Below are 121,896 nucleotides of genomic sequence, written 5' to 3' on the forward strand. Positions count from 1 at the left end.
TTGGCCGGCACCCAGGCCTCCTCACCTACCTCCCCTGTGTCACAGTACATCAGAGGCAGGCAGGCCCAGGCAGGTCTGGCACAGAGGCTCCCAGGTTGGGGCGGGAAAGTTGACATCTTCTCAGAGTTTACACAAAGTGCACGTGCCCTCACAGAACATGTCCTCTGGGACCTCACAGGGACTCTGAGTGCCATGATCGGGACATTCCTCGGGCTTGAAGCAGCCAGATGCAAACATCTTCAGTTCGCAATCCCACCACCAAAGTCTCAAAGACAGAAGGAAAGCCAACTTCCCACAAAGGAGTTGATTTACTTGGGAACCAAGAATTCCCTCAGTGGCAGAGTTTCTCCATGAATGCATAAGCAAAGCCACTGCTGCTTCCATTTTTCCATTGGAACATCTCTCTTCTCTATAACCCCGTTAAACAAACCCCAGCAAGTGGAGCTACTAAGTTGAAAGATCATTACCAAATGATCAGTTCCCTACTGGTCTCCAGCCCTGGAGTTTAGAAGAAACATGAGATCCATTCACAAAAAGATTATCCTCTTTCTGGAGAAATCCAGCCACACCACAGACCTCTCTGAGCTGTGAAATTGAGCAGGAGCCTCCAAGAGAGGTCGAGAGAGAGAAAGGGTCCACAGCAGGCAAGGAGAATAATCATCACTCACCTTGGCATTGCCAGTAACCCAGATGTCGGACCTCTGCTCCTCGCTCACAAAAGGGCTGCTCTTATCTCATCCAGGCAATATACGGCTAATTCCACAAAAAGGACAGAAGAATGAAAGGGATTTTTTTTCTAATAAATATTCTTTTGCAGCCAATCCGCCCACCCTTTGTAACTGTCAGGCTTCGAGGGGCTGGCAGGAAGCCCATCAGATAAGAAATGCAGCTGTGCCCAGGGAAACGTGAGAAGAGGAGCAGGTTAATAAACACGAAAAACACGTTTGGTAACCGTGTCTGAGGGGAGTCCTCAGAGAGAGACCCTGACAGCTCGGGGACCCTGAAACCAGTGCCACCCAGCGACTGTGGCTACCCCATGGGGATAGGGGTCAGACGTGTGAGCCCCGAAGGCCGGCCGCTGAGCCTGCTTTCCTGAGCCTTCCTGAGTCAGCTCAATGGAAAATGGCAACAGAGTGACAGACTTGCCGATCAGGAGGCACGTGCTTTTGGTGTCCCCCGCCCCCAGCATTAGAGGACACTCGAGCCCTGCAGGGAGGCAGCCCCCGTCTGTCGTGTGCTCCCCACCTGCTCTGTGACGGTCCCCTGGCAAGCAGCACCCTCTGAAGATGGAGCCGTAGTGGGAGGGGTTTGGCAGGACAGGTGACCAGGCACACGCATGGGTAAGATGGGGATATCAGGACAGAAAACGTCTGACTTAGGTTGTCCCAAAAACCCTGGGTCTGGGAGGAACGACACTGTATGCAACGGAAACACCAGTCTTCCGGGCTCGGTGGTATGGTGGGGACCGTTACCCAGATGGAAGAGGAGGAAATTGAAGGAATGGAGTTCTTCGTGTACACCTCCTCACCTTTCTCTGGTCTCTCATCATCATCATCAGTGATTACTCTAAAGGAAGATCTCCCCCAAACCAGCCCTCGGGATTTCTTCAAACCCCACCATGTGGTTCCTGAAGCCTTCCCTTGCATCCCTGTCCCGTGAGCCTACACCGCCTCTGCCAACCTACAGAATGTTCCAGAGCCTCCGACCGGAGGTCCAGCTCCTCTCCCCAGAAGGAGCTGGGGACTGCACGCTTGGGCTCCACAGTCACCACACGGAGGGCAATAGACCAGAGAGGAGACTTGGGGAGAATCGTCGGGCAAAATTCACCTTCGGTTCAGGGGCCCAGAGCCCTGGGACACAAAGTCTAACGTTACGTCCTTTTTTTGACTCCCCTCAGCTATGCAGCGGTTGCGGCCTCTTCGGCTACTCCTAGCCCCCCGCCATCAGCTGTCTGGAGAGATTCGGGAGAAGCGGGAGTGCAGGCACTCACTCCACTGCCTGAGAAGCCAGGGAGAGAGAGCCAGCCCGAGACACAGACAGCTCCGAGGCGGCTAGACTCTGACACCCAAGAAGAAGGTGCCAGGGTCCAAGGAAGAGTAGGTCCGGCGACAGACCGCTAAACAACTAAGCAAAACTACAGTCACTGTACCAGACCAGTCACCACGTTCCAGGGACTGTTCTCAACCCTTCCTAACACAGATTTGTCCTGTCTTCACAGAGACCTACTTATTTTTATTGAGGTAAAAGTCACACAACATAAAACCCGCCATTTTAACCACGTTCAAGTGTGCGATTACGTGACTGCCAGTGCATCCACATCTCGCTGTTTAATCCGGAACATTTTTATCACCCAAAAAGAAACCCGGGACCCTTCAAGCCATCACTCACGAGACCATACTTCTGAGGTAGCACCCTCTATTGACGACGTCTAACATCGTGCTCTCAGGAGCGAGACCTGCTTACAGTCCGGCCAGCATTGCAGAGCAGGTACCAGAAGGGGAACTGGTTGCTAAGAGGCACATTACTCCAAGTTCACACATGAGGAAATAGAGCACGGGAGGTTGAGTAACTTGCTCCGGGCCACGCAGTAGCCCGTGAAGTCCAGCTCTGTGACTCCAAAACGAGGCAGACGCTCTCGTCTGGAGGGGAAAGCCTGGGAAGAAAGGTGCTTCATAGCTTCTCGATGATAAATAGTACAGATAAGTTTCCTCGGAATTTGCTGACCCAGACCTGAATAGGAAAAAGGGACGTTTATGGGGCTTTGAACCAGGAAATGGAATGGAAGCACTCAAGAAGGTAATCAGCCTATGAAGTGCATTAGCCAGAAGAGACACACGCCCACCTACTTAGACCAAGAATTTCAGTAGCAAATAATAAGCATTTGCTGAACCGGGTGCCGTGAGAGGCATAATGGAGGGTACAAGGAAGCAACTGTCCAACTCCAACTGTCCTTTGGCTGGTCCCGCTTACTGTGTCATACACGTCACTCTCCTCTGTTCCAATCCTGATGTACATCCCACTGCCCTTAGACATTCCTGAGTCTTTCCTGGCTCTATGCCGTTGTTGTTCTGTGAGTTTTTGTCATTTGTTGTTTGTTTTCCAACTCCAGAGCATTCTCCCCTCCCTCTAATTATCTGAGCCTCACCCCTTCTGATTAGCAGAGGCGTCGGTGAGCTCTTTTCTCCCAAAGCAGAAAGCACCTACTAACAACAGTAGCACTTAGGGAGCGATGCTGGGCTATGCTGAGAACTCCTCAGTGCATGCCCTGACTTAATCCTCACCAGAGAACCCAGATGAGGAAACTGAGGTCCGGAGAAGTCAAGTAACTGACTCCAAGTCCCACAAGCACAAAGTGACAGACTCAAGATTAGAGGTCCGGTCTTTGTGATTCCAGAACCTAATCTCTTAACCACCCTATTAATGGGCCGCTCAACTGGGTGTGCCCATCACAATGCAGCCTTTCGTCATAAGAAGCCAACATCGTCTCCTACTCACTCCACACATCCTGGCCTTTCCTTCCTACCAGACTACAAGCACCTTGAGGGCAGGCACTGTGACGTAGCTCCGCACAGTGCCTGAACTAAACGTATAGATTAGTTTCCTTCTTCTCTGTGTTTCCATAGTGTCTGTGTCAGCACTGACATGGTTCCATATTCAGAAGCAGAAATTAATGGACTTGTCTGAAAGGGGAAACCATCCTCGTACCTTCACCCAGAGAACAAAGGATTATGGGTTTCAGTATTGTAGTCAGAGGTGAGGAGGGGTTGGAGGAGTACGGGGCAAGAGCTACATACATGTTGCTTAGAGGCTGACCTAGAGCCCAAGTTGAGTGTTAATGTCAGCCAACTGGTAATAACAACTTCCATTTTGGGGGGCCCCCAATACTTGTCGGTCCCTGCACTGAACCCTGAATTTACAGTATCTCACGAGTCCCCATTCCAAGCCTGCAAGGTAGTTACTGCTAGTATCACTGCCTTATCGATGAAGAAATCAAGACTCAGAGAAGGAACTTTCCTAAAGGTTCATAGATGCTAAATGGTAGACTTGGAATTTGAGCCCAGGCCTTTCTTATTCCAAAACCGGAACGGAGGGGAGACGCCCCAAACCTATTTAGGGAACAGCACCTCTCACCTAACTTCAAACATTCCAACTTTTCATATTATCAAATATACACTTTTTATAAACAAATGTCAATTGATTTGCATAAGATATGGCCCCTGCTGTCCAGAAGCTAACAATTTAGACAAGACGACAGATGAAGGGAAAGAAGTGGCATGGGGGACAGTCACCAGGGCTGGACGACGACGAAATGGGCTGCCTCATGACAGGAGTAGAGAAGAATCATGCGGAGTTAGGTGAGCATGACTGCCAAGGTTCCTTCCAGCACTCGTACTCCATGATCCCGTTCATCAGCCCACCGTCAGCTGGAGATGTAAGAACCTGGCTCCAGCCAAGGTCAGAGCTGAGGACACATAGTTGATAGCCATCGGCATGAAAAGTACTAGATGCTGCCACAAAGAATGCCTGGGATTCCTAACGGAGGACACATAGAGGGATCAGAACAGAAAGCCAGAGAACTGAGCAAGAAGGAACCCAGAGTTAGAGCCAAGGGGACTCTGTCAAAGAGGTCCCAAGGAAAATGTACCACCAAGTTAGTCAAAGGGATGCAGCGAGACAAAGGATGGCTCAGGGCGAACCAGTAAGCGCTTACGAGTACCCACTATTCATCTGATGTTCTATTCGTTCAACAAATATTCATTGAGTATGACTGGTGCCAGGCACTGTTCCCAGAGTGGGGGAGAGGGCAGTGACCACACAGGTAAATCCTGGCTCTCGGGGCACTGACACTCTTGGAGAATGCCTATGAGTAAGACGCTTCATTGTGTGGCGGCATGAAAGAATGTAAATCATGGCTTCCCTGCCCAAATCACTCATAGCTGGGCTATGGATACTAAACAAACACATGACAATCTACCTTGCGATCCAATATTTAAGAGTAAGGAAAATAAAAGACATGAGAAAAACTAGCAAGTCAAGTAAAGTTTCGTTCCACCAGGTAGAAGAGATATGAACACGTTGGGGGCAGGGGAACGTCTTAGCCAAATTTAATTATATATCGCTTCATGCTATTTAAAAACTTAAACTGGGAGACTCGGTCGGGTGAGCATCTGACTTCGGCTCGGATCATGATCTCATGGTTTGTGAGTTAGAGCCCCCACGTCGCGCTCTGTGCTGACAAGCTCAGAGCCTGGAGCCTGCTTCGGATTCTGTGTCTCCCTCTCTCTCTCTGCACCCCCGGCTGCTCGTGCTCTCTCTCTCTCAAAAATAAACATTAAAAAACTTATAAATAAATAAATAAATAAATAAATAAATAAATACAAATGTAAGCTTTGATATTCCTCAGAAATAGAACCTGATTGCTTCTGTTTCTCAAGTAATACACCTGTCTCTCCCAGAAGTAGTGCTAGAAGCCCTGTCATCGCAGCTGGGCCAAACCAGGCAGACTCTGCCCAGGAGGGGAGACAGGAAGGAGATGATACCTAGAACTCATTCACAAACCAGCATTTATTGTTGGCAATGGGCCACAGGATATAAAATGGTCATAAAAATGCACATCAAAGACAGAAGGGATTCTAAAGATCATCCAGTCTGAGTTTCTTACTCTACTAGCGAAGAAATTGAGGTATGAGGACATGAAACGGTTCGTCTGTGGTGAAAAGCAGCATTGGCACACTCGAATCCAAGCTTCCTAGATCCCTCTTCCTCCAGATCAAAAAGGACCATGCAATCAGGCGGCACGAGGAGGCAGGGAATCTCCGAGGCCCTCCGAGGCCCAAGCCCTGCACACTATCTGTATCCAACCCCCCTCACCTGTCGCTCTCCCTGCCTCGCATTCCAGGGAGAATTCCCTGGAAAGCATTCCATCAGGCGTTCCAGCTCTGGCTGCAAAACGAGAGGACCTCACCTGGCAGATCTGTACAGTTCAGATCTCACCTGCTCCTGGGACTCTCCAGGGAGACGCAACTCAGAAAGACTGGTGCACATTTGCCCAGGACTGTCTGGTTCTGACCAGAGCTCTGGACGATAGCAGCACAAGCCTTGGAAGATCCAAAACCCATCTCAGGTCCTCAAAGCACAGACGGGGACACCAGGACACAGACAATGGCAAAAGACCTCTTTGGTTGTTCTCTTTGCTGGAACGTACCAGCACCAGCACCACCCGGTGCCGGGACAGAAACCCATCAACCCAGCAGCCCAGCCCCAGCCTTCACTGGGATAAGGAAAGCGCCGAGCCCTACTCTGCTCTCCAGAGCTCAGACCTGGGATGAGAAAAACATTCAAGGGTCATGTTGGAGAACACAGGGCCTCCTTGGGGGTAGGCGGGACAGGGTGATGGGACTGGACCACCACCGGTGGCATGGGGAAGAAGGGCTCTTATTTCCCTAGAGGCTGCACCCTGCCCTGGGGAGGGCAGCTCCCCAGAAATGACACTTGAGGACCTGGCTTGGGGCCACAGGGGTATACAGCTTGGGGTTTTATTTCCCCTTTGTAACGGAGGCAGGCAAGGAAAGGAATTCTTTGGCTGAGTAACATAATACTTCTGGGTCCAGCCCACCAGGCTTGGCCCTGGGAAGAACAAACAAGCTGCCCGCCCTGTCCCAACAGGTTTGTGGACACCGGCCTCAGCTGCCACTCACTGTGCTGAGGTGTGGATGCCGGGGAAAGGGAGGCAACCGATGCCCAGGATAGCGAGGATGTTGGGGAAGCTCTGTAGTCCGATCTCAACCCCTGGCAAGGCCAGGGCCCAACGCTTAATGCCACCAAGCCGTCAGATGTGACTCTGTACCCCACCCCCAGCTCACTTCCCACTTTCCTCACTGACCCAGGTCCCCGAACCCAGCCAGTCCGCGGCTTCTTCCCCGTGAGCAGAGGGACATCCCAAATACCACCTGCCCCGGGCTAGAGGTCTCCCCCACCGATGTGCATGTGTGCTGTGTGTCACGAGGCAGCAGCCATCACCTGTGGTGCAAATGGTCAGCCAAAGAGGTAACATGTGAATAACAATCCATATTCCTGCATCTTCAGTGTTTTATAAAGTTGCTTTTCACAGATATGATGCCCAGTCTCCCAGCAACTTGCTAAGTTAGGTATTTTTATCATCTCCCCATTTTACAGGTAGGAAAGCAAGAGGCTCAGAGACGTATTCATTCAGCAGAGGGGCAAAGTCGGGCCATGAACCCCCAGGTACTTAATTCTGCATCTCCTGCTGCGAACCTCCAGCCCCCCCTCCCCCCCCCCACCGGGGCATGTTATATCTAACTCTAGCTTTGCAACACCGATCTTCGAACCCTGAATGAAGGAGAGAGGCTCTCACCTGGCTGCCTGCTGCCTGCACCGCTGGGCAGAGTCCCCGGCCCGCCCCCCGCAGGTGCCCTCTCGCCTCTCCTGCCCGCCCTCCCTGCCACCCTCCAGGCGGGCGCCCTCCTCGCGCTGTTTGTTTTCTGGAGCGTTTCCGTTGGCGCGAATGTGGGTGTTTGTTGTATTTCTCCCGCAGATGGCAGACAGCGCGCCCTCCCCACCGTCACCCCACCCCAAGGGCTGTGTGGACAGCAGTCCCAGCAGAGCAGAACAAAAGCCTAGCAGGTGAACAGCCCCGTCTGCCGGTGTCTTTTATCCAACCCAAGTCCAGACAATATCTTTACAAAATTCTTTTCAACTCCTCCTTCATCTGGGGGCTCTTCCTGCCTGGCTTCCTGCCTGGCTCCTGCCTGGAGCCCCCCAGCAGTTCCCCCACCCTCGCAGAAACATCTGCTCCTCTGATGGGGCAGAGGACGCACAGTTCCGAAGAGCAATTTGGTTTGAGTTTGGTTCTTTCTGGTGGGGGGGCAAAGGGACAGGGGTCACACATCCTTTACAATCCCTCAGAACCCAAGAACCCCATGCTCTCAGAAACCTCCAACAAAAGGAGAGGACTGTACTTTGTGGAAGGTAGAAGATAATTCTCATCCTCCGGAGCTCAGATCTCCTCTCAGCAGAAGGGCCCAGTGACTCTCAGCTTCTGACTGCTCCTGAGAGGTCCCCCGAGAGGCCGGTGCTCGGATGGGACTGGAGTGGAGGGTGCTGGAAAGGGCTGGGCATCTCTCTTTCCAAAGCTAATATTTATCATTCCCAAATCTCAGTGCTCCCATCTGGCCCCAAGAGCTGTGCTCCACTGAGGACTGGTTCCTGTCCCTCCAGAAATACCGTAGAGAGAGGACGGCAAGCCTCTGAATGTTCTCGCTGCCCATAACGAGATTACAGCTCCAGTGGCGTGTGCCTTCGGCCATGCCTTGCACCCCTATCCCCACTCAGCAATTCAGAAAAGCAGGCTAGGGGGCACCTGGGTGGCTCAGTCAATGAAGCATCCAACATTGGCCCAGGTCGTGATCTCATGGTTAATGACTTCAGGTCCTGCATCGGGCTCTCTGCTGTGAGCACAGAGCCCACTTCAGATCCTCTGTCTCCCCTCTCTCTCTCCCCCTCCCCTGCTGTCTGTCTCTCTAAAACAAATAAACATTTAAAAAAAGAAAGACAAGAAAAGCGGGCTAGGTGCCCCAGCTTTCATCCTGTGGTCTCCTACCTGCTTCTACCATGCTATTCAATTTCTCGATTGACAGCTTGACCACCCAGGCTCCCGGGGTTTGCTTTTCAGCCTCGGTCACGTTCCTGGGTGACCTCTATCAGCAATGCATCTTGCACGATAAGCCAAGAGCTTACCTCGCTATATCCTCATGCTCAGCTCAGACCTGCAGGACCCCAGCCAGGCCCACAGCCTCTCAGGAGGAGGGTACTGATGACTGTCACCCCCGGCCTCTGCTGGGCAGCATTGTATGCCCACCTGGAATAGACCCTTGGAGACTCCAAGCTGACTGTGCTCTCATGGACCCAGAAGCAGCTGAAGACTTTGCTCAGGAAAAAAGTTAAGGGGGTGCTGCTGTACCCACAGAGCCATCAGGAGGTAGGGCTCAGAAGTCTCTGGGGCCACCCCCTGGTGGTTCCGCAGTTCCACAGATGCTGGCCCAGGGTCCCAGACTCCCTAGATCTGTCTGTGGGTTAGACTGCTGACTCCAATTTGTGCAGGCCAAATTTTAACACAAAAGGAACTTGGGCCCAGTATGCAGAAGCTGGTTTGGCCAGTTCCTAGGGACACAATGTGACCCCGTGCACATTGCCACGCTGCACCCTAGGCTTTCCTACACGGATCCCTTGGCCCGCACAGCCCCCTGCCCCTTGCCTGCCTGGCCTCCAGACCTTCAAGGGCTGGCTCATGGAATCCCTCCCTCATTCTTCCTAAGTGAGGCATTTTTTTTTCCAGCGCTTTCCAAATTCCCACAGGTATTTTAGTTATCTGGGTACACATCTTATCTGTAAACTCCTGAACAACACAGCTATCTTACTCATCTCTGTTCTCACCAACCACTACCCTCTCCCCAACCCCAACACCCAGCCTTGTAACTGGCACAGAGCAAACATGAAACATTTTCTGGATCAATGAATCCAGGATAATCCCAAGTTCTTCCAACTGACCACTAGGGATCCTGGCTAGTGGTTGACACAGGAACACAACGATAGAAAGAAGAAAGAAGGAAAGAAAGAAAGAAAGAGGAAAAGAAACCCAAAATATGTCCCCATCTTCTTGGCAATCATATATATATACATATATATATATATATATATATGTATATATATATCACTCTGAGTTTCAAAAGAGAAAATATCCAGGTATTATGGTCAGAGGGACCCTGGATATAAGGACATCCCTCATCCAAGGTGCACCTGGCTGGCTCAGTTGGTTGAGCATTCGACTTCTGCTCAGGTCATGATCTCACGGCTCATGAGTTCGAGCCCCATGTCAGGCTCTGTGCTGACAGCTCAGAGCCTGGAGCCTGCTTCAGATTCTGTGTCTCCCTCTCTCTCTGCCCCTCCTCCGCTCACTCTCTGTCTGTCTCGGTCTCTCAAAAAAAAAAAAAAAAAAAAAAAAAAAAAAAAAACCATACCCCATTCTCACTGAACATTGCCCTGAATTTCTAGCATACGTTCCTAGTAGCACTTCTATTCCTACATGTCTATCCAACCACCAGAAACCTCTGAATGACATAGCAAACACTTGTTCGAAACCCCAAGTTGCTGAACTTGAGGGAGAATGGGCTTCCCCTGCCTGCAGTGCTGGCTGGGCGCTGTCTGGTCAGCGCGTGTGATCGCCCCCTCTCCCACCCACTCCTGCCCTGGGAGGGCAGCTAAGCCTCTGTGGTCAGGACCCCAGTGAGGCCTCCAGTGATTTGCATAGAATCACACACAATGCCGGGCACAACAAAGCCACTCCACACAGCAGAGCCCGCTCAGCTGAGTTTAAGGTTTAATCTCCTTAATACAAAAGTTTCTGCTTTGCTTCGGACCAGTTCTGGGATTCCTGCTCATGATGCTAAACAAATAATCACCCTTTATGCCCCTCTGGAGGCTCTGCCCTGTGCATTGTGGCCGCACAGACCCCGGTTGTTGTGGTTTACGGGCTAGGCCTGCACCTGCACTGTTGGTGTGAGATCACCAGGCTCCTAGTGGTGCTCTTTAAAGGGAGCCGAGGGGCGCCTGGGTGGCGCAGGCGGTTAAGCGTCCGAGCGCAACAGCGGGAGGCAGAGCCAGGGAGAGGGCACCAGCCCAGGGGCTGCTTGAACCCCTGGGCCAGACACCGGCTCTAGGCTTCCCATACTGCATGGTCCCCTTTTCTTCCCCTCCCAGGCCAGTTTTCCAACCTACTTCGACACTTCAGCACTAGGGGTATCATACGGCTAGCCCAAGCAGAGAGCCTCCAGGATACCATTTTTCGAAGAGATGCTCAGGACCTTTAGTCTCGGCCATGTCATTTTGAGAATGAACCATGACCCCTGTCTCTTATATTGATGCAGGATTTGGAAGCTGATCATCAGAGAGGTGGCCTAGATGGGGGCACCCTTGGCTGTCTCGGTTCCCTGTTGCTGTGTGACAACCCCAAAGCTGGAAGCATAAAACAACGATCATTTTTATTACGTCTCACGGTGTTGGAGTCTAGAAATTTGCTTCGGGCTCAACTAGGCGATTCTGCTGCCCTCTGTGGCATCAGTGGGGGTTACTCTGAGGTAGTCAGCTGGAGAAGAGGCTGATGTGGGAGTCAAATGATTCTTCATGTTCAGGTCTTAAGCCTTAGTAGGTGCAGCTGGAAGGCTTGGCTTGGCTGGGACTGGTGACCAAAGGGCCTACTCGTGGCCTCTCCAGCATGGCTGTCTCAACATAGTAAGACTCCTTACATAGCAGAGCAAGCCTCCCAGATAGAATGTTCCAAAAGAACTACATGGGAGCTGCAAGGCTTCAAAGGGCTTGGGCTCAGAAATCCCAGCATCTCACTCCTGCCACATCTTATTGGTCGAGCAAATTCAAGAGGAGGGATCGTGCAGACATCTTTAACGTCTCCTTGTCAGGAGCCGCCAACCCCACCAGGAACACTGTCCCGGGCACGAAGGCTGCACAGCCTCACCTTGCAAATAGAACTTCACGGTTACCAGGCTGCGCACCCCAGCTGCTGGCATCATTCTCACTCTTTCTCCCAGAGACTCAGGCAAACATCCCACCCCTGGCCCCAGTGCTGACCCGCTGCTTAGTCTGTCCTCCACCTGTCTTGGCTGCTGGCGGGACCTCTGGGGTTTTTTGGCTGCTGCCAGACCTAGAGCTGTCTTTTTCCGGTTTTTGTTCGCAGACGGCTTCAGATGGGAGATAAGGAAGTGTGAGTCCATTTTTGCTGAGGCAAACATGCTACCACAAGATGGGATGGCGGGGAGGGGGGGTAATGCTCCAGACCTGAAGTCCTGCCTGGCCCTTGGAGAATAGCTCCAGCAGCAAGTCCCTGCTGAGGGAACGGCTTGTCTCTGTGTCACTGCTCTAAGGCTCTCTGGGAGTCCGAGGCGGGCCCCAGGGGTGTGGGGGGCGAGGAGAATGGGGGAAGGGGCAGTTTTCTATCTGCCGCACCACCTAGGCACTGAGTCACATCGACACCAAGCAACACCTGGTCAGACAGGCTCCAGCAGACCCATCTGGCCGGAACCAGATGCCCTCTACCCGGCTCCCGGCTGGGAACGGCAGGTGTCTCTGGCAGGTCGGTCTTTGCTCCAGGAGCAAGGGTGTAGGTCAGACTAACACCACACACAGGTCTTTTTCATTTTCTTCATTAATGTGTTGCAAATGCAATTTTGAAATACTGAAGCCACACAAAAAAGAACAAGGAATGCAAAAACAAACAGTCGCGCAAGCACCCCCAACTTAAGAAATAAAATGTTACCAACACTGTGGAAGTTCTCCACGCCACAGATATTTTCAGGGGGAGAGGAGGGTCCGCGGGCTTAGGGAAACAACCATGGGCACCGCCCATCCCCCCATCCCCCACTCCTGACAGAGTTTATTAAAACATCTGGATGGGTTTTAAAGAGAATGAGTGTGTAACAGTGGACCAGCATATTCTTCCTTCTTTGAAACCTGGCAATAAAGAAAAAAAAACAAAAATAACTTCCCCCACCCCCCAAAAAGGGAAGGGGGAGAAGCATTGATGGAGAAGAAGGAAGGTTGGCATCAGCAATCGCTGCTCTATCCAAACGAGGACCACTCTTTGGAGCCCCAGTCAAGGTAGATTTGATAAGAGTCTGCAAATAGATTATAGAGAATGTAGACCCTTCCTTCAACCCTGAGCTCAGAGACTTCCCAGGTCCCATAGTCCGAATTAGGAACTAGTTCCTTAGGGGTTCCTCAGAAATTGGCTATATGTCTCTATGTCCATCTAGCTCCCACACTTGACCATAAACTCCATGACTGTACATTAACATTTTTGATCTCCCATGAAGTTCTTGTGCAGAGTCAGGACTCTGTTATTGGCTTGAATGTATAATTAATTCTTAGGAAACCTCCGTGGTTGATGGGCAGGGGAAAGGAGACCTAACAGAAAAGGGAAGGAAAAGTGGCTGAAACATAAGAGTCTAGAGCACACCAGGCCTTGGTTTCTATTCCCATTCCTTCCTAAAAGGAACCAGGGCTCCTGGGAGAAATGGCTGATTCTGAGACTGGGGAAGGAAATGTACAAGATGAGCCCCAGGCATCTAATAGTGCCGGAAAATAAGGAAATGCTTTAAGAAAACAAAACCCACAATGATGGATTATGTCAAAGGACTCAGGAGCCAGCTGAAAGAACTCCCAATGGCTAACATTGGGTCGTTTGGAGGGAAAAAAAAAGCTTTCAATATCCACGAGTCCATTCTGACCTAAGTAAACAATTGAATAAATAAGTAAGTAGGGGAGAAAAGGCACATCTCCCAGGAAGAAGAATTCCATATACTTTGTGTAGATGCTCCACCATCAAGGAAGTGGAACATGGTTCTCCCATCCCCTCCAAGGAACATACTAAGGAAAGAAGAAAATCAAGAACAACTTGCCAGTGGAGAAAACCTGACAAACATGCCCTCAGCCAGGTGGCCAAGGTCAACATCAACTGTGATACGTCATGGCCATGGTATGCACTCTTGATGTGAAGTGAAGTACACATCACTCCACCCCTGTGAGCGTCCTCCCTCAAATCCATAATTCCAGCCTAATTATTAGAAAAACATCTGACAAATCCCAATGGAGGGACAATCCCCAACGTACCTGATGAGTCCTCAAAACCACCAGGGTCATCAAAAAGCAAGAAAAGTCTGAGAAACAGTCACAACCGAGAGGATCCTAAGGAGACCTGACAAATATAATATGGGATGCTGGAACAGAAAGGGACATTTGACTATAAAAAAACAAACAAACAAACAAACTAAGGAAATCTGAACAAAGTATGGACTTTAATTAACAATAATGTATTGGTGTATTTGTTCCGACAAATACATCATATTAGTGCAAGATGTTAATAATAGGGGAGACTAGATGTGGGGTATATGAGAACTCTCTACATGTCTTTGCCATTTTTCTCTAAGTCTCAAACTGTTCTAAAAATTTCAGGAAAAATCAGCATCTTCCAGGAAACAAACAAACAAACTTGAGTAAAACTGTAAAAACAGAGGGGAAAAAAAATAAGAGATAGAAAGGGCTTCAGAATCATGGAAGTGAAGAAGTCCCCAACCTGTCAGAACCAGTGAGGAATCAGGTAAAATCTAACTCCAGCTAGATCTAGAAAGATCTAGACCAGCTGAGGGACACTGTGGGGGGGCCTCAGAGAAGGTAGCTTTAGGAGTCAGTGAACAGGGAAGTCGTAGAGTTCAGGGACACAGTACAAGAACCCGAGAGCAACAAATACAGACCAACTATCAAAGAGTGTGGTCTTTAGGGATAGACAAAAACCACAAGATTTGTCATGAGTACCAAGAAGAATGGTGCATATCAAAGCTCCTTACAAACTTTGCTACTTAAAGCGTGGTGACCACCGCCATATCTTAGCTTATGCGAAATGCAGAATCCTGGGCCACACCCCAGATCACCTATAGTACTGAATCAATCATTCAATACCAAGAAAACACATCACCCAATTTAAGAATGGGCAAAGAATCTGAATGAACATTTCTCAAAAAGAAGACCGGTATGTGAAAGGATGCTCTACATCACTAATCATCAGGGAAATGCAAATCAAAACCACAGTGAGACATCACCTCATACCTGTTACAATGGCTGTCATCAAAAAGACAAAAGATAAGTGTTGGTGAGGATGTGGAGAAAAGCGAACCCTTGTACACTGTTGGTGAAAATGTAAATTGATACGGACATTATGGAAAACAGTATGGAGTTTCCTCAAAACATTAAAAATAGAACTACCATAGGACCCAGCAATCCTACTTCTGGGTATTCACCCAAAGGAAATGAAGTCAGTGTGTTGAAGAGACATCTACGCTCCCGTGTTCATTGTAGCTTCATTCACAACAGTCAAGACCTGGAAACAACCCAAGCATCCTTCAGTGGATGATGAATGGATAAAGAAGATGTGGTAAGTACGTATGATGGAAGATTATTCAGTCGTGAGAAAGAAGGAAATCCTCACAATTGTAACAACATGGATGAATCTGGAAGACATTTAGCTAAGTGAAAGGAGCTAGAGAGAGGAAGATAAATAGGGTATTATCCCACTTATATATGGAATCTAAAAAAAAAAAAAAGTTTAACCCATGGAAGCAGAGACTAGAAGTGTGGTTACGGGAGCAGGAAGGTGGGGGAAATAGGAAGTTTGGGCAAAATGGTAGAAAGTTGCCGTTACATAAGACAAATAAGTCTACAGAGCTAACATACAACATGACGACTATAGCTAACAATACTATATTAACTACTGGACATATGCTGAGAGAGTTGACTCCAGGTGCTCTCCTCACACACACAAAAAAGAAATTATAACTATGTGAGAAGTGATATGTTAGTTAGCTTGACGGTAGTAATCATGTCACAATACATATGTATATCAAATCATCATGTTTTACACTGTGAATATATACAATTTCCATGTTTTAAATGCATATATAAAAGAGAAAACATGAATGCAAATTAAATTAAAATTAAAAGAATTCCAAGCGACTGGCAGAAACAGCAAAATGTTAGGAGAATGATAACATTACACAGATGTTAATATTAATTTCCGCCAGAATAACTAAGATACTGATGCTAATTTACACAAACGTACACACACGTACACACACACATCCTCCATCGCAGCTACGTTTCCTCTTCTCTCTCCATTCAACCCGCCACTGCCAACACCACCATTTCCTGCAAGATCACAGTGCCACCTTCTGGAAAGACTAGAGAGGGATGACGGAGCCGCTCAGGAGAACAGAGCAGATGACAGAGGTGATGTGCAGGGCAGGGGGGTCTCGAGGACCTCGCAGGGAGGGGCTTTGCCAGAAGATGCCACCCTGGGCCGTCCACCATGGCAACCACTGGCCGCGTAGGGCCACTGAGCACTTGAAATGGGGCTAGTCCTAGCTGAGGTACGCTGTAAATATAAAGCGGTTCCAAAGACTTACTATTGAAAAAAAGAATGTAAAATTTCATATTAGGAATTGTTATACTGATTCGGTGTTGAGGTTATATTTTAATACGTTAGGTTAAATAAAATATGTTATTAAAACTAACTTCACTTGTTTCTTCTCAGTTTTATAATGTGGCTACTGGGACACTTGAGATGACATATGTGACTTGCTTTCTATCTTTATTGGACAGTACGGCTGTAAGCTGTGTTTTACAGAATATAGATTCCCAGGGATCTGAATGTCCTCTGCCTCAGGTACGTCTCTGAGGAGCCTCTGACCCTGCAGCTCGGTAATTCTCCTTCGGACCTCAGCTCCGCAAACGGCATCCGGTTCACGTAGGTATCAGCAGCCCCAGGAAAGAGCCTGGTACAGAGTAAGTGCGCACGAAATCCCTGCAGAACGAGCGAATAAATGTAGAAGTGAGTGAAGTGCCATCGAGGAGAGGGACAGCTTGTCTTGAATGGGTGCATCTCTTTTTAGAGGCAACCAAGTCACAAAGTCATTCAGAGTAAAATTTGGTGAATTAGGTGCGACAAATCAAACCAGACACATATGTATTATTTTCAAAGCCAAAGCCTGATTACAAAGTCATGCAACAAATTTTCTTAAGGCTCTCCCGACCCAGTACTCCTCAAACTTGGAGGCAGAGGTCTTACTTACGAGCTGGGTGGCCTAGAAAGTTCCAGAGTCCCAGGTCCCTTTCTTTTGCAGCCACACCTTAGCCATTAGAACGTGCTTCTGTTACACTTTATAGCTCTCCAAGCACTTCCTCACCTGTTAGCTTGATCGATTTTCAAAGCCAAGCAGTATTATTTATTATCACTTTTTTCCAAGTGATAAGTTAACTGACTATCTAATTTCCAAAGATAATTAACAACGAGGCCAGGCCCACACCTGGTTCACGGTTGTTCTCAGGGCTCACTGCCTGTTTTACACTTTCCAGGTATTTTGCATTTGCATATTCTTTTCTTTTAAGTTGGTTTAAGTTTATTTATTTATTTTGAGAGAGGCAGAGAGAGCATGAGTGGGGGAGGGGTGCAGAGAGAGGGGAAAGGGAGCACCGTTAGTGCGTAGAGCCCTTTGCAGGGCTCGAACCCTCAAAACCGTGAGATCATGACCTGAGCCGAAATCAAGTCAGATGTTTAACCGACTGAGCCGCCCAGGCTCCCCACTGTATGCATATTCTTTAAGAGCTTTTGACGGGATGTGTGAATCTGTTAAAACTTTGCGTCTTATTGGCCCCAGTCTTCTTATCTGTAAAGCGAGAGGATAAAATTAAATAATCTCTAAGGTCTTTTCTAACGCTAAAATCATGTGGATCTCTGAAACTTGGCTGTACGTGCACCAAAGACAGAAGCCTGCGTCTCATTAGCCTTGCATTTTTCCTGCAGGATTTTACACAGGGAGAGTGCTTAAGTGAGGCGGACTGGCTTTGCCTTGCCCAAGGAGGAAGCTGGAACATCCTTTGTTCTCACTGAGCCCACTTCTTTTTTTCTTAATTTTTTTCACGTTCATTTATTTAAAGAGACAGAGACAGAGCATGAGCAGGGGTGGAGCGTAGAGAGGAGAGAGAATCCCAAGCGGGCTCCATGCTGTCAGCGCAGAGCCCAACACTGGGCTTGATCTCACAAACTGCGAGATGATGACCTGAGCCAAAATCAAGAGCTGGATGCTTCAACGACTGAGCTACCCATGTGCCCCTGAGCCCCGTTCTACGCGCGCGCGCACACACACACACACACACACACACCACCAGTTGCCCTAGGAAGGAAAAGGCCTGTGGAGAAACAGATAAGAGGATATCTTATATCTGAGCTGTCTGGGCCAAAGGCGCCCAGAGGATCCGTATCTCAGATTTCATCTTCATGAAGTATTCAGCGAGTGCTCCCTGGAGCCTCTGTGAGCGGGGTTTCTCTCTGCAGGAAGATCCCTGTGCCCAGATCTCTCTGTACCTCTCCCATCCCTATCTCGTCCTCTCCCAGTGTTGCTGTCACTGGGTCTTTGCTGTGTCCCACCCAGCACTGGGTCTTCGTCGGTGTCTTTCTCCGTGTGCATCTTCCTCCAACCTGCATGTCTGCCTCTCTCCCTGCCACCATGGCCCCTGCCCAGGAGGTGGGGGTCCTACCCTTTGGCACCCCAGGGACATGGGCCCGCGTGGCTCTCTTCTGCTTTACCTTCCAGAACGCCATGTGCCTCGGCAGGGAGAATCCTCAGGACTGTGGGAACCAGACGTCCAGTGCAGAAGAGGCGCACCAACCAGGGTGCCCAGAGGGTAGGGTGTGGGGCTGAATTTGCACCGGAAGACTTGGGGATACAGTTAAGGAGTGGGGAAAGAAAAACAGCTATGAGGGGAGATGTTGGCTTACAAAACACCTGGGCCGGGGGGGGGGGGGGTGGGCAGAAGCCCCGAGTGGGGAAAGAGAATAGTCGGGTGTTTACCTGGAGCCTCTGGGGGGAGTCACCTGCGGACCGGCCGCTCCTGGAAGGTAAGTCTTAGCGCTGACTGCCGTGCACCCATCCCCCTACAGGTAGGCTCTGCCCTGGCCCACCACCTGCCCCCTGTCCCCCTGGAACTTTCCTCTCCAGAGAAGGTCCCCACAACACCCCCCTCTGCCACCTCTGCCCTCGAGGATTCTTCAACCCCTGGCCCGGCCAAGATGCCTGTTTTCCCTGTGGTTCGGAGGCCACCCAGCCGGAGGAGGGCAAGGACACGTGTGTCTGCCTGGGGCCTGGCCGAGTGTTCCAGGTACGTTTTCTGGCGGTGGGACCCAAGGACGCGCTGCATTTCCAGGACTGTTTTGGTCAAGTTCAGCTTCGGTGTAACCTGACCAGGGTTAGCTCACATTTCCAAGTGACGTGGGGTAAGATGGCCAGGCAAATACAGGCTGCCCACTTACACCTGAATTTCAGATAAATTAGATAATTGCTTAGCATAACGTGTCTCAAAAATTGAGTGAGACATACTTATACTAAAAATGTATTTCTTGTTTATTCGAAATTCAAATTCAATGGGGTGTGCTATATTTTTACTCACTAAATCTGGTAACCCTACTTAGAGGAAAGGGTAGAGTTGTCCTCCATCATGACCACTCCCAAATTACACACCCTGACCCAGATCTTTCCCCTCGAACTTTCCCTGTAAGCCAACAAATAACACACGTGAATCCTTCCTTTCCCGAAATTCCCAAATCTTTTTGACCCAAGTGTTAGCACCAGCTGGACCCTAACCAGCGTGAGCCGGTAGCCTTCCCCTGTCACCTGACGCCTCTCCAGCCCTGGTGAACCTTTTATTCCCTTCCCCCGCCTTTACCTTCTGGCCCATCTCAGGCAGTGTCACGGCCAAAGGGGTGGTTCACCACAACCAGGTAGCAACCAGCCATCCCTCCCTCCGCAACCCACAGCCCAGCGATGGGCAGTGCCCCTGCCCTCCAGGCTACCAAGATGTTGGAGAGCCAAGGGGCTGTGTCCAGCAGAAGCCTAAGAACTGCAAAGATGGGGCCACCTGGAACCAGGAAGGGTTGTGTTTGACCAAGGACCAGTGGAGCCACCACTGTGCCCACGAGGTAGGAGGGGTCTATATAGCACACCCCCAGCTCTCCTGGCCCTTCAGCCGACAGTTCACATGCCCAGTCCCCTAGCCTCTGGGCTCATTCCACTCCCCCATCTATGGAAACATGGACACCTGTGCTCTATGCTCTAAAGCTGGAGAGTTGGGGGGACCCTCCCGCAGAGAGGTGTCCCTAAGAAGGTTGAGTCTCTGTGCAGGTGTGTGCCACACCAGGAGATGCCCACGGCTATGACGCAGGCCTGGGGCTCTGTCGGTGCTGGGGACAACGCTCAAGTGGAATGTGTGGTGCCCTGTGCCTAGAGGGACAGAGACACGCCCTGCAGCTCAGTTGCTCTGATGGCATCCCGCAGGTCTCCATCACTGAAGGCGCCGGGAGCCAGGTACAGTGCCCGAGGCCCAGCCCCACGCTGAGCAGAGACCCAAGGAGCCAGTGTTCGTGGCCTCTGCTTCCTCAGAAGGGCCGTGTGTGACACACCTGGGCACAGGGTCCTGGCACCTACTCACTGAACCCCATCGTAGGCACAACGTCTAGTGCCAGAGCAAAGGCCCCAGCGTTGATTTAATTTCATCCTGCAAAGCTCCTTGAAGAAGTGATTTGTTCATGAAGGAGGGGGGAACTATCTCGGGAATCTTCCCACGTGGGTGAAGGATAGCATCAAGATGAGACGTTCTCAGATCACTGGCACCGCGTCCTCCCTCCATCCCTATCAGGACGCGGACAGGGCTCGGGGGAGGCCCTGTGCTTGCCCCACCTCCCCGTGGGGCCGCTGTGTCAGTCACCAGGTCTTACGGGAAGACCTGACATTAGGCCTCCTTGTTCCCAGGAATTTTACCTCCTGGACAGGCCTTCCCCACCTCGTGCTGTGGGCCATCCCTGCAACTTGGACCAAAGGCAGAAGCCCGTCCCTCTGTATGTGGTCAGGATGGACGGTAAGACCACTGCACAGGGGGAGGCCACAGGCTCAGGACCGCACATGGGCGATCCTCGCCCTTTTCCGTGGCTCCCTCGGGCAGAAGCTGGAGGGTGACACCCCACGAGGTGATCCCTCGACTTTTAGAAAGTTGAACCCAACCACGTTCGAAGCAGGAATGGACAGTTTCTGTTGTATCCATGTGCTAGGCCCTGCGCGTTGAGGGAGATCCCTGCCTTGTTCTAGGGACTGGGTTCCTGGGCCTGATCAGACCAGGTCGTGCGCTCCTGCGTTCCCTAGGCCTGCTCGTCAGAGATCCCAGGCCCCCAGGACACGATGCAGGTGAGCAGCGCACCTGACACTTTGTTGGGTCTCCTCTTCCGTCTCCACCGGCAAGAATCTGCCTAAACCTGACTGTTATTCTTCACGTTCTGTACCTTGCTTGCCCAGAAAATTCTAGGGAAGGACATCTGACCTCCTCTTGGTCAGTGAGCCTCAACTCCACACGCCATGGGGATCTGCCGCCCCCAGAGCCAGGCATCCGAAACCCCACCGTCTGCCTCCAGATCAATGATACGCTTGCCTTCCTGGTGACCCGTGAGCATTACCCCGAGTATGACCTGTGAGTGTCCAGAGAACACAGCCCTGCCACCATCGAAGTATTGGAGATGAGACGCTCCTATGCCCGTAGCAGCCTCCAAGAGACAACATACCGCCTCCTTTCTCTGTCCCCAGGGGCCACTTCTACAACACACTGGGGGGATTTGACTGGGGGCGCCTCCGGGCCCTCGCTGAGGAGTCCCAGCTCCAAGATCAAGAACGCTACCTCTTTCTACAGCAGTTCCAGGAGCCTGGGGTCTATGTCTTTCGTCTGAGCAGCAACAGGCATCGGAAGATGGTTTGTCTGTGATGGTTTGCCTCATTTAAGACCCTAGCCCATCATTTCCCCCTTGCCTTAAAAAATACTGCTTCATAATCATCGCAGACAGATCCCCAAGGAAGGAGATGCCCAGGTTGTCCCTATCAAAGCTTCAGGCTCCCACAGTGCTAACAGATAATTCTGGGGGTGCCAAGCGTTCACTCCAACTTGTGACGTATAAGGAAGGGAAGATCGTGAGGATGAAAATAGCCCAGGTGTCCAGACATCTCTCCCAGCCCCCTGCTTCATTTCCCCTCCTCCACTCCCCGCTCTTTCATCCTGAAGGCACATACCCCGAGCCCATCTACACAGGCTTGTACCCGTGTGACCTGCATATGAGGCCACCACCGATCCAGGTGCACTGACTTGGTCACACACAGAATTTAGCATCTCATCCTGTCTGCGCAGCTCCTAAGAGGCTGTGCTGACCTTGCCCCAGAACGTGCAGACAGCTGCTCAGTTGCTTCCTGTGAATTCGTGTCCTGGGAAAAACTCAGATTCTGCTCCCCTGAGGTATGCACAAAGATCTGGACTATTTGGTTCGTGCTGACAGGCCCGGGGTCCCGCTCCGTCCCCTTGCCAGTCTCTGGCAGACAGTAGGACAAAGGCTGAACAGATTTCTTTCTGCCCAGTACGTCCGCACCCTCCCGCCAGGGGGCCGGTGCTTTGGAGAAGGGCCCTTCGCCTCCACGACTCCGGGGTATCTCATCCAAACTGGCATTGCCAAGATCCCCAGGCCCCCAAAGAGGTCTGACTGGCCGGAAGTCCTGGGGGAGATTGTCCTGCTCCTCGGGTTCTGCCTGCTTCTGTCGGTGAGTAAAATGGACAAGTGACCTCTGAGCCAGCGGGCAAGACTGCCTCTCCAATTCCACAGAAGTGGGTCTTCAGGTGCCCCTTTTGCGGTAGGCATTATAATAGCTGCTAAGGTGCAAAAGTGACAAAGGCACAGCCTCAGGCCTCTAGTGATCAAAGTTCCATCAGGAGAACATAGACAAGGAAACAAGTGAATGTCAGGAAACATTAGGGCACTATAATGAAAGCGTGTCCAGGGTGCCCGGCTGCACGAAGGAAGGAGGTGACTGTCCCCCCGTGGGTCAGGATAGACTTGTCAAGAGGTGATTCCTGAAAGAGGCTTGAAACATGAGACGTGGAAGAATGCGGTCCCTGTAGGAGAAAAGGGGTTGGTGAGCTGAGGGCTGGGAGAGTAATGGGCTAGGGAGGAGGGGTAGGGATGAGGGCGGGAGTATTATGTGTGAAGGCGCAGGGGCATGAAACAACATCCACCTGCTCAGGGAGCCAAACACGGGGGTGCAAGCACAGAGATGAGGCTGAAGCTGGGAGAGACCAGAGAGACCGCATGGTCCCACGGGCCCTGCTGGGCAGTGGGGACTCATTAAACCTTTTGAGCAAGAGAAAAACTCTGGTGAGACTTTTATTTTTAGTCTAGCGATGGGGTGAAAGATAGAGATGATTTAGGGAGGAAAACCACAAAGAGAGAGACTGTTGGAATAGTCCAAACAAGAGAAGATGAGGCACTCCCTAAGTGTGGCTGAGCAGGGACCTCGCTCCTCCCAGTCGTCAAAGAAGATGCTTCCCCCCCGTCCTTCGCATGACCACATTATATACCGTGTAGATTCAGTGTCACCGCCTGAGCTGGGCCAGGAAGGCCACTCCCAGCCCCACCTTCAGGAAGCATCAGCAAGGATACAACCTGGATGCCTACGTTTCCCCAAGACCTGGGATGACATTGGTGAGGAGGGGCCCATCACACCAAGACTCTGATACCCCCAGGGTTGGCGGAGATCACGGTGAGTGACGGAAGTGCCAGAATCCCAGAAGTGTCCCCAAACCCAATTGGCCAGATCCTGCTTCCTTTTCCCATGTTCCTAGGTTACTCAGTGTTCCCTTCTCCTCCATTCATTTATTCATTTGCTCCGTAAATATTTATCGAACGCCTATCGTATGCCAGACACTGCCTGATTCTAGAAGTGCACAGTGTGAAGGGGGGTAAGGACATCCAAATAAAAGCTTTCCAAAAGAAAAGTAACGTAACCACGTACAAAGTGCCCAAGTTAGAAAATTCTACCTAGAGGAGCAAGTTGCAGAAGGCATTGATGCGTCACGCTGAGGTGTTTCACCTTCTACCCTTGCTACTCAAAGTATGGTCCTCAGATAGCAGCCCTGGAATTTGTTTGTTCCTCTCCAACTTAAATGTGGTTATGAATTACCTGGGGATCTTCTCCCGCAATGGATCAGAGATGGAACCTACAATTCTGCTTTGCAGTTTTTTAATTTATTTTGAGAGAGACCGAGAGAGCGCTAGTGGGGGTGGGGCAGAGAGAGAGGGAGAATCTCAAGCCTGCTCCGCGCTGACGCTGTGGGGCTCGAACTCAGGAAGCTGTGAGATCATGACCTGAGCCAAAATCAAGAGTTGAATGCTTACCCAACGGAGCCACCCAGGCACCCCTAGAATTCTGCATATTTAACAGGGTCCTCAGTAGAGCTGGAGCTGCTGGTACAAGGACCACACTTTTAGCCGCAAGACTATGTCTAGACCATTGACGGTCGGCAGGAAGAAGACACAGTGGAGATCTGCAGGGAGCCTCATCTTTGCCTTTCAGGATAATCTTGTTTCCCTTCCCCTGACAGGGGGGCGCTGGGAGGCTGAGGAGCAGGTAGACCTGGAGTGGTTTGACCCAGAACGTTTCTTTGCGATCCTGCTCAGGCAGTCTGTGTCCGTGACAACCAAACTCGGCCAGACCAAGGAAGAGGTAAGTGGGAGCAGCTGGAGAAGTGAGTGGGGCTGGAGACGCATCTCAGAAGGGAGCTAGTTGCAGGGTGTAGGACCTGAAGAAATCCTCCATCTACCCATAAGGAATCAGGAAAAAGAGGAAAGTATAAGGGAAGGGAGGCAGAAGATTTCAGATTGAATTTAGGGCTGATTTTACGAGATCTGGGGGGCCTCAGATCAGTGATAGGGAATCTATTAGGGCCACTTCTGGAGCCTCTCCGATCCCCATCCCAGGTCCTCGGTTGCCCAACTGGCATGAACAAATTCAGGCCGGTGGGTGACGGGCGTTGGGAGCAAAACAGAGCACACTTGTAGTCCAAGCATCTTAACTGGGCCAGCGGTCTGTGCGTGCCCGGACCTGCCTGGGCTGGTCTTCACCATTCCTTCTGAGGGTCTCCGGGCCGTGGCGCCCCTCCACCAACGGGCAGCAGAGGGCGCTGTGATCAAAGCAATGAAAGCGATCGCGTGGCTTCTGGAGCAAGTTCACAGGTGAACTCCGCCCTCTCGCACAGCTCAAACTCCTGTGCCTCAGACTCCTGAGTGAAGCCCGTTCTCTCCGGCAGCTGTGGGGTGCTGAGCGTCGCATCCCAGCCTCTACTGGCCGGCTTCTGGGGAGCCCCTCGAGCGAGCTGCAGCAGGTTGGGATGCGTTCACAACTTCCCGTCCGGTCCCTGTGCCCAAATGTGACTCTTGGTCTCCCTGAGCCCCGGCTCTAATCCTCCCTCCCCCCCACACCGCCCCCCCCCACGCCCCCTCCAGCCTACCTTCTCCCCGCCCCGTGACCCCTCTCCAACTGCCCCAGGGCTCTTAGCCCCACCCCACCCGCCACCCCTGGGGCTTTGTCACCCCTTTGCCACTGCTGCGGGGCCTGCCCAGAATGTTCTGGAGCAAGCTGGGTGTCCGACCCCTGGGCTGCTGTCCCTGGCGTCTGCAGCCCTGCGGGCAAGCAGGCAGTGTTGTCTCTGACCCCAGGCTGCTGAGGCTGCTGCCAGGGCCGCGGAGGAGGAGGCGGGGCGCAGGGGGCGCCTAGCGGGCCCCTACGCAGCAAGCCTTAGTCACCAGCTGAGGCTCCTCCGCCAAGACCTCCGTGCCAGGCAGGAGCAGTGGGCCTCCTTCTGCTCGGCGCTGATGGCAGCTCGGCGGCTGCTGAAGGCACAGGCGGGCTCCAGGCCCGCCAAGTCCTCCCAGGCCGGGCCCAACCCCGAAGGGTGTGTATCCACTGAGGCTGAGGCAGGCTTGATGAGATCTGGCTTAGGGGAGGAGCGAGGGTGGCTTCGCGGGGTCCCGAGCCGGCCACGCCGCCGACGTGTCCTTTCTCCATCCCAAACTGCGCTTCCCCTTATAGGCCTCCCCCTGTGGCCCTGCAGGGAAACCCCCCAGCTGGACGCCGTGCTGAGCCGCCTGTCCCAGGCTGTGCTGCAGGAGGGCCACCGCCTGAAGGCCTGGGGCGTCCTGGGCACCGGCACTGGGGCAGAGCTGCTGCGGCCAGGTGCGTCCCGCTCGGCGTCTGGCAGGGCTCCCCAGGAAACGTGGCGCTGCGTTCAGGGCAGCAGGCCCCGCAGAAACGTGGTCCCTCCCCTAAGACACCCGGCAAGGGAGGAGGGGAGGAGAAGGGCATAGCAAAGTGGAAACCCCCAAAGTTGGGAGGGACTTCCTGTGCGGTGCCCCGGGCAAACGGCTGTGCCGCAGAAAGAGCCTCAGAAATGGGAAGGACAGAGGAGGAAACCAGCAAAACTACCACAAAGCGAAGCTTTACATCTAAGGGAGCACTTCTTGAGAGCACAAGCCTGACACATGGGTGCAAGAGGCCACATTTGGAAAATGCTGGCCTTCTGGAAGTGAAGGGTGGGAAAAGGATCCTCTTGGGTTCTCTGTGGGCACTCCGAGTTCAGGGAGTCCCCAGCCCCATCAGGTCACCCCACAGGCTGTCAAGACCATTTTCCCAGGGTCCTCCCGGGCACTGCCAGCCTGCAATACGATGCTATCGCAATGTCACGTCTTCAGTGGGAGAGCATGCCCCGCACTCAGCCAAAGACAAGATCCCCTGCCCTCTGGGAGCACTTGCTGTTGGGCTGTGCATGGGGTTCTTACCAACTCCTTCCAGGCACCAGCCCAGGGAGCCCCCAACCCGCCCCCTTGGCCTCACACCCAGGGCTGAGCTGTTGTTTGACTTCCCGCAGCCTCAGCAGGCCCTCAAGGGGGCGCCGATGACATCCGTGTGAATCCGGTCACCAAGCTGATGGTCCCCGGCCCCAACTGTGCAATGCTTCCGGCCAGTGGCCATGCAGGGTCCATACCTCCTGGCTACTTCGTCCACCCTGACACCGGGAGGGTGCTGCCTGAAGCTGGAAACCTGGGGTACGATCTGCAGGGAGCTACCCTGGTGCCCACCACTGACTTCGGTTCCGGTGAGACCCTGACCATTACGTAGCACCCGCCCGCCCAGCCCAGGTCTGCTGGTGCCCTCTGGAATGAACCCCCAGGGGGCACGGGGCAGGGAGCAGGGCTCTGTCCTTGCACGGTGGGGTGTGATGACGAGCAGAGCAGTAAACGCCTCCTCCCCCTCCTCATTTGAGCATTGTGGCTGCAGAGGGTGCCGGTTGCAGAGGGCAGCTCGGTGAAAGAAGGCTCTGCAGGGCTGGGGCAGGGAGGCCGACATGTCAAGAGGACCAACACCTCCCTGTCTCCCTGTCCAGGTGGCGTCCGAACGTCAGAGGCTGCCGTCCTCCCCTATGTGCCCTACCCGACCTGCCCCGCCACAGGCTCCCCTCCAACCGCCCGCCTGCCCGTCCTGCAGCCACGAAGGACGTCACAGATGGGGGCTGTCATGACAGACCCTGCAACTGGCATCGAGGTGCCCGTGCTGGCTGTGACCCTGCACCCTCAGACGAGGCAGTGGCTCGCTCTTGGGGGCACATACTGCAACCCTCTCACCAGGACCTTGGCCCCTCTAGAGCTGGGGGGCCCCATGGAGGATCCAGTCACTGGAGGCATCTCGCCAATCCTGGGAGTCGGGTTGGATGAAGACACAGGTGTCCTGTCAGCCTCAGTGCTGTGCTCCCAGCCTCTCCTGTCCGCCCTTGGCCTCCCGTTCCCCCTGCACCCTCCGTGCTCCGGTCCAGGCTGCAAACTCCACCCCAAACCCCTCTTTCTACCCTTCCTCCTCACTCTGCTCTTACCCCACCTTCGTTCTGCATCCCGGCGTCGCTGGCCCTTCCCCGTCTCCAGCGCGGTGTCCAGGGGGGAAAGAGACCCGAGCTGTCTCTGCAGTAAAAGTAAGGGGAGGTTTTCAACCAAGAAGGGGCATTTGCTCCTCCCACCACCTCTCTACCCCTCGGCCCTCTCCCCTTCCCCCATCGTCTAGTCCCCCATGCCTGTCGCTTACTGTGTGCAGGCCCCGGCTCTCCTTCATTCCTCGTATCCCTGCATCTCCGCTCAGACCCCCTTCTACCTCACCCTCTGGGGTTCCAGGTCAGGTGCTTGCCCTGGGCGGGCTGCGAGACGCCTCGGGGAACCTTATGCTGCCTGGCGACAGCTTCGAGGAGCCACTGAGCAGGAAGACAGTCCGGCTCCAGGGAGCTGCGCGACAGGAGGGCAGGACAGTGCCCCACACGGGAGGATCACAGGCCCTGCTGGATGCCAACGTGCTGGTGGCCCAGAGGCGAGTGCTTGCTGTGCTGCGCAGCTACCAGGAGAGGCCAGGGTCAAGGATGCAGGGGCTTCTGGAGGCTGCCATCAAGGACATGAGACAGGCACTGGCCTTGAGTCTGCACCATGTCCTGCAGCAGGCTCGGAGACTAGAGCGGCAGCTGGAGACAGCAGGTGGCATCGCGGCCGGCGGAGGAAGGCTAGGTACCTGTTCACCTAGACCTAGCTCTCAGGCCCTGAAACCCCAGGCCCAGGCTGACCGGGTGCTTGGATACTCTCATCTCATTAGCTCAGGGACAGGACTGCAGCCTCACAGGTCAGGTACACACGGGACCAAGGGAAGAGAGAAGGGATGTGATGACCCCATGAACGCTCGGCTTGAAATCTGCCCTCTCTCGCCAACCCTGCTGGGTCTTACGTTATGTTTGTAAAGTGTATATTCTCTCGTTATGTCACAGGGCTCCCAACACCATAATGTGTTATAACACGCACTTTGCACTGAGGAGTCTGGGCGGTTCAGGGAGTTTAGTGGCTTGACCAACCAGGGTCCTACAGCTAGTGAGCTGCACAGCCAGGCCTGGGTCCTTGCCTCCCCTCTCTCCCTTATTCAACCATAACCTCCAGCTTCCCATTCATAAACTCGGGAAAGGAGTCACCCCTGCCTCCACCTCCCCTCTACCTCTCCTAATACGAGGACGAGGATGGGCAAGGAAAGGAAGTAGGAGGGACCTCTTCCTGGAGCTTATCTCACTCATTCTTTCTAGAAGCTTCTGCCCATGATGTGACAAAAAAGAACCAGGGTGTGGGGACAGAACTGAGTTGAGTTTGAAGCTCTGCCCCACCATTTATTAACTCTCTGACTTAGTTTGGGCAAGTTACTAAACCTCACTCTGCTTCTGTTTTAACATCTTTAAAATGAAAATAAAAATAGTATATACTTCAGAGTTAGTTGTACACCCAAACAAAATGTAATATATGTGGACTTCCTAGCTCAGATTTCTGGTATATAGAGAGTGCTCACGAATATTTGTTTCCTTCTTTTATCTTTTTAGTGTGGCCTGGAAATTGTTCTCAGCTTCTCAAAAGTCCTGTCGTCACTCACTTTCTTCATTCTGAATTCAAAATGCTAAGCTGGGCCCCAAAGGAAACAAATGCAGTCTTTCTAGGGAAGCCTGTATGGTCAGCGTCAGGGATATAGCTCTTTGAGCCTGGAACTTGACCCTCCACTCCCCTTCTCTGCCCCCTCCCCTTGTCTTAGGAACGATGTGCTATCCAGGGACAGAGCTGTGGGTCCCAGCCCTCTATGGGATGGAGATCCCAGACCCTGAGGGCTCGGGGCTCATGGTGCCCATCCTGGGCATGGAGACTGATAGGAATTCTGGTGACCCCACACCCCTGGCGGGTTCGATGGAAGATGCGGATGGCAAAGGTAGGAGGGAACTGGGGGCCTGCGAAAGCCCCAGGGGGATCTGGAATGTGACTTAGCCCCGAGAAAGAAAACCCTGGAAAGCTCAGGAGGGGTACCCCCAACCCATTTGCTCAGGAACCACAGAATAGGGCCATTCCGATGCCTCCACTAGGGCTACTGGGACCCAAAATAAAGTGCTCAGAGATTCCAGAACCCCAGGACCACAGGTCATTTATCCCCCACTGAGAAAACTGGGTCCTTTCCAAAACCAGCACTTCAGAACCTCACCCTCAGGGTCTGTGGTCTCCAGGAAGCTCTCCAGTCCAGATCAGAACCTCTCAAAGGGCAAAAAGGGTTCTAAGGGCTCCTTTGGTTCCATTCCAGCCTTGTCTACCTCTTTCAATGACCACCCCTCCCTTCTTTCCCTCTTTCCCACAGGTCTTGTCCCAATCTCGATTGGGGCTCAAGCCATAGACCCCTTGACTGGGGAACCTGGTCCTGTCATTGGTGCTCAGACAGATCCCTGTTCCGGAGTGGTGGTGCCCATTGTCCAGATGCTGGAGGCCCTACCTCGGGGAGTGAGTGACCCCAGGCTGGTATGTAGGAGCAGTTTATGCTGTAATACGCGGCTGCGTATTAAATACCCTCTATGTTCCGGGCACAGTGTTGGGTGTTGAGATACAAAAATACTAGACAGGGCTCCTACCCTCAGGAAACTGGCCTCCCATGGCTTCCCACCATGATCATGGTTTGTAAGGGTGTTAAGGGAGCATTTAGCAGGGGGCATCTAAATCACGTGGAGGAGAGCTCAAGGAAAGCTTCCCTAGAAGGCAACACTTGGGCTGAAACCATGAGTCAGAAATGGCCCCAGCGGCCAGCAAGCCCAAGGGTGGCCAGTGCGAGACCACAACATTTCCAGGAGAGTAAGGGGGGTGTTGGGGCCAAGGCAGCAGGGGAGGCCAGTGAGGAAGGGAGGAAACAAATCACAAATAACCCTGGGTGCCTGGCTGAGGCCCAGAGATACGACTTTATCGTGAAAGCCATGGGGAGCCACTGAAGGTTTCTAAGTAGACATGTGATATGATCAGATACGAATATTCTTAAGACTCTTACATTTGGAAAACTTGGCACGACACAAAAAGAAAATAAATTACTCGTAATCCTACATTTTTTAATGTATGTAAATGAAGAAGCACGAGATCCCTCTTCCTCATTCCTGTTATCCCATCTGCCATCAGTAGCCCCCCACCCAGACACTACTCCCCTCACCCCCGTCTCCCACAAAATGCAGCCACTATTAACAGGTTGGCATACCTCCTTCCAGACATCTTTATGTGTGGGCGTGTGTACATATAGTCAGCATTCTAGAAAGTTCCCTCTGGCAGCAGTGCAGAGGATGGATGGGAACAGGGCCAGGCTAGAGCAGGAACCCCGTCGGGAGGTTATTGCAATAATTCAGCCCTTGGCAGGCCTCCACGAAAATGGAAATAACTTAGGGTCCTCCTGTTATGTTCTCAGCCTAGTGCATTTAAGGAACAAAGATGGATATGCTGTAAAAGATTCTCGCTAGAAGCCAAGACATTTTAATTGTAGCCCCGACTCACAGTTTCCCAGATGAGTATGAAGGGGTGATAGGAGGGGATGAGAATTTCCTGCTGTCATGCACCCACCTGCCCTGGCCTCCCAAGAGGAAGGTGGGAACAGGGGGCCAGGTGGCTCCAGAGAATCCGGGCATTGGAAGGAGCGAGAAGGAGACTGGGAACTTGAAGAAGGCACTTGGTTATGACTTTTCCATCTACAACCAAGTCGACCGCCCCGCTAAGCTCAGTCATGGACACCCGGGGGTGAGGGAGGCCCGTGTCTGGAGAAGCTCGGGGTCATCAGCCAGACCTCAGGCCACGAGGAAAAACCACGTGCGAGCCTAAAACAAGCCGGATGTTGCAGCTGGACGCCCTGGAGAAGGAGCTGAGAGCCCGGGAGCAGTACTGGCACCGCCGGGAGCAAGAAGAGGTGCGTCTAGCGGAACACCTGGGGCACCTGAGCCAGGAGCTCCTCTCCGTTCCGGGCAAAGATGCCCAGCGACAGGTGAGGCCCAGAGGTGCCACTTCATGGTCCCCACACGGACCTTTACCCAGACGACACAGGTTTCTTTTGTAAGTGTGGAGCCTTTGTCACGCCTGCTGACAGAAAACACGGAACCCATCGCAGGGCAGTCAGAGGCCTGGGATCCTTGGCTCCGGGCCCTAGACTCTGGTCACCCCTAAGCGTCTCAGGACAGAGGAGGAGGAGGAGAAGGAAGAAGAGGAGGAGGAAGGGCCGGCATGAGGGGGCGCAGCCCAGAGCTCCTGCCTTCCTCTCGAGGCCTCTTTCTGTGCGCTTCCTGCCCTGTGTAGCTGAGGGCTGCCGAGGAGGCCTGTGCTGCGCTGGAGTCCTGCCACCTGCAGGAGACTCAGAGGAGAGCCAGAGCCCTGAGCGTGCAGAGTGGCCCAGAGCGGGGCCTGCTCTCTCGAGGTGGGACAGCATCCCCTGGGCCCAGATCCCCAGGGCAGAAGTCCCGGGAGTGGGGAGCCCCTCCTGCCCTCTGAATGTGCTCACCTCCCGGGCTCCCAGCCAGGCCCTGGCTCGGACCTGGCAGGTGCAGTAAACCACTGTGTCTTTTCCTCTCCCTGTCCCCAGACATGGCTCTTCTCTCTGCCCCTTGCAGCAGACAGAGAGGAGGGGGAGCAGGAGGCACAGGTGGCGCTAGGCACGCGGAGAGTCCTGCAGAGTTTGGGACACGCAGCAGAGAAGCTGGGGCAAGCGGTGCGCCGGCTGCAGGGCCAGGAGGAGGAGACGTGGCTACAGCAGAGTAGGGGTCAGAGCCCCCAGATCTGGAACCGTCTCAGGAAGGTGAGGCTCGGAGGCTGATGAGGGGACGCAGGTACAACGCGCGCATCCTCCTATGTCGTGAGATGCGGTTCTTCGGGGCGACGTAATACTCAGGGATGGGGGTGCCCTGAGGAGAAGTGGACGGGCTGGGAGGGGAACAAGAAGAGAGAGAAAAGCTCTGTTTTCATTCGGGCGTCTCATTTCCTGTGCTCTAGGTGGTTCAGCATCTCTCTGATGAGTTTCAGGAGGTGGTAAGGGAGAGACAGAGCTTTCTCGATCGAGCCCTCGGTCACTTACAGTACCAACGGGAGCTTAGCCGCCTCCACCTCTTGCACACCCAGGTACGGACTCTGGACTCGGCCAAGGAGATCTGCATGTCCAATTTGGTGGGGGCTTCAGCGAGAAGCTCCCAAAGCAGCCACATGGGACAGGTGGGAACCATGCATGGAACCAGGTGCTGACTATTTTGTCCTAGATTGTTGCCTCAGGAGCCCCTGCGTGTTTGGAGAATTACCCTGGAGACAGATTCTACGGAACAGTCACGGCTTCTCTAAGGGACCAGGCTGCTGCCTGCCCACTCTTGGTCCCCTTCCTGAAGAGCCTCACTGCAGCGCTAGTGGGGGCTCAAGGTTATGGTCCAGGACCAGAGGATCAGGGGCCAGGAACAGGTAAGGCTGGTCACTGGCCCAGCATTCATTTCTGCTGCCAATGTTGGCCATGTTTTGGTAAGTTCTAATAAACCATTAGGGCTTCTGGCACTGTAAGGGTGTGGTCACAGTACGTTCTTCAGGAGGAATACAGAGAAACCCAACGTGTTAGTTATATATCGCTGTTACCACAGACTCCCAGAAAATTCTGTGGCTCAAAACCACAAACATTTTTTATTTCACAGTTACTGTGGGTCACGAATCTGGGTGCAGTTTAGCTGGGGGCCAGTGCCTCAGGGTCTCATACAGGCCGCATCAAGGTGTTGGGCCAGAGATGCGGTCATCTCAAGGTTCACCTGGGGAATCAATTCCCTGCCACCTGGACTTCACAGGACAGCTCACAACATGGCAGCTGGCCTCCTTCAGAGCAAGCAAGTGGGAAGGGGCAAAAAAAAAAAAAATGGAAGCCACAGTCTTTCTGTATCCTGATCTCGTTACTTGAGCCATATTTGATTCATTAGAAATGAATCACTAGGTCCAACCCACACTCAACCAGAGGGGATAACACAAGGGGGTGGATACACATAGGGGAATCAGGGGGGCCATCTTACAGGCCACCTGTCACTTGTAACACTACATCTGGCTCTTTCTCATTTAGCCCCAGTCCTGTGCTCTTACTGCCACAACTACCCCCCGTCTCTGTGCAGATACAGATAAAGTTGACATCGCGTGGACCTCACCAGTCTTTTCTACCCTGAAGAAAGTAGACATCTGGTCCCAAGCCCGCAAGGAGGAAGCTGAACTACAAGCACAACTGCGTCACCAACAAGGTAACCTCCTTTCCCTGTAGCCCCTGCTTGGAACTTTCATGGCGCACTGAATGTGTTCGATGGTGTGACCCCAGGGACTGGGAATGTCAGAATCTTGCGTCACCAATTATCCCTTTCCCCTCACCCCCAACCTAAGATTCCTAAGAGATTTTTCTGTATAAGGAATAACAAATAGGAGTCAGAGTTCCACTGTGATACTAATATGGTCAGTTTCAAAAGGGAATTCCTAAAGGCCTATCTTTCCACTAAACACTGAATCTAAATCTTGGGACTTTACCCCATGCTGGCCAGCCACATGTTACAAGGAGTTAATGGAAAGTGTGAGACGCGGGGAGATAGGCAGAAGACAAAGAAAAGGAAGACCTTGCACCAAAAAGGGACTCCAGATCACTTTACCAATACCACCCCTTGACATTTGCAGTCAAAAAAAAATGGCTGGCCTTGCCCTGAAGAATTAGATCTGTTTCAATCCACTCAGTGCCCAAGTGGAAGAGGATTAAGAGGAGATACCGTACGCCTTTCAGTTGACCACAATGCAAGCCATTAGTCAACGCAGTTCCATAAACATCCTTGAATTTGACCAGGGATCTGCAAACTATGGCCGGCAGGCCAATTCCAGCCAGCTGTCTGTTTTTGTGTGACCCACGAGCTAAAAATAGTTTTGCATTTGTAAATGATTGGGGTGGGGGAAGTCAAAAGAAGAATAACATGTGTACGGAGGGCTTTGCAATTTGTCATGCGCTCTCCTCACTCTTTGGATACGTTAGCTCCTTTAATCTCTACACCAACCCAGTAAAGTAGGTACTTTTACTCATTTTATAGAGAGGGAAGCTGAGGCGTCCCAATAGGTCCAGTGAGTTGTCAAAAATCAAGGAGTTCAGCTGGAATTCAGTCCCGCAGCCTGTGCTCTTAACCTCCCTACCCATGTGGACAATTATCCAACGCTGCAAAGGCACTGCCAAAAGGGGGTGCAGGCGGTATATGGTGGTGAGTTCCCAGGAGGACACATCACTGCGTTCCAGAGAAGGAAGGGAAGGCGCCGTGGGAGAGGGAGGCCCCACTTCCAGCACAACGATGGGAACGCTGAATTTGAACCCCAGTTTTGCCTCTTGGCCAGCAATGCCTAAAATACTTATTTTTTGGACCCTTTACAGAAAATGTTTGCTGACCCAGAACTCGACTAATTAATTAATTCCCCCTCCTTTAGGGGGAAAACTAAGAAGAGTGTGAACAGAGAAGTGGCTTCTCACCCACACTTCAACCTCCATTGTCTTACGATGGTATTGACTTTGTGATGTTGAAAGCAATTTTTCATGCATTGTCTTATTTACACCCCGTAACCCAAACTCTAATTCTGTAAGATGGCGAAAGATTATTAACGTACGTTTTATAGATGAAAGAGCTGATGTTCAAAGAAGTTTAGTGTCTTTCCCAGGGTCTTCCAAAACCTGGACCAGAACTCAGGTCTTCTAGCTACTAGCCCAGGATTCTTTGCTATGCCATGCTACCCAAGCTTTTTTCATTGTCTTCTCAAAAATAAAAAGATCATACAAAATGCTTAAATACCCAAGGCCCATTAGAGACAATCTGTGAGGAAGTAAGATTATTTTGTTAATAGAGCTAGCATTTACTGAGTGCTTGCTATGTACCAGTCCCAGTTCTGAGTACATTACATTTAGTGCTCCAAACAACCCTATGAAACACGTAGAAGAAAATTGGTTGCCATCCTCTCCAGACCCTCATCTTTTTGTTGTTGTTCTGGGCACCTCTGTTCCTATTGACTGAGGCTCACTTGCTTTTCCATGAAAATGGGCAGGAGGATCCAAGGCACAGTGTACGTATCTGGCATGGGTGGATGGACCGATCGATGCAAATACACCTTTTCCTAAGCTGAATTGTGTTGTTGTTGCCCTGACTAAAATCATCACTGTACAGAAAAATCAGTGGAATCGTTACTGTGTTCTCTTTACCTCTGTAGCCTCAGAAAACTGTTTGCAGGATGTCCCGAAACCTCAGATAATGCTGAAGGAAGAGCTTATCGCTGTGCAAGCCACAGACCTTTCTGCCAGGGAGTTTGTGGTTTACCAGTATGGCCTCTCCATCCTGGACCTTCTCACCCCCCAGCTTCAGGTAAATCTGGTTTCCTGCCTGTCTATGGAGCAATCATCATGCAGCCAAGAAGGTCAAGGTGACCACGAAGGAGCCTTTCAGGTGGTAGATATACCTTAGGATTAAGCAGCTGGAACAGAGTACTTAGTAATCTCTCTTTTAAGGGGACTGATAGAAGTCATTTTACCAATCTACAGTCCAATGTCTCAAATGATGGTGAGGAGAATCAATTAAGTACTTTGTACATGCCAGAAAATGTTCTAATACCTTGCATGAAATAACTCATTTAATCACGAAAACCCTCTGCCATACTATTATTTTTTTCTCATGTTTTTGTTCAAGTATAATTAACATACAGTGTTATATTAGTTTCAGGTACACAAACAATGTAGTGATTCAACAATTCTCTACATGACTCAGTGCTCATCGTGCTAAGTGTACCCTTAATCCCCTTCACCAATTTTCCCCATCCCCACCACCACCTCCCCTCTGGCAACTACCAGTTTGTTCACTATATTTAAGAATTTGGTTTCTGGGGCGCCTGGGTGGCTCAGTCGGTTAAGCTTCTAACTTCAGGTGATGTCGTGATCTCGCAGTTGGTGGATTCAAGCTCAGAGCCTGGAGCCTGCTTCCGATTCTGTGTCTCCCTCTCTCTCTGCCCTCCCCTGCTTGCACTTTGTCTCTCTCTCAAAAATAAATAAACATTAGAAAATTTTTTAAAAAAGAATTTGGTTTTTTTGTCTCCTCATTGTTCATTGTTTTGTTTCTTAAACTCCACATATGAGTTAAATCATATGGTGTTTGTCTGTCTGACTTCACTTAGCATAATGCTCTCTAGGTCCTTCTATGTTGTCACAGCAAGATTTCATTCTTTTTTATGGCTAAGTAATATTCCATGATATAGATATATAGATATAGATGTAGATGTAGATATAGATATAGATATAGATATAGATATAGATACAGACATAGATACAGGCATCTATCTGTAACTATGTCTATATCTACCACATCTCTTTTATCTAGTCATCTATTGATGGACACTTGGGTTGCTTCAGTATCTTGGCTTATTATAAATAATGTTGCAAGAAACATAGGGGTGCGTATATTTTCTCAAATCACTGTTTTCATTTTCTTTGTGTAAAAATCCAGTAGTGGAATTACTGGGTCATATGGTAATTGTATTTTTTTAATGTTTGTTTATTTATTTTGAGAGAGAGCAAGAGAGTGTGTGATCAGGGGAGGGACAGAGAGAGAGGGAGAGGCAGAGAGAATCCCAAGCAGGCACCACACTCGGTGCAGAGCCTGATGCAGAACTCGATCCCACACCGCTGGGATCATGACCTGAGCTGAAAGCAAAAGTCAGACGCTTAACCAACTGAGCCACACGGGCACCCTGGTAATTGTATTTTTAATTTCTTGAGGAACCTCCGTATTGTTTTCCACAGTGGATGCACCTGTTTGCATTCCCGCCAGTGGTGCACAAGGATTCCTTTTCTCTGTGTCCTTGTCAACATTTGTTATTTATGTTTTTTTTATTTTAGCCATTCTGACAGGTGTGAGGTGGTAACTCATTGTGGTTTTGATTTGCATTTTCTGGAGGATGAATGATGTTGAGCATCTTTTCATGTGTCTCTTTGGCATCTGTATGTCTTCCTTGGAGAAAATGTCTATTCATGTCCTCTACCCATTTTTAATCAGATTGTGTGTGTGTGTGTGTGTGTGTGTGTGTGTGTGTGTGTGTGTATGTGTTTGGTGTTGAGTTGTAATGAGTTCTTTATATATTTTGGATATTAACCCCTGATCAGATATATCATTTGCAAATATCTTGTCCCATTCAGTAGGTTGCCTTTTTGTTTTGTTGATGGCTTCCTTCACTGTGCAAAAGCTTTTTATTTTGGTGTAATCCCAATAGTTTCATTTTACTTTTGTTTTCCTTGCCCTAGGAGACATATGTAGAAAAAGGTTTCTATGGCGAACATCAAGGAAATTACTGCCTATGTTTTCTTCTAGGAGTTTTGTGGTTTCAGGTCTCACATTTAGATCTTTAGCCCATTTTGACTTTATTTTTGTGTATGGTATAAGAAAGTGGTCCATTTTCATTCTTCAACATAAGTTGTCCAGTTTTCCAAACACCATTTGTTAAAGAAGCCTTTTCCAATTTTATATTCTTACCTCCTTTGTCATAGATTAATTGACCATAAGAGTATGCGTTTATTTCTGGACTCTCTGTTCCATTCCATTGATCTATGTGTCTCTTTTTATGCCAGTACCACACTGTTTTGATTACTACGGTTTTGTAGTATATCTTGAAATCTGGAACTGTGATACTTCCAGCATTGTTTTTCTTTTTCAAAATTGCTTTGGCTATTTGAGGTCTCTTGTGGCTCCATAGACTTTTTAGGATTATTCATGCTAGCTCTGTGAAAAATACTATTGGCATTCTGATAGGGATTGCATTAAGTCTGTAGATTGCTTTGGGTAATATGGACATTATAGCAATATTAGTTCTTCTAATCCATAAGCATGGAATATCTTTCCATTTGTTCGTGTCATCTTCAATTTCCTTCGTCAGTGTTCTATAATTATCAGAGTACGTATCTTTCACTTCCTTGGTTAAGTTCATTCCTAAGTATTTTACTATTTTCAGTGTAATTGTAAATGGGATTGTTTTCTTAATTTCTCTTTACACTACTTCATTATTAGTCATAGAAATGGAACACATTTCTGTATATTAATTTTGTATCCTGTGACTTTACTGAACTCATGCATCAGTTTTAATAGTTTTTTGGTGGAGTCTTTCGGGTTTTCCATATATAGTATCATGTCACCTGCAAATAGTGAAAGTTTTCCTTCTTCCTTACCAATTGGGATACCTTTATTGCTTTTTCTGGTCTGATTGCTGTGGCTAAAATTTTCAGTGCTATGTGGAATAAAAGTGGTGGGAGTGTATATCCTTGTCTTGTTCCTGATTATAGAGGAAAAGCTCCCAGTTTTTCACCACTGAGTATGCCGTTCGCTGTGAGCTTTTTATATACAGCCTTTATTATGTTGAGGTATGTTTCCTCTAACCTACTTTGTTGAGGATTTTTATCATGAATGGATGTTGTACTTTTCCAAAGCTTTTTCTGCATCTATTGAGATCATACGGTTTTTATCCTTTTTTTGTTCATGTGATATATCACGTTGATTGATTTGTGAATATTGAACCACACTTGGCACCCCTGGAATAAATCTCGCTTGGTTGTAGTGAGTGATTTTTTTAATGTATTGTTGGATTCAGTTTGATAATATTTTCATGAGGATGTTTGCATCTATGTTCATCAGAGACATTGGCATATAGTTTTTTGGGGGGAAGAGTTGTAGACATTTTTTCTGGTATTGGTATCAGGATAAGGCTGGCCTCATAGAATGAATCTGGAGGTTTTCCTTCCTCTTATATCTTTTGAAATAGTGTGAGAATAGGTGTTGCCTCTTCTTTAAATGGTAGAATCCATGTGTGAAGCCATCTGGTCTTGGACTTTTGTTTGTTGGGAGGTTTTTTTTTTAATTATTACTGATTCAATTTGATTGCTAGTAATCAGTCTGTTAAAATGTTCTATTTGTTCCTGTTGAAGTTTTGGAAGGTTATATGTTTTTAGGCATTTATCCATTTCTTCTAGGTTGTCCAATTTGTGGGCATGTAATTTTTCATAATATTCTCTTATAATCATTCATATTTCTGTGGTGTAGGTTGTTGCTTCCCCTCCTTTATTTATTTGAGTCATTTCTTCCTCCTTCCCTCCCTCTTCATCTCTGTATATTTTTATGAGCCTGGCTAAAGTTTTATCAATTTTATTGATCTTTTCAAAGAACCAGATCCTTGGTTCATTGATCTGTTCTAATTTTTTAGTCTCTATTTCATTTATTTATACTCTAATATTTATTATTTCCTTACTTCCACTGGCTTTGGGCTTTGTTTGTTATTCTTTTTAAAGCTCCTTTATTTGTAAGGTTAGGTTGTTTGAGATTTTTCTTGGTTCTTGAGTGAGGCCTGTATTGCTATAGTCCTTCCTTTTACAACAGCTTTTGCTGCATTCCAAAGATTTGGGACCATTGTGTTTTCATTTTCATTTGTCTCCATATTTTTTAAAATTTTTTCTTTTATGTGCTGGTTGACTCATTTATTGTTTAGCAGCATGTTGTTTCGCCTCCATATAGTTGTGTTCTTTCTAGATTTTTTCTTGTGATTGACTTCTAGTTTCATACCATTGTGGTCAGAAAATATTCATTCTATGATTTCAGTCTTTTTTAATTTTTTGAGACTTGTTTTGTGGCTTTAACATGTGATCTGTTGGGGAAAATGTTCCATTTGCTCTTGAAAAGAATCTGTATTCCATTGTGTTGGGATGAAATATTCTGAATGTATCTGTTAGATCCATCTGGTCCAATGTGTCATGCAAAGCCACTGTATCCTTGTTGATCTTCTGTCTAGGTGATCTATCCATTGATGTAAGTGGGGTGGTAAAGTCCTCTACTACTACTGTATTACTTACTATTGATTTTTTCTTTATGTCTGTTAATAGTTGCTTTATGTATTTTGGTGCTTTCATATTGGGTGCATAAATGTTTACAGTTGTCATATATCCTTGTTGGATTATTCCTTTTATCATTAGGTAGTATTCTTCTTTGTCTCATGTTATAGTTTTTGTTTTAACATCTATTTTGTCCAAAAGAAGTATTACTACCTTAGTTTTCTTTTTGCTTCCATTTGCATGATAAATGTTTTTCCATACCTTCACTTTCAATCTATGTCTTTAGGTCAAAGTGAGTCTCTTGTAGGCAGCATATAGATGGGTCTTGCTTTTTATCCATTCAGTCACCCCATGTCTTTTGATTGGTGCGGTTGGTCCATTTACATTCAAACTAACTATTGAGGGTATACAAGTAGCTGTGTTCCCTGCCAGAACGTCCAAAGTAATTATTGATAAGTATGTACTTTTGCCATTTTGTTACTTGTTTTATGATTGTTGTGTAGTTCTTCTCTGTTCCTTTCTTCTCTTACTCTCTTCCTTTGTGGTTTGGTGGCTTTCTTTGGTGATGTGCTTAGACTCCTTCCTCTTCATTTTTTGCCTATCTATTATAGGTTTTTGATTTGTGAATACTCTTAGGTTGATATATAGCATCCTAGGTATATAGAAGTCCATATTAGGTTGATGATCACTTAAGTTTGAACCTATTCTAAAAGCACTAAAATTTTACCTCCCTCCTCCACATCTTATCTATATGATGCCGTACTTTACATCCTTTTACTTTGTGAACACTGGGACTGATTTTTATAGATAGAATAGATTTTACTGCTCTTGTGCTTTAACCTCCATACCAGTTTTATAAGTGATTAATCTATTTTTATTATGTTTGTATTTACCTGTGCAATTTTTTCTTTGCTAGTTTTTTTACTCCTGATTGTGGCCTTTTCTTTCCACTCAAAGAATTCCTTTTAATGTTTGTGGTAAGGCTCATTTAGCGGTTATGAACTCCCTTTACTTTTGTCTTTCTGGGAGACTGTTTATCTGTCCTTCTTTATGAATTATAGCATAGCTGGATAGAATATTCTTTGTTGCAGGCTTTTCCTTTTTAGCCCTTTGAATATATCCTGCCACTCCCTTCTGGCCTGCAAAGCTTCTGCTGAAAGATCCACTCATAGCCTTATGGGGTTACCCTTGTTAGGTAATGCTTTTATTTTCTCTTGCTGCTTTTATTTTCTCTTGCTGTTTTCCATCTTAATTAGGATGTGTCTTGGTGTAGACTTCCTTGGACTGATTTCACTGGGGGCTTTCTTTGCCCCCTGGGTCTGGATATCTGTGTCCTTTCCCATCTCAGGGACATTTTCAGCTATTATTTCTTCTAATAAGTTTTCTGTCCTCTGTCTCTCTGTCTTGTCCTGCATCCTCTGATCTGTTCTTGATTTCTTCTGGTGGATTTTTAATTTCAGTTACTGAGTTATTTTTCTATTATTGGTTCTTTTTTTAATTATCTATTTGTTGAAGGTCTCACTGAGATCCTCCACTGTTTTCTCATGTCCAGTAAGTATCTTTACGACCATTCCTTTGAATTCTCTATCAGGCACATTGCTTATTTTCATTTCATTGAGCTCTTTGCTGTGGTTTTTGTCCTGTTCTTTCATTTGGAATATACTCCTCTGTCTCTTCATTTCGTCTAACTTTGTGTTTTGTTCCTATGTATTAGGAAAGTCAGCTAAGTCTCCTGCTCTTAAAAGTAGGGGCCACATGAAGAAGAGGTCCTCTAGTGCCCTAAAGTAAAATGCCCCCTGTTTAGCAGACCAGATGCTTCAGCGGTATCTCCTGTGTATGCGGTGTGCACCCTACTCTTGTGACTGAGATGTGTTTGCCTTCAGTCCATTCAGCTGCAATGACCCACTTTGCCTGTTGTGGACAGGGTTTGGTCCCTGTACTCTTAAGGGGCTAGTCTGGGGCCGCTTTGGGCTTATAGTTGTATCAGACCAGATGCCTGCCCTCAGCTCATTTGCCAAGGCTTTAGTCACCCTTAACTGTAGGGTGCGTTCCCTGTGTTGTCCTTGAGAGGCTTTTGTTGGTGAGACCTGCAGTCAGACCAGGTGTCTGCCCCCCGTCCCTCTGTTAGGGTTGCAGTGACGCTGAACTACAGGGCTCTCTCCTCGTCCTGCCCACTGTGAGATTTTGCTGGTAGGTGGGATTAGCAGTCATTTGAGACGTCTGCTCCCAACCCTTTGCTGGGGCTGCAGTTGAACTGGTGTGTGGTTTTCTCCCCGTTTCACTGGGGGTTTCGTTCCCAACCATGTCCCCACCCCTCCTACCGTTTTGGATGTGGCCTCCTCTCTATGACTAACTGTGAAGAGTCTGTCCTACCAGTCTTCAGGTCATTTTCTGGGTCAGTTGCATTGATATGGCTATTATCTAAGTGTATCAGCGGGATGAGGTGAGCTTAGGGTCCTCCTACTCTGTCATCTTCCCAGGCTCCTATATCTATTTTTTTTTTCTCATTTTAAAAATAAGGTGGGAAAATACAAAGTGGTTGAGTTAACTTACCCAACATCACACAACCAAAAGGGTAGAGCCAGGTGAGGACTCAAGCAGCATGCTTCACAACCCCCATGCCTGACTGCCACCCTCGAGTTAGAAAAGTAGTAAGTTAATGCTTATAATTAGCATAAATATCGAACACAGAAATACTCTTTCCACTTTCCTTTAGTGTATACTGAATCTCCTTATCCTGTTACACTTTAAATCGATGTTCCAACGCATTTACTTCCCATTAATTTGGTTGGTGCTACGGAGCTGAGCCGCATGAGAATTTTTTAGCAAGAGGATGGGTTTGGGTTTGGGTTTTATTTGTTTCTTATTCTTTTCAGGTTCCTGAAATCACCCTGCAGATTGCCTCTCATCTGCCTGCCATGGAAGCCTCAGACAATGCCTTCGAAGGCTCCTTCTTCTTTCAGGTGCTGCAAATTCAGCCCCAGAGGCGGGCTTGTAAAATTCTAGGGTCTAAAGAGATAGACAGAAGCAAAAAGAACAAACACTATAAAACATTTTTCTCTCTCGAGTCCTGACATACTTTATCCCTCTTGGTCATAAGTCATTTAGTAAGACATAATAAATGTCACCACGTAAAAGCTTTCTCTTAATTAGTGAAATGAGTATGTCCCGGCTTGTGTCCAGAGAGAGAATCATAGTGGCTTTGTGCCTGTTGATGAATCTCTGTCATCAAAGTCGGTGGTTCCAGACTGGTGTTTCCCATAAGGGTCATGGTTCCAGCCTCCGCAAATCCTGCACCATCAGCATCTTTCCGCAGGAAGGGATCGAAATTGTTCTTGTGCTTACAGTACCTCCAATATGTAGGATTGGCAGTGCCTTGGTGGTAGCCCTAAGCCAGTATACACAGACCTGAAACACTGATAACGGTTCATTGGTAAACAGTGATTGTGAGAGGGGGCACTGCTAACCAATGCTAGAGGACTAGGATGTGGTTCACACTTGACCACTCGATTGTTGGGAAAGTTAATTAAGACCAAAATAACTCCCACACTGTACCCTCCAGGCATCATTTCACTTGATCCTCAAAGCTATCTATGAAGTAGGCAAGAATTTAATCCCATTTTACTGATGGGGAAACAAACTCAGGATTCACCGACTACTGGAGTACTGTGTGTCCAGCATTTGGCCACGTGCCTTACGTGCATTATCTCATTTACAGCTTACAACAACCCAACCCTATTGGGCGACTACTCTTGTGACCTCCATTTTATGAGTTAAGATATTGAGACCCATTGAGGCCAAGTGATTTTCCCAAGCTCACAGTGTTATCAAGAGTTTAAACTCAAGTTCAGGTGTATTAGAACACCAAACTCGTTGTTTAACCACTATTCTGAGCTGTCCCCAGAGCTCATTCCAGAACCAGATCTCAAGACTATCTGACTCCAAATTACTTAATGCTTTTTCCAAGCCAACCTATTGCCTGAACAAGGGAGTTATTTCAAGTCAATTAGACAAGACAGGATATTTGAGAACCTGATTACAATAAAGGCATGAAAGACAAAGTCAGAGAGCCCTGTCAGGCACTGATTCTCAAACTGAGGTCCTTGGACCTCGTGCATCAACCACCTGGGGAGCTGGGTAAAAATGGAGATGCCAAGGTTTTTCCTAAACCAGCCAATAGAACCAGACATTCTGGGGTGGGCCCCCAGAATAGTATCACTCCCTTGCGATTCGAACATGATTTATTCCGGGAGTTGAACTAAAGCAATAGTTTTTACCTCATCATCAGTAAATTTCCATTAAGCCTGGGGAGTCTCTGACTTTATGATTCCAAAAGTTAATTTAGACCACATGAAAGTAGGAAAAGAAAGAGGTAGTGGAGATGTTCCCTGAGGTTGATATCTCCGTATTTGGGTATCTCCTCTACTAAGAGCGCTGAAAACATACTGTTTGTTGGGAGAGAGTCTTTGGCATCTGTGGGAAGCTTCATTCTGCTGCTGATCTACTGCCTGGCCCACATCGCCGCCAAGGACTTCCACCAGGACTCAGACCCTGCCTTTCTGAGGTCATTTTACAAGGTATTTCTAAAATGCACAGGATTCTTTGCTTCTCTCCCAGAATGACGGATTTGTTAAGCTGTGCGACATTTCAAAGCTACTTAGGTCCCATTGTTGGCCTCTGGTTCCTACTGCCTGGCCAGGAGGAAGGTTTTCCTGATCTAATTTCCTGTGGCGGCCTATAACAAAATGCGTGTACCACTGTGTAAAAACTCAAAAAGAAGTGGCCTTCCTATGAGAATGGCATCACAGCTTTCTTGGCTATTCCCTTGCCAACACATAAGCCTCACCAGAATTGCAAATGACAGTAATAACCCACGGTAAGGGCAAGTGAAGATGATGGGTATCAAACCCCATCTTTCTTTCAGCTATTATTTTGAAGCTGCATAATAGTAATTATCTAGAATGGAACTGATTTGGCCCCCCTCACCTTTTCCTTGACCAGGGCTTGCAGGCTTATTTCAGGGAAGCATTCTCTATGGCGCTGCAAATGTCAGCAGTTTCCTGGGACGGTAAGCTTGACCGAAGCATAAGTGCTATTCTGCTGGAAGAGCAGCCCGTCTCTGAGAGAGGAAGAGATCTTCTCTCGAAACTCATTGAAAGGAAGTGTGAGTCTCACTTGGAGCCAGAGTCATCAGAAGAGGTAACCAACTTCAACTGGTGTAGCACATGTTGGTTAAAGATCGACTTCTTCATGGACTAAAGGCCTCGGTGTCCGACCTGTTCAGATATTTCTGGCCTCCCCTGGTGGTACACTGCCTTGACACCCAGGCCGCTCCTCAAACCACATACCACAATATATGTTTTAATCCTGTGCCCTGCCAGGCGGACAGTAGGTATCTGGCTGTTTGAGTTCGGGGATTGCTAATGTGGCCCCATAGTTACTTAACTCATATCCCACTAACCTATTTATCAATTTGCAGAATTCCATCTTTAAAACTACGGTGACTCAGTGACTAAATTTAGATGCCCAGGTGATGGCTTTTTTTTTTTTTTCAACGTTTATTTATTTTTGGGACAGAGAGAGACAGAGCATGAACGGGGGAGGGGCAGAGAGAGAGGGAGACACAGAATCGGAAACGGGCTCCAGGCTCTGAGCCATCAGCCCAGAGCCTGACGCGGGGCTCGAACTCACGGACCGTGAGATCGTGACCTGGCTGAAGTCGGACGCTTAACCGATTGCGCCACCCAGGTGCCCCCAGGTGATGGCTTTTTTACCCAACTTGCAGTGTGCTCTTTTCTATGCAAGCCTGATAATGGTATTCTTAATACTGTGTTATTTAAAGTGCTTTTATGAGAATACCATCGTATTTAACTATTAAAAATATCACAAAGTTTAAATCTGGGATCTTGAAATTGTTATCCTTCATGAAAGATCAGTTCACTCTTGAGTTGCATCTTTTTTCACATTATTTATATAAACCTTTATAAATTTCGAAGCATTTTTATGTATATGTTCTCTCATATATTCTCTCTCAGCCAGCAATCCTGCAGAATAGGTAGCAGACATATTTTTAGTCACATTTTGAATTCAAGGAGAGATTAAGCAATTTGCCCCAAATCATGAAGCTATTAGTAGTGGCAGACCTGAGATCAGATGCTCGATCTCCTGACTCCTAGTAAATGTTCCATATACACCTATCTATGATCAGATCCCCATTAGTTACCAATCAGAGATTTATTTTGTGCTCGTTGATGGTGATGGTGACAGTGGTCATCCAGACTCCAGAATCAATGACACCCTAGCCCCCAGAGACCCCAGAGAACGCTCAGTTCTCTCTCTGCATTCAGCAGCAGCATCTGACACGTCTGATTCCTTCCTTGTCCTCAGTACAATCTTGGCTTGGCTCCAAGGACCCCAGAGTCCTCTGGTTTGCCTCTACCTGTGTGGCCGCTCCTTCTCAGTCTCCTTTGCTCGTCCTGCCTCTTCTCCCTAGGCTGTTCATGTTGGAGGGCCAGGATTTATTCCTGTCCTCTTCTCTTCTCTGTCTATATTCGCTCCCCTTAGGGATCTCAGCCCATCTTCAAGCTTCAAATCCCAACCATATGTCAAGGAATCTCAAATTTTTTATCTCCAGCCCCGCCCAGCTCACTAACTCAACTCAACTGATTATGGGCCGTCTCCACTTCCGGGTCTAAGAAGCATCTCAAATTCATTATGCCCCCAATCTGTCTTCCGTCCAAACCTCCCCTACTAGAAACCTTCCCGTTCGCAGTTGGTGGCAACTGTATTCTTCTGGTTTCTTAGGCCAAAGTCTTCCTTGAAACCTCTCTGTTACAAACACCCTGTAACTAATCCATCAGGAAATCCTGTCGCTCTACCTTCAGAGTATATTCATAATAGGACCACATCTCGTTGCCTACAGTGCTACCAGCGTGGTGCAAGCCCACGTCATCTCACCTGGATTACTGTAATACTTACTAACTGGTCCCCCCTTCCGACCTTGCCTCTCCTCAGTCTACTCTCAGCACATTGGTCAGAGTTATCCTTTTCAAATGACAATGGATATGTTTAAAATCCTGCTGTGGCTCCCCATCTCACTTAGCGTCAAAGCCGAGGAAACCAAGTCCCCTTCTCTCTCACGGCCTCACTTGCTACTCTTCCCCTTGGTCACTCACCTCCAAACTACACTTTCCTCCTTGCTGTTCTTTACACACACCAGGTGCACTGCCCTCTGCCTGCAGCGGCACTGGTTCTCAACCAGGAGCAGTTTTATACCCCACAGGACATTTGGCAACGTCTGGAGACATTTCTGATTATCATGCTCCAGGAAGGGGGCTACTGTAATTAACTAGTGGAGAGAGGCCAGGGATGCCACTGAACAGCCTGCAATACATAGGACAGTCCCCACCACAAAGTATTACCCATCCCCAAATGTCAGTAGTGCTGAGGTTGAGAGACACTGGTCTATGGAGTTAGAGCATGCCCAACCCCCTCACCTCTTCCAGGACTTTGTTCAAGTGTCACCTTCTCAGTGAGTCCCGCTCTGACCAGCCCATCTTCATCTGCAACCCTCTTTTCTCCTGTTCATCACCTTCTCCCTACTCGGCTCTAATTTCCTTTCTCCTGTATCACTTCCTAAACCTACTGTGTAATTTACTTACTTAACCTTGTTTAGTACATTTCTTCCCCTAATAGAACATAAGCTCCATGAGGGCAGAGATGTTTGTCTGTTTTGTTTCCTGATATAGCCCACATTCCAGGCTTAGAAGTAGGCTTTTAATATATTTACTATATTAATGAAGGGGTTTGTGTAACCCCTGATGCTATCTACTGAAACATTCCAATCTCACCAACCTCACCCTGGTAACTCCAGGGCAGGGAATAGCAGACGTTTATTACATACTTGTCACGTGCCAGCTGTTCTGCTGAGAGTTTTACACGCATCTCATCTATGCCCTTATAAGGTAGATGCTACTTTTGTTCCTAACTTACAGGTGAGAAAACAGGGTTAGGAGTGGTAAAAACTTGCCCACACCAGAGATCATTGTGGAGCTGGAATGCTAGTCCTCTGTCAGCCACCATTTAGGGAGAGGTCTTGCTTTTATTTTAAAAGCAGAATTGCATGTACTATGCTCAGATCCAGAGTCTGGCTAAGAATATCCACGAGTACTTAAAGGAAATGGGAGCAAAGGCATTAACTCTCTCCTCCACACTCTCCACAGTATATTAAGAAAAACAAGGATCTTCTCCTCTTCACCAATATGGAACATCTTCTAAAAAGCCTCATTGCTGCTGAAAAACAGATACCAAGAAAACGGAGAGATCAGAGTGAGGACGAAGATGAGGTGAGATGGCCTTATGATCTACGGCATTAAGACTGCTTTGCTCTACATCTTGAAACACTTCATCATGTGTTTGGAGCCATATTTGGAAGTGAAAAAGTCAGCAGAATGAAGGATTGGAAATTAATGGTGGTATGAAAAGCTACCTGATCCATCACCCTATTGAAGAGTTTTCCCAGTACCGGGAGATGGTGGATCTTAGATCTCAGTTAGAAAGGAGCCAAAAGATTTCACCCTTTGCCTTCAGGTGGGTAAAGCCCTGAAGTGGGAACCGAGACGCAGACTTTCCCTGTTCACCCAGCTGGACGAGAACAGGAAGTAACTAGAACTGGGTCCATTACCCTCCCATTCAGGGGTTCTCTTGTTATACCTTATGATACCTGCTGCTCTTGTATAAAAGGTGTTTGATCATAAGCATGTAAAATGTTATATATTTAAAAACCAACAAATATTTTGGCTCCAAATGACCAACACCAATACTTCACTAATACTTCGCTAACACAACACTAATATCCATAAGGTATATGGATAATTAGCCAAGAGAAAAGCCCCAAACATCTTCATTTTTTCATGCAGCGTGGTGACCTTATGGGTCAAGATTGAGATCAGAAACTAGCAAGCTGGAAAAATAACTGAACACTGACTCCAGTCCTGGGCCCCAGTCTACTTTATTTAAAGTTATCACCCATGTCTTGGGTAAAAACTACCTTTGAAACTATATTAAAATATAACACGGCTTTTAAAAGTGCATATATCATAAACCCGCTCCTCATGAATTGTCCAAAGTGAACATTTCTGTATAAGCAGCATCCACATCAAGAAAGAGAACATCACTAGTTTCTCAGAAGTGTCCCCCATGTCCCTTCCTTCCAGTCATCTGCCCCCCAGGAATTACCACCATCCTGACTTCAGACACCATAAACTGCTTTTTGCTTATTCATGAACGTCACATAAATAGAATCATAAAATATGGATTACTTTTGCTCAACATCATGTTTGTGAGGCTTATCCATATTGTTGCATGTAGCTGTGGTTTGTTGATTCTCTTTGCTATAAGACCCCCATTGTATGGATTTGTCAAAATTTACTCTTTCCGATACTCATGTGCCTGTAGGTATCTTCCAGTTTGGGGTTATTACAGATAGTCTTGTGTACCTTTTGGTGACTATATGTGACTATACTGAGTCAGGTATTACTTAGAACTAGAAATTGTAGGTCTTAGGGTGTGGCTATGTTTGTCTTTAGTAGAAACTTACAACTGGATGTCCAAAGTGATTGTCTAAATATCTACTGCCAGCAGAAGATTATCAGCACTTAGTTTTTTCCATCTTTTTTATTTTATGCATTCTTGCATCCTTCTGGGTATGTGGTATTTTTGTTTTTGTTTTGTTTTGTTTTTAGAGAGAAAGAGAGTGCACAAGCGGGGGAGAGGAACAGAGGGGGAAAGAGAGAGAATCCTAAGCAGGCTCCACACTCAGTATGGAGCCCAGCATGGGGCTAGATCCCATGACCCCAGGATCATGACCTGAGCTGAAATCAAGAGTCAGATGCTCAAATGACTTAGCCACCCAGGCACGTGGTATATGATTTTAATTTGCATTTTTCCAGTGGCCATTAAAACTGAGCACCATTCCTGTATTTATACATCATTTGAATATCTTCTCTTGAGCAGTGCCTATTCAAGTATTTTGCCCATTTTTCACTGGATTCCCCGTTTAATTTATTTGTAGGAATTCCTTATTCTGCAACTATTTTTCCTTGTTCTGTGGATTGCGTCTTTAGAGAAATAACTACATGTTTCTTTTTCTGTTGTATTTTTAGATCTAGAAAGAAAATGGTGATATCATTTCAGTCTGCATGTTTAAAACATGTTAAATATGTAAATATATCTGATAAAGTTATTAAGAGGATTTTTAAAAACACTCATTCATGTGTAAATCACATAATCTTGGGTGGATATATAACATAATAGATGGTAATATCTGGCACAGATGATAACATGCTGACGCTTTCAATGTGACTAAAAAATCATTAGACCACATATCTTCTTAAAATGTTCATTATTTAAAAATACTGAACCTCTTTCTAGAAATGTCAATTTGTGTATCTGTATATATAAGGCTGACTAACTTACGTAAAATTGTCTGTTACTGAGTCACACAAAGTAGTCAGGTATATTGGTACAATATCGGGTGATCCGGAATGAGAATTTGGAGATCTGGCGATAAGATACAGGCCATGTGGCCCACACAGAAGTCACTTTGGAGACTCTGGCTGGAACACCTCAGAGAGATGAGGAGTCATCTGAAACTGAAGTCCAAGTGCTAATCAGGAGGGACACAACTGTCCCATGAATTCAATGTAAGCCAGAAAATTCTTTTGCAAACACAAACTTCGTATCAAAAGCCAGCTCGGAAGACAAATCCAATGACAGCAGTTCAAGCTGCTCCTCACATGGATAATTCTCTTTATTGTACTCCCAGATGAGTAGCAAGCGAGGTTTATTTTATGTAACAATTGTTATTGAGTCTTTCAAGCAAAGTGACAAAGGAGCAGGCTAGTCGAGAAAATTTAACAGGGGGCGCCTGGGTGGCTCAGTTGGTTAAGTGTCCAACTCTTGATTTCAGCTCAGGCCATGAGCTCAGGGTTCATGAGATCAAGTCCCACGTTGAGCTCTGCACTGACAGCACAGAGCCTGCTTGGGATTCTCTCCCTCTCTTTCTGCCCCTTCCCCACTCTCTCCCAAAAATAAATGAACATTTAAAAATGAAAAATAAAAAAGGTTTAACAAATTTTAAAAAAGATTTATAATTAAGGTTTAACAAAGAGTTTTCAGTCCAGCCACAAGGAGAGCATCTCCGAGTCAATTCACTGCACACAGATCTCCAATCTCTGCCATCTTACACGGACAGTGAGTCCTTATTTCTTTGCTGCTAGCGGCTGGTCACTCAGTCATCTCAAAGACTCATTCAGTTTAAAACATTAGCCATCAGGCAAAGGAAGTACCACATGTGTCAGCCTTAAAACGGTTTCCTTAGTTATTAGCTCAATTAAAAGTATCTACTGCCCTCGTAGCACAGATACCAGTAACATGTAGTTGCCCTAAGACTGGCCTGTGAGGGAACCATTCTCCTGTCTCTTTGATGAACTGCAATTCATAAACAAAGCACCCCCCACCCCCCCCCCCCGGCCTCAAGTCAAAGCATAGTAATTTCATAGGGTTAAAGACTCCTCCAGTACTTTGAGAAGGTAAATCTTACTTTGATATGATAAATAATGGGTGCATATCCTCGAGAACTTTATTTAGCTATTTGCATAAGTTACAAAATGCATTTCCCAAAAAAGCAGAGTGAAGATGAATTAAACCAGACGCGTAAGACTATATAAAGTAGTTAGACCAAGGGTCCAGGGCCTCTGAGACAGGTGACAAGGAAAAAGTCATGCAGGAATTAAAGAGCTTTCCTCTATATTCCTCATTCTTGGCTGAGTGGGGCACCAGCCAAAACATGATCCTATTAACTTCCTGGCTGACTTCTCGGGCCTTCCATCTGATTCCACTAATACGCTAACAGCTGCCAGCTTTTTGGTAAGCACCCGATTTTTAATGGAAATGCCACAGATTACAAGATGGGGATCATGATCTCTTTTCTGCCGCATTATGTGCACTTACTGCTGTCTCTTTTTAAAAGTTTTCAGTTATCTTCAAGGTATAATTTGTGTACACACGCATATACACAGACATACACAGTCTATGTCTGTGTGCTGACAGCTCAGAGCCTGGAGCCTGCTTGGGATTCCGTGTCTCCCTCTTTCTGCCCCTCACCTGCTCATGCTCTCACTTGCTCTTTCTCAAAAATAAGTAAACATTAAAAAACAAAACAAAACAACCTCACACACTTCAAGAGACACTTTGTTAATAAAATCCTGTGTAAAGGTTCTTAGAAACCCATTCTTCCTAAGTATTAGGTTGTTTTACATATAGTAACTATCTTATACAGTTTTCTTTCATTTTCTGCTCAAACTATACGTGTGAATAACTCCTACAGAGAAAGTCACTGATTGAAATCTAAAATATCATTATGGAACTAAGAAATAGGTAGAAACAAGAAAGACCAGACAGGAGTAAGAATCAAACTGGCACAAGGAAGACTTAAGACAATCATGGTTTTAAAAAAAGGAAATAAAGATATTAAAGCAATCAGATAGACAAATAGTAATGATCCAGCATCAGGAGAGTTGGTATCCCTGAAATGGATGGACAAAGAAAGTATTAATATTGTAGAAGATTGGTCTAGAAAAATTACATCTTCAGATGAGAAAGGGACACCGTATTCTGGGAAAAACTGATGTAAAATGACTGACAGACACATGGACATAGATTTCTAATATGGAGGAAAAGGTTCTCAGACTGGCAGGCAAAGGAAGCCACCGAAGATGTTGATATGAGTGGTGGGGAGTTGGGGAAATCCAACTGGCCTCAGCTTTCTCCACGGTATAGTGCCAAAAACAGTTTCCTGTAAGGTTTATGAAATTATAAGAGAAAGAAAGCATAACCTAAGATTTTAATATCTCACAACTTGTCCTTCAGGAAAAAAATTAAGAATGCTTTCTGCAGCTTGATAGCAACAATTAATACTGCATAAGATTGTCAAAGTTTTAAAGATGATTCCAACCTCCTGGTATTTTCTTTTTTTTTCCCCCATTTTTTTCTGGGTTTTTTTTCTGTTTTTTTGTTTTGTTTTGTTTTGTTTTTTAACTTCAGAGAAAACCTTTGGAAAATAAAATATATTGTGGTAGAAACTTTCATGAATATTTCACTCTCAGTTTCTCCATTTTGCTGAGATAACTAAAATGAAAAATTAAAATAGGTCCTAAAAATTTAGTAACTCCTATAGCATGGTTTTATTAAATTAACTGTGTATCAGTTCTTATATATGTAGGATGGTTGGAAAGATGGTCACCATTTGATGTTAATAATGGTAGTTTCTGGCTGGATGGTAAGGATTTTTTTTCTTGGTGCATTTTGTTTTGTTTTTGTGCTTAGCTTGAATTTTTTTTATCAAGTTTTTTTATTTTAAATTAGCTTGAATCCTTATAATGAGCAGGTATCACTGTTAGGAAAGTCGTAATTAAGTCTATTAAGAGTTTTAGAAATGGATGAAAATTTTTGAAAGACACACAAGCAAGGGAATTTTCTATCTTAAAGAGTAATCTTCAAACAAGCTCCCACTGGCCTTGTGAAATAGAGCAGTGATGGCAGGTAACAAAATGGAACCAGGAGACTGTATCATGAGGCTCACACTTTGCCAAGTGAAGTTCTATTTGTTTTAATGGCTAATGAAGAAACACAAACTTTCGAAGCTTTCTGGCAAAAAAACCCAAAAACAAAAACCAAAAACAAAAAACTGAACTAGCAAGTTATTAAAAACATAGTACGTTTATTTAAACCGTTACTTTTCATAATTCATTGAATCTCATCACAGGTCACTATCTTCATTCCATTACCTTACTGAGTACATTCATTAGTGTTACATAAAACTTCACATAAAATTAAGAGTTAAAAGTATAGCTAAGAACACTGTTATGATCTGCAGTAGAGGATTTGCCATTACGCCACTCTAGTCCCTGAGATGGTTATTTTTTGTTTCATGGGCCTCTCAATTTTAGACTCCCTTTTGTTATAGAGAAAATGAAGCCGCTCCTCTGAGCTCTATCCCACAAGTGCCCGACCACTGCATTATCGGTTAGTGTTGACCCAGTGGTACCTGTCTACCCGGTAGATAGCAGCAGGCCTCTGACGCTTATGATTTTTATGCAATGCATAAGCATTTCCTAGGAGGCCCATACGGCCATCTGCCATATTCTTTTTGCGGGAGACATGGAACCAAGATTGAAAGGACTGTTTAAAGTTTTCAACCTGAAAAAAAAAAAAAAGTATCAAAGTAGGCATGAAGATCTGTAAATTAAGAAGCTAGACTTAAATACTAAACACAAACCCATGACTCACAAGGTAAGCCTTTACAAAGCAGAGTACAAATGAATAGAAAACACAGTAGATAATAAGCCAGTGGGAGGGGTGGTTATAAAGTCCTATCTTTTAAGAAAATTAAATCTTTAATACAACTAAAATACTTAAAAACACATCTTCAAATTTGTGTATATTCTTGGGTTCTCCTCTACCCCACCCTCCCTCTCTGGCTTAACACCGAACTGTCTAATCATGATCTTTTGGGCTAAGGTCTAGATATATCCATTTTCAGCATCCCAAATAACCAATACAGATGTTTTACAGATCACACTCCTAAAGTACGTTGCTCTACAAAGTATATAGCTGACTACAGATCTGATCCCTAGGTGGAAGGAAATCTTTCTAAGCATAAGAATAGAATTAAGGGCATCTATTTCAATATATGATTTTAAACTTTTACACATGTAGAACTATACAATAAAGTATAGTTTACAAACTACACAAGCTATAGAAAAATTATTTGCCAGTAATATGAAAAGGGGTTAAAATATTTCTAACCTTTGAAGAGCCTATAATAATACATTAAGACCTCAAATAATTCGTGAGGAGAAGATTCATATGCTAATAAGTACCCAAAACATTTGGGCACATGGAGATTTGTTTTTTAATGTTACTTAAAGTAACCGTGTCTAGAACAGGTAGCATCTTTAGTAAATTATTTTTAAGTAAGAATAACCAATTTTAGGAAAAATGATACAAGAGACACTTTCATTACATAGAGCTAGTTAGACTACAAATAAACAAAACCTTTAGATGCTACTTTGGCATCTATTCCGAACAGGCAAATGTCCGTATGACCCAGTAACTCCATGTCTGAGAATCAAATCTCCACACTAACTTAAAATACAGTCATCTCTACAAGTTATCAACTTTTTTTTGCATCATAAAAATGTGGAAATAATCCAGATGAGTGCCAGTAATTGATTGGTTAAACTACAAGGGAAAAAAATGCCAAGATGTTATTTCAATTGTTCTAATGTTACAACAGAAGTGATTAATTTCAGCAAACGTACAAACAAGTATATACATACAGTGTCAGTTAAGATTCTGTCTAGAGTAATGTTTTTCAAATTGTGGGTTGCAACCATTTTTGAGTCATGAAATCAATTTAGGTGGTTGAAATCAATTTAGTAGAAAATATTGGGGACATTATGCCAAGTAAGGGTAAGTATTATTTCTTTAAACCTATTTCCAACATATAAATATGCTGACCTTTCTGTGGGTTGTGGTTAAATATATATATATATATATATATATATATATATATATGTATGTAGTATGTACATATATATAATATGAATATATTTATGTTTAATATACATTTAATTAATAATCTAATATGTATTTAAATTATGTATTTTTTTAGAACTGTTCTCATGGTGAGATTACAGACCTTTGACCATTTCTTAATATTCCAAATTTTCTACAAGTGGTAGGTTATTTTCTACTAGCAAGAAAGTCTGCTAATTTTAATATTTAATTATGAAGGAATTTGGATTAAAGGAAACTTCTGTTCAAATAATATGGAGAAACAGTCCTATGTAACTCCTGAGGACTCCACCAAGTAAAGAAACTACACAAAGAAGAAAAAAATTTTCCTAGAATGTTAATAACGTGATTTTAATCTTTACGGTTTTGTTTCTGTTTTCCATTTGTTTCTTTTACAGTGAACAAATTCTTTTCAGAATTAGGACAGAAAAAAAAAAAAAAGCATCGAGAACTGGACCACACTTCACCTGATAAATACTCTTTGGATTGCTGACTTTAGGAATGATCTGCGGTTCTTTGTTACAACTTTCTTCATCAGAGGAAATGCCAGAGGCGTAGTCTAATGTAGCTCGATTAACAGCACAGCTGACCTGTTGGGAAAGCTCCCATTCGTCCCATCTGCCTTTAAAAGAAGCAATTGTAAATGGATGATTTTTCTCACCGTACCTAAGTAGAAAAAGAAAATTTCTTTATTAAGGATTCAAAAATCCAAGTTTTTTTTTCATTTCTAACCTTTTCTACAGACCGCTCAACCAATCTGCAAAAAGTTATTTTAAGAAACAAATTGAAATGGCTTGACAACAAAGCAAATTGCAAGACACTGTGACCTTCAGCTTCCACGGGATAGTAATTAGTGAGGGTATTCTGTAAGGGCTGGCTTGGTGAATTTCTCTGACAAAGATAAAAACTAGTCTCTTTTGATTCAACTAATGAACGGAGTTCCAATTCCTCTGCCCCCTTGATATTGCCTGTAATACTTAGGCCTTACGATCTATAGTTGGCAATACAGTGCAGTGATTGAAGTCAAATTTCAAATACAGGAAAACCTTAGTTTGCGAGCATAATTCGTTCTGGAAACACACTTGTAATCCAAAGCACTTGTATAGCAAAGAGAATTTCAAGAACCATTGGCTCAGTTATGATCATGTGACATTAGGCATCACATACTACTTGTATTGCAAGGTATCACTCATATCAAGTTAAAATTTATTAGAAATGTTTGCTGGTCTTGGACAACACTCGCAGAACAAGTTACTCACAAATCCAAGGTTTGACTGTACTGTGTAAAGTCTCTGTGCTTCCACTGTGTCCACTCCTACTGGAAGTCTGTGCTAAGAAAGTTTGCATCTGGGGCGCCTGGGTGGCGCAGTCGGTTAAGCGTCCGACTTCAGCCAGGTCACAATCTCGCCGTCCGTGAGTTCGAGCCCCGCGTCGGACTTCAGCCAGGTCACAATCTCGCCGTCCGTGAGTTCGAGCCCCGCGTCGGGCTCTGGGCTGACGGCTCGGAGCCTGGAGCCTGTTTCCGATGCTGTGTCTCCCTCTCTCTCTCTGCCCCTCCCCCGTTCATGCTGTCTCTCTCTGTCCCAAAAATAAAAAATAAACGTTGAAAAAAAAAAAAAAAAAGAAAGTTTGCATCTGAAACCTTAACCAGCCAGTGCCCTCACCGCTAATGCAGGGCTTTAGTGGATCATCTCTCACCAAGGTGCACAGAACTGACTCTATAACCCATGATTCCAGGGATCACAGAGCACACCGCCTCCAGTGAGATTACTCACCTACAGCACACTTCAAAGGGATCTACCCATATGGTCATCTCCTTTGGAAGTCCCAGGTGAGAAAAATCCACGTTACTTTCAGCACAAGCCCTTTCTAGAATGGGATCTTTATCCTGACTATTATTTATCCTGATACACCTTTAGAAAGCAAGGAAAGGGAAACAAACACTTGGTGACAGGCGCCTTAGTAGACGGGAATCATGTGGTGGGCCAACTGCTCTCATACCACTGACCCCCACCCTGTCCCTCCACGGCTTTCCGAGTAGAACCATCAACATCAGCTACTCACAACGTTACATCACTAAGTCACGCAATTGGTTTTGCCGAATGTCCTCTGCCGATTTTTCACGGTAAACACAAGTCAGAGATAGTTTAATCCACCCCACGTAAGGGGGGGTTGCACTACAGTTTTCAACGATGTTGAAATTGTATAGTTTTCTCTATGCACTGCCACCTGCTGCATTTCTTCCAAGCCCAAGCTCAAATAAATTTGAGGCCATAAAGCTTTTGTTACTCGTAGACCGCCAGCAGAATCACTGCCAATGGTTATTGCTTGCTCGTTAGTTGCCCTTGTCATCCTATATGCCAGCTCTCACCTGAACGCTTGCCCTTTAGAAGGGCAGTCGGCGTGCCAGTGACTTCTGTAGGTTTCAAACAAGATTGTCGTCAGCTTTTCTGCAAAGTCTTCTATTTTCTGTTTACTCAGTTTATCATGTTTTTTCACCAATCTTGTGACAAAGAAAACGGCTGTTGCAATTTCATCTCTCATGATTCAAGAGAAAGGAGGAGGACTGCAACCATTCAAAGGAAGTGAGAATAAATGAACTAGAAACAGGATCAAGCTTACAATCAACATGTAATTGCCATTTGGAAGTTTTATATACCTGAAACATAGAAATCATTTGCTGGTCCTTCGTCAACTAAATGAGTGTGTCAGTAGGGTCCACTACCAAAACAGCCGTGAACACCAATTCCTCAATTAGCCAGTTTTTAGTGTTTTCAAAGAAAAAAAACCCACTTTTTAAAACTTTAATATACTTAAACAAATAAAACACCAGTATGCAACTTAAGTTAAAAAAAAAAAAGTCTGGATACGGGACAATAAATTACACCCGAGCACCACTTTTTAAAAAGGTATTTACAGAAAGCAGAACATTTCAGGGTATAGTAGTTCTAAAATGTGACTCTCAGGTTGCATGCTTTAAGTAAAAGTTAAGGTTAATCAAACATACACTGTATTTGCCAGAAAAAGTGCTTTAGCCCCAACAACAACAACAACAAAAATAAAAGTGGGCCAGAGTTAGAAAACACTCTCCCCCACACCTGTTTTGTTAGTTTTAGGCTGAAGTTTATATAAGCCTGGGTCAGAAGCCTGACAGGTGTTTAACCTTACACAGGTGCTTTCCTTTAGGTTAATTAGATAGCTTCTTCCAGGTCCCCCTCAGATTGCTCCCTGGTAGATGTAGAATGAGTTCTTTAAAATGGTCAAAGATTTCCACCTGGATTTGTCTCTTCTGTTTTGCTGTTAAAATCTTATCTCTTATGACACAGATTGAGAATCAAGCCTTCCCCTTCCATATCCTAACATCCTACATCCCAATACTTTTGTCTCTAATTGTAACTGTCAACATATTAAAGAATTTTGCCTTGGATCTTTTCTGAAACGGAAGGCAACTTTCTCTGAACAATCATTACGTTGACTATGCTCATTTTTTTACTAAAATGTTTATTTGTCAAATAAGTGGAAGAGATCTTGGAGTTTATCAAGTCTCCCTGGTTCTCAAAGTGTACTTCACTGACCACCTCATTTGGAGCCACTGGGTTGCTTGTTAAAAATGCAGATTTGTGGCCCTTTCCCCAGGTCTACTGAATTGATACTTCTGTAGGTGCGGTCTGAGAATCTGTAATTCACAAACTCTTTCAGGTGATTCTTATACCCGCTAAAATTTAAGGACCACCGCACCTGACATAGAGGTCATTCAGGCTCTTCATCAATGACAAAGAATTCGTTCTCTTACAAGGAAGCCCTTTTCATTTCTAGAAACCTGCAAATACCAGGCAGTACCTCCTCCCTCCTAAGGGAAGCCTTAGCTCTTCCCTCTGGAACCACTGACTGTATCTAACTTTCCATCACATGCAGACGCTTCAAACCTTAGCTATTCCATCCCTCCTGAGTCTTCTCTCTTGCCCAGCCAACCTCGACTTTTTAACAGTTCTTCCCATAGACACGTTACTCAGACACTTCATGCTCGGCCCTCCCCTGCGGATGAATGAGTTTCAGGCATGTCAGTAATGCTCGTTTAGAGTGTGGAGCCTGGAATGACGCACAATGGCCCAGGTAAGCTCTGCCATCACAGATTATAGTGGGACTGTCTCCACCCTTACTACAAATACTGTATTTCTAGAACACAGCCTCGGGTGGCATTCACCTTGTTGGCAGCGATATCCCACCGCTGCCTCGCGCTGAACTTGCAAGTAGTCTTTTTCACTAGTGCTGTTGGGGTTTGTTTGTTTGTTTGTTTACATCTTTCCCTTTCTGCATAGCATAATGTTGAAGAATATGGGCTTTGGAGTTAGACCTGGGTGTGAGTTGCAACTTACGACTCACTGTCTGGGTAACCTGGAGGAGCTTGCTTACCTCCCAAACAGGTTCTGATCTACGAAATGGGAGGGATAAGAGTGACCCCCCCGCCCCAGGGTTGTTAACAAGATTGCAATCAATAACACGTCAAAGCACCCAGTCCAGAGCCTGCCTAGCAGTTGTTACAGGAAGGCAGAGCAGTTAAGAAACTAGGGGGACCTGGGTGGCTCAGTGAGTTAAGTGTCTGACTTGGGCTCAGGTTCATGGGGTAGAGCCCATGGGTTCATGGGTTCTCTGGTTCATGGGTTAGAGTCCTGCAGGGGACTCTCTGCCGTGAGCACAGAGCCGGCTTCAGATCCTCTGTCCTCTCTCTCTCTCTCTCTCTCCCTCCCTTCCTCCCTCAAAAATAAACATTAAAAAAGAAAAAAAAAGAAAGAAAGAAATCAGCTGTAAAATCAAGCTTTGGGATTGAATCCCAGCCCATCTTTAACCAGAAATTTAGGGAAGTTTCTCAATCTCTCTCATCTTCAAAATCTCATCTGTGAAAAAGGGGGTAAAAAGCGTACCCAAGGCTTTGGAGTCAGGCTTTCAGATCTAGAACACTTTGTAGCGTTGTTATGAGAATTAAGTATAAGATGCCTCAAAGAGCACCAAGTTCTCAGTAAATGATCTGTAAACGATAGATATTACTACTATTGCCTTATGAGCTTCTTGTCAAGATTAAATTATAAAATTATATGAAGTATCCAGCAGAACGCCAGGCTTATAGTAAGTGCTCAAAAAGTGGTAGCCTTTCTTATTAATAAATAATAACTTTATATTTATTTTATTAGACGTCTTTCCTGGGGCACCTGGGTGGCTCAGTTAGTGAAGCGTCCGACTCCAGCTCAGGTCATGATCTCACAATTCATGAGTTCAAGCCCCGACTCGGGCTCTATGCTGACAACTGAGTCTGCAGCCTGCTTTCGATTCTGTGTTTCCCTCTCTCTCTGTCCCTCCCCTACTCGTGCTCTTATCTCTGTTTCTCAAAAGTAAATAAACAATAAAAAAAATTTTTTTAAGTCTTTCCTGATGCTTTACGGATTAAATGACAACTGCATATTGCAGTGGACCTATCATATTTCATTGTGTTAAATCTAGAACATCACTATAAGGAATTGAGATTATTTGTGCCCCTAATTTTGTCATTCAGTGAATTCTCTCATCATTTTGACTACCTGCTATTTGTCAATTTGACAAGAATGTGTCTTGTTACTAACAAGTTGAATGGAATAAAGATCAAGCAAAGTGCTTTGACAAAATCCAAGGGACTCTAGAACACATTGGAATATATTCTAGAGACAGCTGGATGGATACACATTTTTTATAGTATTTTCTTAATGTTTATTTATTTTGGAAACAGAGAGAGAGACAGAGTGTGAGATGGGGAGGTGCAGAGAGAAAGGGAGACACAGAATCCAAAGCAGGCTCCAGGCTCTGAGCTGTCAGCACAGAGCCCAACACAGGGCTCAAACCCACGGACCACGAGATCATGACCTGAGCCAAAGTCGGAGGCCCAACTGACTGAGCCACCCAGGCGCCCCAGGATATACATTTTTAAATGTCATTCTGTAGCCTGTTTACAGTAATATTAGTATTACTCTTTTGAAATTTTACATAGAAAAAGAATAGAATAGAAACATATAAACATTTGCTATTGTTATGAACTAAGATTTTTAACGTAAGGAAAAAGGATAAAAGTGTAAAATCAAGGAAATTAAGAAAAATCCTATGGTACATTTGAAATGGTAATAGTAACATAAACTTGAGGGTTTTTTTCCCCCCCAAAATTTGTATGTTAATTCTGTCCTACTGAAAGGCCTAGAATCAACAAACAATCCCATGGCTCATTTTGTGGTCTCTAAATACCATTTCTCACTTAAAAAAACAAACGAACAAACCCTTAGCACACCAGCTGATTCCAGTTCGAGTTCAGGAAATCTATTAGATGAGCCTAGAAAGTATTTTACCAGAAAGCAAGAAAGCTACACAAAACTAGCGGGTTATGTCAACAGATACAAGGGCCTACATGAAGGGCTCCCAGTGGCCAAAGAGAAGTCATTCTGGACACTGTAACAGATACCGAGGCCCTTCAACCAGTTCCCCTCTTCAGCATCCTCTCCCAACTGCTGGAACTATCAGATGCTCATGGCTCATAGCTGTGTCTCTCACTGGAACTTACTCTCGGAAACTACCTCGCAGAAAAGATATCCTCCCCTCCTCTGCAAGGGGCCACCTGCAGCCATTGACGGGCTAATGTGGGGATAAGAAAACCTGGCCCCCTTGCAATTCTGAAGAGCCGTCCCATCTCTAGAGCTCCCCATAAAATAGGCTGAGTCCTCAGTTGCGAGTGTATCACTAGTCCGCCTCTCCCTATCTCCGTCCTATGTTTCCAACTCCCTTGCGGGTGTATCTCTCAAGAGAACTCCCTAAGAAAACTTCTGCATGTAGTCTCCCCATCTCAGAGTCTGTTTCTAATAGAGGAAGCCGATCTGAGACAGATGTTTTAAGGAAATAGACTCTACAGTAGAATTTTGGAAATGAATTACTCCCCTGTTGGCTGGGGTAAAAACTTCATTGTTGGTGGTAGTGGGCACGCTGGAGTGGTATAACTTAAAACGTTCACCAGTGACGAACTGAGATGAAATATCGATACTATTATTGGAAACACAGATAGGATTGCACTGGCTAGGGTAATATCTTTGATACTTAGGAGGTATGAGAAATGATAATATAAGGACAATGGAAATGGTCCCTGAGCACCTGCAAGTAATGATGTGATTCAATAAGGCTAGTTCAACTAGCATTTAATTATCTACTCTATGCCCAGAACATGTAAAAATAAAATTAAGTTGCAACCGGGACCTTAATGATCTTTCTTTTTCGTAGCATCTTATTGATTTCGGCTTCCCGTGGCATATTTCTTATTCCCCTTACTCAATTGCAGGGTTGGCAAACTGTTGCACTTTGGAATCGCCTGAATATCTTTTAAAAATACTGATGCCCGACTCCTCCCCCCAGAGATTCTGATTTAAGGGGGATAGAGTACAACCAGGACATCAGGACTTTTAAAAGCTTCCGCAAATGATTCTTATATGCAGCACAGGTAGAAGCACATTAAGAGAGAGAGCGCCTAGCTATTAAGATTTCCCATTTATTTTATACTCTTGATTGCTTCACAATGCCTTAAGGTTAACACAGATTATTATCACAGTCTTGCATCATTTCTTCTCATCTTTTCTAGGCTTTGCTGGGATTTGCAAAGGTTAATTTTTTTTTTAATTTATGTTAGAAGTAAAAAAAATTGAAAACCAGGACAACTACTCATATTGCTGAAATAAAATTTACATTAAAACTAAAGGCACAATATGCATTAACATATCCTCCATTTTTTCCTTTTCAAATGGTTTAGTGTTTGCATTTATAATACTAAAATGGTGCCAGGTGTTTAATCATTCTTTGATTATTTCACCTTCCCGGATGCCACACTGCTGTACTGCATTTTGAGCTGGTGAAACACATTAGCTGATGAGGCTTTGAACCCTCCCTAGCATTATTTTCTGAAACAGGCCCAGGCAGGCCTTAATGTTATGAATAGAACAGCAGAATAACAATGTACTTAGAGTTCAGAAAGAACAAATAGAAACTAAACATCATGCAACACTTCCTTCAGTTACTTGTTTATGATGATTTTAAACACCTTATTTAAATCACCTCCTATACATAATGACATCTATACCTTCTATTATAATTCATATTCAATCCATGACTATTTACTGACCATCTACTACATATTAGATGCGGCTCAGTGCCATGGGGGTAAAAAAAAAATTCAACGGGGGCGCCTGAGTGGCTCAGTCGGTTGAGCATCCGACTTGGGCTCGGGTCATGATGTCACAGTTGGTGGGTTCGAGCCCCGCGTCGGGCTCCGTGCTGACAGCTCAGAGCCTGGAGCCTGCTTCGGATTCTGTGTCTCCCACTCTCTGCCCCTCCCCCACTCACACTCTGTCTCTCAAAAATGAATAAATGTTAAAAAAAATTTTCTTAATTCAATTTTCTTTTCAAGAGGCTTATAATCTGGAGAAGGAAATCAGATATGTACACAAGTGACTATTTGGATGCAACCTTTTGAGAAATGCGATAGTCAAAAATCACTCCAAGTTTCCAGCATTAGTAACCAAGACAATAATGTTATCACTGCGATAACTGAGTTCAGCAGAAGAGCTGGGGTCAGAAGAACAGTGCTTGGTTCAGACTGAGTGCTCTGTTTTCCATGGCAATTAAACACGCAGGTAGTAATGATGCTCAATGGCAGGATATTAGAATTTAGCAGAAGATTGAGACTGGGCCAGCCTAAACCAACCTCATATATTTTCTTAATGTTTATTTATTTATTTTTTTTTAATTTAAATTTTTTTTTTCAACGTTTATTTATTTTTGGGACAGAGAGAGACAGAGCATGAACGGGGGAGGGGCAGAGAGAGAAGGAGACACAGAATCAGAAACAGGCTCCAGGCTCTGAGCCATCAGCCCAGAGCCTGACGCGGGGCTCGAACTCACGGACCGCGAGATCGTGACCTGGCTGAAGTCGGACGCTTAACCGACTGCGCCACCCAGGTGCCCCTATGTTTATTTATTTTTGAGAGAGAGAGACAAACAGCTTGAGTGGGCAAGGGGCAGAGAGAGAGGGAGACACAGAATCTAAAGAAGGCTCCAGGCTCTGAGTTGTCAGCACAATGTCCGACGCAGGGCTCGAACTCACAAACTGAGAGATGGTGACCTGAGCCAAAGTCGGAGGCTTAACTGACTGAGCCACCCGGCCACCCCTAAACCAACCTCATATTTAAGTAGAATAGAAAATGGATGTGGAGGGGCTCAGGTCATGATGTCATGGTTTGGGAGTTCAAGCCCCATGTTGGCTTTTGTGCTGACAGCACAGAGCCTGCTTGGGACTCTCAATCTCCTTCTCTCTCTCAAATTCAATACACAGACCTAAAAAAAAATTTTTTTAAGAAAATGGATGCAGAAATTTAAGGACAAAAAATAGAAATAAAACATCTCTTGCACCACTTTTATGCCATGTCTACAATTTCCATTACGAGGGGCTCCTAGGTGGCTCCGTCGGTTGACCGTGAGACTCTTGGTTTCAACTCAGGTCACGATCTCATGGTTTCCTGAGTTCAGGCACCGGTTGGGCTCTGGGTTGGCAGCACAGAGCCTGCTTAGGATTCTCTGTCTCCTCTCTCTGCCCCTCCCCACTCATGCTATCTCTGTCTCTCTCAAAATAAATAAAACCTTAAGCAAATTAAAAATAAATAAAAATAAAATAGATTAAAATAAAAATAATGATGAGGCATTTAGTCCCTTGACTAGACGTTGTCTTTCAGGATTTCCTTCTGAAAATGTCAAACGAGTTACTCTCGGTACAAGGAAAGAATCCTGTTCTGTCTGGAGATGTTTTGGAAATAGGGGAGGGAGCCCGAGGGGAAGCACCATGGAAACATGGAAACGGGGCAAACATGAGGTTTCTGACCATGAGGTTTCGAATGTAGACGAAGAACAGAAATAAGGGGAAGTATATCAAAGACCTATTTTACCTTCTGATTAAGACTGTAACAGAGAGTCAAATGGTAGAAAACAGGAAAATGACCGAAATGACCTTGCACAAGTTAGCAGTTTCCGGAACTGCATTTCCTCATTTTAGCGTGAGGGAATTTCAGCTGGATCGCTAAGGTACCTTCAAGCCCAAGGTTCATCGATAACAGTAAACCTTGAAAATCTGATTCTGCATTTGTCTTCTTGATCTTAGCTAAACCTCGGTATAAGATGAAAATATTTATGCATTTAATAATTTAAAAATAGGCAAAATAATTTTATAATGTCATCTATGTTGAACATAACACTCACTACATTTTTTGATGTTATAGCCAGTCTTATCATCAGACCGATGTGATTTCATTAGCTTCGCTTACTTAAGTTGCAAATGATGTCCATATGCAAATGCACATCATTGCTAATGAAGAAAAAAATACAGATGTTTTAGCAGAAATCCCACTTCTGACAGAAAGTGTATTTTTTTTAATTTTTTTTATTCTTTATTTTTTTTTTTTTTTCAACGTTTATTCATTTTTGGGACAGAGAGAGACAGAGCATGAACGGGGGAGGGGCAGAGAGAGAGGGAGACACAGAATCGGAAGCACGCTCCAGGCTCTGAGCCATCAGCCCAGAGCCCGACGCGGGGCTCGAACTCACGGACCGCGAGATCGTGACCTGGCTGAAGTCGGACGCTTAACCGACTGCGCCACCCAGGCGCCCCTATTCTTTATTTTTGAGAGAGAGACAGAGAGACAGAGTACGAGCAGGGGAGGAACAGAGAGAGGGAGACACAGAATCTGAAGCAGGCTCCAGGCTCTGAGCTGTCAGCATAGAGCCCGACGTGGGGCTCAAACCTACAGACAATGAGTTCATGACCTGAGCAGAAGTCTGACACTTAACCAACTGAGCCACCCAGGAGCCCCAGAAAGTGTATTTTTTAAATAAGCTAAGTAAGTAGCACTGTTTTATAAAGCCTCCAGCAGATGCTGGAGGGTCAGTGAAAAATAAGATGTCATACCTGTCTTAGAGATCTCATTTATCCTCAGCACTTTAACTAAATCTCTCCTTTAGAATAACTAAATCTCTCCTTTCCGGAGTTGCAGCCCCAAATATCCACCTTTACCAAGGTCCTTTCATCACCTAAACATGCCTGACCTTAAATGCATCCTGATTAGCCTCTGACTACTTTTGCCTCCCAGCGTCTTCATTTGTCATTGGAAACTGGAGGTTCATCTTCGTCTCTCTCCACTTTAGTCACCAGGTCCTGTGCACTTTCCTTCCCCAAGCCTCTACCATTCATACCATATTTTCTACATCACTGCATGCCAAGGCCAGTAAAATAATTGCCTCAATGGACGTTGAGGCTCCTCAGTCTCTTCCTCTTCTAATCTATGCCACTTTATTAATCTCCATAGAACAACACATCATGTAAGTCATAGCCCCATCAGAAGAATGAGATTAAAACTCTCTGGCCTGACACCTAAAGTCCCCACGATCTATTTCTTACTTACCCACCTCTCTAATCTTATTTCCCCAAGTGCGGACACACTCATTGCTCTCCCAACTGACCGTGTATGTTATGGTCTCCATGAATTTGATCGTTATGTTTCCTTCATGAGTTGTTCCTGCTACCAAGAACATCCACCTCTGTCTTCTCCCCTTATCTGAGTCCTACTCTTTCTTCTAGACCCAGATTGATCCCTTATTTTCCATATACCCTTCTCCATGTCCCCACCTTTGGTGATTTGCTTTTTCTTTTTTCCTAAATACTGGCAATAATGACACTTATGTAAATTGTGCAGCCACTATAAAAAACACTATGAAGATTGCTCAAACAAAATAAAAATATCATATGATTCAGTAATTCCAATTCTGGGTATTTATCCGAAGAAAACAATTAACACTGATTTGAAGAGATAAGTGCACCCCTATGTTTATGGCAGCATTATTTACAACAGCCAAGATATGGAAGAACCCAAGTGTTTATTAATAGGTGACTGAATAAAAAAGATGTGGTGCATATATAGATATGCCATGGAGTATTACTCAGCCATATAAAAAAAGAGTGAAATATTGCCATTTGTGACAATGTGGATGGACCTAGAGGGCATTATACTAAGTGAAATAAGTCAGACCGAAACACAAATACCGTATGATTTCAGTTGTGTGTCAAGATAATTATCTATTATTAATTAAACATTAAAAAATTAAAAATTAATTTTAAAAGAACAATGAAGCTTACATTAGTATTAAGAAGTCTTGAAGCATCTATTAATCTAACCATCTTGGTACTTAAGTAATAATATATAATATATAATATAAACATACAAATAATATATGAATAGTATATTGTATATATTAATATTAATATAATTACTAAACCCTTTCTTAATTAGCTGTGTATACAACCTGTCTATCTCTCCAACTAAACCATAAATCCCTGGACTGTGTTCTTTCAAGATGGTTAATAAGAAAAATGTTTGTTCGTACCGTTAAAACCTTAACAAAGAGCTCAAGCAATTTTAATTACGAAGTCTATTTTTTAGATTGTTTCTGATTTACTAAAAGATAAATTAATTGAACATTTTCATATTGAAAGCAACAGTATTGATTAATCAATAAATATAAATAAGAAGCTAATGAATCTGGGGCACTCTTACTAATGAGAGCACAAGGAAATGGAATCAGAAGTATGAAATTATAAAAACTCCTGACAGCTCATTTTAGCTGGAAAGAAAATCTCCTGTCATAATTAAACAGATTCATTAATTTTTAGCTCTTCAAAGGCACTAGGTTGACTTCAATCTAGTCTTGCATCAACATATACACTAGTTCTTAATAGAGTAGCGTGAATGGTAATAAGGTAGTCTGACATTTATTGGTCTATATAAAAATCAAAACATGGTGTTATATTTCCTAAGAGAAAATATGCATTTAGAAAGTGGGTTTAGGAGCGCCTGGGTGGGTCAGTCAGTTAAGCATCTGACTTCGGCTCTGGTCCTGATCTCGCGGTTGGTGAGTTCGAGCCCCACATCGGACTTGCTACTCTTAGCACAGAGCCTGCTTTGCATCTTCTGTCCCCCTCTCTCTATCTACCCCTCTCCTGCTCATACACACTCTCTCTCTCTCTCTCTCTCTCTCAAAAATAAATAAACAATTAAAAAATAGGTTTAAAAATAAGCTGCTAAGCAGAGCCTAGGTGGCTCAGTTAGTTAAGCATCCAACTCTTGATTTGGGCTCAGGTCAAGAGCTCATGGTTTGTGGGTTAGAACCTCTGCTGTCAGCACAGAGCTCGCTTCAGATCCTGTCTCTCTCTCTGCTGTTCCCCCGCTTGCACGTAGTCTCTCTCTCTCTCTCTCAAACAAATGAACATTTGAAAAAAATGAAAAAATTAAAAAAAATCTTTCTAAAATAAGCTGCTAAACTCCAATAAATTTCTAATCAGTCTGATTTTTCACTTCTTCCTCTCTAACGGCATCCTTCAAAAGCTATGGAAGATAGAATATGTTCAGATGGTGTGTCTGTGTGTGTTAAAAGAAGAAAGTAAGTTTGTCTCCACCTTTTGTAATTCCCAATCCCCATCACTCTAGTCTTTCATCTAGGAGTGGTAAATTTAACCAACGCAAGTTCTCCAAAGCTAAAGCAGAAGGTGTATGTTTTCTATACTCTTCTTGGTTTCCTCCTGATCATTAACTCTCATCGCCTCCCCTTAGCAATCCTTCCCCATCACCCTAATCACCAAAAGCTCAGAAATTCAATAAAACAGTAAACACTCTCCCTGAAAGGTACCTTCCTGGTTTTGTCTAAAACAAATGCAATCTTCTGTTTGGTATTTTAAAACACCACAAGCATTCTTACTTAGATTAAATCATGGGTCTCCCTGGTCTCCAGGCATGCCTAGACATGAACCATAAAGGGAATGAGATCCTTGGAGTTTCTCTAGTAACTACAGGCCAAGTCAACAGCAACCCTAAGAACAAGCATTCTTTAAAAAAAAAAAAAAAAAGACACATTTTTTTCTTGTTATTTTACTTTTTTTAGTTGCACTACCTGCAAAATGAACTGCGTTTAAAAAAAAAAAATCTATTTCTGGAGACAATGCATCTTGATGACTTTTACATATGTTTTCTTTATTTTTTTTTTTTTATCATCCTTGAAGAACAGCCCTAAAAATATAAGTTTCAAGGCATCTACTGCAACCAGTGCTTTGGATGGCAGCAATCCAACTCAGGTAAGACATGTTAGATGCAACTAATGATCTTAAAACATCAACCACGAAGAGGTATTTAATATTGTATTGGGTAAATTGACTCGCAATTTGAAAAAACAGAACTGCTTTTATAATTACGTCCTAACCAAAACTTGTAAGTCTGCATGTTGTTAATGGAATGAAAGCTATTTCGCTCCTGCACTTATTTATGTGTGTATATTTAACTACAAAATACAAAACTGGCTCTATAGTTATCTTTAGAAAGCTCACAGGTTAATAAGCTCTGATTCCAGCATATTGCCCAGTATGGCTTGGTTTACTGTACGTGTTAAAGAAGTGTGAGGGATTTGTGTAATATGTTCCACAACATTGTGCCTCTCCCAACCATAAGATGAATGCAAATTATTGTTAGTTATAAATGACCTGTTTTTTGCAATTTAACTTTATAAGTTGATCTTGACAATTAATGTTTTCTGTACCATACATTTGGTACAGTAAAGTTGGTTTCTTACTCTTCACTTTGGTGTTGTCAGAATAAATGATGCGTGCGGCAAAAAATGTGTGTTCATATTGAAAGATAATGCTGTAATACCGAAAACACATCATTGGAAAGTTCTTCTGGTGGTTTAATAGTATGAGTTTAGAATTTGTTTTGAATGATCTAGATGAGTTGCTCCTAATTCACGCTATTAGAGGCATCTCTGAAACCATTTGCTGGGTTTAGGGAATCAATCTATAGCTGGGAAGTTTTCCTCTGTGGGAAATAATTTAGAACCAAGCATTTGGGGTCAACAGTGAGTGTTCTATACCAGATGCGTGAAGACCATACTGGGGGTGGGGAGTGGGGGGCTACTCCCAACTGAGTTTCACTAAACTGAGGTTATCCTCTCCTGACTTATTCATTGAAGGAAAAGAGGGCATGGGGTAAGACAAGAAGTATTCCTACAGGTCTCCCAGAAATCCTCTCGAACTGTCCTTTTTGTCCAGTCTACTCCAAATACACACATAAATACATCTACATTATCACATGTGGAGTTGTGAGAATAAGAAAAATGTAACTGGTCACAAGACATTGTTTCTCCCTGAATATCCAGATTTAGTCTTGCTTGGGGGACCTACTCAAGCCTCAGCTCCTCCATGAACCTTCCCTGACAATTACAGTTCTCACTGATACCCAACCTACCCTCTTCTATTTCTGCCCAGTTTAGTAATTTATTATATACTGCCTTGAGGGATAAACAATGTGTTCACGTTGTGTTACCACCTAGATTATACACATGGAGGGTAGAATAAGTGACCTTAGGTGCTGAATATATACCAGGTAATTAAATAAATATGTGAGGCCCAAGCTTTGATCTAACTAACGAGTTGGCTGACTGGCTATTTGACTAGAAGATCCAACCCTCCACCTCATTGCGTGGCCCTCCAAGACTGTAAGAGGAGCCCAAGGAGAAGGCAAGCGTGCGGACGGGATTCTCAAAGGCAGTCGTCCCACAAGCCAGAGGCCACCCAGGCCTATCTCCATCTGGAAAATTAGAGCCTACAATTTGGTACGAGGCCAAGTTGTTTTCTCTGACGGAGATGGGCATGAAAACTGGGTGGGCGTGTGGGGCTTCTTGGGGAGGGGTAGGGGAAAAGGAGCTCTTTGTCCCTCCTGCCCTATCAGGAAGAGAAACTTCTCAGGAATCTGTGCCTCGGTCTCCAGGGCTTCTTCCCCGCAAGGACCCGCCCTCGGCCCCTTCTGGCAGCTTCCGCCCCTCCCCCAACCCACCCCCACCTCGCGCGCGCCCCGCCCCCTCCGCCTCGGGGTTCCAAGGGCGGTTGGCCCGCTACGGCCACGGTCACTCGGCCGTTTGGAGCTGCGGGGCGCACGGGGTTAAGAGAGCCGGCTCTAGGGTTCGGGCTGGGGCCTGAAGAAACGTTTTTCTGGGGCGCACCGGACCCGGGAGTGAGGGAGGTGGGAGCCGGCCCCAGAAAGCGTACAGAGAAGGAAGGGAACCTGAGGGGGAGGGCCCCGGGAGGCACGGGGGACCGGCGCGGGGCCTCGGCGGAGGCTGGGATGAAGCCACCGAGGGTTGGGGGGGGGGCGCGGCCCGCAGGTGCAGGTCCTTTCGGAGCGCTGCCCGCTGGCCCTGCCACGCCAAGTGTATGCGGGGGCCCGGGCAGGGGCCAGCGCATCCCGCGGGCCGGGCGAGGGTACCCGGGGAGTCCGGGACCCCGCGCCCTGGTCCTCGCGTCCGGGCACCGTCGGTCGTCGCCAGAGGGGAAACGAGGCCCGGACCCCGCTCGGGGCCAAGGCGTGGGCGCCGCCGACCTTCCCCGGAGCTGCAGCCCGCGGGCGCCCGGTGCTCGGTTTGTAGGCAGTGTAATTAGCTGATTGTACTCTGGTGCTCACAATCACTAACTCCACTGCCATCAAAACAAGGCACAGCATCACCCGCCGCCCCGCGGTCCGGAGGACGCCAGCCACCCTCGGCGGCAAGCGGCGGATCCCGAGCGTTAGGAGAAAGCTGCGCTTCGAGACTCGATGCGTCAGCATTTGCGGGGCACAGCGCTGCTCGCGGAGCACATGGTCGGCTCTCGGGGGAAATGCCTGCACCCCAGGGGGGCGGCCGCTGCTCCGTGCAGTTAAACTGTGAGCTACCCCGGGGAGTCACTGCGAGAGTGGGCCATCTCCTGCAAGCAGGGCGACATCTGGACAGTTGAATGGCATTAATGTAAGCTATAATGACTTCTAGACTCAGGGGACGAGCCCTGAACTTGACGTTTAATGCTGTATGATGTGATCCGTTGTGCCTTTTTTTTTTTTTTTTTTTTCATGAGTAAGGTCATTTTCACCAACCCACCAACTAAAGGGAGCTACAACTGAAACCATGATTTGCCTATCACCACGTTTGGGGCACCAACTTGGTCTGCAGTGTGTGATGGAAGTGAACTTTTTTTTACCCCCTCTGTGAGTCTAGTTACTAGGCAGTGTAGTTAGCTGATTGCTAATAGTACCAATCACTAACCACACGGCCAGGTAAAAAGATTTGTTAATCGTCCAAATGAGCTGCCTATGCACATCAGTGTGTTTGGGGTGGGGGAGGGGGGTTGGAATACCCAGATACTCCCCATTGCCTATGAATAGCTTAGCCAAGAGAGAAATCAGTATTTTAGCTGCTAAATATACAATGTATTGTATATATATGTTTTTATAATTTTTCAACTTCCTTGAGGTGCTTAACCCCCCCAAAATTTTAGATATATTGGGGAATATAATTTTTTGCTTAGTTGATCTATTGCCATTGTATAGACTTGTGATCATCAACTTTTGAAACTATCTTTCTGTGAGGCTGTATGAAAATTTTTGAAAGATTAAAAAGTGCCATCAAGTTGTAAGTTGTGGTTATTACCAGGTGTCCCCTTTCCTTTCCTGAGTTGGCTGTAGGCCATCCATGTCAATTCCTGCCATGGTAATCACAACTTTGCTGTTGGCCAAAATAGTGAGATTGTTCCTAGATTAACGAAATCTCCCAGGAAAGTGATTCGCTCACACTTCATAATGGTTTTTTTTCTAAGAATACATGAACATTTTTCACAGTTTATTTGGACCGAGTCCACACATGAGCCATAGCCCCTTCTTTTAAGTAATCATTTAAGACTCTTGCAGAGCACACAGCTTTTAGCCGGACTGATGAGTAAATGCACTTGGGATCTAAATTCAGCTTCTTCCATTAGATTTCCCTGAAAGGATAGGGCGGAGGGGACTCTTTAACAAAAATTTTACACCTAGGTGCTTATCGCCCCATTTGGACCTCTGGGCTCCCCTAGGCTAGGATGTTAGCCTCCCTGTTGGATTCTCCAACCAATATCCACATAGGGCATGCTGAGCCGTGGCAATCTGGTGTGGAAGGAGGGGGTGGGTTCGGTGGCAGAGCAAAGAAATTGAAAGCTTTATTTAGATATCTAGATATATTTGGGGGAGAGGGAGCTGGGTGGGAGGTGGGTCGAAGTCTGACTGGGGATGTGAGAGCGTTGAAGTGTTGCCCCACTGACTCCCAACAGGACAAGAAACGCCCCCAACTTGATGTTTTGACTCTGCTGTCTGGACTCGCAAGGCTTGGACCCACCCTAAAGCCTGTGGCCCTGAAGACGTGGGCTTTCGGATAGCCCATGTGCAGGCGCTGCACCCCAACACCTATCCAGGAAAACTAAGGACTTCTGGCGCGGTTGTTGCCAATCTGACCGTTCTCTACAAGGCGGGGCTGGGAAAGAAGCCAAGGGAGCTTGGAGAAGCGTCCTGAGTTGCCATGGAAACAAAGCCCGGCGGCAGAGGTCACCCTGGTCTAAAGGAGTCCGTTGAAATTTGCCCTCAGGGATTACTGGTGTTCACGGGGTCTTCAGAACAGGACTCCAACTTGGCCAAGCAGTTCTGGGTGGCCGCATCAATGTATCCCACCAACGAATCTCAGTTGGTGCTGTCCAGAGGTAGCAGTCAGCGTCTGCCGGTGGCCAGGGCCTCCAGGGGCGGTGCAACTGGTGAGTGGATGCCTCCTGTCATCATCACCAACCTGGAGGATTGCAGAGCTCCTCCCAGAAGTAACTGCAGAACCGAATTCTAAAATAAGAATCTTTCGTTTCACATGTCTAAAACCCTATACCCACAGCTTTTCAAACTTCTCAGCACTCCTTCCTCAAAAGCACCACTGGTGTATTTATTACATCTAACATCACATCTGAAAGTATCTCTTGAGTTATGGCAGCTCTTTGGCTAAACGGTAGAGAATAATCTGAGGGAACGTTACATGTTGACTGAATGGGGTGTTTACGTAATCAAGTTCACACAGGAAAGCCTCCGAGAAAGTTGAAAGCAGAATCGATATTGGGAGCCAAGTTCCCAGACGTGTAAGACATTAGTAAGCAGATATGCAAACTGCTATTATGCAATTTTTATAGGTCTAGAGAGCTTAAATACCTTTCATGCCGTCGTCTTTCCAATAATTGCTTTACTTCCCCTTCGTATTTTTTAGAGAAAATTTACTTTCAGCCTTTTTTCGCTGGAAAAAAACATTAAGTACCAAGTTTTATGCATTTCAACATCCTGATTCCTAGATTCTTCAGAAACTAGGTACTAGGTATAAGGAGATGACTTTACACTTTGGCATAACTTTCTGAATTGCATACCAAAGCTCTGTCTCAGAGACCACCCTATCTACCCAGAGGAGAATGTCTAAATTCCCTACCACATTGAATAGGAATATAGAAATTGGAAACTCTGATACTGCAAATGTGTTCTCTTCAGAGACCTTCTCTTGTCTCTGGACTCTTGTCTTACCTTCTAAAGAGATTAGAGGTTCCCTTTGGCCATAGCCAATTATTCAGTCTCCGATTATTTATGAATCTGGTTTATAAAGTTTCAAGACAGTACATATTTGTGTCTACCTTCCCGCTCTATTACCTTTTAATATTTATCCAGTTTCATATCAACCTTATTATAAAATCAGGATAAAATTATGTCAGGTTGAATTTGACTTTGTTTCCTTTAGAGAGTCCAGACATCACTGCTGAAACCCTAAAGACTCAGCAATCTGAGGACAAAGAAAAGTATCTCCAAAAGGTAGGCCAATATTTCAAGGTCATCTGATTTTCATTAGAAATTCATTATTATTTTCTAAATAAGCCTAGTCATTTGAGTCGCCTGGGTGGCTCAGTCGATTAAGTGCCCAACTTCAGCTCAGGTCATGATCTCGCAGTTTGTGAGTTCGAGCCCCACGTCAGGCTCTGTGCTGACAGCTCAGAGCCTAGAGCTTGCTCTGGATTCTGTGTCTTCCTCTGTCTCTGCTCTTCCCCTGCTCATGCTGTCTCTCAAAAATAAATTAAAAAATGTTTAAAAAATTATATATATATATAGTTATTCTTTTCTAAACACATGTATGTAAAAATTTTCTACTTCTTGTATGTCAGCTTGAGCAATTAGAGAAACTTTGTTAGAATTATAATTAAAGATTAAAAACTTCTATTAAGTTTTGGCTATTCTCAGTCTCTGCAAAAGCCCACAGAATCAGAGGGAAGTGGGGGAAAATGGCTTCACACATTTGCCATCCAATAAATCCCCAAACCATATACAGTGTTCTAAGAAGGTTGTAAGAACTGGAAAAATCTAATAGAAATGGCTATCTTAATAGGTCAGGATTAAATGATCAGAGGGATGAGTCTGTCATCTAGAACCACAGCGACTAAAGGGTGAAATTGAACACATTAGCACAGTCAAATCCACTGAGCATATCTCTTTTTGGCAACATCCCTCCTTTGCTTAAATGGCACAGGCACAGACTTTAACTCCTCAATTAATATGGTGATTTATAGGAACATTTTGTTTGGTTAATGGATAAATTCCATTCCTGTAACTGCTGCTGCACTATAAAAGCAAAGATAGAAGATTGGTTTGGGCCTAATATCTTTAATCATTGGTGTACTGGCAAACTCTGAAAGACTTATCGGGAATTCTACATAGATTACAGAATAATGCATTTCAGTTTGCTGATTACATTAATTCACTGTATAGATTTTTGGTGATTCTTCCAAACAAATGAGGTGATTATAAATAGTCAGCATTTTCTTCTTTCTTGAGGCTATTAGGCACTGTGTATTTATACCAGGACTTAATGGGTGGGATGGAACCTAATTTTTAGTGAGGTAAAAATCATGCAAGTCAACTTCCTCAGTACTTTTTAATTTCATTTTTGGAAGATATGAACCCACGAACCACCGGATGATGACCTGAACTGAAGTCAGACGCTTAACTGACTGAGCCACCCTGGCACCCCTGCTAACGGGCTATTATATCAGTAGTCTTAGAACTGGTTTCCTTGCCTCGGGTCCTTCTACATTAATTACTTAATGCTACAGATATTTATTGAGAAGTACCAAGTGCCAAGTACCATACCAGATGCTGGGAACACAGAGAAAGGTGTGGTCTGTGATCTAAAGGAGTGTGCAGTCTGGTGGTAGAGACAGCCAACTAAAGACAAGAATTATGATACATCATCAAGATAGTTGTATGCACATAACACCGTGGGAACACATTGAAAGGCATCAAAATGAAGCTTAAGGAGTCAAGAAATCTCCCCAAAGGAGCTGAGTTTCAAAGAATATATCGATTTGACCAAAGAATATGCAGAGCAGTCCTCCACAGCGCACCGGTCGTCTTCCTAAAACCCAAATCCAGTTACGCTTCTCTCCTTCTGTATCAGCATGCTAGGGTAACAAAATAGCACAGACTAGGTGGCTTAAACAACAGAATTTTATCTTCTCAAAGTTCTGAAGGCTCAAAGTCTGAGATGAAGGTGCCATCAGAGTTGGCTTCTGATGAAACCTCTCCTCCTGGCCTGTAGATGGCCAGCTTCTCACCGGGTCCTTACATGGCACAGGGAGAGAACTCTGGTGTCTCTTCCTCGTCTTATAAGGACGCCAGTCCGATCATATTAGGGCCCCACCTTCATGACCTCATCTAACCTGAATTACCCCCCCCAAAGGCCCTCTCTCAGAATACAGTTACACATGGGGTTAAGGCTTCAACATAGGAGTGGGGGTGGGGAGTGGGGAGATGAACGACTCAGTCCATCTACCTACTTCCTTTTTTTCCTTGGCTCTCCATTTCTGCAGGATGAAGACCAAATCCTTCAGTATGTTAAGTTCCTTTTTGATCTGACCGTAACCTGACCGACTTGTACCATTCTCCTCCTCCTCCCTGAGCCTTCCCCCACCCCCAGTGTAGCCCGCACTGCACAACTGGTTCGCAACCACTAGGCTAGGGCACACTCCGTAGCCTCCCCGTAGGTACTAGCGAATTGGAGACTGGGTAAAATAATTTTTGCAGAGCCTAAATAGACAGATTATTCTGTGATATCTGCCAAATTGGACATCAGCTCAAGTAGGTGTGCAATGTGGTAAAGAAGATTCTATTTGTTGAGAGCAGAAGAGGCCCAACAAAACAGCAAGCCCGCAGGAAAGAAATAGAATGTCACTGAAGCTATGCCTTGTGAGTACATTGAAGAGCTTAGTCAGTGCAGCATAGTAGAATGCTGTTCAGACAGTGCCCTGGTACAAAAGGCAAAGGAATCCTGCGGTATATTTCAGATACTACTGTGATGTAGTGTCCATAACGGCCAATTTAGTGAGTATATACCATGTGCTAGAAACTAAGCTGAGCAGTTCCCTTGTATCAGCTCCTATTTGCCTTACAATAGTCTCATGACGATGATTCCCATTTAATCCAACAAGGCTTAAGTGATCTTCTGGTTCCCACAAGTGGTAAGTGGCAGAGCCTAGATTCAAAGCCTGTATCCTCACTTCAAAGTCCGTGAGACTCATTTGTGTGATAATGATTTTGGCCATGGCACCGTTCGGCTCTGCTCCCAAATAAGTTAGAATTCAAAACTGTAGTGTAAATAAAACGTGTGTGAGAAACACTGTTTCCAGCCCCGTGAGACTGTAAGCTGTTTCTTCAACCTGCAATGCGCTTTGGTGTCTCTACCTGAAATGCTCTTCCCCATTTACCTCCAAGAACCTAGCTCAAGTGCCAGCTTCTCTGTGCCGGGAGAGGCGACCTAGACGCTAGAAGAATGAACGGCTTCCCCCCGCATGCTCCTATGGCAAGTCACGTACATCTTTCTCACGGTGTTTATCACAGTCTCTGATCTGTGCTATGGGCCTTTGTGTGTGTTCCCGTCTTCCCTGCCAGATTACAGGCACCATGGTGTAGTGGACTTCAGAAACAAAGCCAGTTTGGAAGTCCAACTTTGCCACTTACTATTTGCATGACCTGGAACAACCTATGTAACCGTGAGGCTCAGCTTCCTCAGAAAGAAAAAGAGGAATGATGAAGATGGCCACTTCATACACTGATACAAGTCATGTGACGCACCTGGCCGTAGTTTGCCTTCGACAAATGTGAATTCTCCTCTCCTCTGTGAGAATAGAGGTCATTTCATAGTGCTTAAGCCCGATGCCTTTCTGGTTATTGAAACACAATACAGGGGCGCCTGGGTGGCGCAGTCGGTTGGGCGTCCGACTTCAGCCAGGTCACGATCTCGCGGTCCGGGAGTTCGAGCCCCGCGTCGGGCTCTGGGCTGATGGCTCAGAGCCTGGAGCCTGTTTCCCATTCTGTGTCTCCCTCTCTCTCTGACCCTCCCCTGTTCATGCTCTGTCTCTCTCTGTCCCAAAAATAAATAAACGTTGAAAAAAAAAAAAAGAAACACAATACATATTTGTTGATTGAATAAATAAATGCATAAGTGAATGAATTAATGAGTGAACATATGGTCTATACAATGATGTTTCCAGTTTGTTTAGCCTTTTCCACGTATATCCATCTGGCAAATTTTTCTAGGCTGATAATTTTTGCAAGAATGCTCCCCAAAGCTAATCTGTTTGCAAGTTGGCTTTAGGAGTATGTTAGCACATCACTTCTATTCTCAGTTTTGCTTTTATCTCATGGGTCTCTATGTGGTGGGAGAGAATGTGACTCCGTGTAATTATGAAAACATAGAGTCAGTTTTTGGATTCTACCGTTTTTCTAAGTCTATTGTGCCCCATTCGTGTTGCTGCCATCACCATTCTAGAAATTTTAGCTCGATGACAGAAAAAAAAAGTGGCAGTGGGTGGTTCTTTTTAGCTAATAAAAATTTTACAATGATCTGTTTAATTTCAGAGAATCTTCTACATATCTTGAACATATACACTGATAAGTAAATACCTAGTGTGATTTTCATGTTAAAATAGGGGGAAAGTATTTCCCATCAATTCTCTGAAAGGTTTTTTCTTCTGCTGTTCCTTAAAATTAATGAAAAATCTAAAAATTTCATTTCCATATATCTTAAAAGTACCTTTATAAAAGCTTTTTCTCCCGACTGATATTGATTTTTTGGTTGTCGAACTTTTTAAAAACTGTAACGTTATCCTCCATTTTGGAATATTCTCCAGGTATACATTATAAATGCTTTTGGTTAGTGGTCAAAATGCTATTAATCACAACTACTGTTTCTTTGATGGATGTACATGGCAGAAAATCAAAAACAGTTGAGTCTGTCAAGATTAAATGTCTTACTCTGTCCATAAAGGAAACCTTATAGCACTATACTGGACCATTATTCTTCCTCTGAGAGTTCTAAAGTAGTCTGCAAACATTATAATAAATGAATAGTCAGCTAATTTTTTGAAGTCATAAAATTAATTTGCTTTTTAGTTTTGCCACCTTTAAGAAAGCTCTTTAGCTGATTATCTCTTTGTGAAAAGAATTATAAATAATTCATTTGCTGGGAGAAGGAAGAAGAGATCAGAACAGTATTTTAAGTCATATAAATAGATGACTTATTGGAAATGTCCATCTGAAATCAGAGTTCTCACATGAGTATGTATAAACTGAAGATTTCTACAAGGAAATTATTCATCTACAGAACAACATCCCAGATATACTCTTTATAGGGAATGGGGTTTTAGTCCATCCTCTCACATAACCTATGCAGCCAAGACTGACCATAGTGTAAGTCTTCCTCAAAAGTGAGCTTGCATATATATGGCATTTCCATGAACCGGAAGCAAATCATGCCATGAGAACATTCTTAGGAGAAGAATCTAAGAAGCTTCACAATACTTTTATTCACTGAATTGTGAAACAGCATGAAAGTGGAAAACCTTAACGGCATTCTCCATTATCCTATATCCTGTATATATATCCTATATACTATCCTATACTTCAAAGTAATAAAAGGGATACTTATCAGTTTCATAGATCCAAACCAAAGATGTAGGAAATTTTCTCAGTGTCCTTACCATGATGCTCACATAAAAAAAAAAAATCCTCTTTGCTGTCAAATTGATCAGAATTGGCTACCCAGACAAACCTAAATTTTCTCAGTAACAGTGTTATTGAGCACTTTTTTAGTTTTGCTATCCTGCTCTAATGTAATATTAACGAAGTTCCTTTTCCTCCATAGAACCTTAGGAAATGGTAGGTTTCTCCTTCACCAACAAAAGATACTTAGTCATTTAAATTCCTGTTGTTCCTAATTTGTCAAAGAATTCAAGTGAAAGAATCATAAAAATAGACTGTGCATTCACAGTAACAAGCAAATATTTTGGTAGCAAATGATAATGAAAAGATTACATAAATATGTATGAATTACTCTTTTATATCATCTATAGAAACACTTTGTTTTCAAACATTATTCAGACTTGGGAAACATTTTCAGCTGACAGATGAGGTTCCCCTGTTAATCTTCTTTGCAACTTCTACAGTCCGTGAAAACATACTTGGAGGAAAAGGGATCAGATAGACGAGATTTGCAATCATTTACACGAATTCATTGCCTGATACAGACACAGCCCCAGAGTTCAACAGGGACATGTCCCAAATCTTTTCTTCTTTCTTCCCTAAGATTTACGTACTTTGTCTTCTATATACATTCACCCTAGGAACAGAATAAAAACATTTTAACCTCTAAGATACACCTGGTCAAGAACCCATACTAATTATCTGCTTGTGAAACATGACTAAATGAAACTATTGAGTGTAGGATGAAACACAATGGGATTATGTAGGTTTTAAAATAATTGACAAGGCAATAGTGGAAATACAGTTGATAGGACAAAGTCACAGTAGATGAGCATTGTATGTTTTCCAAAGGAAGTGATACCAGGAAAAGGCAACAGATGGAAATGGAATTAGAATACGAGGTCAAGAGTAGAAAATAAGGCAGGACCACTGTCCTGGAGTATCTGGGGTACTAGACAAGGAAACAAGAAAGAAATTGAACACAGAAGACAATATTCCATGTACTAGAACTCTGATACAAGAGAAAGCCTTGGCTATAAACAAGAAAGCAGAGTCCTAGAAGCATAAACCCTTCTCCCCAACAATCACAACGTCAAACATTTGTGTTATTCCCCGCTGCCATACCCAGAAAACTACTTTAAAGCAATCAGTATACAAGATAAACAAACTGACATACGGCATTTTTCTAAGTTTATTTATTAGCATGTGTGTGCACTGCGTGAGAGCAGGGAAGGGGCAAAGAGAGATGGAGGGAGAATCCCAAGCAGAATCCCACATTGACATGTGGAGCCTGACTTGGGGTTTGATCCCACAAACCGTGAGATCAAGAACCTGAGCTGAAACCGAGTTTGACACTCAACCGCTGAGCCACCCAGGTGCCCTAACCAATGGTAATTTCTTTTAGCCAAGTCAAAAAATGTTCAGAAATCAACTTACAGGGGTGCCTGGGTGGCTCAGTTTGTTAAGTGTCTGACTCTTGATTTCCACTCAGGTCATGATCTCATGGTTTGTTAGATTGAACCCCACGTTGGGCTCTGCACTGGCAATGTGGAGCCTGCTTAGGATTCTCTCTCTCTCCCTCTCTCTCTCTCTCTCTCTCTGCTCCTCCCCTCCCCCCACCTTTCTCTCAAAATAAATAAAAACCATTTAAAAAAATCAACCTACAAACAGTTGTTCTATTATAGAGATAAACACTTAAATAACTTTTTGAGGAAAAAAGACATATTTTCATAGTCACCTTATTTCAGTAACTTATTAGAGAAAACTTAGCTGTTATTTAGGACAGTGTATCTAAGTCTTGAAGCTTTTATTATAAAGGATACATTTTTAGAGCACTGAATAACTAAAAACAGAAAGAAAAAAGATAGTTTTTAATGATGCTTATCATGTTTTATGTATTATCTTTGCATTCTCTGGAGTTTATGACCATAATGCTTTCAGCAGACATAATGTAAATGTTGGTATGGGTACAGACACTCGCCTGTAACGCGAGGTTGAATTCAACATTGTGTAGGGCCCACCCCATACAGGTGAGGCTCTATACTGAAATGTAAGTCAGATGGGGCCAAGCTGAACTTTACGTAATGTTCGCCCAAAGCCGCCGAAAACTTGGTAGCCTTAAAAAAAGATGTAAGCAAGTCAACAGTCATAGCTGAAGAGGCAAGGCCAAGCTCAGGCAAGAAGAGGCAAGCAAAGCCATACAGTACAATGAATCATGAGGACAAAACTTAGGAGAATATGTTTTGGAAGAACTGGGCAAGATTCACTCAACAAATATTTTTTGAGTGCCTCTGTGTTCCTGGCACTGTGCTGGGCACTGGAGTCCAGTGGTGGAGTCACCAACATGTTGTAAAGATACAAATTCTATCCTTATATGAAAGTTGCAGTCTAATCAGGGAGAGAGATATTTGTGAAAGAGTTCTACGTGGTGTTGGGCTGACACTGAATAGGGCAGAGTTGACCCAATCAAGGGAACAGGAAGGATTTCTGCAAAGACTGACCGGAGATTTGAAGGAAGAGTGGGCATTCATTAGGCCAGAAGCAGGGGTGTTGGGAGCTTTGGGGGAGAGCATTGCAGACAGCAGAAGCAGCTTTGCAAAGACCCTGTGCTTCGAAAGGCATAGGGCATTTCAGAAGCTGAATGGCCAGCAATGCAAAGCTTAGGCCACCGTAAGAACAATAAGAAGCCACTGAAGGGTTTTACATCGGGGGGGAGGGGGATGATAATATCGGATTTGTTTGGAAAAGTCAGGAGACTGACTATAATACAGAGAATGGTTTCCATTAGAATACATACGACAGAACTGAGAATGGATTGGAAGTGGCCAGAGCGGAAGTGGACGAACCAGAGTGGAAGCCATTGCTATCATCCAGCTCGGAGGTGATGGTAAGCTTGGATTAGGAAAAGTAGGTTTGGGAGAGATTTAGGAAGCAAAATAACCAAGACTTAAGTCCTATACTGGGTAGGAAATGTGAGACCGAACAAGTTATCGAAGATAACTCCGAGTTCTCTGGATTGCACAAAAGGTGCCGTTCTCTGAAACAAGGAGCATTGGATAGATGAAGCTCAGGTGTTGCGTTGCTGTTTTTCTGGAGTGGGGAGGGGTTGAGAATTCAGCTGAGACTGTACAAGTGTGGGGTGCCTTTGAGAGAAGCAGGTGGAGTTGCCAGGCCCGAAACTCAGGGAAGTTAAGGGCCGGGGATGAGATCGGAGAGCCATCCAGTAGGAAGTCCCCCACCCCCTCCTTCTTGCAGCCTAATGGGCAGGACAGGAAAGACACTCCTGAAAGGGAGGCCCGCGCTATGAACACACTCACCTTATCTATACGCATCAACATGATGAAAACCTTAGAGACTCAGTAGTTACTTGTTTGCTGAAGACAAGCCTTAATAATTATTGCAGACTGAGCCATCAATAGTCTATAATTCAATCACGTGTAGAAGTACCCTTAATACATCTATGCTCTAGTGAGTTTTAAAATGCAATGCTCATTTTGTGCTCCTATTTTCCCCAACATTAAAATTCAAATCTCACTTATTGCTTTTTTTAAAAAATAAGTGCCTTTGAAAGCAACATTAAGCAGTTTTAAAAATCACTTGGAGGGGCGCCTGGGTGGCGCAGTCGGTTAAGCGTCCGACTTCAGCCAGGTCACGATCTCGCGGTCCGGGAGTTCGAGCCCCGCGTCGGGCTCTGGGCTGATGGCTCAGAGCCTGGAGCCTGTTTCCGATTCTGTGTCTCCCTCTCTCTCTGCCCCTCCCCCGTTCATGCTCTGTCTCTCTCTGTCCCAAAAATAAAAATAAACGTGGAAAAAAAAATTAAAAAAAAAAAAATCACTTGGACTTTCGTGCGTTTGTTTTGCGTGAATGTTTTAAAACAAGAGCTATGCTCTGCAGATAATTAGTACCGATTTCCATTAAAATATGTGTAACAGAACCAAGAAAATAGATTTCTTTTTATTCTTCACAATAGATAAGTTAATATTTTATTGGAATCTACATTTAAGAAAAACTGTGTATTGACTGTCTCTTATGTAATGACTGATATGTTTTTCTCATTTTAGTAAGCTGTCATTTTTTAAATGAAAATTATATATGTCAGAGCTTGGAACTGAGCCAGGATCAAGCAATTTCCAGGAGGTATGGAAAGGTGCTTAGATATGCATCTTTTTCCTGCCAGTCAGCGTTCTTCCTCCAGTTAATAGCCCTCTGACATCCTCCATCCACTCTCGTGGATTACTGCTGGTGGGTTTGCCTCCTAAAATTCAGACTGGAGAAAGCCTTTTCCTTGATTATTCACGCTGTCTTTGAAAGTACATAGTAGATCATTTGAGGTCCAACAGTTCAGTATCTTACTACATAGCAGGTATAAATTTACTATACAGAAATTATAGAATCTACAGAGCAGAGTTCAATTCATAGGCACAGGGGATGGTAGTAAATTTATAGAGTAAATTCATAGTTGAAGCATTCTGTTATCAAAATTAACATGCTAGCAGTTACATACTGCCTTTTGGAATCAAGCCGAGATGTGAGACTTTTTACCCATACCTAGTTGTACCTAAAGCCACTGGTAATTTGCACCTTCCTCAAGTTGGCATGGCACGTGGAAGAGACACGGAACCTACTGAGGATTGCATCTGTAGAACAAGAACTAGAATTCCCTAGTGCTCCTGTTGGACTCCCAATCATAGGCATAGAATTAAAAGTTAAATTTAGGAGTCTCAAGAAAAAAGATCAGCTAATGTCCTTAACTTGTGTTAAACTATAGAGCCTTGGCTGAATATTATAAATTTGGAGTGTGATTCCCATTTAATAGTTAACTTTTAATCAAAAATCCTATCATGAATTTATATTATTTTTATAATATGTTATAAAAATATATTTATATTAAATAGGATCTTAGCTCATCAGTTTAAAAGTACTACTGTAATTCAACTATTCGTTGCCCTTCAACCACTTTTTGCAAAGGGCTACATGGTAGCATAAAATAAATAACTTTGATCAAAGCTGACCTCAAGCTGGGTTAGCTCCCCACTCTGTGTGTTCCCATTTTCTACTAGAATACAAAGTTTTTCTGAGAGCAGACTACATTTGTCTTATTCACCATGGTTAATCTGAATTAATTCTTCATTTTCAAAATGAAGACTGAATGAAGAAATCATCTGTCACGGTGTGTGTGTGTGTGTGTGTGTGTGTGTGTAAGTGTTCCAAAATCTCCAGGATGTGTTCGAAGTACTGTAGCAAAAGAAGCAGAGGATATGGAGTCAAACAAACAGTGTTGGGAATGAGCTTGAATCCTTGGTCCTGCCAGTTACTAGTTACGTGACCCCAAGAAAAGTGGTTAATTTTTATGTGGTTGAGTTCTTTCTAGCTGTAAAGCATTAATAATAATAATAATAATACCCATTTCACTGTGTTATGAGGGTTTAATGAGTAATCCCTTGCACAAGGCCTGTCATCCAGCAGTGACTCAGTGAAAATCTGTTTTATCTTCTCTGCTCTCCCTTTCTATTTTCTTTTAACCCATAATTGAAAGGTTAGAGTACAGCCAGGTATAAACCAAGCTTTAGGATTAAATGAGATGCTTTGACTAACAGGGTAAAAGGGTGATGATATAGATTATCAAATGATGTAGATTGTCATCCAGACATGATGAGTAGATGACGAAAGGCGCCGTCCCCCAGGTACCCATGTCCCGATTAAAAGACACAATCAAGATTGGCTTGATCATACTGTTAAGGAGACTCTCATAATGTTTCCCCATAATCCTATTTTATGTACCACCTGAAAAAAAAATTGTCACTGAAAATAAATTTGGAAATATCAACTATGGAAAGTTCACCAAAAACGTGTGGCCAAAGTTAGTTAACCCTTGCAGGTAAATACCGCCTCTCTATGCAAGTATAGATTAAGAGGTGAACATCATGGTGAAGGTCTGGATCAGTGGTTCTCGACCAGAACCCTATCAAAAATCCACTGGGACAGGAATATTTTCAGCTATACAGACCCTTTGCAATAGTTCTTGGAAACCTAGAAAAAGACTCTAGTATAGAAGCTAACTAAGTGAAGCCAACACGCTATTAGAGGTGGTAAATAGCAACGACAATTAGACCCAACTCAAGCCAAGGCAAACCCGACTGATGAGCTAAATGGTGACCAATGTTACAGTCACCATTAAAATTTAAATTACAAATATGACCCTAAACTGAGTGAGTAGTATAGGTTTGGTTTGCTTGTTAATTTTGTTTTTGGGTTTTAGATGGATGAGACGGTTTGTTATTTCTTGGATCTGTTTGCTAAGTTTTTTTTTTTTCCCCTAGGAAATTGTCCATTTCGTCTACATTTGCAAATTTCTTGGTGTAAAGGATTCATAGTGTTTTTTCGTCATTTTTAAAAATTTGTTTATGCTTATTTATTTTTGAGAGCAAGAGAGACAGAGTGGGAGCAGGGGAGGGGCAGAGAGTGGGGGAGGCACAGAATCCGAAGCAGGCTCCAGGCTCTGAGCTGTCAGCACAGAGACCGACACGGGGCTCGAACTCATGAGCTGTGAGATCATGACCTGAGCTGAAGTTGGACGCTCAATTGACTGAGCCACCCAGGCTCCCCTTTAGTCATCTTTTTAATCTCTGCTATAGCTCTAGTTATTGCTTCTTTTCATTTGTAATCATTTGTATATTTTTCTCAATGGTTTTTCCAAAAGATTATCTATTTTAATAGTCTTTTTCCAAAAACCAACATTTGGCTTTACTATTCTCCATCATATTTTTGGCTTCTACCTTACTATTGATTTGTGTCACTTCTTCCTTCAATTTTGGGTTTGTTCTTATTTTCTTTCTACCTTCCTTCTCTTTTCAGTTTGTTTCTTAATTGTCCATTTTATGTCTTTTCTAACATAAGCACAACTATAAATATCCCTCAAAATGCTATTTTTGCTTCACCTCACAAGCTGGATAGTATTTTCATTATTATTCCGTTTTAAGTATTTCTAAATTTCTATTTTGATTTCTAATTTGTCCCAAGAATTATTTAGAAATATGCTTTTTTAAAAAAATTATTTATTTAAATTCAAGTTAGTTAACATACAGTGTAATATTGGTTTCAGGAGGAGAACCCAGTGATTCATCACATACATGCAACACTGAGTGCTCATCCCAACAAGTGGCCTCCTCAATGCCCATCCCCCATTTAGCCCATCCCCCCTTTAGCCCATCCCCCCACCCGCCTCCTCTCCAGCTACCCTCAGTTTGTTCTCTGTATTTAAGAGTCTCTTATGGTTTGCGGGGCACCTGGGTGGCTCGGTAGGTTAAGTGTCCTACTCTTGATCTCAGCGCAGGTCATGATCTCACAGTTCGTGGGTTTGAACCCCATGTTGGGCTCTGCACTGACAGTGCACAGCCTGCTTAGGATTCTCTCTCTCCCTCTTTCTCGGCCTCTCTTTCTCTCTCTGTCTCAAATAAACTAAAAAAAAAAAAAAAACATACAAAACTGTTTTTATTTTATTTTTCCTTCCTTTCCCCTATGTTCATCTGTTTTGTTTCTTAAATTCCACATATGAGTGAAATCATACGATCTGCGTCTTTCTCTGACTCACTTATTTCGCTTAGCATAATATACTCTACTTCCATCCATGTTGTTGCGAATGGCAAGATTTCATTCTTTTTGATCACTAATATTCCAGTGTGTGTGTGTGTGTGTGTGTGTGTGTGTCACATCTAGAAGTATACTTTTTAATTTCCAAATGTTTGAAATATTCTTAAGATACCTCTTTTTATTTTCTAAATTATATTGTGGTCAGAAACATAGTTCCCATTTTCTACTAAACCAAGCTTAACCAGAGCTGTCTTTATGTCAAGTTCCTCAATATGATGCCATTCAACTATCCTACGTTTTATACTCCTCTTCCCCCCAAACACGCATCTTGCCCCAGGAAAGACAGGCTTATCATCATCTTTAAGCATCTTTCAGCTCATTCCTATTTCCATGTCTCCATTTATTTTTACTTGGACTGTTACCTTCGTGCCATTGCTGAGCATGCTTTTTCTACTGTGGTCATTAAGTTACCCCAATGCTGCTCTGACTGCCTTTCTCCCTTTGATGCATAATTTTTTAAATCCTTAGATTGCTTATTTTGGAGCTCCTTTAAGGTTCTCATGAAACTTTCTACATGTTTTAAATTTCTAAACTTATATTAAGATTTTAGATCCAGCAATGGATATGTTCAAATATTATTTTTTATGTACTTTTTTTCATTTTCTGATGTTTGGACCATGAGTATATATTGCATTTATATTCAATGGAAAGAATTTGTAAAAAAATTTAAATTTCCATGTAAATTAATATATTTACTCCAGTATTTTTTAGTCTATTTTCTTCATGTTTTTTTTTCCTTTCAGGAGGAAAGGAAAATCATTGTATAATATAATACTTTGGGAACTAAAAAAAGCACATATGCTGTAAATCCTTTATTCACCTCCTTATGTAATCCTCAGAACAACTCCGAGAATTAGCACAATTACCCCTATTTTATAGATGAAGAAGCTTAGGCTGAAACATGTAAGTGACTTTTTCAAAGTCACACAGCTAAAATCTAGCAAAGGCAGTTGGAACCCAGGTCTATCTGTCAATGGAACCAAGGTGCTTAACTACTATACCCTACTGGTTCCAAGAGTTTCGAGATTCTCTAAGTATTGGGATGGTTGCCAGCAACTAGGCAAAGAATTGGTTTTAAAATCAATTCAGTACTCTTCTAAGATCATCTTAAGATTAAATTCAGTAGTTCAGCTTATGCTGTGGTCATCTATATTCTTTTGGTAATGTAGATAAGTAATCAGAGAATTACACACGTATGCTATTTCTGATGAATGTTTCAGTCAAAAAACTTCAATCATAATCCAAAGAAGAAATGGATTTTTCATATGAGAACCAGGTCTTGAGAAGAAAGGACCTTTCTTTCAAAGACTAGTATTTATTAAGAGTTTCTTGTATAACTGAAGATTAACTAGGGAGAAAGTTTATAATGCACTGGAAATTTTGTGGGCAGAGGAATTTGCATTGCATAATTAAGGGCAAATAATCTCTTCACTAACCCTCCTCATCTTCCCTTTCTTCCATCCAACTCTATCCAGCAGCTCACCCATAGGCCAGAGATGGAATCATCAGTATCCTCCTGTCTACAGAGGATGGGCAATCCATCCTCCTTTTCCCACTTTTCCACATTTTGAAAGCATTGGAAGAAAATTTTTCTCTAATAAGAGTAATAATAACGATAATAATGACTACCGCTTATTAAATGTTTACCATATGCCATGCATTCGGTAAAGCAATTTGTATGATCTCCAGTTTTCACAACAACCTTGCTTGGAAATGAGAAATCCAAGACTCAGAAAGTGGCTCTTGGTTTTGCCCAGGATCACAAACCTCTAACCTGTGGGTTAGTGATTACTGTCAGAGGGAAGAAAGGAGGAACAGGGAGGGCTATTGAAGGTACTACTTGCCATTAATCATACAGCAGAACTGAGATTCCAACCCAAGTGTTTGACTCCATAGTCTGTGGAGCCGCCCATGTTGTTTGGCTCTGAAAAGTCAAAAAGAGAAAACTAAGCCCTTTAATTCTTGAAGTGACACCAAAATGTATTAACCATCTATGAGATAATTCTTGAAGTGACACCAAAATGTATTAACCATCTATGAGATATTAACTATCCTAGTTTCCTGGAACCAAGTTTTAGTCCATAATTTATTTTTTTAAGAATAGTATATAAATTAAATGTATAAATATAGAAGAAAATACTATGTTAAAATATTTAAATTTAGGGGCGCCTGGGTGGCTCAGTCGGTTAAGCGGCCGACTTCGGCTCAGGTCATGATCTCGCGGTCCGTGAGTTCGAGCCCCGCGTCGGGCTGTGTGCTGACAGCTCAGAGCCTGGAGCCTGTTTCTGATTCTGTGTCTCCCTCTCTCTGACCGTCCCCCGTTCATGCTGTGTCTCTCTCTGTCTCAAAAATAAATAAACGTTAAAAAAAAATTTAAAAAAATATTTAAATTTAAATTCTGATCTCCCTATATTATTATTTGAAGAACTAATAAATCATATGGCTAAAATTTCTTATCCCATTAATGAATACAACCAGAACACTGTGCGTAGAAATTAGTCTTTTGTTGTTATGAAATTAACAAGTAAATTATTTATCCCTACCAGTAGGTTAAATTGTAGAGATTTTCTCTTACCGCTGAATTTGTTTAATTATCAAGGCAGAGATTTATTAGAATAGTTGGCACTGTTTTTGTTCTGATGACACGGTTGCCTGCGGTAGTTTTTTCTTATCCATTCCCAGGAAGCACATCCAGAAAGCAGAAATCAAATCATATCTGAAAGCTTTGTTTCTGGTGCATTATATTATAAAACTGATCAGTCACTAAAATCCATTATAGTAAAAAAAGGACCTGAAATAAAAGGACAAATCAATTTCTTTTTTAACATAAAATCTATTTGAGTTATTTTTTTTTTTTTACCAAGAAAGGCAGGGCCAGGGGATGTGGTGAGCAGGGATTCAAGGAAGGGGGTGCTGGGAGCCACCATATGAGTGAGGTAGGGACCCCCTAGCAGGTGCCCAGCTGACCAGCCCAGCCAACTTGCTCCATCCCTCACTTAAAAAAAAAAAAATTCTATAATTAAAGCCCTGGGTGATGTTACACATGCCATGAGAGCACAGTCTACACCATGGTGCTGGTGCCTCAGTGCTGGCCAAACTCCAGAGCCAGTGACTCTCCTACCACGAATATGTACTTGGTCTGGACTGATCATAGAATAAACGCATCTCTCTTTTTAAGACAGGTGAATTTTTAATTTTACTATCATTTTAGATCTTGTAACTAAATATGTGTCTGTACGTGAGAAGCATTATGTCAATACAACTTGCCTATGGCTACCCCATAGTTACAAAATAATCATGTAGTTTTGTCCATAAAGAATCTTCAGAACTATCCATTGTTTAATTTCACTTTCTAAAACGTTTTTCTTTTTCTTCCTCTTCTTTTTTTTTAAAAATATCCCCCTTAGGCCAATAATTGTGTATTAGAGCAATAGTTTCATTCACATGTTGTGACTCAATCAATTCAGCCTAACAAAACTTCATGGAATGTCATCTGCAAGGCACCGCTAGGCTCTAAAGAAGGTTAAAAAGAAGGATAATACCCTGAAAGAGTCATGGTAGCAGCTATGAGATAAAACAAGGAAAGTAAGATCCATACCTTAATAAAGGTACAAAGTGCTGTGTCATCACAGTACGGGAGCCATCGATTCCCGTCGAGCACATGTGTAATGGGAAAGTTGGAGAAGAAACCAACACTGAACACCTACATTAAAAACATCCCCGGTCCTTATCTACAGACATTATTTTATCCAGTCCCTAGCAAGTTTGACAGGTGTTATGAAATTCAGCTTCGTTTTTGCAAGTATCCTGAATCAGTTTTCTTTCAATAACCGTGATGTCATGTGAGACCTAAAATTCAAGTGAAAGGTAGAAATCCTGTCCCCAAATAAAAACTTCATGGGCTTATAAGAGGCAAGATTCACATGACGGGAGCAAAACGAGGCAAAGCCAAGGCACAGGTGGACCTGGCCCAGCTGCTGATTTCTCCTGCCCCCTGGGCTCCTTTCCTCCAGCGTCTCTGTGGAGCTCACCCCGCGGTCGTAGCTTCGCCTGCCAGTAGCGCCGGGCCGAAGACTCGTCCTGAAGAACTACTGCTTAGGGACGCAGCAGCCTCCAGGGCTTGGCACACCCAGCTTCCTCCGCCTCAAAAGCTTTCATCCCCGTCCTGTGTCTGTTGCTTTCTGGTGACCACCACTTGGAGGAGCAAGCTTGTCGCCTCTGGGACATCTTTGAGTCTCCCCTAGAGACACACACCCTCCGAGTCTGAATTAAGGGTCCCTTGTCAGGTCTCTTGATTGCAGCCTATACAAACGCCTTCATGGCACAGTTGAAAGTATTGTCTGCAATTACCTTGCAAGCAGGAATTGTGCCGTTCAGCCCCTAGCACAGTGATGTTACATCACAGGTGCTCGTCACGGATGGAAACGCGTCTCCCCTGAAAAAAAGATATGTTCGAGTCGTAACCCCCAGTATTCTTCAGAATGTGAAATTATTTGGAAATAGAGTCGCTGTAGATGAAATTAGTTAAGGTAAGTTATTACCGGAGTAAAGTGGGCCTTATAAGTGTCCTTCTAAGACGTGAAGACAGAGATACACAGCGAGAAAGCAACATGCCTATGAAGGCAGAGATTGGAGGTCTAGAACTGCAAGCAAGGAGCGCCACAGATGGCCAGCAGCTACCAGAGGCTGGGCAGAGGCCGGGGGGATCCCCTACACGTCTCAGAGGGAGCTTGGCCCCACCAGCCCCTTGATTTTTGACAGAATTGCGAGACAGCCTCCAGAGCTGTGCGGCGATAAATATCTGTTGTTCTAAGTCGGCCGGTAAATGGTGCTTTGTTACCCCAGCCCTAGGAAAAGAGTGCAGTGTTCAGTCAATTCGGATGGATGGGTGACTTCCGAGTTTTTACCTGGCTATGACAAATCTGTGTCTGTTCCCAGTTATTTCCTGGTTGTAGCCTTGATCTGAACAGAGCTGCTTTCATTTTATTTGGCCACTCAAAGCTACAAATTTTATTTGTCTGATTTTCAGGTTCTTCTTCCGTTCTCAAATACTCTAGATGCAATGTTCTCCCTGGCTGTCTCCAAAACTGAACATAACTGGATTTTATGAAAGAAATTTTGTACCCACACTTGCCTCTTTTTATATAGTCTATATGTTGATAAATCTTCATGCCTGCACTAAATTAGTGTTTTAAGACATAGGAAAACTTACCTGAGGGTGTCCTTGTCTCAGTATCTAAGGCAGAGGAGAGATGAGAGAATGAGGTTCCATTCCATGTGCGCACTGCTGAGAGCTGTCTTGTTACAGACTTAGGTTGTGGCCTGCTGTCTGAGTTTGCTGATCTTGCGGCTTACTACCATTTGATGGCAATTTAGTGGGGTGGACGATAGCTTGGGCTTTGTTGTCAAATAGAGCTGGGACTGACTCCAGATCTGCCATTTCGTGGCTTGGGTAAGTTATTGAACCTTACTAAACCTTGTTACCTCCTTTATCAAGTGGGGTAACAGTAGCGACAAACTTCTGGGTTATTATAAGAAAATAATGGCACAATGTACATGAAGTTCTCAGCATAGTTTGTGTAGTAAAGTCTTAATAAAGGTTATTATTAGATTATTAGATGGGCACAAAAAAAAACCTTCCATTTAGTATGAAAATCATATTATTTTGTAAAGTAGCATCTTCTGGAATAAACTGTGTTACACATGAAAAGTAAAAATCTATCATGGAAATTAAATACTTTTAAATTCTTCCAAAGAACACCGGAAGGCAAATGCAATGATATCTACCCTTCACAGACAAAACCTTTATTATTGAGTCAAAGACTCACTCACTTTTTTTTTTTTTTCCTTTAAACAGGCTAAAAGGAGAGATGAGATTCTCCAACTCTTAAGAAAACAAAGAGAAGAAAGGATCTCGGTGAGATCGACAGGCTCTCAGATACATTGATCTGGAGGGGCGAGTTACGGCACATGCCCAGAGGTTTATAGATTGTCCCCAGATATGTAGATACTCATGGCCCAGAGCCTTCTATCTACTGGAGTGAGGGCAGGATATAGACATCAGGTAGTTTTGCCGTCTCCAGAGAACGCAGGTCTGCTGACATAGAAGCAAAGTGATGTGGTCAGTGGGTCTGCCATCACGCGTTGTAAGGCTATCGGATATTCCCATGGGCCCCCGCAGTGCTGACCTTTGTTTTCCAGTGATCGGTCTTGCTTGGATCATACCAAAACAAATGCTAAATGAAGAGAAGCATAATAAAAATAGGAAAACAATAATAGCACCCCCTAAACTTACGGATGTACAAACACCTGCTCTCGTGAATGAACCCTACCTCTCTTAATCTGGAACATTTCTAACCCCACAGTCTCCAGATTTAAGAAGCCAGTCTGTGTAAACTCCATGGTAACTCTCCCTCAGATTTTTTTTTTTTTTCAAGTAAGGAAATTTCAGTCAGCGCAAGAATTAAAAATTTTCCTTTCTGAGTTCTGTTTTGTTTTTGTTTTCAGAAAGAGCTGGTTTCCCTTCCTTACAAGCCAAAGGCCAAAGGACACAAAGCAAAGTAAGTTTACTTCTGTCAAAAATATTCTTACCTTTCTAGATTCCCCCCATAGAGAAGCACTTCTTTTTTCATACTCCCTTTGCCCCCTGCCCTCAAATCTTCTAAAAACCCACCCACTGTATTTACGGGGCCTTGAATAAACCTTCTCCCCCTCCACTTTAAAGCCTGTGTGCCCACTTGCATATCTGGGCAATATGCCAGCATGAAGTGGTGCAAACAGGACAACAAATGAAGCCTGAATCTCTGTACACATTCCCTTCCCCTCCTTTCTCATTCTGGGCTACGGTACCCACCTGCCACCACGCCCTCTCAGCTCCCCACTCCCTTCCCCACGTCCAGCCCTGTCATCTTTAACAACTCAGCGGGTCTTTTCGATTACCAGCTCCGATCCCACCAAAGCCACATCTAAGGATGCGAAACCTAGGTTCATGTAGTGGGGGCTTTAGCCTCACGGTGAGGGGTTAATAGCCTTATCCCTGCAATCATGTTAGAGCAGGAGGAGACACTGGTCCCGAAGAGTTTAAAGGAAACACCCTATTTAAAAAAAGAAGCCCTATTTAAAAAAAACTCTACATTTTTTGTTATTATGACTGAAAACTAATGTGGCTAGCTCAACATTAATTTTATAAATATTTATTTGCATACTGTATTCAAGGAAGAACAGAGAGTAATAGAATTTTGGTTCTTATCCTACTGGTATTGAGGCTAACTCCCTTTAATATTATCAAAGGAATTCTCTTTTAAAAATAAATATATCTAGGGGCGCCTGGGTGGCTCAGTCGGTTAAGTGTCCAACTTCAGCTCGGGTCATGATTTCCTAGTCCATGAGTTTGAGCCCCGTGTCAGGCTCTGTGCTGACAGCTCAGAGCCTGGAGCCTGCTTCAGATTTTGTGTCTCCCTCTCTCTCTGCCCCTTCCCTGCTCATGGCTCTGTCTCAAAAATAAATAAAAACATTTAAAAAATTTTTAATAAATAAATAAATAAAAATAAATATGTCCACACTAGTTTTTTTTTTTTTTAAGTTCTGAAAGAAATGAAAAGATCATTTAATCACCTGGCTTTGTTGTCCACATACTACTCAGCAACTTAATTTCTTACTTTTTAGCCAGATGATTTGAATTAGCTTCTAAGGGTGAAGCAAAACTAGTCCAAGGGGAAGATTCATTTATCTGATTCGAATAATGGGTGAAGACTGGTACTTAACTAGCATCGGCTCATCGGTCTGGGAGCTTCAGGTTTCTGTGCATATTTTTACAGGAATGCTCAGAACATTCCTGCTACCACCCATGTTGATTCACCTACAACATCATTTCAGGCTTGAGCAGATAATGCTTTACATGCCTGCCTAACTCCTTTTGTATTTGAGCTTACCCATTTTCCCTCCTCAGCCCTGGAGCCTTAAATGTCATTCTGTTCACGGGGATCTTCCTTTCCTGAGCTTCTTCTGCAATCACTGTCTGCACCATTCTTTTGGCAAATAACCACACGCTACTTTGCACCCGTGTTTTATAATCAACTCAACTCATTAACTCCTAAATTATTTAACTTTTCACATACTGTGGGCTTGTCTGCCACTGCGTTGTAAGCTCAGTGAGAAACTGGGCCACCCAAAGTGCCTGACACGCTGGCTGCATGTGGGAATTCAGAAAATATTTGTAACAAAAAATTTTAGCTCAAAAAGAGCATGTAGTTCAGTATTAGCTAATTTAGAAGGTGATGCTTTTATAGTGCACATTGTAAACATTTTAAAATTTTTGAAATATTTTAGATACAATCGTAAAGTACTTAAATTTGCCCTCTTCCTCCTCCCTCCATCCTTTCGTGTCCGCCCAGCCTGCCCCCCCTGCACACACAGATACACCTTCACCATGCTCCTGCAACAGATTTGATGATAATCTAGGTCCTCTTCGGTCAGAAAGGACTAGAAAGTGTGTTCCTGCTAAGGTTTAGTATCAATATGTTTATTGCCCACCCCAGAAATATTTGCATCTCAAAAGAGGTCTGACTAGAAGAAGCAATGGGTAATCCAAAGAAATCAATAATCAATGATGAAATCTCAGAAGTGTCACTCTCAGGTGAGCAAAATATATTTAGGGTGGGCAGTCTTCTCCCAAGCCCTTCAAATCCCACCTCACTGCATAACGACCCCTCCTCCCACTTGCACGTTGATACTTGGTTGCAAAATCTAATGCATCCCCAGAATCCAAGACAGTTACTGGGGAAACTTTGAAAAGCTGTTTCCATGCTACATTGTGTTTACAACTACAGAGTTCTGTGTATTAAAACTGATTCATGTTACTGCCCACAGGAAAGTGATACCAGAGTCAGACAAGGAAGACCAACAGGAGGTCAAAGCCTTGGACTAACTCGATGGACAAATGGGAGAGGATGGCTCACGTAGATCTTTACTTTTGAAACAACCTTCTCTTCAGTCAGGATCATTCGGATCACCTTGTTAACATAGACAAAGAAATAAAAGTTAAATGCGCAGGCTTCTAGGGATGTTACCAGTTATTGAAAGCTTGTGTCTGTTTTACTTGGTGGCTCCTACTGTGTTTGGCATTACACGATCATCTCTCCCATCTTACACTTCTCTAACTCCTATGTATCTTGTTCTCATCTGAAGGGTATATCCGGAACTGCCAGATTTGATTCTGTATTATGAATATCAGATAAACAAGAAACAGGGGCTTCACATGCCCCAACCTGAGACCATTAGTAAAAACCATAAGGACATGGGGATGAAAGGGCCTTCCTGAAAACCTTAAAGTCTTCTTGCTGTAAAAAATACATATAAATAAAAATAAAATCCATTTTCAAAAATTTAGTTTACTCAGTTTCTGGAACATGTCTGAAGTCAGAAATTAATTATGTCTAGTTCTGTAAATAGCTGGCTTAACACTGAGAGGTCTAACACACATGCACGTAATCCCATTGCCAACCTCCCTCACTTTCAGAGGCACATACTGGAAAAGAGAGGGTTAGGTATTTGATTCGTCCCTTCTGTGTTGCCTAACTGGCAGTCTTAACTCAGGGTTGAACGCTGTGCTCCGTGCTCAGCCGAAGCTCCCTGCTCTATTAAGGACCACCATTCACTTCGCTCTTGGCCCCCACCTGCCACTAATGGACATGACCCCCATCAGAGGCAACTCCCACCCAACAGCACCCACAGAAGAGTGGCTGACCCACTGGTCAGAACTCAATCACAGGGACACGCCAAACTGCAAGGGAGACTGGGAAATGGTCTTTAAGTGGGGGACCATCTGCCTCGTTAATATTTAGGACTCTCACTAAAAGAAGTGGCAAATGGATACTGGTGGACAACTAGTTGTTTCTGCCACAACACTCTTTGGAGAAAAATGTTTTGAACCAAGGAAGGTAGTCAGGCCTAGAAAAGGGAAATTTAGAAAATGACCGATCGGCAATCCCATCTCAGCACTATCAAGAATAAAAGGTACCCCATCAGGGTGATTGATAGATTTGTCTGCCAGATAGACATATATCTCTTGTAAAGTTGGACATTGCAAGCTGTCAAAGCCTAAACTTTCAAATCATATAACTAACTCCCTTTGTTGTGATTCCATGCTCGCTGAGAAATCTCTTGCCTGGAGGTAGAGTATGTTCTCAACACACTAATGCCAAGATCGGTTTGCTTGACGATAATATTTCTCAATGTGTGTGTGTGTGTGTGTGTGTGTGTGTGTGTGTGTATATATATGGCTAATATATATATATATGTGTGTGTGTGTGTATATATATATCCATCTGTTAGATTGTGTTTGGGCTTGTCAATCTAAGGATGGGACCCTGGACCAAGATAATTTCACCAAGAAAAGTTCTTGCAAGTGAGCCAGCCAGTCTTCCCCAGTTGGCAGGGCTCTGCATTACCTGGTGTAATGGTTGGTATTTGCTGCAACAATATAGCAAAGTGATCTGCAACATTTATTACTGCTCACACATCAGCAGGGTAGCTGGGGGGGGGGGGGGGCTAACTGATCTAGGCTTGGCCCTGGCAGCTCTACCGGGGAGGTCTGCTTCTCAGGTCTGTTGACTGACTGACGCAGCTTTGTTCCATGGGTCATCTTCTTTGGGATGTACATGGACCAGTGGGATATTTGAGCCAGGTTCCTCTCAGACAGTGGCAGAGAAGCAAAAGAACAAACAAAAACATGTGAGACCTTTTCCAGTCTAGGCTCAGAAACCTCTGACTTATTCCTTTGGCCAGAGAAGTCACATGTCAAACACAAAGACAAGGGGTAGGGAAATCCACTCAGCCCCTTTAGTAGGAGAAGTGCAAAGTCACACGGTGAAGGGTGTGGACACAGGACCTGTGGAGAATTGGAGTTGCTGACCACATTAGGCTGACTACGTACCTTTAACAAAGGCAATGTGAACCAAGGGCAAGAGCATCAAAGGGAGAAGTCAGGGCACAATTTAATTATTTGAGCCAACATACCAGCTCCCCTATGTTGTAACAGATGCTGTAATACTGGAAAGAAATCCTTTTCAATGGACATTTAAAAACCTGGTATCTGCACACTTACATGTCTGTTTGCCCCGTCAGACCTTCTCAGAACTCTTAAGGTAACCTTTAGTGACACCAGGAGTTCACTGATAACTTAGACAAAGGAATTGCCAAAGGCCACACAGACTTTGAGGAAAAGCAGAATATCAGATGCCACCTCGAGTGTTTCTGTTCACGGTAGCAGTCCCCTCCTCATTTTGAGAACCAGGAATTTCTAGAAAGGATGAAGGTTGGATATGAGATCTAATTCAGACATAAAGACTGCTGTAAATAAGCTTGCCATGAAAGGTCAGTCCTCCTCCTGCTGACCCTTTTTTCTACAGTGGTAGGGCTTCCTTACATTAGCAGCTGAGACCGAAATAGATTCCCTCCCACCCGCACCCGCACCCGCACCCACCCACCCAGGGGCTATATTCAGTCCTTTTCCTCCAGAATTGCGGTGGCTCCAGCTGAAACCAAAACCGGAAGTCCGCGGCCGACACAGGGCTTCTGCGTGGCTCCACAGTTGCACCGGGGAGAAGGCAAGGAAACCCGAAGCACCTTCGGCCACTTAGTAGCACTTTAGTTTCGGTACAGGAGGCTCGCCTCGTCACTGGAGTACGTTTGAAAACACTGTTTACTATAAGCAGCAGAAGTGAAACACGACTACTGCGCAGTTTAGAAGAGGGAGCACACGCATCGAGGGCTGAGTTGGTGAGGAAATCTTCACAGAGGGATCGCTCAGTCCTAGGGAGGCTCCTCCCTCTCCTACAATCCGCCCCCACCCTCAACAGGTGCTCTGCAAAGAGCGGCATTTTTTTCCGGGCTGGGTTCAGGGACACTCACTGGCTTCAGGTGCAGCGACACTCTTCTCAGCCAGAACTCCAACTTAGCCACCGCCTCTGGACACTATCCACTCTGCCCCGTAACTTGTCCGGCCACTGGCACACTGCCCACTTGAGCATCTGTTCTCTGCACCCACCCTTCCTCTCTCGGGGGTAGCCCTGAGCACCCGGACTGCAGCCTACGCAGCCCCAGGGAGGTTTTCGGTGCCTCGCCTGTCCCACTGGGCCACACTGCAGAGCCTAGGGCGCTGGGTGAATCTGGCCAAGTCTCCCGGGCGTGGGGTTGAGATGCGGTCGTGATCTTAGCCACAGTGCTCTCTTCATCAGATTTCCGATAAACCAGACTGGGACGGCCCTCGGCCCTGCGCCCTGGGCAAACGCAGGATCTCCGTGGGCAGCTCGGGGCGGGGCCGGCGGGGGGTGTGGGGGTGGGAGCGGGGAGCGGTCTCCCCTCCCCGGCTCGCTCCTCTCCGGCCAGCCGGGTCTTTGGCGCTGAGCTCGCCGGAGGAGGCCGTCGGGGGGCGGGCTCGGTGACGTCCCAAGGGGTGGGGGGCGGCGCGCTGGCTCCGCGCCCTCCCCGCCTCCTTCGGGTGCCGGCTCCGTGGGTCCTCGGGAGATGCTGCCGCCGCCGCCTTTGCGGTTTCCGTGCACGCAGCTGCGGGTCCCTCCGCTCCACCGCCGAGGCGCCGCGGCGTCCGAGGGCGCACCCGAGCCGAGCCATGCAGCCGGGAGCCGCGCTGCAGGCCATGCTGTTGGCCGCGCTGCTGGCGGGGCCCCGGGGCGCCACCGGTCGCCTGCTAAGCGGTGAGTGAGCGCGCTGGGGCGGGGGCTGGTTCCAGGTCGGGTTCCGCAGAGGCACCGCCTGCACCCCACCTGCTGCTGGCCGTCTTCGAGGCCGCGGCGCCTCTCCTGCGGCCCTCTGCAGGGGCTGGGGGCGTCCCCGCCCCGCTGGTGGACCCAGCCCTCCTGCGCGCCCAGCTTGCTTAGCCCAGCGGCTGAGACCGGCGCGAGTCCCTGGGTATCCTGGAACCCTCAAAGGCCGTTCTCCGCCCTGAGTTCCGGGCGGTGGGGGACATAGGCGGGGGGCGGGGGCGCAAATCTGCCCCAGGAGGTGCCCCCTCGGCCCCCCCTCTGAGTGCAGCCCAATAGTTGCCAGGACCCCGGCGCTGGCCGGGCTCACCAACTCTCCTCCAGCCCACTGGGGAGATCTCTTGCTCCTGGAGACGGCGGGTACAGTGGGGATTCTGGATCGGCTGTGCGCGGGGCACCCAGCCTGGTACCTCTAGTCTCTTCTCGGGGTGATGGGGGGCGCGGTGGGGGGAGGATGGCCAGATCCAGCTCTGGAACCAGAGCGCTTAGAGATCGGGAAAGAACCCTAGTTAGCGCGGGACAAGCCCCGCCTGACTCAGGGGAATGACTGTCTGCTTCCTTCCTCCTGTCGTGCCACTGCAGCCTCGGACTTGGACCTCAGAGGAGGTACAGTGCTCTGGCTTCTAGCCTCTTGCGTTTGATCTGCATGTCGGGGGTGGGGGGTGGGGGCGGAGAGAATGTCCGTGCCCCTTTCTCAGGTCTCCGGGGCGCCGACAGATTGGCGGTAGGGGATGGCGGAGAATGGCAGCCGCCACTGCGTTATCCCTGCTTGCGGAGCTGATGGAAAGGACCCGCAGTTGCTTTCAGGATGGGGGTGGACTGCCTGGTGGCAGAAGGTGGGGGGTGGGAGTGCATCCGAATAAAGCTGCCTGGGTCAGGGCTGCATAGGCTTTGTCCTAGGTCGTGGGGAACAGAAGCCCTCGCCCTTCCCCTTCCTGCAAAAGAGAAGAGAGAGACACTTCCTGAAGGCAGGGGAACCAGATGCGCCTCAGGCATCCTTCCAGCTCTGGCTCTCTGGCGCTCACCCGCTGACTCGCGCTGAGAAGCCGGGCTGGACCATACAGGAAATTCGTTTAAGGTGTTATTTTTTCCCTTGGTAAACCCAGGGCAGAGAAGTGGGGACTGCCAGTAAATTCAACTCCAGTTTCTGTCATGCTGTGGCCAGGTTGTAGGTCCCGGGGGCTCATTTTCCGTCCGCCCCCTCATTTGGAGCCACCTTTAAAGAATCACGAGAGCTGGGCTGGGCCAATACCCTCTCCAGGCAGCATTCCAGCCACAGCGTCTCCGCCCTCACCCTCCCTGGAACACCTTCTTAGTGCGAAATGTCTTGCTTTTGAGGCCTCCTAATTTGCTAATGTGCCAGTCCTGTTAGAGTTCTAGCAATAACAGAAGAATAACAAAGAAAGGGGAGAAGGTGCAAAACTCTTATAACTTGTTGCTTATTGAGGATGTCCTTACAAAAGCGGTAAAAGAAGCAATAGAAACAAGAATTCGCAGGAGTCTTCTGGGTTATCTGTATGTGCTCCCTTCCCATTTAGCCCTGAGAATGCCGTTAAGTGTAGCCTTTGCCCCGTATTCTGGACACTATTGGGAATAACGAAAGCTCTCTGTTCGCCGCACGGCTGCAGAACAAATTAGGAAAATGAGAACGTTCCTTGAGGGCTGGGAAGAGGCTCCCGAACCAGAATCCTTCATCCTTCTGTCTGTGGTAGAAATTCACACCCACAGCCCACGGTCTGGCTCTGACATTGCGAGGGACTCCCCTTGTTGAAATGTGGTTTTCACTTGTACGCTCGGGTCCAGAAACATACGCTGTGTGCTTCTGCAGGCCAGGAGCTCGTATTTGTATCTGTATTCCCAGGACCTAGCACAGTGCCAGGCACAGAGTGGACACTCAGTACGTGCTGGTCGAACAAAGTTCCAGCGCAGCAAGGCTTCAGGCACCCAGATGCAAGCTAGGGTGGGATGTTGTTCCTCCTCAGTAGAATCCCACACATTTGTCTGAGGTGGTGCTCAGTCCTTCTGGTGTCGGTCAGATACCACACGTCACATAGGCTCCCAGTGCAGCCTGAAACTGCGGTGGCGTGGGCACTGGGCAGCATAGTTCAATGGTTATGGGCTTGACTCCGTAACCAGAATGGCCTTCCGACTCCAGCGAAGATACTGATAGCTGTGTGACTTTAGCCAGATTATTTAATGTCTCTGAGCCTCAGTTTTCCCATCTGTAAAATGGGGCATAAGCAAATCTACAGCACAGGATGATCAGGAGAGTTCAGTGAGATAACATATGTAAATGCAAAAGCCCTTAGCGTAGTTCATGCCACATGGTAGGAATTCAGTACAACTTAGCTGTGTCTTGAAGCAAGTTCAACAACAGACCACCCGCACCGACCTGATGCTCTTAGCTTCTGCTCACACCACAGACTGGGTGACATCTCAGTCCTACTACCTAGGCAGAGGGTTCCAGGATAGAGGAGCCCACACCCAACTTCAGAATACCTCTCTTACCTGAAGGAAGCACCAAACAGAGGTAGCTCACGCTGAACCACACTATCCCCTGAGGCTTCCCGATGATGTGCCAGTGTTAGATGTGTGGCTTGGGGTGAAACCATAAATCTTCATCTACCTGTGCTCTAAAGGATAGTCAACAATGTCTGCTTTTCAAGAATCTGTAACGGAACGAACGAAACGTGGAGTTCTTACACAATATAAGCGTCAGGGTTTAAATCACTGCATCTCCATGCCGGAAGGGGTGTTAATTTGCTCTGAGAAGCTAAGTGACATTACACAGTCCACCGATGAGTAATCAGAATCCCTGCCCAGGGATAGCGCCATTCCCATGCCCTGCTATACTTCGGGGAGTCCTGAAATAGGCTGGCTTCTGTTTTCTCTAGGGCAGCCGGTCTGCCGGGGAGGGACACAGAAGCCTTGCTATAACGTCATTTACTTCCACGACGCTTCTCGAAGACTGAACTTTGAGGAAGCCAAGGCAGCCTGCAGGAGGGATGGAGGCCAGCTGGTGAGCATCGAGTCTGAGGATGAGCAGAGACTGATAGAAAAGTTCATTGAAAACCTCCTGGCGTCTGACGGCGATTTCTGGATCGGGCTCAGGAGGCGTGAGGAGAAACAGAGCAATGGCACAGCCTGCCAGGACCTTTATGCTTGGACCGATGGCAGCACGTCAACATTCAGGTAAGTGTGTGGAATCCGCGGCAGCCAACTCACTGGACGTAACTCAGAAAGGGGTTGGGCTGAATCCGTGGTGCCAGGTCAGTGGGGAAGAGGAGAAGACCCAGCCAGGAAGAACCCTGAGGGGACAGCACCAGAACAGCCACTGACCAAAGCAGTGTGGTGCAGGTGGTGGGATCTGTGCCCAACTCATGTCCCAAGAGCTCTGTCCAGGTGGCCGTGGCCCGGAAGCGTTGTTTTAAAATTTTTTTTTTTTCAACGTTTATTTATTTTTGGGACAGAGAGAGACAGAGCATGAACGGGGGAGGGGCAGAGAGAGAGGGAGACACAGAATCGGAAACAGGCTCCAGGCTCCGAGCCATCAGCCCAGAGCCTGACGCGGGGCTCGAACTCACGGACCGCGAGATCGTGACCTGGCTGAAGTCGGACGCTTAACCGACTGCGCCACCCAGGCGCCCCGGAAGCGTTGTTTTAATAGCAGGTGATGCTTGAAGTGAAATGGTTCTGGCTGTCCAGCCTTTTGGATTAGAACCCCAATGAGAAATTGAAGGTCTGTGGAGCTAAGACTCAATATAGGGCTCCCGACCACAGGGCCCGGACGGACCAAGAGGGGACTTGAGGGATCCCACATTTTGGAGGGCCCTTGTAAACCCACAGCGCCAGGACTTACTGATTTCACACCGCACCCTGGCACCATGGCTTTGCCACGGTCCCTCCCTAAGAAATGCAGTGACATGGATAAACATCAAAAGGTAGCAAAGTCAAGAGGCAGACATAGACTGGAAAAGCGTAACAAACTACAGTGTTACTAGATAGAGAGTTTATAGAAGTCATTAACACACTAAGAGTTTCTGTAAGTCAGTAAAACCCCAAAATATAAAGAGGCTAAGACCTGAGCAGACCGTTGAAAAATAGAAAATCTAACTGGTGAACAGTCACATGGGGGAAAAAAGTTTGAACTCATGATCAGTCAAAAGAATGTGGATTAGGGGAGCCTGGGTGGCTCAGTCGGTTAAGCGTCCGACTCTTGATTTCAGTTCAGGTCATTCATGATGTCATGGAATCGAGCCCCGAGCTGGGCGTGGAGCCTGCTTAAGATTCTCTCTCTCCATCTCCCTCTGCCCCTCCCCTAACCCCCCCAAAAAAAACAAAGAATGCAGGTTAAAATACATGATTTTACCTGTTACATTTAAGACAGCTGATCATCCTCTATCAAAGTCTACCCATTGCGCTGACCACATCCACACCTTCCAGGAGTAGGAGTAGCCCCTACAGGGTTCTGGGCCTCTCTTCCTGGGAGAAACTTGAAAAAGGCAAGTTCTTAGGATAAACTGTACTTCCCATCACTGTCGCTAGTCCCAGGGCCACAGCTGATACTCAGTGACCTCCCTTCTCTACTGCAGCCCAGATTCCCCTCTCTCTCTCTGCTCAGGGAACCTCCATGGCTTACCTCGTGGCAGGGACCCAGACCCTCAGCCCTGAGGAATGTGAAGCCCCAGTCAATGTGCACTTCTCAGGCTGGAGTGACTTCACTTTTCCATCTGCCATCCAAATTGGGTGTGTGAATACCCACAGGAACCCAAGGAGACAACCTGGATGCCAAACATTTCTCCCTGCCCAGCATAGGTGATAGCATAGCTACATCCTCCTGAAATGCGGGCCCGTTTCCTCCTACAAAGGTAATCACTGCTCCTCTTGCCCAAGTGGCAGCCATCACTCCTAGTTTAATAAGACTTTTCCAGGGGCGTCTGGGTGGCTCGGTGAGTTGAGCGTCCACCTTCGGCTCAGGTCATGATCTCACGATTTGTAAGTTCAAGGTCCATATCAGGCTCGCTGCTGTTAGCCTGTCAGTGCAGAGCCTGCTTTAGATCCTCTGGCCCCTCTCTTTCCCTGTCCCCCCATTGCACTCTCCCAAAAATAAATAAATATTAAAAAAAAAAAAAAAAGACTTTTCCTAGATCTCCTGGGGGAAGTATTTCCCCTTTGGGTCCTGGGACATCTAAAACCCACAGAGCCCAGCATTGCAGAGACAAGAATCACAGATTCCCCAGTGGGTCACTACCAGTGATGGTAAGCAAGCCTCCTCCTGTTTCCACCCCCTGGCTCCCAGATCCATGTGTTCTTGCTCTTGGGGATACGGGATGATACTTGAGCCTTGGAGGATGTTTTGGAGGATGATCCTGCCTCCCTGCAAAAGTATTGCCTCTAAGCTAGTGCTTCAGCAGTGTCGTCCATCATTCTGTCAGGCTGGCAACTTCCAGATGCTGCAACATGTCATATGACTAGTAAATGCCCCAGCAACGAGCCCCTGCCACACCTCCTTTGCTATAAAGTAGGTCCCATGGTCCAATGAGGTGTCATTTGGGATTCTGTCCTGGTAGATCTAATACTACGTAAGCTCTGGATAGCGGTGCTGACTGAGGCCCTGCGGCAGGAAAGGCAAACCCGTACCCAGGTTGTACGTCTATCCCTGTCAAAGTGAATCCTTGCCCCTTTCAGGATGGAAGGAGTCCAGTGCAGTCAACTTGCCACCGAACGCCAGGCTGGTGTTCTAGGATTGGTGTTCCTTTAGGGACTTAGCTTTGGTCTCCGTTGCTGGAAGGGTCAATGTTTGGCAGTAGCTAGATCAGCCTCGGTGAGTGGGAGTGGGTACTGTTGAACCCATGCGTAGTCTCCATCCCTGCCACCACGGCTACTGTAGTGAGTGTCTGTTGTGCCCCAAGGCAGCTGATACCAGGCTAGCTGACATCAACGGGCCGAGTCGTTTGTCTCCCTGGTCGTTTAGTGCCTCTTCAGTGCTCGAGGCTTTCTGCCGGGTTTTAACGTGTGATAGATCCTCATACTTCATACCTATTCCCGTATGTCTATTCGCATCTTCCTAGCCGAGAGTTCCCTATCCCCAAACTTGCCCTCTTTCTCCTTTTAGACTCCTGATCAGCTGGCCAAGTTCTGTGCCTTACCCCTGAGTCCCTATATATTCTGACCTCCAGTAACTTCTCTTTCTGTGCCAGGTAGTTGACTAAGTATACCATCTAAGCTCTGGCCAATGGGAGGATGTCCCATTACCACTCGGTCTTTCAAGGCCAACTCTGAGTGGGGTTGTAGTGCAGCAGCCGTCCATTTGGAATTGTACTCACATTCTTGGCTGATCTATCCATGAACCGAACTCAGGCACCTCTATCAACTAGTCATAAGGGGTTCCCTTAATCAGCTATTGGTGTAAGTGCTAGAGGCTATGGCAGCCTGCTCTACGTGCTCATACAGTGCCCTTTGGTCCTGAATATATATTGATTCTGGGCCTTCCCATCCCAGGACTGGGTGTGTCCAATAGGACCTCACTCACAATGGGTAAGTTGAATTGCACGGTCTCTTGGTGCTCCCTGCCTAGTAGCAAGCCAGCAGCTGCCTTGCAAAAGGTGATTATCTCTCCGTTTCAGAAGACGTGTCCTTGCTATAGAATCCTGGGGGTTTACATTGTGATTCTCGCATTGGGGCTTGTTACAAATTCTGTGTGGCATTATTTTTCCCATCTGGATACCTCTGCTAATAGGATCTGCTGGATAATAAGTCTGCTTGCACTACAGCCTAGACCTGCTTCAGGGTCCTTTTTCTGCTCTTGACCTCACTCAAAGCTGGCCGTCTTTCGTGTCAGCTTATATATGGGCCAGAGCTGTGTGTCCAAGTGTGAAATATGTTGTCTCCAGCACCCAAAGGTGTTACGCTTCCTACTTCACATTACTCTAAGATGCTTCAAGATGCAATATTTGTCCTTTAATATGAAAGGGATGATCTGGAATTCCCTAGATCACTAGAAACCTACACATTTTCATGAAGTGGCAAGCTCTTGAATCTTCATAGCGTTGACATGTAATCCTCTGGAGCACATGAGTCTTTCTAAGCTCTTCTGGTTCAATTAGCATGATGTCAGAAATATAGCAGACCAGTGTGATTTTCTGCAAAATGTGTAGGTAGTCCAAATCTCTTCATACCACATTATGACGGAGGGTTGGAAAATTAATATAGTTCTCAGGCAAGATGATAAATGTGTATTGTTGTCCATTCCAAGTGAATGCAAATGGTTTTTTATTCTCTTTCTGATGGAAAATATTGTGTTTACCAGATCTGTATTGTGGGTACCCAAGGGCAAGTTAACCTGCTCTAGCAAAGACACCGTAGATGGCACAGAAGCTGTAATTGAGGCTTCTACTTAGTTGTATTTATGCTGTTCTAGTGTCATCCTTCAGGATGCATCTGGTTTTTGTAGGAGCCGGACTAGTGAATTAAATAAAGGTACGATGGCGAATAAGACCCTTGCATTGTCTAGAATGGTGGTACCATTTTCTGTGATCTTCCCCTCGGTAAGATACTGGTTTTTTTATTTACTGCTTTGGAGATGTTGGGGAAAAGCAAAGTCTCAGAAGCTTCTACTTGACCTTGTCCACTATTACAGCTCTTACCTCACAGGCTAAGGAACCAACGTGGGACTATACCAACTACCAACTATGGCAGTTCAAGTCATATATCTGCAGACTGGTAAATGACTGCTGGGTGGGTCCCACTGTGAGCTGGTCCTGGGCCAGAGCTCTACTCAATACCTGGGCTCAATATGCTCCCACTCTAATGGGTAGTCTTGATGATGTTTCAAGTCTTTGAATATCAATGTCACCTTGCATCCTGTGCCCAACAGTCCTTATGATATTTGGGTATCTCCTTTCCCCCAGTGTATGGTTACTCTACTAAATGGCCATAGGCACCTTTGGGAGAACAGGAAAATTATCCCCATGTGTACCAACCATGGCGTTGCAGGGTCCTTCCTCCTGACGACCTGGCCTCTTCTTCTATCAGTGAATTCCAAGCCTGAGACCTGGCTCAAGTCCACAAACCAGGTGCCAGGCATAAAATTCCACCCATTCCATCATCAGTGAAATGAAATAACATGAAGCCATAAGGCCAGTGGGGAAGAGAACAAGGCAAGTCAAGTTAGGAGGTCCACCAACTGGGTTGGAAAATGGCCTGGAGGTAACTAATGGAGTAGAGCCCAGCCCAAGTCAGGGCCCCCAACTGCCCAGGCACAATGGCCAAATAGTGCTGCGAGTTCAGTTATTGTCCAGGCAAATTCAACCCCGTAGGCATAGCAAAGGACCTTCCCTTTGGTGGAGGGCAACACGGCCCTCAAGCAGAGCCGTACTGAGGTGCTGCAAGGAGACCTGTCTCTCAGCTGCCTCTTAAGGAGGGGCTCTGACAAGATCCAGGCAAAGCAGCAGGGCCCAGCTAAATAATCTGAGCATGAGGGTGAGATCGGGGCCTCAGAAGGAAGCAGCTCAGGTGGGTAACCACGCAGACTATAAAACCCAGCCCTGAATCACTGCATGCAGTGAGTGCTCACAGCATTCAGACTCTCTGTGGAATCCGAGGCCCTAAAATGGGACCCATGTACTCAACTGGGTGGCGGCACCATTTAATTCCAAGTACCACCGGATAGTGGAGCTCAGGCTGCTAACGGAGCTAGGAAGACAAAGGCAAGAAATGTGGCAGCAGAGGCTGAAGGAGGGGCTCATCCGCCTGATGAAGGGAAAACAAGATAAAAGCTGAAAGTAGACTAGGGGGGCCCTCTGCTCTGTCCCTACCCCCTCACCTGCCTTGACGGCCTCTCCATTTTGGAAAGTCTTGCTCAGATGCTCGAATTTTCCCTCTACTTCCTAGGGCTAGAAAGGCAGTTATGACGGTTGAAAAGCATAAAGAGATATGAGCGAGGCAAGCTCTGGCTGAGAGGAGCCATGCCTCTTGTCAGTGCGTCTGATTTCTACAACAAAGAGAAACAAAAGCCGGTTCGCAAAAAGCAAGCAGTAAGATCATCCCAGACTGCTGCTTCTCATAATTGCTTTGCAGACGTCATATGGTAATATATTCCTCCCCGCAGAGAGCCTGTGGCAAATGTCAGATGATTGGTTGTGATGTCCACCTTAGAAAGCACGTGGTTCTCCATACTGGCAACACTTCAATTCCTCCCTGTGTTACTGTCTCCTGACGCAGAATCCTACGTCCATGGTTCACTGGAACTCGATGGGAAAAGTCTGGGGCTTCCTTCTCCAATTGTCTCCATTGTTGACCCCTTTCCTGCAGGAACTGGTACGTGGATGAGCCTTCTTGCGGCAGCGAGGTCTGCGTGGTCATGTACCATCAGCCATCGGCACCTGCTGGCATCGGGGGCCGCTACATGTTCCAGTGGAACGACGACCAATGCAACATGAAGAACAATTTCATTTGCAAATATTCTGATGGTAATGAATCCTTCCCCAAGTCATGTGGCTGAATCCCCAGCTGCCTCTCTTATTTCATAAGCAGCTGCTAGTTCCCAGAATTTGTTACGTGGTCTCTGAGAAAGCTTGTTGGGAATGCCAGCGGTGTTGAGCACTCGGGAATGCAGTGACAGTTCCTCGTGGAGGAGTACTTCTAGCAAAGGAGAGGAGAGTCTGATGCTAAGAGAAGGGATGAAGAAAAGAAAGGGTCTAATTTATGTCTGACAAAGCGAGAATCATGACAAGTTCAGGAAACAAAAAGCCCTCTAAGTGGACAAATTCTTCTTTTTTCCACATGTGAGGTTGGCTGTAGGAACTTGGAAAAAAAGAAATATGAAAGGAAGCTGGCCATTGTTCCTGCAAGTCTTCTAACAGCCATGTGACATTATTTTCTGGGGCTTTAAGGAAACAGAATAATGACCCGAGGAGGTAGATAATGGAGTACACCGATTTCACTGGCCTTGGACAGATAGCGGTCACCTTGAGGAGCAGGCTTAAACCACCTTGCAGATTCACCTGGCGTTGGCTTCTAGGTCTGTTAAGGTTTTCAAATTGGCTACAAGCCTGCAGTCTCACTCTCCTGGGGTTTCCCAAACTCCCCCATCGTAACTGGCTTAGATCTAAACTTACGTGATTTTTTTTATCTGTCCCTGAAGTTTCTCAGATCCCTAAAGCCAACAGCTGGGTCCCAGCCCTCACCTTTCCTGGTGAGAATAATCCTGTCATTCTAAACTCTTTGAACTGGACTATGCTCTTGCTCTGGTTTTTGCTGCTTGAGGTGTTTTTCCTCTCTCTCCCCCACCTCCGCCCCACCCCAGGTGAACCCCTCCCCACAGAGACCTGGCCCTTCCTGCCACACAGAGCTGACTCAGGCAGGGAGGTGGCTGAGACGGGGCTGGCTTAGCAAGTTGCCTCTTTAGAGCAGTAAAAGCAAAACTTTCCATCGCTCTGTTAATTATGTCCTATCAGCTCTGTGGTTTAAAATGTTGTAGTTTTTAAACATTTTTTTGAAGGAAATGTGCGATTTTAAAAGTTCTTTTCATACCTTTTAATTTTTGGACTTTGAACCTAGCGTGTATATATGTGTATATGTGTATATATACATATATGTGCATATATGTACATGTATGTACATATATGAAATATTCATATATATACACACTATTCTTTGTTGCTTTTGCTATTGCTTTTTTTTTTTCAACGTTTATTTATTTTTGGGACAGAGAGAGACAGAGCATGAACGGGGGAGGGGCAGAGAGAGAGGGAGACACAGAATCGGAAACAGGCTCCAGGCTCTGAGCCATCAGCCCAGAGCCCGACGCGGGGCTCGAACTCCCGGACCGCGAGATCGTGACCTGGCTGAAGTCGGACGCCTAACCGACTGCGCCACCCAGGCGCCCCAACTTTTGCTATTACTTGAATGACACCGAGTCCTGACAGGAAAAAGATGAAAAAAAAAAGATGTACAGGATTAATGAGGAGAGTATAATAAAAGGATATTTACAGAAGTGTGGCAAAGAGAAAGAGACGGTGAGGTGCCCAGGGACTAGCCACAGTAGGACGCTGTTACTACCCCTGAGCCCAAAGGAGCAAGTGGAGAGAATGGTTTTAGCAGAACCCCGAGCTCCCATGAGCTTGGAGTCATGGAATAGGACCCACCCACCAGAAGCCATAACCACAAAATGCAGCGACTGTCAAACCGCGGTGGTGATGCAGGAAGGGGAGTAAGCCTGGGGAGTAAAGCCTGGGACCTCTCTCTGCTCTCCTGCCTCTGCCTCCCATCAGCTAAGCCCAGTCGGAAGTGAAAAGGCAAGGGAGTCCCAATAACACGGTGCATAGACGTCAGCCTCCTGGGACACAGAGGAGGGCAGACTAGATCTGGCAGAGGGAGGTGAGCACGTGGAGAAAAACCAACACGTTGTCTTTATGTGGCCACCCATCTCCAGGATGAGTTCACGCACCTTAGCCATACAAGAAGCTGCACGAGCAGCTCTCTTCACCTCCACTCCCCCATTCCCCTGTGCACGTTGTGAAGCTGTCCACCCCCCCCATTCCCCTCTGCACTCTGTGAAGTTGCCCAAGAGCTCTTGACTGCTGTTCCCTGTGCTTGAAACACTCCTCCCCTTTCCCAGACAACTCATCCTCACCTTTGGGGTTCACGTTGAACATCACCTCTCAGAACGACTAAGTGCAACAGGTGATCGTGAAGTAGATCCTGGAGGATGATGATGGTTTTGTATAAAGCGCAGCTTTAGGACAATTGGCAGAATTTGCATAAGGTGCATAGATTAGGTAATAGACTATAAATGACAATGTCTTGGTTCTGATCACTGTTACTGTGGTTATGTAAGAGAACCCCTCCACACACACATGCATGTGTCTGTATGTGTTCTTCGTACATATGTGGGTGTATATGTAGGTATAAGTAAGAATATAGATAGACATAGAGAGATACAGAGAGACAGAATAATTAAATAAATGAAATATGATAAAATTGTAACTTATGGGTGAAGGCTATATGGGTATTCCTTGTAGTATCCTAGCAAATTTTCATAAATCTGCATTTTTTCAAAATAAGAAGTTAAAAAGAAATCTCCTCTGGGAAACCTCCCAAGGGCCCCTCAAAACCAAGTTAGGTGTTCCTCCTGGGAGGATCAGAGCACCTCACACACACAGTATTTTAACTGCCTATTTATAAGTTTCTGCCTTTCACTACCTGGTTGACATGAGGTCTGGAAACATGCACTTTGGAGCAATGAATCCCTGCACCTGATGGGCTAGGGGAAGGTCGTCCAGGGCGGTCCCAACAGGAAGGCACACCATCTATTATGCTAGAGTAGCAAGAGACTGGTTGAATAACATCTAAAACTAGACAGCATGACCACGTAGAGCAGGTGGCACGCTAGCCAGGGCTGAACTCTGGCTTACGTCTGAGGTGCACGAAAGGCGTAGGTGTATCCAGTGAAAATGAGAGACAAATCATCTGAGGCAGTGCATTGCAGATACATCGTAGGGAGTGATGGAATGCTGCGTTCGTGTTGTGCCATGTTTAATGCAGTTTTGCACCGTGGATGGGACCATGGAGGGACAAGAAAATGAATACATCATGTGATGTTCTTGAATACACTATGTATTATCATGTAATGTCACAAATTAGTGTTTGTTAATATCATCCTGTGTTTCCATATGCTATGGCCATCCCAGAGAGCGTAAGGACTCTTCTCGTTTGCTGTTGCGTCTCCAGTACCTAGCTGAGTTTGTCTCCTTGCAATTTTAATTTTCACTTGAGTCGTTTGGGTCAAATCCCAGTTCAGCTGCTCAATAGCTATGAGATTCGGACAAGTTATTTACTCTCCCTGTACCTCAGGCACCTCATGTACAAAACCACCGTAGTAAGAGCAACCACCTCATTAGGCTGTTGTCAGGGTAAATCATGTTCGTTTTTATAAAACACTTAGAACATGATGTTTCTATCATATAGCAGGAACTATATAAGTGGGGTTTTTTTTTTAAATAAACGAATGGATTTGCATTGCACACACACTTACAGGAAGATGATTAAAAGTTTCCTTTCTGAATGAAACTTCAGAATGGCCTTGGCATCCTGGGCTTAGGACTGTGAATTCCGAAATCACACCCTTAAGGACCCCATCCCTATGAATGCCAGAGCATCTGATTAGCATGAGAGATTTACTACCAGTACCTGAGGGTCACACACTCTCAGCCAAAGGTAAAAGTATTCAGTGTAGATGTTCTGTGCAACCTGATTGTCCTGAGGCTCTTTGCAACATTTTGAATGACTCAGGTTCTGGATCACCAGTGTCTGCCTTGGGGCTGGCAGCGGTCTGCTTACCTACCCCCCTACAACCACTTCCACTGCTTGGACATGGTGTTTGTTACCCTCTAAAACATCCCTAGTGAGAGTTGTTAAAATGTCTTGGATTGCTTTTTCTTTTCTTTGCTTTTCTTCTTCTTTTTTTTAGATTGTTTTAAAATTGAGTCCTCAGTGTAGCTGGGGAGGGATAGGGATTACTGTTGAAACTGGATTAGCCATATGTTGGGTGATGGTACACAGAAGTTCATTATACCAGCCTTTCTATTCTTGTTTATATTTGGAAATTCCCATATTTAAAATTTTAAAATACTTTGGGGCTGGGTAGCTCAGTCAGTTAAGCGTCTGACTCTTGATATCAGCCCAGGTCATAATCTTACGGTCGTGACTGCCTGCATCAGGCTCTGTGCTGACAGCAAAGAGGCTGCTTGGGACTCTCTCTCTCTCTCTGTCCCTCCTCCCCTCCTCTTTCTCTCTCAAAAATAAACTTAATGAAATAAATAAAATTTTAAAATACTTTTTTTAAAATACCCAAGTAAAGCTGGGGGAAGGCTAGTCTTGGTGAAAAAGTGATTCTTGTGGCTTGCTAACCCAGTTCCTAGCATTGAGTAACACAAAATAAAGTTTATCGGAAGACTGAGTAAATAAGTGGATGCCATGATTTGGCCAGTTTCGTTCAGATGGCATGGAAATTTACTTATTATTTTCATATTTGTTTCTTTCTGCCACAGAGAAGCCAACAGCTCCTTCTACAAAGCCTGGAGGTAAGCTATCATTTGAGTTGGGTTCATTTGGACTGTTTCACAGGCCCCCTTTATGGGTTTAGAACCATAGGTTCTTTAGACCAGATTTTCCAACAGAAAGAGCGCGGGTGTTAAGTCATGCCTTTCGGAGAGGTAGATGCCGCGTGCAACCCTGTCGAGTAGTTCATTAATCTCTCCCTGGCGTTGCCGATTTCTCCCAAAGCTGAAAAGCAACAACCACAAATTCAGTTTGGGATGTGACTTGTCATTACTGACAATCTGAGAGGAATAATTCCATCTAATGAGAAAAGAAGTGAGCCAAACGGATAATTTATGCTCCTAGAAGTGAGTCATTGGCCCTTCCCTTTGGCACCTCTGTATCTTATGTGCCTTGACGCCAGCTGCCTGCTGTCCGTTTCAGTACATGATTCTTGGCAGCAAAGATCTCCCCAGGAAGATGAAGGCAGTTGAACCTGTAGGCCGGCAAACTCAACCCTTAACTTTTCTATGCTTTTAAATGGCCCGAGTCAAACTGCTCCTCTTTTTGGGGGATCCCACCCACAACCTGGCCACCCTCAGAGACTATCTGGATTATGAGGCCTTTTCTCTGGGGTCTCAAGTCGGTGTGTCTGTCTCCAGGTGAAGGAACAGAGCCAGCAACACCCATGCTTCCAGAAGACACAGGGAAAGAAGATGCCAGAGAGACTTTTAAAGGAAACAAAGGTATGGACCCAACTCTCCTGGGGGAAATAGATGACGGGACTCTCCCGATCACAGATGACCAAGGTTACACTTTCTACTTTGTTCTGTCCTGTAACCACTTAAAAAATGAACTAGACAGGGCATCTGTGACTTTGCAGAAAGTGCACAAAGTTTTGGGGTTTGTAGTGAAACCACAGGGGGAGAGTAGTCGGCCAGGAGGTGAAATGCCTGCCTGAGGATGAGGATAGATAGGGCTGGGGGACGCCCAGCAGTTGTGGGTGGGGGCGGGGTACCGAGAGAATGGCTGTAGAGGAACAAAGGGGAAAAACCCAGGCCGTGAGGCCAACAGGTCCGACCTTGACATTCACTTGTGAAACAAATAGAGGAAATGGACACAAACGTTTCACAACTGGAATCAAGAAGGATCAGAGAAAAGGGGGGTGATAACTGGGAGCGCTGATGGAATTTCCACCTGGGCTCTCTCCTGGAGTCTCAAAGAGGGAGATCTGGGTTTATGTGGCTGGGCAACTTTTAAAAACCACTTCATTTCTCTGTGCTTTGGTTTTCACGTTCTGCGTGACACAAGTAACGCCATGTGTCTCACGTATCCGAGAGCCTCACTGTGGCCGTCAAATGAAATCGGATATTGTAATACTGCAGTTCAGTTCTGGCATTAGCCACGCCAAGCTAGGACAGAGCCCGCAGGTTAAGGGCACAGTCTACAGCAAGTCACTTCAGACATCAGTCACAAGTCCAGGGGTCCCCAGGCCACCCCCACTTCTGGTCAGTTGGCTACAAATCCAGAGGATGCCCACAACCCCCTCAGGTTTGATAGCTCACTAGCACAACTCACAGAATTCAGGAAAACACCATACGTAGGACTGCATTTTATTGTAAAGGATACAGATCACCACCAGCCAGCTGAAGTAACAGGTAGGGTAAGGTCCGGGAGGGTCCTATGTGGGGAGTTTCTGTGTCGTCTCCCTGGGGAATCAGGATGCGTAATCACCCTCCTGGCACATCAACGTGTTCGTTACATAGGCATGATTGATTTGGTCATTGGCCATGAAATTGAACTCACTCTTCACGCCCCCTCCTGTCCTGAGACCCCCGAGGAGCCCCCTTCCTGAGACATCTTACCAGCATAAACTCGGATACGGTCGGAGGGGCTCCTGAATAATAAAGTTACCCCTATTACCTGCAAAATTCCAAAGATTTAGGGCCTCTCTTCCAGAAGCAAGGTCAAATTTTATTATACAACCAATAAAATGTGTTAAAATGCTTTGAAAAAAGTACAAAGGGCTCTACAGAGGTGGGTGACGTTTTCAGTGCTCATCGGTTTTATGGCGGCATTTAAAGTGGGTTTTGCTTTGGGCTCTTTGTTTGTGTGGTTGTTAGGTTTGCAGCCTCACAGGAAAACAAAGCAACAGCTTCCAGAAGGTTGGGAACCTTGGACCAGTGGGAGGAAGAAAGGGGTCAGGCCCCAGTCCTTGATTCCTCCTCAAGCCCCATGACAGAAAATTCTTTGGTTCTAAGTCTTAAAGGATAGGTCGGGATAACAGACCTCTGAATGTCCTCCACAGTCACTGCTCTTGGTCCCAACTGGATCCAATTAGTCTTAGTCAGATTTGTTGGAAGGTTACAGTCTGATTCATGGGCTTCATGTGACCTTCTCTTTCCTGGTAACAGCACTGAGACTCAATTCTTCTTCCCTCCCTCTCTTCCCCACCCCACCTTGGGAACTACCATTTCTGTCCCGAGAGCCAAAGACATCAACACTGCCCAAGCAGCCCCTGCTTTGTTAAGGGACAGGAAGGATAAGAAAAGAGAGTATCTCTTTCCTCTGGGGAAAAAAAAAAAACAAATTTAATTCAAAAAAATGCCTTTCTGATATTTTGCAAGAGACTCCAACACTTAAACTTCTTTTCTCTATTACTTAGGATAACAAGATAGGTAGAAAACACTCACTTATTGAAACTAGAAGACTTTGCCAACTGGGTAACTGTATACCTATTTCCTTCCAGGAATGCGCTCTTTGAAATACTCTATGTTGATTATGCTTTTTTAAGTCTGTTTTGAAGCATGTAAAAACCACTGATGCTGATAATATGCAATTTTCTTTTCAGAAGCTGCCTTAAATCTTGCTTACATTCTAATCCCCAGCATCGTCCTTCTCCTTGTGGTCATCACAGTTGTGTGTTGGGTTTGGATCTATAGAAGGAGGCAAGTAAAACTGTCGTTGTGTGAGTCTTTGTATCTTCTGGACTCTTTGAGATTTGGACATTGCTCTGTTTACTTCATTAAAAAGCCATAGCGGCTCCAAGAGAATCACCATTGCAGATTTGAGAGTATATTCTCCGATGGGCTCAGGACATTCAGAAGTACTAAGCATTTGTGCTTAGTTGTGACTAAGAGAGTGATCTTATATTCTTTCATTTTTGTGTAAGGAAGATTTTACATGACTTGAGGGGTGAAACTGTGTTATTTGCCTACTTTGTATACACACATCACTCAGCACAGTACTTCCATGAATGAATACTCTCACTCCAAAAATGTTTGTTAGTTGGGGGAAGGAATAAATAGTGAGCCATTGAAATATGACTGTTCCAGAGCCTTCTGGCAAACACCTGCAATGAAATCACTTTATTAAAAATGAAATAGCTCAGGCTCTTAAATGGACTTTCTTTTAATTCAATATACAATTATAGATTGCTACCAAATAGCTCCACTAAGTAGCCTAGAGGACCTCTATTTATGAATCATGGGCCACCATTTTTGAGGGACCCACAGCTATTCTCAGTTGCTTTTTTATTCCCCATCATCATGCCATACATAGAAGAAGGCCGGTATGCCCATTTTACAACAGAAAAACTAAGGTCCAGTTTAAGATTTGGCTCCCTTCGATGACCATTTTAAGATGAATTAGTAAAATACCAATGCTTAAGATTTGACTTGTGTAAACCTTTGTATTTGCTTTAAGTTTTGACTTGTTTAAGATTTGACTTTTTAAGTTTATAGTCTTGATTGGACTTTAAGATTTGACTCCCTTTGATGACTATTTTAAGGTGAATGAGTAAGATATCAATGCAGAGTTGACCCTACAACAACAAGGGTCTGAACTGTGTGGGTCCACTTATACATGTTGTGGGGTTTTTTCCAGTAAATACAGTATAGTACTGTAAATGTTTTTTTTTCTTCTTTATCACTTTCTTTTTTTTAATGTTTATTTTTGAGAGAGAGAGAGAGACCACAAGCACAAGCAGGGGAGGAGCATGAAGAGAGGGAGAGAGAGAATCCCAAGTGGGCTCCATGCTGTCATCACAGAGCCCAACATGGGGCTTGAACCCACAAACTATGAGATCATGACCTGAGCTGAAGTTGGACGCTTAATCGACTGAGCCACCCAGGCGCGCTGTGATTTTCTTAATAACATTTTCTTTTCTCTCCCTTACTTTATTGTAAGGAAACAATATATAATACATATAACATGCAAAATATGTGTTAATCAACTATTTACAGTATCATTAAGGCTTCAGGTCGGCAGTAGGCTATTAGTGGTTCAGTTTGCCGGGAGTCAAAAGTTACATGAAGATTTTCAACTGTGTGGGGGGTTGGCACCCCTAAGCCCTTCATCATTCAAGGGTCAGAAGTAGAACCTGCTTCATTTAATAATAACTTCCTTATAGGATCATTAGAAGGATTAATTCATGCAGAATGGGCTTGCAGTAAGCAGTCAAAAATATTAGCTCTTACTATGATTATTTTTATTAATTGATTCTCTTTGATCTAAAAAGAGAATTCAGTTAAAAGTTACAAATATATTTTCCAGCTGCTTACTCTGCAGTTGTTTTTGTTTGTTTTGGTTTGGTTGGTTGGTTGGTTGGTTGGTTTTAATTTCCCTTCCTTACTCTATCTATTTAACACCTCGCCAGGATTTGGGAATTGTGACTTTGAAGCTGGAGTCTATCTCAGGGGGTTTTACCTTTTTTTTGTGCCACAGACATCTGTAACAGTCAAATGAAGCCTATGGACTCCTTCCCAGAACAATATCTTTAAATATATTACAATAAAATATATTGGATTACAAGGGAAGCCATTATACTGATACAACAGTTTAGCAAAATATTTCCAAAAATGATTGTGACTTGGTAATACATGCATTTCTTTATTAATGCTTCCTTATCTAGTAGTGGATATGATTACCATAATTTTGAAACAGAGATGAGTGTAAAATATTTTAAGGCCTCTATGGCAGCTGTGATGTGATATGAAAATAACCTGTGATTTCTGTTGGTGATCGAGTCAAAGGTATTACTAATTCTACTCTAGTTTGTTGCCTACATTCAGAATTGAAGGACAGGCTCACTTTCACTTGGAGATGAGTTTTTTTTAATGTGATATTTTTCCCCATCCAATTCTATCCATGGACCCTCTGGGAGCTCTGAGGAGCCCGGGATAACCACCTCTGTTCTATGCTCTTGCAGCAGTGAATGATAGCTACACAATCGCTTTGAATACAACACTTCCCCGTTTTGTTACCCCACCTCACCCCACCCCGAAGCCCTGACCTGTAAGTTTCGGTAGGTGAGAAGGACAGTGTAGTGATTTCCCAGGCTGGCTTCCTCCTGCCTGAACAGGAGACACGGGGATATTCTCAGTCCCCTTGTCTAAAATACTTGGCCCCGCTTTTCTCTCCTCCTAGGAAAGGGGAGCAGCCAGGCCCCAGCACGAAGGAGCAGCACACCATCTGGCCCTGTCCTCATGCGGGTAACGGCCCAGACCTAGAGGTTTACAACATCATTCGAAAACAAAGTGAAGCCGATTTGGCTGAGACCCGGCCAGACCTGAAGAACATTTCATTCCGAGTGTGTTCGGGAGAAGCCACTCCCGATGACCTGTCTTGTGACTATGACAACATGGCCGTGAACCCATCCGAAAGTGGATTCGTGACTCTGGCGAGCGTGGAGAGTGGCTTTGTGACCAATGACATTTACGAGTTCTCCTCAGACCGAACGGGGAGGAGCAAGGAGTCTGGATGGGTGGAAAATGAAATATATGGTTATTAGGGCACATGAAAAACACTTGAACAAATGGAAATGGGAACGAAAAGAGGAGCAAAACTCTCCTATTTTCTGTGAGGAAAAGAGAATGTGTATGAAAATGCTCAGTTCAGGTCTTGGGGGTAAGCATGTGACCCCCATTAGCCCCTGTTGGATCCCCAAGTTTGGCCAAATCCCCAACCCCAGCTCCTCACCCAGATCAGCCTTATGAGAAAGCACCTTGCCCACGGTCAGGCACTTAGTAGAAAAGAAATGTCAATCGACTGGTTCTATCTGACTTTCAAGGGAGAGTGACTTCCCTGGCAGGGATAAGTTTGGGGCTGTGGGACTTGGGAAAGCCATCTCTGGGTTCTGGTTTTCTCGCTCTGCTCTGTTTTATATATATATATATATGTGTGTGTATATATATATACATATATATATATATATATATATATTATATCTCGGCAGCAGATATAATCATAACGAGACAGAAATTACAGAATCTTTTCAAAGCCCACGTACTGTGGCATCAGGCTGGCCAGTGTACGGACAAATCTTAGATCTGTTTTGTTTTGTTTTGTTTTTTCAAAGAATCAAATCAAATCAAAAGCAGGAAGCAGAACGTTAGTCTGTCTGTGTCTACAGCCCTTCCTCTGCATGTAACCTCAGGGGACCTCTTTTTCTTTCTCCTCGCATCCAAACTTGGACATATCCAACTTGGAAATACGTTACAAACTAAAACT

The 121,896-nt window shown here is 45.4% G+C and overlaps 4 protein-coding genes across 4 annotated transcripts; 3 read left to right on the forward strand and 1 right to left on the reverse strand.

Moving 5' to 3' along the window:
• The first annotated feature begins 25,366 nt into the window (after window positions 1-25,366).
• Window positions 25,367-31,813, forward strand: LOC124505071 (uncharacterized). The gene is made up of 8 exons (XM_047070822.1): window positions 25,367-25,472; window positions 25,584-25,727; window positions 26,419-26,646; window positions 26,935-27,270; window positions 27,710-28,090; window positions 29,145-29,315; window positions 29,733-29,890; window positions 31,239-31,813. Exons 1-8 carry the CDS (start codon window positions 25,367-25,369, stop codon window positions 31,449-31,451), a joined length of 1,737 nt encoding a protein of 578 aa, XP_046926778.1. The 3' UTR covers window positions 31,452-31,813.
• Window positions 31,814-54,341: 22,528 nt separating this feature from the next.
• BTG4 (BTG anti-proliferation factor 4) lies at window positions 54,342-58,445 on the reverse strand. The gene is made up of 4 exons (XM_047072318.1): window positions 58,273-58,445; window positions 57,677-57,814; window positions 56,369-56,567; window positions 54,342-54,521 (listed from the first exon to the last, which is right to left on the reverse strand). Exons 1-4 carry the CDS (start codon window positions 58,443-58,445, stop codon window positions 54,342-54,344), a joined length of 690 nt encoding a protein of 229 aa, XP_046928274.1.
• A 15,948-nt stretch (window positions 58,446-74,393) lies between these two features.
• Window positions 74,394-97,493, forward strand: HOATZ (HOATZ cilia and flagella associated protein). Its single transcript, XM_047070668.1, has 6 exons — window positions 74,394-74,622; window positions 75,630-75,700; window positions 83,706-83,804; window positions 94,425-94,484; window positions 95,075-95,127; window positions 97,436-97,493. Exons 1-6 carry the CDS (start codon window positions 74,394-74,396, stop codon window positions 97,491-97,493), a joined length of 570 nt encoding a protein of 189 aa, XP_046926624.1.
• A 4,661-nt stretch (window positions 97,494-102,154) lies between these two features.
• On the forward strand, window positions 102,155-121,395 carry LAYN (layilin). Its single transcript, XM_047070824.1, has 7 exons — window positions 102,155-102,182; window positions 104,241-104,538; window positions 110,659-110,816; window positions 115,398-115,430; window positions 116,049-116,132; window positions 118,238-118,334; window positions 120,814-121,395. The coding sequence occupies exons 1-7, from the start codon at window positions 102,155-102,157 to the stop codon at window positions 121,175-121,177; spliced, it is 1,062 nt and encodes a 353-aa protein (XP_046926780.1). The 3' UTR covers window positions 121,178-121,395.
• Window positions 121,396-121,896: the final 501 nt, after the last annotated feature.

The sequence above is a fragment of the Lynx rufus genome, unplaced genomic scaffold, assembly GCF_022079265.1.
Source record: "Lynx rufus isolate CCGP_SWC_20201006 ecotype Redwood Valley unplaced genomic scaffold, mLynRuf1.p SCAF_9, whole genome shotgun sequence".
NCBI lineage: Eukaryota > Metazoa > Chordata > Mammalia > Carnivora > Felidae > Lynx > Lynx rufus.

Excerpts from the sequence above, each read along its gene's own strand:
- LOC124505071 (XM_047070822.1), top strand. The coding sequence starts at position 25,367 with ATGGCAGCTCGGCGGCTGCTGAAGGCACAGGCGGGCTCCAGGCCCGCC. Across the intron at positions 25,728-26,418 it reads GGCAGAGCTGCTGCGGCCAG|CCTCAGCAGGCCCTCAAGGG; the intron begins GTGCGTCCCGCT and ends GACTTCCCGCAG. Across the intron at positions 29,891-31,238 it reads GAGTGAGTGACCCCAGGCTG|CTGGACGCCCTGGAGAAGGA; the intron begins GTATGTAGGAGC and ends CGGATGTTGCAG.
- HOATZ (XM_047070668.1), top strand. The coding sequence starts at position 74,394 with ATGGAAACAAAGCCCGGCGGCAGAGGTCACCCTGGTCTAAAGGAGTCC. Across the intron at positions 74,623-75,629 it reads CTCCAGGGGCGGTGCAACTG|AGAGTCCAGACATCACTGCT; the intron begins GTGAGTGGATGC and ends TGTTTCCTTTAG. Across the intron at positions 95,128-97,435 it reads GCCAAAGGACACAAAGCAAA|GAAAGTGATACCAGAGTCAG; the intron begins GTAAGTTTACTT and ends TACTGCCCACAG.
- BTG4 (XM_047072318.1), bottom strand. The coding sequence starts at position 58,445 with ATGAGAGATGAAATTGCAACAGCCGTTTTCTTTGTCACAAGATTGGTG. Across the intron at positions 57,815-58,272 it reads TCTAAAGGGCAAGCGTTCAG|GTGTATCAGGATAAATAATA; the intron begins GTGAGAGCTGGC and ends TGCTTTCTAAAG. Across the intron at positions 54,522-56,368 it reads ATCCAAAGAGTATTTATCAG|GTTGAAAACTTTAAACAGTC; the intron begins GTGAAGTGTGGT and ends TTTTTTTTTCAG.
- LAYN (XM_047070824.1), top strand. The coding sequence starts at position 102,155 with ATGGGGGTGGACTGCCTGGTGGCAGAAG. Across the intron at positions 104,539-110,658 it reads GGCAGCACGTCAACATTCAG|GAACTGGTACGTGGATGAGC; the intron begins GTAAGTGTGTGG and ends CCTTTCCTGCAG. Across the intron at positions 118,335-120,813 it reads GTTTGGATCTATAGAAGGAG|GAAAGGGGAGCAGCCAGGCC; the intron begins GCAAGTAAAACT and ends CTCTCCTCCTAG.